General features: G+C 38.2%; 2 protein-coding genes across 2 annotated transcripts; both read left to right on the forward strand.

The window, feature by feature from the left end:
• Positions 1-5,595: 5,595 nt before the first annotated feature.
• On the forward strand, positions 5,596-13,743 carry LOC138813451 (vomeronasal type-2 receptor 116-like). The gene is made up of 5 exons (XM_070001882.1): positions 5,596-5,883; positions 6,756-7,562; positions 8,622-8,849; positions 9,898-10,021; positions 12,821-13,743. Exons 1-5 carry the CDS (start codon positions 5,680-5,682, stop codon positions 13,741-13,743), a joined length of 2,286 nt encoding a protein of 761 aa, XP_069857983.1. The 5' UTR covers positions 5,596-5,679.
• Positions 13,744-41,673: 27,930 nt separating this feature from the next.
• On the forward strand, positions 41,674-98,226 carry LOC138814242 (vomeronasal type-2 receptor 116-like). Its single transcript, XM_070003254.1, has 14 exons — positions 41,674-41,750; positions 41,868-41,984; positions 50,242-50,444; positions 51,889-52,152; positions 56,420-56,593; positions 58,614-59,038; positions 66,403-66,506; positions 71,388-71,505; positions 80,913-81,076; positions 90,117-90,405; positions 91,277-92,083; positions 93,144-93,371; positions 94,416-94,539; positions 97,304-98,226. The coding sequence occupies exons 1-14, from the start codon at positions 41,674-41,676 to the stop codon at positions 98,224-98,226; spliced, it is 4,017 nt and encodes a 1,338-aa protein (XP_069859355.1).
• Positions 98,227-115,153: the final 16,927 nt, after the last annotated feature.

Genomic DNA, 115,153 nt, shown 5'->3' on the forward strand with positions numbered 1-115,153 from the left:
ACATAGGGGAGCTCTATGTGGAGTTTTTGAGGAACTCCATACTGCTTTCCAAAGTGGTTGAACGAGTATACACTCCCACCAACAATGCAGTAGGGTTCCCTTGGGACCACATTCCCTCCAGCATCTGCTGTTATTCAATTTATTGATTATAGCCATTCTAACTGGGGTGAAGTGGAATTTCAATGTTGTTTTGATTTGCATTTTTTTTATGGCTAGAGAAGTTGAGCATTTCTTAATGTTTCTATTGGCCATAATTATTTCCTTTTCAGAGAAGTTTCTCTTTAAGTGGTTAGCCCATTTATTTATCCAGCAGCTGTTTCTTTGAGGGTTTGTGGGGTTCTAATTATATTTTAGATATGAGACTCTTGTCCATTGTTTGGCTAGTGAAGATCTTCTCCCAATCTGTGGGCTTTCTTTTGATCTTGCTAGCTATGTCTTTTGCCATGCAGAAGCTCTAAAGTTTCATGCAATCCCATTTGTCAAATATTTCTTTGATTTGTTGTGTTTCTGTCTTTATTAAGAAAATTTTGGCCAGTGCCAAGAAACCCTAGAGTTTCTCCTATTCCTTCCTGTAATGTTTTGACTGTGTCATCTTTGACTTCAAGGTCCTTGAGATATTTGAAGTTGATTCTGATGAAGGGTGATATATAAGGATCAAGCTTTAGTTTTCTACAGGTGTTTGAACAATTTTTCCAGCCCCATTTACTAAAGAGATTGTCTTTATTCCATTCTATTTTTTAGCTCCCTTATCGAAGAATAGGTGGCTATAGGTCTATGGGTTCATTTCCAGGTCTTCAGTTCTATTCCATTGTTCCTCAGGTTTGTTCTTGTGCCAGGCCAAGCTGTTTTTATTACTATGGCTTGGTAGTAGAGTTTGAAATTTAGTATTGATATTCCCAACACTGTTCTTTCTTCTAAGGATTGTTTTCTTTTATTGTTCCACATGAATTTTTGGGGTAGCTTCTGCTATTTCCTTGAAGAATGAATTTGGGATATTGATAGGTATCTTATTGATAAGCTTTGGCAGCATTGCCACTTTCACGATGTTAATCCTCCTAATCCAGGAGTTTGGGAGGTTTTCAACTTTCTAAGTCTGCTTTAGTTTCCTTTTTCAGGTTTTTTAAGTTTTCATTGTAGAGGTACTTCACTTCTTTGGTTAAGTTAATTCCTAGATATTTTAGTTTTTTGTGGGACTGTTACAAAAGGAGTTGCTTTCTTTATTTCAACCACGCTCTTCTCATTGTTGGCATACATGGATTTATCAGGGTTAATTTTATACCCTGCTACCTTGCCAAAGTTTCAAATCATCTTGAGTAATTTGGGAGTGGAGTCCATGGGATTGTTTAAATACAAGATCATGTCATCTGCAAAGAGGGAGGGTTTTATTTCATATTTCCCTATTTGGATCCCCTTTATCTTTGCATCTTTTTTTATTGGCATAGCTAGGCATTCTAATTGAAGAGTAGAGAGAGTGGACATCTTTGTCTCATTCCTGAGTTTAGAGGAAATAGATTTAGTTTTCCTACATTAAATTTAATGCTGGCTATAGGTTTGTATTACACAGCTTTTATTATACTAAGGAATGTTCCTTGGATTCCTAATTTTTCCCAAGTTTTCATTATAAAGGGGTGTTGGATCTTAAATGCTTTTTCTGCATCTATTGAGATAAACATGTAGTTCTTCTCCTTGCTCTTGTTGATGTGATGAATTATATTAATTGATTTGCATATATTGAACCAGCTATGCATCCCTGAAATGAATCCTGTTTGATTGTGGAGTACGAATTTTTTTTGTGAGTTGTTGAAGTCAATTGGCCAAAATTATGTTGAGAAATTTTGCATCAATGTTCATCAAAGTAATGGGTCTATAGTTCTCTTTTTTTTATGAGTCCCTGCCTGGTTTTGGGATGAGGGTCACGATGGCTTCAAAAAAAGAGTTTGTAGGGAATTTTCATTTTTCAATATCATTCAAGAGTTAGAGGAGTATTTGGTGTGAGTTCTTCTCTGAAGGCCTTGTAGAATTCAGCTTTAAATCCATCCATTCCTTCTTTTGCTTGGGTGGGATATCTCTTATTACTGGTTCTACACAAGGTGTGTCTCTTAAAGGCAGCAGATAGAAGGATCTTGCATTTTGATCCAACTAGACAGTTTATGTGGCTTAAGTTGAGAATTTAGTCCATTAATATTGAGAGTTAGGACTGAGATGTGTTTGGTAATTCCTGCCATGGTATCCACCTTCTTGGGTACTATGCCAACTGGGTTCTTCCTATGATTATGGGATTTTCTGTTTGGGGGCTCATTTTTAGCTTTTATTGTGGTCTTGTTGGTTTTCTATGTGTAGGACATATTTAAGTATCTTTTTCAGGGCTGGTTTGGTGGAAATATATTGTTTCAGTTTTTCTTTGCTATGGAAGGTTATTACTTGACCTTCCATTATGAAGAAGAGTATTCTTGGTTGATAGCTGTTTGTCTTTAGGGCATGGCATATGCATTCCAGGCTCTTCTTGCTTTAATTGTCTCTGCTGAGAAATCTGAAGTTATTCTAATTGGCTTCCATTTACAGTGGAAGCCTTGTTGGTCTGAATTGATCCTGTGCAGATTAAAATGTGATGGTAGGATGTCCTGTTCTGGTCTGGTCTGGTTGATGTTCTAAAAGCTTCTTGTATCTGAATAGTCCTATGTTTTTTGCATATTTGGGAAGTTCTCTGCTAGGATCTTCTTAAATAAAATTCCTAGACAATTAACTTCTGTCTCTAGGTGCTCCTCTACACCCATTAGTCACAGATTAGGCTTTCTGATGGTGTCTTCTAAATGTTGACTAGATCTATCATATTACATGGATTTGTCTTAAATACTTCTCTGAAGTTTCTCTTTAATATCTAGACTGTCTTTAATCCTAGAGGTTCGATTTTCTACATGGTCTAACCGACTGTCAAGACTTTCTACTTTGTTTTGTATTTCCTTTTCTTCTAATTGGCCAGCTTTGATTGCTTCAAATTCTTTGTTGGAGCTTTGTTTTACAACTTGTACGGACTTTTTACTTCCTTAATTTGGTTTTTCCTGTTCATTCTCTAATCCCTTAGTTCATTGGTTATGGTTTCATTGGATTCCCTTTCCTTCTGATGGGCTCCATTCAGCATTCCCTTTGTTGACTCCCTGGATTCCTTCATCTGTCTGTTTTTGGATTCCATGAAAGCCTTCCTTGATCTTTGTCTATGCTCATCCCACTCATGCAATTCTTGTATTAAAATTTGATTAGCTTCCTCACACTCACAAAGTTCCTGTAGTAATCTTTGGTTAGCCTAATCATGCTCCTGAAATTTTTGTATCATTTTTTGATTAGCCTCATAAAGCTCATGTTTTTCCCACTCTCACTGATTCATTTTCCTATCACACCCACACAGAGTCCTTTTCAGGCTTTCAGTCTTTTCATTCAGCATGTTTACCAATAGTGTTTTTAGAGCATTTGGGGAACTCTCCTCTGGATTATTCATTAACTGCTCTGTCGGCTGATTATCATGAGTGGCAGTTGAGATAGCTGGACTTGATATTTTTCTTGTGTTTTTCCAGCTTGTTCTGCCTATTTGGTATATATACTTGAAAATATAGTTGTGAAGTTGATAATACTTTTCTTCTTCTAAGAAATATGTGTATAGTTAATAGCATATATAAAATGTTAGAACATTGTCAGATTGTATTACCATTCATCAGAAAGTTTTATACATCGTTGTCTTCTTTTCTTTGTCATTAACTTTTTGCATTGAAAATTTTTCTTTCCTATTCTTTATAGAAGATATCTAATGGAGATAAATTTCCTTAACCTTGATTGACAAGAAATATCTTGATCTCTCCTTCAGTACTATGGGATATCTTTACTAAATGCAGTACACATGGTGGATACTTGGTATCATACCAACAGTGGTGTAAAGGTATCCTGCTTCTCTGTCCTGGTTTGGGCAGATTTTATTGAGAAGTCAGCTGTTAGGGAAACAGGGGCACACTTATGTACTATGATTTCCTTTTCATTTGCAGACTTGACAGGACTTGATCATAGGAGAGCTTGTCCAAGATGAGAGGGTACTGTTGATTGACCTTGATCATCCTAAACTTGGTTTGTTTTGACTTGAAATCAGGTACTGGGTGCTGTACCTGAGCTATTTGCTCAAGGCTAACACTCTACCACATGAGCCACAGCTCCACTTCCAGTGTTTTGCTAGTTACTTGGAAGCAAGGATCATATGGGGCTTTCTACTATGGCTGGCTTTGAAGTGTGATCCTGGCATCTCAGCCTCCTGAGTAGTTAGGATTACATTCAGTGCGACCACTCTACTACTTGAGCATCAGTTCCATTCTGGCATTTTCTGGTTGTTAAATGATGATATGAGTCTCTTGGCTTTACTGCCACTGGCTTGCCTCCCTACTGTGATCCTCAAATCTCAGGCTTCTGAGTAGATAGATTATATGTGTGAGCCACTAGTGTCCAGAGACACAATTGCCAATTTCTAATAACCTTTTCACACATTCTTTCTCTCTTTCACACATTCAGCTTTGCTTTTGCATTACTCTTCCACATAAGGGTTATTATTACTATGATTATTTTTTTTTAGCAATACTGGAGTTTGAACTCAGTGCCTTCAATCTTTCCCTAATCATTTTGTGCTCAGAGAGTGCTTTTATTACTTGATCCACAACTTCACTTCCAGTTTTCTTGTAAGTTAATTGGAGATAAGCATCTTACAGTCTTTCCGGCCAGGGCTGGTTTTTGGAGAGGGTAGAGATCTTTGATGTTCTTACTCCCTGTACCCTTTCCTTTTCATTATCTCAATCTACATATCTTGTGAAGGAAGTACTCATCATCAAGGCATTTCTCAGCACTAAATTTCACCCTGTTGGCCTTAAAACAGGGATTTCAGACTAAGGCTTTATTTTGTTACAACTTTCTTTCCATCCCCCAGTTTGGAGGCTCATCTCCTCGTGAGGAGTTTCTTGGAATGTAGTGGAGGAGGTGATGTGGGAAACCACTTTCTGTTGCATTTTTAAAGCATCTCAATTGCTTTGTTACACATATGAGATATATACTGTTTTCTTGAGGCTTCAACTATTTTTTCTGGTAGCTAGTACAGAAAGAGTTGTTTGATGTGTTGGTGCTGCAAGGAAAACCACAGGGCCTTCCTCATATGACCCCTTGCTCTACCTTTGAAAGTTGATCTTAAATTGATACATTATCTACATTAGCATGGCCTCCAGATAGCCATATAATTTAAAGTGAGTGGCTCAAAAATCAAAAACTTATGTTTCATACATGTGGTGGTAGTTACTTCAACAATAAAACGAAAGAATATTTGGTGTGTCATGAAAGGCCACTCCATGTTTAATGGAGGGTATGCTTTTTTGGTGGGTTACCTATGAAAGAGAAAAAATCAAGCTCTCTGGGATTATATATAGACATGATATTACTAATATCTCATAAAAAGTGCAATTTTTCAATATATTTAATTTGTAGAGAAACAAACTTTGAATCCACCAAAGTCATTGCATTGATGTGAAGATAAGTTTTGGATGGTTCTTCATCAATTTCTTATGTCTCCTGTGCAGGTTTGTTTTCAAGTACTATCAGCTTGTCCTGGCTTTGGCTTTTGTTGTTGAAGAAATCAACAAAAACTCCAATCTTTTACACAACATGACTTTGGGATTTGATATCTATAATGCTGATTTCAGAGCTTGGTCTGCCTTTGAGAACCCTTTTATTTGGCTTTCTGGGCCGAGCAAGATCCCTAACTACACTTGCATAGGAGAAAGTAATTTTGCAGCAGTACTTGCAGGAACATCAGGAATGACATCTGTGCAGATTGGAACACTGCTGGAACTGTATAGATTTCCACAGGTGAAGGAGAGAGGGAGGTGTAAGGTGTCTACTTTGATTCCATTTTCTGTTAATATAAGAAAATGCTAGGAAAAGTCATAACATAAAGAAATATGCTTTTTTATAATGTCTAAAGTTAAGTACTCCAAAATACTGTGTTATCCAGCCTCTCATCATTTACATGAGAATAGAAAATGTTAGAGAAAACCATGGCATGACCATGAGCCTAGGGCTTGTGGAATAATTATTTAGAAAGCAATCAGGAAGTGGGAAATGATTAAAACATGAAGTTATTGAGTGAATAAAGTTAAGCATAGAAAAGCAAAATGTTTTCTCTCATCTGTGGAAGTTCAATTTAAAATATAAACATGGAATGCAAAATCAGTATAAGAACCTATAAGTGACCAGAAACACATACACATGATTAAATTAGTTAAATTATGGTATATACAAAAGTGGATTTCCATGGTGTAACCACTCTGGACAGTTAACACTATGGAATTAAAGATTTAATATGTAAGGGATATGATATCAAAAGGATTATCATGCAGGTTAAAAAAAGAGGAATAATGTACAAGCATACTCATAGTATTCAAGTATATTTGGGCAAATGAAACGAGGAACAAGGGAATGAGTAATGTTGGTATAGAAGAGGCAAGAATAATAGCAAAAATGGGATAATGATCAATAGGCATTATATACATAATTGACAAGCTCAGTTGAAAAATCATTGTACAATGATTTAAAAATAAGTTTTACAATTTAATTGAAAATTTTAAAACCAAACATTTCCTTCCACCCAATTCAACCTGTTGCTGAATATAAATCAAGACTAAGGTTGTGATGTATAGGAAATTTCGTACTTGTAAGCCTCCATTTTTCTTTCCCTTTAGCTTACCTTTGGGGCTTTCGATCCTGCCCTGAGTGACCATGGCAAGTTTCCTTCTCTCTATCAGATGGCCCCAAAGGACACATTTCTAGCGATTGCCATGGTCTCCTTACTGCTTCATTTCAGCTGGAACTGGGTAGGGCTATTGATCTCACAAGATGAGAATGGTTTATCAATCCTTTCAGAACTGAGAGAAGCAATGGACAAGAACAAAATCTGTGTAGCCTTTGAGCATATGATTTCTGGCAGTACTCTGACACAAGTAATTAACCTCATACCAATTCAGAACCAGATCAATAAATCATCAGCAAATGTAATTATCATTTATGGTAAAAAGGAATACCTGCTAGACTTAATGGTATATCTTGGGCAATATTTAATAACAAGCAAAGTTTGGCTCTTGAACTCACAGTGTGATTTATCAATTGGAAGGAAGTATTTCATGTTAGGCTCATTCCATGTACCTCTCATTTTTTCATATCACCATGAAGACATAGTTGGATTTACAGATTTTATCAGGGAAGTCAACCCTTCCAAATACCCAGAAGACTTTTACCTTGCTAAGTTGTGGTTTTTCTCTTTTAATTGCTCCCATATTGCATCTGACTGTGTGATGTGGGAGAACTGTCCACATGCTGCCTCCTTGGAATGGTTGCCTGTGCAAATTTTTGACATGGCCATGTCTGAAGAGAGTTACAATATCTATAATGCTGTCTATGCTGTGGCATGGGCTCTCCATGAGATACTTCTTCTTCAAACAGAAGAGCCAGCAATGGGTAATGGGATATGGAGGGTGCCTTCCCCTGCACAGGTAATACCTCCCCTTTTCAAATCTATACATGAAAACCAAAGTAAATTTTAATACATTCAAAACTTTTGCAAAAGACCCAAGAGGAATTGTACTTTAAAAAGTATTTGTAAGGTTACTCCAGTCCTCTCTTCATGTGCTCTTAGAGAAAAAAAGCATTGGAAATTTGTGTCATTTTCCCAAATATTGCTGTTACAAGTTACCACAATAACCTCACACTGAATGCTTTTAGCAAAGGATGATCTGTTCTTTAAGTTTTTAATTATTCCAATGATTTTGTTTCTTAGAAAATAATTTAAAGGATGGAGGGTTTGGAAAAGATGAAGTAGAATGATGAATGTGCACATTGAGATAGCTTGTACTCACACACTGATTTTGGATATCACATAAAGATAAAAAAAACATGGACAATTTCCATATTTAACATGTTAAGAAATTAAATGAGCTGAGTGCCGATGAGTCACTCCAATAACCCTAGCTACTCAGGAGACAGAATTAGGATCACTGTTAGAAGCCAGTGTAGGTAGTAAAGTCTCTGAGACTATTATCTCCAATTCACAACCAGAAAACTAGAATTGGCTTTGTGGCCCAAAGTGGTAGAATGGTAGCCTTCAGTGAACAAGCTGAGGGATAATACCGAGGCTCTGAGTTCAAGACCCATGATATACAGAAATAAAAATTAAAAATTAAATAAGTATATGTACAAAAATAAATAACCTTGGTTATTCCACATTATATATCATCTATTTGCCAATAAAATTTCTGGGGTATTGATAGAATTATGAGTTCCACAAAACTTTTAGGTAGCCAACTGAGAATTGTCTTATTCATTGTTATGTAGAGGTGATTTCTCTTGAAACAAAATGCCTTGTAGTAACCAGAATTCAGAAGCATGACCTTTTTAATTCCCTCTACACATTCTTTAGTGAGACTTCATTTGATATCTGTGTTAATTTTTAATGATAAACTAAGGATTAAAGAGAATGAGAGGTTTGGTTGAATTCAGCATTTCTGTTTCAACTCTTGGATTCTTTTTACCATGACATGATGTATCTCTTGTAGCTGCACCCTTTTCTGAAGAACATCCAATTTTACAATCCTGCTGGAGACCAAGTGATTTTGAACGAGGAAAGGAAATTAGAGGCAGAGTATGATATTTTGAATATTTGGAATTTTCCAGAAGGTCTTGAACTCAAAGTGAAAATTGGGAAGTTTTCTCCATATGCTCCTCATGGTCATCAATTGTCTGTATCTAAAGATATGATAGAGTGGGCCATAGGAACTACCGAGGTGGGTTCAAGATAACACAAATGATTAGAACTCATTATAAGTAAGCAAAAAGGACTACTATATCTTATGTCCCTTGTGCTCACTAATCATCCAGTATTGTAAATTTAATGAGTTTTAACGTGAAATTATCTGATTCACTTTAGATGGGACAGAAATGTACTAATTGAACATTTCTAAGTGCTCATTTATCATGAAATCTAGATGACATCTGTTATAATCATATTTTAGGATTAAAACAAAATATCTGAAAAAGCAATAATTTCATAAGGTTGAAAGGTTTATTTTGCTCCCTCAGTCCACCCTTAGTTCACCTGTTACTTAAGTAATGGTGAGAGGATTTATCCATGGTGAGAGGATTCACCAGAGGAAAATTGTGATCTCAAACAAATGGAAAACAAATAGGAACATATGAGGGGCCTGGGGTCTACCATTGTATTAAAAGTATCAATGATTATTTTACTTCTTATTTCCATATTTCCATATTTCACAAATCAGTAGGACAAAAGTTATGCTATGAGCCATGCACCAATTGCTCATACCTGCCTGTAATCCTAGCTACTGAGGGAACTGAGATCTGAGGATCATGGTTCAAAGCCAGCTCTAGTATGAAATTCCATGAGATTCTTATCACCAATAAACCACCAGCAAACTGGAAGTGGCACTGTGGATCAAGTGGTAAAGTGCTCTCTTTAAGCTGAAGAGCTGAGGGACAATGCCCAGGCCCAGAGTTCAAGACCTATGACTGACAAAAGAAAACTGCTATGAATTCAAGGAAGTTTCTGGCAAGTGGCCAGAAATATCTTACCCTTAGGAGCCACCTCTTAAAGGTTCCACAATTCTCAATAATATCAAGGGCTGAAGTTGAAGGCTATAGCACAAAAGCCTTTGTGGATTCTGTCAGAAAATCTAAAATAACATCCAATCAATTAATAGGCTCTAAGTATATAAAATAATTATGCTTAATGGTCAAATGTTTAGGAACACCTGTTCTTTTTGAATGTCATTGAATAGACTGAATAGTTACCAACACATATCTGATTTTCCTCAGCCTCCTCACTCTGTTTGCAGTGAGAGTTGTGGTCCTGGATTCCGGAAATCCCCTCAGATGGGAAAGGCTGTCTGTTGCTTTGACTGTGCACCTTGCGTAGAGAATGAGATTTCTAATGGGACAGGTAAGTTTCTGACTTCTTAAGAAATTCTCTAACTCATCCTAGTATTCCCTAATGTATCCAAGTCCAAGGAAAAGTTTTTGTATTTGCATTACAGGACCAAAGTCTTCCATCTTTCAGTACTTAAATTGTAGCAATTGATGATATTGCTATTTGAAATAATACACCTCATGGCCTTAAATTATTTATGGAATTAATTTTGCTATACATGTTTATCTCAAGGAAACCCATTCTCCACTACTCAATAATGAATTTTTAAATATTTTATTGTGGTTCTCAAGTTGTTCTATAGAGAAACTACAGTTACTGTAATCAAGTAAAGAGTCCAACTGTAATCAAATAAAGAGTCCAATTCTTTTTCAACCATGTTTCCCCTTCCCTGGGTCTCTTCCAGTTTTCCCTTCCTGTCCCCCACTGACAAGATGTACAGTTAAATTTCCACATAGTATTTAGTAAGTACCACTGTTGTATTTATTTACCTTTGTTGTATTTGTCCCAACTTTTCTGTGCCCACCTTAACCTTGCAGATACAAACTAATAAGATAGAAAAACAAAAAACAAAAAACAACAACAGCAACTAAAAAGCATGTCTTGTTTCCTTTTCTTGGAATTCATTTTATGCAACACTGTTTTCATTTTATTTTATCGGTCATGATGCCTGAACTCTGGGCTTCAGCGCTGTCCCTCAGCTCTTCAGTTGAAGGCTAGCACTCTACTACTTCAGCCATAACTCCACTTCTGGCTTTTTCTGCTTATGTGGTGCTGAGGAATCAAACCCAGAGTCTTATGCATGCGATGCAAGCACTCTAACATTGAGCCACCTTCCAGCCCACAACATTGTTTCCTATGAACATTTACACCTAGCTATGAGCCTTTGCAACCACTCCTATGCATATACTCTTTTGGCTCAGTGAATGTCTAGAGTCCATTTAGCTTCACCATTGAGGTTAAGTATGAATACCTATTAAAGACAGACTCTCCATTATCTTCCAAATTACATTTATGCCACAAAGAACATATAAATCTTGCATATCTTTTTTACTTATGCAGAACTGGTCTTGCTATAGAGAAAGTTCTTAGAAAGCTGAATTGGGTCTTGTTTGTGATCATTTGGGTAAATGCCCAAAAGTGGGATCGCTGGGTCATAGGGGAGCTCTATGTGGAGTCTTTTGAGGAACCTCCATACTACTTTCCAAAATGGTTGAACAAGGTTACACTCCCATCAATAATGCAGTAGGATTCCCTTCTGTCCACATCCCCTCCAGCATCTGATGTTATTAGAGGTCTTGATTATACCTTTCTAACTGAAGCTACCAGCATGACTATGTTTATTGCAGCATTATTTACCAGAGCTAAGATATGGAACCAACCCAGATGCCTCTCAGGAGATGAAAGGATCAAGAAAATGTGGCATATATACACAATGGAATTCTATGCCTCCATCAGAAAGAATGACATTGCCCCATTTGTTAGGAAATGGAAAGACGGAAAAAATTATATTAAGTGAAGTAAGCCAGGTGCAAAGAAACATAGGTCCCATGGTTTCCCTTATCTGCAATAACTAAGATATGTCTGAGACAAGCAGAAACGGTCAGATAAGTTGATATTAGGCAAAATGAAGCTCAAGATAAGGACTCAAATGTTTTTTTTCTTGCTTGCTATTGTTTCTAACATAATTAAAAGATATTTCTTTGTCACTTTATATGTCCCTCCCCCATGGTATAACCCCTGTTTTCACTGTATTTGATGTTGGTATAATTTGCGGAGGGGAAGAGAAAAAACTAATTGTTTAAATAAGGATACAGGTGGACCCTTTGCAACAATGAGATGTACAACACGTTATGTCGAAAAACGAACTTTACAATTTTGGTGAGGGTGGGAGGATGAAGAAGATTGGGGGGGACGGGGGAATGGGGAGACACGGGGGGGCGGAGATGGGAAGTGATGGGAAAGGGAAGCAAAGGAGGAGGCAACAATGCTTGATAAGAAATGTACTCATTACCTTGCCCATGTAATTGTAACCCCTCTGTATGGTATTTTCACAATAAAAAAAACTATAAAAAAATTTAAAAACATGAAAAAGAGAGCTGAGTTGGGTTTAAGTATTAGACACAAGTGTTCTGTAGAGCATGAATTTAAAGCTGAGAGAGCCTTGATTCTCTGTTACCGCTATCTCACAGGTAGAAATAGACAAAAATAGAGTGTAATGAATAAAACAATGTAACACTGCCTCCTTTTAAAATTTCAAACAAGCACAAACAGCAATGTAAGCTATACTATTCACAAATTTGAATACCAGTAGCAGAATCATGCACACAGTGCTGAGAACTCATTTAATAGCATCATGAAAAGTCAGGAAATTACTTTTAGTTCATTTGAATTATGTAAAATGACCTATTTCCTATATGTGTTGAAGTCAGTCTGAGACAAAAGAGAATGTCTTCTGAATTCATTACTCTTTCTTTCAGGTATTTTGTCCCAATTTTAGAATGCTAATATAATAGATGTTTCAAAGGTTTTATGATAAGTGAAATTTTAGAAATGTACAATTACCATGTTTCTATCCTATCTAAGAGTTAGTGAGTAAGACAAGAGAATGAAGAAACAAATAATGAGGATGAGGATGATGCTATGGGATAGAAAAGGTGCAAAAGACCAGTACCAGTCATGTTTATATTATTTGCTAATGGGTTATAATAAGTAGTAACATGCTAGAGACCCTTCTAAGAGGGGACTTACCAATTTCAATTGAGAAAAAGGTAGTGCCAAAGCAAGACAAATGTAACTCCCTTTTCTTACCAGATATGGAGCAGTGTATAAAGTGTCCAGATGATGAGTATGCCAACACAGAGAGAAACCAGTGCCTCCCCAAAGCTGAAAGCTTCCTGACTCATGAAGAACCCTTGGGAATGGCCCTGGACTGTGTGGCTCTCTGTTTCTCCAAACTTACTGCTGCTATTCTTGGGGTCTTTGTTAAGTATCAGGACACCCCCATTGTGAAAGCCAACAACCTGTGTCTCAGTTACATCCTGCTCATCTCCCTCATATTCTGTTTTCTTTGTTCCTTGCTCTTTATTGGCCATCCCAACACAATCACATGCATCCTGCAGCAGACCATATTTGGGCTTGTCTTCACTGTAGCTGTTTCCACAGTGCTGGCAAAAACTGTGACTGTGGTTCTGGCCTTCAGGGCTACTTCTCCAGGGAGAAGAATAAGGTGGCTGCTGGTATCAGGGGCTCCTAACTTCATCATTCCCATCTGCACCCTCATCCAGGTGACTCTCTGTGGACTCTGGCTGGGAACCTCTCCTCCCTTTGTGGACACTGACGCACACTCTGAACATGGCCACATCATCATCCTGTGCAACAAGGGCTCCCTCACTGCCTTCTACTGTGTCCTGGGATACCTGGGCTCCCTGGCCCTGGCCAGCTTCACTGTGGCTTTTCTGGCCAGGAACCTGCCTGACACTTTCAATGAAGCCAAGTTCCTGACCTTCAGCATGCTGGTGTTCTGCAGTGTGTGGCTCACCTTTCTGCCTGTCTACCACAGTGCCAAGGGAAAGGTCATGGTGGCTGTGGAGGTCTTCTCCATCTTGGCCTCCAGTGCAGGGCTCCTGTGCTGCATCTTTGTCCCCAAGTGCTACATCATCTTGATAAGACCAGACAGAAATTCTCTGCATGGCTTCAAGGACAAAATACATACTCAGATAAAGAAGCCTTCTTAAGATATAACTCATGTGTTTGATGAAATGCATAGAAGGTTTAAACTACAGTCCATTTCCAATCTTGTATTATTTTATATTGTAAGAATTACTTCAACAAGCGTATAGATCTTACTGATTCCTCTAGAAGTAGTATAGTTACTAATTTTGGCCATAGCTGCCTAATTTTGAATTTTATTCAGCTTGTTTTTGGTTTCTGTCTGCACTTAACCCTATCATTCCTAATTTCAAGTATATTTTTACAGCTGTCAATCTTCTCCATTTGCTTTAGAAGTCACTTTTGTATATTTTAGTATACTATTCCTTGTCTTATATCAGTATTGTTTAGTCCTCTAATACATTTCAATAGATTTTCCTTTTAATTAAGCTCCGTGATGCTGCTGCTGCTGCTGCTGCTGCTGATGATGATGATGATGATGATGATGTGTGTGTGTGTGTGTGTGTGTGTGTGTGTGTGTGTGTGTGTGTGTGTGTGTGTGTGTGTGTTGGTCCTGGGGCTTGAACTTGGCCTATATACTGACCGTTTCTTTCTTTCTTTTTTTTTTTTTTTTGGTTGGTTTTGGGTCTTGAACTGGTCCTGGGTGCTGTCTTGAGCTCTTTAGTTCAAGGTGAACACTGTACCACTTGAGCCATTGTGCCACTTCTGGTTTTCTCTTAGTTAATTGGAGAAAAATATCACACAGACTTTCCTGCCTGGGCTGGCTTTGAACTGTGATCCTGAAATCTCAGACTCCTAATTATAGTCATGAACCTCTGGTGCCCAGTTAACCATTTCTTAAATTATGTGATATGCCCACTTTCAAATTACACAAAACCTTTTATCCATAAGACAAAACACAAAATATTTTTTCACACTGACACTTCTCAGCCTTTCCCCACTGGAACAAATTGTACTGTCTAGACCAACTACTTGACGGCCAAACTAAATGGTCCACATGTTTATTTCAAGTGTTGTAACAAACCTGGAAAAGTAACTGTCATTACAGAACTCTGACTTCCAAGCTTTCTGTTTAGAAGCTTCATGGAGCTAGCAAACATTCTTCAAATAAAGTTACAGGATATCTCCCAATACACTTTCAAAGTTTTTAATTTTTGCCTTAAAAATGATAGGATCATTAGAAACAAAATACTCTGAAACTGAGTTAATAAAATAAAACAAATGAAAAACAACAAAAAGGTCTCTTCCTGCAGAGTTGTGAATGTTTTTTTAGATTTTTTTAACTTTACTCTTAAGTATCTGTTCCAACCAAATGTTCCTCTTTTTCCTGTATAATGTCATTAACATTTCTTTTATTATTATTTTTATTATTATGAAAATACCATACAGAGGGGGTACAATTACATGGGTGAAATAGTGAGTACATTTCTTATCAAGCATTGTTGCCTCCTCCTTTGTTTCTCCATACCATCCCTTCCCCTCTCCACCCCCGCCTATAGGTCCCATGGTTTCCCTTATTTGCAATAACTAGTATATGTCTGAGATAAACAGAAACTGTTAGACAAGTTGATGTTAGGCGAAATGAACCCCAAGATAAGGATTCCATTTTTTTTCTTTCTTGCGATTGTTTCCAACATATTTATAAGATGATTTCTTTGTTGCTTTGTATGTACCTCCCTCAGGGTATAATCCCTGCTTTCACTGTATTGGATGCTGATATAATTTGTGGAGGGGAAGGGAAAAAACAAACTGTTTAGGGTTACAGGTGGACCCATTACAACAATGAGATGTACAAGACATTATGTCGAAAAATGAAGTTTACAACTTTGGCGGGGTGGGGGTGGGGGGTTGGGGTGTGGTACAGAGCTGTGACTGCTGACTTACCTTAATTACAAGGAAGACCATTTCCTGGACTGGAAGATAATCTCGCAACACTTTGTCATCTAATACAATTTTTAAAAATGGAAGCCTAGTTTGAGCACCAGTGGCTCCTGCCTGTTATCCTAGATAATCGAGAGAATTTTATCTGAGGATTGCAGTTTGAAGTCAGCCTAGTGAGAAAAAGTCCATGAGATTCTTTTTTTGGGTCTGGTCGTGGGGCCTGAACTCTGGGCCTGGGCGCTGTCCCTCAGCTCTTCAGCTCAAAGCTAGCGCTCCACCACTTGAGCCACAGCACCACTTCTGGTTTTTCTCTTTTTTCTTATGTGGTGCTGAGGAATTGAACCCAGGGCCTCAGGCATGCAAGGCAAGCGCTCTACCACTGAGCCAACTTCCCAGCCCCTCCATGAGATTCTTATCTCCAGTAAGTTTCTCAGAAAAAGCTGGAAGTGGCAGTATGGTTCAAGTGGTGATGTGCTAGCCGTGAGCACCCAGGCCACAGTTCTAAGCCTTAAGATAGGCAAAAAAAGGCCTGGAAAGACTGAGGAAAGTTAACAGGTCAGAGAGTACAGTTCTTCTCCTCCCCTTCCAACCCCATTCACTTACACATGTGTCACTCTATTTCCAAGACTTTGGGCAGTCATTGGGAGCATTAAGAAATGGTGTGTGCAGAGAATCTACAAGTTACACATCGGACAAGTGATTGAAAATAGTATGTAATCAAGCTCTAAAAACTCAGCTCCTAAAGAATGAACACCCAACTAATCTACTGGTAAAGGAACTTAAATGACTTTTTTTTTCAAACCAAGAATACAATGGCCAATAAATACATGAAGAATTGTTCATTTCCCTGGGCATGAAAGAAATATAAGCCAAAATGCATTGAATTTTATCTCACTCCATACAGAATTTCCATCACAAAGAACACAAATATAGCACATGTTTGTCAGGAAAAGGGAACACTTATACACTGTTTTGGGAATATAAATTCCTACAGCTGGTGTGGAGATCAGTACAGAGGTTCCTTTAAAAAGTAAAATTAGGGCTAGGAAGGTGGCTCAGTGGTAAAGTGCTTGCCTTCCATGTATGAGGTTCTGGGTTCAATTCTTCAGCACTACATAAGCAGAAAAAGCCAGAAGTGGTGCTGTGGCTCAAGTGATAGAGCACTAGCTTTGAGCTGAAGAGTGGAGGGACAGCACCGAGGCCCAGAGTTCAGGCACCACGACTGACCAAAAAAAAAAAAATCAACAACCTAAATTACACTAAAATTAGGTCTGTGATATTATCTGGAGAAAACACTGTTGATACTTCCAACGAATATAAGTCAAGATATAATAGAGATGCTTGCACACTAGTGTTTACTGTGGTACTCTTCACAATGGGCAACCTATGGAAATAGATCAGCTATCTGCTGAAAGATTAATGTTAGAAAATGTGGTTTATACACAGAACAGTGTATTCTTTACACAAGAGCACGAATCTAATATGCTTGGTTGCAAGCTAATGGTAGCACCAAAAGTCATTGTTTTAAACAAATGTCAACATGTTTTTTTCTCGTATATATGGAACTTGGAAGGATGAACATACAGAAATATTTACTGTGAATACACAACCAGACACATATTAAAAAGTGTATAATTTTAAGATTGTTTGAAGAGCTTATGGGGAAGGAAGATGGAAAAGGGAATATAAAAGGATAAATTTATCAAAGTACAATATATATTTATATGAATTTGTCTTTACTACACTTACTGAAACTTGTTTGAAAAATAAAGTAGAGGAGATGAGGAAAGAGAACAATCCTATAAGGGTGAAGTTAAATTAAACTATAACCTCCTTGGGCCCCCAAAATCATACTGAGTCATTTTTTAAACATAACTTGCATACTTAAGGTGAATGAACAAATCAAGTACAATTCAGGAGCCATCCATTTGTGGGCATTGGTTTATGGGGGAGTCTGAATTGAGATGGTAACAAAGGCTCAACTTGTAATTAATGTATGGATGAAAATATCTGATATACAGGTATTAAAGTAGAGCAATGAAAACCTGTTGCTATTGTTTTAAAAAAGTGGAAAGTGTATGAGAGTCATACAGAGGGTGTGAATCTTATCAGAGAAACATATGCATACAGAAATATCCAAATGTAAAACTCTTTTAAAATATATATTGTTTATTGTAAAGATACTGTACAGAAGGGTTACAGTTACAGGACTAAAGTAATGAGTACATTTGCTATCGATCATTATTACCCCCTCCTTTGGTTTTCCCTTACCATCCCGTCTTCCTCACCTCCACAAACCCTCCCTCCTGCCCAAGTTATAAAGTTTATTTTCAACATAGTGTCTTGTACATCTCCTTGTTACAATGGGTCAACCTGTATCCTTATATCAGCATTTTTTCCCAAATGTAACATTCTTGTACAAATAATAGGTGCTGTTAAATGCATTAAGTAAACACTAAAATCATATAAATGTAGTAAATATTAAAAATGATATCAGTGGTGATCTGAACAGAAGGTGTCTTTTCAGAGCTCTATTAGCTTTAAACAAAATTGAACAGAAGCTTGGTACTGGTTCATCACATCTGCGATCCTAGCTACTCAAGAGTCCGAAATCTAAGGATGGCAGTTCAAAGCTACTCTGGGCAGGGAAGTCCACTAGAGTTAGCTCTAATTAACCAACATAAAAACCAAATATGGAGCATGACTCAAGTAGTAGAACAGTAGCCTTGGGAGAAAAAGCAAAGGAACAGTTCCCAGGCTCTGAATTCAAACCACAGCATCAGTATACATAAATTGAGCAGAAAGCTGAGAGTGTTTGTGTGAATCCCACATTTTCTCACCTTCAGGAGATCCCCTAGTAATAACATGTTGCATTAGTGTGTCATGTAGCACAATGTATTAGCCAATGTCAAGATGTCATTATAAGTCCTTGACTTACCCTATGATTCACATTTTGTGTCTGGCATTGCTTGATTTTGGCTAATATATCATATTTACTCAGCACTACAGCATTGTTCACAGTAAGTTCACTGGAAATATCTCTAGGGTAAGGAAGATCTTTCCATGAATTTTGAGTTTCATGTATGTTGGACGATAGAAAACAATGGAGTAACTTTTCACTATTTTCTTAAGATTTGGGGGGAGGGGAAGAAGGTTGGGGAGAGAATGATTTCTTCCACAGCCACATGACCGAAATAACCATGAATAGCTAGAAAACCATAAATAGAAAATCACAAAAAGTTGCATGAATCAAGTAGCCAAAAAATAATGACATAGTTACAATCCACAGCAAAATCCATCAAGTAAAGTCATTTGATATTAGAAACACTTGGTGCCAAAAACTGTAACAGAAATCTATTGAAATAACCTGCAACATTCACCAACATAGGTTATGCATTGAGCTATACTTAACAAATCTAAACTTTTACCAATATTATAACATACACTTTCAAGATATGTTGGAATATAGCTTTGTGCAATATTGTAAAGGTAGAAAAACAAAACACTAGCACATTGTGCTTGGCTTTTAAGGGGTTGCTTTTACCACCACTACATTAAAAAGACAGTATACACAGTGTAATGTAAATGCCAGCTCTTGCAAATCTGCAATACTTAAATATGCTCAATTAACATTCTAAAATATTAAAAGTAAAAAGAAAACTACTAAACAAGCATTTATAGCAATACTATGAAATCTCCAATAATTGTTTTGACTGTTTGCCTTTTGCTCTTTAGTGCAAATTTTCTGCATTGTAATTATTGTATTGCTTTGTATTTCATGTTTTTTACACTCCTGACTTCAGAGTTAAGTACTTGTACACCAAGTATTGCAATCACCTTTCTCTTATTGTACATGCAATGTAACAACATACAGTTTTTGGTGCTTAACAATATTCCTTCTTTTCTTTAATAAAGGATATTTATTTGAAAAAAAAGATATGTTGGAATAAATCTGGCAAACAATAGGAGACAAATAGGTGGAAAACCTTCAGAACACCAGATATTTAATCATAAATTTCAAATGATACATGGTAAAGGGAATTTTTCAAAAACATGCAATCAATCTCAAAGTATATAAGGGAAAAGTCTTGTATCACTAGAGTGCTAATTTAGTACCTAAAATGCATGAGAACCCAGTCAACTGTAAATACCACAAAAATTGTTTCAAAATATGTAAACACATTTTGAGAGCAAAAAAGTGGCATTATCATCTATGGAAAAAGATTCGTGCCAGAATCCAGCAGCTCACTCCTGTAATCCTCGCTACTCAGGAGGCTGAGATCTGAGGATCCTGGTTCAATGACAGCCTGGGCAGGAAAGTCCATGAAACTCTTCTCTCCAATTAACCATCAAAAAAATGGAAGTAGCTATGTGGCTCCAGTGGTAGACCGAGAGTGCTTGGCTTGCACTGAAGAGCTCAGGGACAGCATCTAGACCCAGAGATCAAGCACATGAGCTACAAAAGAAAATATCCCAAAGAAAAACCTAAATACTTCTGGAATTAATGGATGATCATGTAACTATCACACTGTAACAATATTATACATAAAATGCATCCTTTGGTTATCTATATTATAAAGAACTTCAAATTAAAAAATTATACCTTCTACAAAGCACAAAGACTTAAGAAAGATAAAGAAATGAGAGAGAATGGAAAAAAGAGAAAAGGTGAGATACAGTTTCAAATAACTTATGAGACTACATTGGAAACAGTGCAATTCAGACATTCAGAAAATGTCAGATAAAAATGTGTACACTATAAAAAATTTCCTCCAAATTTGAAATACCCAAACTACAGATAAGGAATATTCCCTATTCATTAGAATACTTTTGATAACAAAGTCAATATCATTAGCAAAAATAGTCAATAATAATATATGCATAATAAAAGCAAAGTACAATTATATCAAGACACATAACTGCGGGCTGGGAAGGTGGCTCAGTGGTAGAGCACTTGCCTTGCATGCCTGAGGCCCTGGGTTCAATTTCTCAGCACCACATAAGCAAAAAGAAAAAAGCCGGAAGTGGTGCTGTGGCTCAAGTGGTAGAGCACTAGCCTTGAGCTGAAGAACTGAGGGACAGCGCCCAGGCCCAGAGTTCAGGCCCCATGACCCAAAAAAAGACACATAACTGCAAGAGATTATGGAAGCAGAGCCCCCAAATAAAATTCTTTTCTATGTAATTAGATGAAAGCCAATAAAATCACTCAGTTTGAATCCAAGATAGGAAAAACCATGGCAAAGACAGATAGTATTGCTGATAAATGAGGGGGAAAATATCAAGTGTCATTCAAATCTTAAAAAATTAGATCTATTCCTCTGGTAGTCCTCTGGGACTATTCCAGAGTCTGAGTCCTAACCAAGAGGAGTACAATTCTTGAATATCATCCAGGTTCCTAATGCCAGTTGTGGTGGGTGCACATTAGTTGAAGTTTTCTTCTAAAAGTTACAGTTTCTCAGAAATTACAAGTGTATGGCAGGTCTGAAGCAATTGTACGTGTGTGACAGAAATTAAAGGATGTGCAGAAAATGACACAAGAAGTAAGTGTGATTACAGAAGCTAAAGGTCAGCATAGTTCTGGTCAAGTGGGTTTTAACATCCAGGACTTTCCTCATGTGGTTGGGCTAGTTGTGATAATGACAATGTTGAGCTAGTTATAATGGAAGATTTTTCCTCATCCACAGACTTCTAGAGAATGTCTGAATAATAATTTGGCTTTATATTCTGCAGACCAAAGTCTTCAAACACTCCCAAAGCAGAATTGAAAGTGATTACCTATAGTTAATTTTTCATTTAACACTTGTGACACTGAAGTGTAATGTTTCTTGAAAATGAACCAGTTCTCCAGCACTGAGTGTCCCACAATTCAGTTCTGACCCTTCTGTGGTTCAACACAGTACAGACAAGTTCAGACCTCACTGCTAGCACACTGCCTGCACTGCAGATGCCAGTCCAGAACACATATTTATACTTCTATGTCCCTAGTCACCTTCCTGAAGTGATAGAGAGTTGGCACCATTAGTCCTTATATTAATCACAATTCAGACATTGTCTGAAAGAGTTTTATTGAAAAAGAAATATGTAGCTACAGCTCATTTCATACCAAAAGCTGTCAAATGGATCACTTCCTAAACTATTATAACACATCCACAGTCAAGTTCAAAAATCTCTGCAGTGCAGAGGTTCCTCAAGACCTTTGCTAAGCACAGCCATACCACTCCTGGGTATCTGTCCTGAATATCATGAGCCAGGACATGATAAAGACAGCTGCACATCATGTTCATTGCTGCACTATTCACAATTGTCAAGATATAGAAACAACCCAGATGCCACACAACAGTTGAGTGAATCAAAGAAATGTGGTATGTATAAACAATGGAATTTTACACAGCCATTAGAATAAATAAAACCATGTCATTGGTATGGAAATGGATGGAACTAGAAAAAATCATGTTAAATAATGTAAGCCAAGCTGAGAGACAATCAGTGCATTTTATCTCTGATATGCAGAAATTAGATCTAAAAGACACTGAGATATGATCAATTATACAGGATTCTAGACACTCACATTGAGACGAAAGGAGAAATTCTTGAGAGATAAACATAGAGGCACAATGCCTACATGGCTCTTCATTGTAAGGTGAAAATTTACATATATAAATTATATATTATACTATTATAAATTGTACATATTTAACTATAACTATGAAATACATTTGTATTTACATATTAATTATTAACTATGTGCATATAAAATATATATTATTTGATGTATAAATTATATATCATACATGCATTATATTATAGATCTATATTATATAATATATATTACATGTATACACATTATATATAATGTGTATATATATTTATATATATTTCAAAGCAAACTTCAAGATACATAAACTAGAGACCTCTCTTTTCATTCTTAATTTAGTTATTTTTCATTTTTATTTTCCATGCTTTTATCTTTTTATCATTATGTACGATATTTTCAAGTGAATATCTTCAGGAGGCTACAGAACTCAGGAGAAAAGGGTGAAAAACTACAACACTGGAACTCATTGAACACAAGTGAAAATGAACTACAGAACTTGTAGGTGGAAACAGGAGGAAAGGACCCGTGGACAGTGGGTAAACAAAATAACTGTATGAAAGAAAATGTGCTCATAAGCTCATGTAGTTACTCATGTAATTGTAATCTCTTTGTTCCTCACCTGTATAATAACAATAAAGTAAATTAACTTTATTTTTTAATTTTTTAATTGTGAAAATACCATACAGAGGGTTACAATTACATGGGCAAGCTAATGAGTACATTTCTTATCAAACAGTAAACTAACTTTAAAAAAGAACTCAATATCAAGCTAGATGACGGTGTATCATGCCTGTAATCCTCACTATTCAGGAGATTGAGATGTGAGGATTGCAGCTCTCAGCTTGCCTAGGCAGGGGAGCAAAGACTCATCTCCAACAAATCACCAAAAAGACAGTAGCAGCTCAAGTGGGACAGCCACTGAAAGAAGGAGACTGGGTCTTAGTAACATGGCCTTGTTCTCACAGCCATCCTGGTGTCCTGCTGGGTGGAGGGGACTTTCCACCCAGCTCTGAAAAGCCTAGAGGTGAGAGAGCCCATGTAGCTTAGCCTTTGGTAGGAAAGCTTTGCCACACAGAATGCTCTTATTCTGTCTTATCTCCCTAAATGAACTGTTTTCCTGTATGGAAATTGTGAAGCATGTCTCCCTATGTGGAAAAGATTAAGGTGACTGTTGAGCTACTTCCTGACATGGAAAGTTCTGCTGGTACATGATCCTTTTCCTATATGGTCTGTTTCCGTTGGATTTGGATCTCCACCTGAAACATGTGTTTTTTGTCTTCTTTTTTCTTTTCTTTTATCCTAAGCATGATATGCAGAGGGATTTAGTTACATAAGTAAGGTAATGAGTACATTGCTTGTCAAACATTGTTGAACTCTCCCTCATTTTCCCCCACTTTCCCTCCTGCCCAGTTGTAAAGTTTATTTCCAACACAATGTCTTTTGAATATCACTCTTGCATCACTTTACTCTTTCTTCTTTCTCTCACCAATTTGTTATTCCTTTCCCTCTCTCCAAATCCGATAAACATATATACAAGACACAGGGTACCAAAATAAAAACTGGCCAAAGGGGATAAACCGAAGGAAAGAAAAAATGAAGGAAAAAGAAATAACTTCACAAAATACGTCTAAAAAAGAAAAGAAAAGAAACATACGAAAACCCTCATATCCTTGGAGTTCATTTTGATTTGAATCATTCCATATGATGATGTGCATGTAACAACTGAGCTGTTGTGATCATCTTCTAGAAATATCCTAGACATATACTGATTATTACAAGTGAGAGAAACCATGGAGAGCCTATGTTTATTTGGGTCTGGCATACTTTACTTAATATGATTTTTCCAGTCTTTCCATATGAATGGGGCAATGCCAGTCTTTCTGATGAAAGAATTTAATAGGTTTGTTAAAGATCATTTCAGGGCTACATATCTCTGAGACAGGAGTCCACTAGCAGTCGCCAGCATTCCAATAAATAATGCCAATTTGACCTCTCAAAATGTGGCTTTTTGTTTATGGTTGACTTAGTTCCTTTACAACAACACAACTTTAAGAAAAGCTAAGAGTCAGTATTAAAACCTTGAATTCACGCTCTAGAACCAGCACAAACACACACATGTCCCCTACAACCCCAAAAATAAATATAAAGAAAGATCTTCAGGAATTAAAACAAACCAGAGAAGCCTTGAAAGGGTCTTCAAAGGGACAGTAAACACTGAAATAAATTAGATGAACCGCCAATTTAGAAATACAAAGGGGCTGAAAAAGGAGGGAATCTAGGCAAATGGAGAAGACTGGATGAATTCAAATGGAAAAAATTGAAACATTAAATGTCCACAAAATGTTCTTTAGGGCAAAATCATGGAACTTTCACAGCATCTGATATTTCATTGATATAAAAATTTTGATGAAGATGTTTATGGTGTTTAATTTTGTGGGTAAAATAAACTGAAAGACTTAGATGGAATAATTGCCTTTTAAATATATGTTTATACTTTTACACAACAGTGTAGAAGACATGGTAAGTAAATGATGGGTGTTCTCTTGTACTAAGGATTGTATGAATTCAGATTCCATTTGTAAATAATCAAAGGGTACCTTGCAAAAGTCTAAGAGAAAATACATACTAGTAGGGATATGTGTGTGTATATATATATACACACACACATATATATGTGTATATATGTGTATATGTATATATACATATATACATATATAAAGGGTACTTTCTACTTTTCATTAGATGGGATTTAGAATATTCTGTTGAAATGATAACCTTGCTTGTCCAGTAAATAATTCATGAGGGAGAATGTTTCCCTTATAAACCCAGTGGATTAACTCTATATAGAAATGTAGCACATTTTTCTTAAGCATTTAAGAAATATGTGGCATATATTTCATACTATGTGAGACCTATTTGGGGTCAATAATTCCCACAAGTCAAGTTCACCTTGAAACACTTGGTAACAACTCTCAGGTATCTCAGAGGGTCCATTCAAATGGCCTTAAGGATTCTAAACTATAGATAGAATGATGCTGGGAAAAGGTAATTCTCTCCATGTGATACTGAGATCATATATAAATTCCTTTCCTGTTTTTCTCATTACTTGATAGACATGTACTAGATTGCATATCAGTATATGTGAAGAATTTGTCAACTCTAGTTCTGTTAATATACTACTAAACTTCAATACATGGAATAGAAAAATGTTTGAACCTTAGAAGCGTCCCTTCATGGAATAGTGGATTTCACTACTGACTGTATGGAACTTTCTAGACCATGGGTCAGGCGTGTTCCCTCTGCATGCGAAGACACCACATATGTGTCCACAGGGCATCACATGTGCTTACCCACCTTCTCCACTCATTGACAACAAAAATTCTCTCCTTTTGACCCCAATTATGGCCATCTTCTCCTGCACACTATAGACAGCTCTCTTAGGATTCTTACATTGTGGTTTGACTTTGGTTTTCTACCTGGAGGTCTTAATTCAAACATGCAATGTTGAAACTACCACAATAAAGATGAAGGAAAAGTGGAACCTTTGGTATAGTTAGTAACTTCTTGAATAAAATGACAATAGACCTATAAATAAAAACAAGCTTTAATACAGGGTTGTATCAACCTAGAAATTTTCACATGGTAAAGTTAAAAGTCATTAACTAAAAAGTTGACCTACAGAGTACAGCTAAAATATAATGCATAAGCTAAATAAATAGGAGACTCAGGAAACTCAACTCCTAAAGAGTCAAAACTCAATTAACAATTTGGCAAATGAATTTAAAGATATTTTTCAAAACAAGAAGTCAAAAGGGCCAACAACATGAAGAAATGCTCTATATCTGTGGCTACAAAGGAAAGGCAAACCAGAATGACCCTGAATTTTATTTCATTACAGTCAGAGTAACTATCATGAAGAACACACATCACAGAAAATGCGTTAGAATGTATGGTAAGAGAATCCTTATAAACTGTTCATGGAAATGTAAATTCATGCCACAATTATAGAAATCAGTATAGAGTTTCCCCAAAGAACTAAAATTAGATCTCCTTTGGCAGCCAGTTATATCATACTAGGCTGGATATTCAAAAGAATGTAAATGAAGTTACAATAGAAACACTTGGACATCCAAGTACACTACAGAAATATTCACCACAGCCAAACTACAAGAACAGTTCAGATGCTTTCCAAAATATTATTCACAATCAGAACAGGAATATTGTATTGGTATGCTAATGCAGAGAACTGATCATTATCATAAGTGAAGTAAGCCAAGTTTAGAAAGACAAAGTTCACATGCTTTTTCTTAAATGTGGAAGCCAGATCTAAAGACGACATATATATGTACTTAAGAAACACACACAAATAAACACTTGTGTAATTATGGGAATTTATGAAAAGGTTAGTAGGAAGGAGAAGAGAAAGTAGAATGATTAAAGCTGTGTAAAAATCAAGTACATATGTGGTTGAAGATAGCATAACTACACTCACTGCAAGCTATTGCATAATAGATTGCAGGGGAGATGAGGAAAGAGAGAGTAATATATAGAGATAATTATGTTGAAATATAAAACATGCAGGTGTGAAATACACAGTAAATCTCTGCTAAGTTATTAAATGTTACAATGAAGGACAGAAGTGTAATTGACATCATATCCAATTGTAGGCACTATATAGAGGTGAGGGGTTCCGTGAATGGAGATGGAGAAGGAAGTGGACCAAAGTAATTATTATATGTAGTAGTTATTATACCTGTAGTTATTGTACCTGTATGTCAATGTAGTTATTATACCTGTATGAAACATTGAAGGAGTGGATGAAAATGTCATGGATGGTTTGAATAAGATCAGAGCAAATTGCATGAACATGTATGTTAAGTTTATAAAAAGAGGTACGAGTAAGAACAGCACCACATATGTTGTATTCAGGTAAGGGGTAGGTTTATTCAGTAGACCTGCTGGGACCAGGCCTGGTTGGTACTCCACGTGGCTGGCAAAGGGGGCATTTGGCCTTGGGTTAGGCCTTATCTAGGGTAGGGGAGGGAAAAGGTTTGTCCAGGTAAAGGGAAGTGGAATCAGGTAAGAGGAGGTGAGACCAGGTGGGAGAAAGGTGTAGCCACATCAGCTCCAGATGTGACCTCAGAGGATGCAGTTGTGACCTCTTCTAGGTGTCCCAGTTGCCTAGGTAACACAGGTACTAGGCGGGGTCTGCTTGCCATCCAGGAATGGAAATTACATTACAGCCTTTTAATAATCATGAAATGGAGCTCAGATTCTCTCTGGCTACTTCCTGCTGACAAGGGGGCATCGACATTATGGGTAAAAGACTGAGATGTGGTCCCATCTGGGAGAAGGCAGCAGGCACCAGCAGTCATTTGGTAGACATGAATCCTTACATGAAGATTGGCATTGAGGGACTGAAAAAAATACTAGAGATCAAATAAATGGTGAGAAGAAGGACTTGGGGCTGAAAATGTTGGTAGAAATGTCCCTAGCTACTTCTGACATCTAGCTACTAGATAGAGGAGATGTCAGGTGACAAAGACAAGAATATAAATTCCTGTCCAGTTAATAGATAGACAGGTATGGACATTAGAGGTGCAGGCTTCTTTCTTCTATTGACCTCCCGGCTCTAGTTAATTTTGAAAGGGCAGGCACAAAGTTGGTGATATGACATCATGTCCTCTTACTCCTCGTTCCTTTGTTCCCCAGACTGGCTGTGTCTAGGTGCTTATTACTGGAGTGGCTTGTCCCACTTGGTATTCAAGGAGGTTTGAATTCAAGGCCTGGGTACTGTCCCCGAGCACTTCTGCTCAAGGTTAGCACTCTATCACTTTGAGTTATAATAGCAGTTGCAGTGTTTGCTGATTCGAGATAAGAGTCTTGAGCCATGCTTCCAGCCTGGCTCTTTGCAGGTTAGTTGGGAGATGGAGTCTTAGGGATTTTTCTGCCCGGGCTGGCTTTGAACTGCAGTCTTTGCCACAAAAGCCCTTTATTATTTCCAATTAAAGCAACAAGGAGATCAAGTAGAATAAGTAGAGTTTACCTGGTTCTTGTCAAGAATTGACCAATAAATATTCTGCAATGACAAAACTTGTAAGATGTGATGAGAATTTTAGCACAGATATGCCCAGTATTTTAGAACCACATAATCAGTAGTAGAATACACAGCACAAAACAGAAAGGGAAAAACTCAAAACCTAAAATTTTTGACAACAATGTTTAGACACCTTTGCTAACAAAGCACATCAGATGGTTGGGCATCAGTTACCAGGGCCTGTGAAAAGAGCAACTTGTTAGCAAGGCACTTTAGAATAGATGGATGGATTAGTAAGCTCAGTGGAAGGTTAAGAGTCAGATGAGATACAATCCTTAACCCACCATGTGGCGCCAAGATGGCAAACAAGATGGTGAATTTCTGAAAAAATGAAAAGAAAACCTAAACAAATGGCAACTCTGACAATTTTCAAACCTAGAATGGCTAGCCTTTGAGAGGGAACCTAGAGGGGGATCCCTGGGACCCAGCCTGCATCACACTCTTCAAGGCACAACCCAAAATGTTGTAGAAAAGAGAAAGGGAGAGATAGGGAAAGTTAGACATGATTGGCAGAGAAGAGCAAAGAGAGCCTGAAAGTAAACACACTTCTGACCATTTACCATTGCAGTGGCAAAAACTGTTTAAAACTGAGAATGGCATAAAAATTAGGCACTCTGGCTTTCCAGGGAATGTAGGAGGCATTTCAAAGGGGTTTCATGGCTTGGGCATGATTTGCAGCACCCCATTAAATGTGTAGGAGAGTCAGTCTGGTGAGTGAAGGAGAGCTGACGAGGCAGAAGTGGCCTCCCAACTTCCCCCAGAGTCCTCTAGAGAGAAATGGCCAAGCCCCCAAAACCAAGCACCCTTCGGCTTCAGAGGTTACCAGCCTTTTGGCTAAAGGCCATAGGAGCTCTCTGGCATGGCACCACATCTCAACAGAGACAGCAACAGAGAACCTTAGAGAGTAGTTTCACTCACCAGAGTAGAGACGTGGTGTGGACATGGATGGGAAGGCCAGCAATGGTATTGGTGAAAAGTCTCATGTGGTGACTCAAGGCAGTTCGGTTCATGAAAAGGGGTGGTTAGGAAATTTTAACATTTCCAACTCAAAAATCCCATGTGAGTCACGGCACCATATGTAAGGTATATTAAATAGGTAGATTTCATTAGGTAGCCGATGAAGAGAACACCACGTGCTATTCAGGCCGGAAAAGAAGTTTATTTACCCAACTGCTGCCCCTGCCATGCATGGTGGAGAGGCATGGCTGAAAAGGAAATGGGGGGGAGAGGGGTAGAAGAGGGGTGTGACCCACCTCTTGGACAGGACTTATCTAGGCTAGGGACAGGAAGAGGAGTGGCCAGGTGGGGGAAAGGTGTGGCCACATTGGATCTGGATGTAACCTCAAGGTCTGGGACCCTCCTAGTGTCAGATGGGAAGCATGTGACCAGAGGTAGCCAGGATGTGACCTAGCAGGAAGGGAAGGTGACTGCTTCCAGGTCTGCCAGTTACCTAGGTAACAGATACTGGGCAGAAACTTAGCCAAGAGTTAGGGAGGTGTCCCTGTGCAAACCTAACATTCGAGCCTTTTGATAATTATGAAAAAGGGCAAAGATTCTCTCTGGCTACTTCCTGCTTGCAAAGGATGTTGACAATAGGGGTAAAAGGCTGATATTTGGTCCCCTCCCAGAGAAGGCAGTGAGCAGCAGCTGTCCCTTGGTGGCATGTGTCCTTAGATGATGTCTGCAAGAAGTGAATCTCTTGGATGAAGTCTGGAGAAAGTTTTCTCAGGCAGGGGGCTGGACAAAGATGAAAAGGAAAAATATTATTGAAAAGATTGGAAGTCCATGGCTTGGAGGTGACCTAAGGGATGAGGTAGTGAGGTGTGTGGAGAGGAGAGCAGTTAGCTCAGAGTTACTCACCCAGATCTTCAGGGATGCAAGATAGCCTTACCTTGGTAGGCCCAAGCAGGGAACAGTGGGAGCGGAAGTCAGTGTTGGTATAGAAGGGGTAGGAGCAGGAACCCTTTTTATTCTTTTTTTTTTTTTTTTTTTGGTCAGTCATGGGGCTTGAACTCTGGGCCTGGGCGGTGTCCCTCAGCTCTTCAGCTCAAGGCAAGCACTCTACCACTTGAGCTACAGCGCCACTTCCGGTTTTCTGGTGGTTTATTGGAGATAGGAGTCTCACGGTCTCTCCTGCCTGGGCTGGCTTTGAACCGTGATCCTCAGATCTCAGCCTCCTGAGTAGCTAGGATTACAGGCATGAGCCTCCAGCGCCCGGCCAAGACCTTTTTATTCTTGACAGGTGAATCCACCGTAGCTGTCCCTTGAGCTTGATTGCTGTGGGGGTGGTCAGCACAAATTGGTGTGGGCCTGTCCACTTAGGGTGTAAAGCAGATGGATTAAGAGTCTTGAGAAACACTTGATCACCAGGCAAAATTGGGGGAGTGGGAAAGGGGCCTTGATGAGGCTGAGGGAGACACTGGTCAGCATGTTGGCATAAAATGTGCCTAAGAAAAGTTAGGATGGGAAGGTAGTCTATTATGGAGTCTTGGTATTGTCAGTATGGAAATTACCTAGGAAAAAAAGGCCTTCCATACATTAACTCAAAAGGGCTGAGGAAAGTAGGTCTATGGGGAGAGGCACAAAAGTGGGGGGGGGGTCGGGAAGGGGAAGCACATTAGCTCTTTCAACCTTTCCAGAAGACTGAGGCCTATAAGGAATGTAGATTCCACTAGATGTTTAGAGAGGATGCCATCTGGGCTGGGAAGGTGGCTCAGTGGTAGAGCGCTTGCCTTGCATGCTTGAGGCTCTGGATTCGATTCCTCAGCACCACATAAGCAAAAAGAAAAAAGCCGGAAGTGGCACTGTGGCTCAAGTGGTAGAGCACTAGCCTTGAGCAGAAGAGCTGAGGGACAGCATCCAGGCCCAGAGTTCAGGCCCAGGACTGGACAAAAAAAAAAAAAAAGAGAGGATGCCATCTGTTGAGTCACTTTGGAAATGAAAGCAGGTCCATTATCAGATTGAAGTGACCTGGTTAAGCCAACCCTAGGAATAATTTTTTTAATTTAATTTAATTTTATTTGTGAACATACTGTACAGAGGAGTTACAATTACATGGGCAGGATAATGCGTACATTTCTTACCAAGCATTGCAGCCTCCTCCTTTGTTTACCCTTCACATCCCTTCCCAGCCTCCCCCCCCAATCCCAATCCTTCACCTTCCTCCCCCTTGCCCCCGCCCCCCCCCCCCGCACCGACGTTGTAAAGCTTGTTTCGGATATGACAACTTGTACTTGTCATTATTGCAACAGGTCCGCCTGTATCCTTAAACAACTGGTGGAATAATTTTTTTAATGACAGAGGCAACAGTGTCAGCAGTCTCTAATGTTCTGGGATAAGCTTCAATCCATCCTGAAAAGGTATTAACCATAGTTAGAAGGTATTTCAGCCCCTTGCATCTGGGCATGTGAGTGAAGTCTATCTGCCAGTCTTCTCTGAGGTATGTCCCCGTGCTTGGTGTGTGGGGAATGCATCTGGTCAGAGAACACCACCCTGTGAGGAGGTAAGAGAACATGTGGGGCAGGATTGGGTAAAAGCCTTTAGTCATGTAGTTAGGTTAGGGCAATGTATTAAAGGTTTAAGAAGATGGGAGAGGTAATCTCACAATGGCAGTGCCTGGAGAACCTGGGAAAGAAAGCTGTCTGCTTGTGTCTCAGGAAAAACAACTCGTCCTTCCAGGGACCACCATCCCTGTGCTTCCTGGGAGACTCCCTGGTGGGTAAGTTCCTCAAGCTCCTGTGGGATGTAAGAGGGTTGTATTGAAGGCAATACCAGAAGGAAAGGAGCTGGAAGTTGTCCCTGGGCTGCTAGCTTTGCCTCCGGTCTGCTTTTGAATTGCCAACTGTAATGGCATCCAATCCCATCTGGTGTCCCCTGCAGTGAATGACAGCTACCTGTTGGGGGAGGGAAACAGCTTCTTAGAAAAAGCTGAAGAATAAGTGAGGCATTAGTAATGGGAGTCCCTTTGGTGGTAAGGAAGCCATGCTCCTTCCAGATTGCTGCATGCAAATGGAGAATATGATAGGCATATTTTGAGTCTGTATAAATATTAATCTTCTGACCTTTGGCTAAAATTAAGGCCCTAGTTAACGCTGTAAGTTCTGCCTTTTGTGAGGTAGTGCTAGGGGGCAGAGGGCTGCTTTCAAGAATGGTAGAGTTATTAACGATGGCATAGCCCACAACTCGGCTTCCTGAAGAGGTAGATGTGGAACTTCCATCGATGTACCAGGTGTCTTCTGGGTCAGGAAGAGGAGTTTCCAAGATACCTGTAAAATGGGGTGTGAATTCCTCCAAGGTCTCTGCACAGGAATGGGAAAGAGGGTTAGAATTGGATGTAAGCAAGGTAGGTGGATTGAGCGGGGAGCAGCTTTCCAGTGAAAAGTCAGGGTTTTGAATAAAAGTAACATGAAACAACTGTAGGCGGGAAGGGGAAAGGGAAGACAGGGATTTATGAGACAAAAGGTCCTTTAGTCTGTGGGAAGAGCGAATGGTAGTGGGTTGGCCAAAAGTGAGTTTTGTGCTCTCCTGTGCTATGGTGGCTGCTGCTGCCAAAGCTCGAAGACAGGCTGGCCAGCCTTTTACCATTGGGTCTACCTGCTTTGAGAGGTAGGCCACAGGTCTAAAGGAGGGGCCTCACATTTGTCCAAGAACCCCAAGGCCAATTTCCCACTTCTCAGTGACATAGAGTATAAAGGGTTCCTTAAGGTTGGGTAGAGCCAGTGCTGGAGCCGAAGAAGCGCTTGCTTCAGAACTTTAAATGGGATGCCAATGGGCTTTGTGGAGTCTAGCAGCTCCAGTAGGGAACTCTTGGTTGCCTCATAAAGAGGTTTCAGCACCATTTAGGTTAGGTGTATAAAAAGAGGTAGCCGAGTAAGAACAGCACCACCTGTGTAGTATTCAGGTAAGGGGTAGGTTTATTCAGTAGACCTGCTGGGACCAGACCAGGTTGGCACTCCACGTGGCTGGCAAAGAGGGCATCAGGCTCTGGGTAACACGTTATCTAGGGTCGGGGTGGGGAAAGGTGTGTCCAGGTAAAGGGAAGTGGGATCAGGTAAGAGGAGGTGGGACCAGGTGGGAAAAAGGTGTAGCCACATCAGATCCAGATGTGACTTCAGCAGATGCAGCTGTGACCTCTTCCAGGTGTCCCAGTTGCCTGGGTAATGCAGGTACTGGGCAGGGTCTGCTCGCCATCCAGGAATGGACCTTACAATGTAGAAATGTCTAAGTGAAAACTTCTACAACAATCACTAATAAAGAGTATAAAATATGTGTTAAAATTCTATTTGTTGCAATATGAATTAAAATGATTAAGGCTATGTACAACCTCATTAGCATATTTGATAATCTCACAACAAACACAAGTTGTTCAGAGCCCCATTAGCTTTTCAAATGTATTGAATAGAAAGTATGGAAAGTTTCTGAGAATCTATCACCCAGACTTCCATTGTTTCCCCTTCTTAATAGCATGCTGTATTAGTGTGATCCATAGTACGGTATATGAGTTAGCCCATCATTAGATTGTTCTTTCCTTGATTTATTCTCAAATGCACTTTCTGTTCTGTTATGATTACAGGCAAGTGTATTACAGCATGCATTCAACAGACTAGCCTGGTACAAAAAAAAATTCACTGTAGTTTAGGGCCATTGCTATAGGACCATTGTGAAGTTTGTATAAATCCTATGACCAATATATCTGAGTAGTAGAAACTATAGAAGTAGTTTTGATAGGGGAAAAAGGGTTTGCACAGGCACAGGCACAGGTTCTCAGAAAAGTATAAATACAGACACCCAAACTAGTGAATGTATCAATGGTTCAAGGAATTATATTGACCCATGTACTCAGCAGGTCCAGTAATATTGCCAGTTATGAAGGCCAAAGTTCAGAATATCATTCTGCAACTCAGGTTCAGCAGTGGCCATGAGATAGCCATGGGCCACTGCCAAATTCAAGATGATAATTCATTCTCCAGGCAATCACAGAAGAACACTTGTGTGGAGTCTCCTGCATGGGATTCTTTTTTTTTTTTTTTTAATTTTATTTTATTTGAGAACATACTGTACAGAGGGGTTACAATTACATGGGCAGGATAATGCATACATTTCTTACCAAGCATTGCAGCCTCCTCCTTTGTTTACCCTTCACCTCCCTTCCCAGCCTCCCCCCTCCCCCCCAACCAATCATAGCCCCCTCCCCCCCACAGACCGTCATTGTAAAGCTTGCTTTGACATGACATTTTGTACTTCTCATTGTTGCAACAGGTCCACCTGAATCCTTAAACGACTTGTTTGTCCCCATCTCCTCCACATGTTATACTGACATCAAATAAAGTGAAAGCAGGGGTTACACTGTGGGGGAAGGACATACAAAGCAAAAACGAAATAATCTTATAAATGCGTTAGAAACACATGCATGAAAGAAACGAAAACATTAAAATACATATTTAAGGGTTCGTTTTCCTAACATCACATTATCTGACCTTTTCCACTTGACTCATACCTATACTAGATATTGCAAATAAGGGAAACCATGGGACCTATGTTTTTTTGGGCCTGGCTTACTTCACTTAATATAATTTTTTCCAAGTCTTTCCATTTCCTAACCAATGGGGAAATGTCATTCTTTCTGATGGAGGCATAGAATTCCATTGTGTATATATACCACATTTTCTTGATCCATTCATCTACTGAGGGGCCTCTGGGTTGGTTCCATATCTTAGCTATGGTAAATAATGCTGCAATAAACATAGTTGTGCTGGTAGCTTTAGTGTGGTCTTGTTTGTATACATTTGGGTAAATGCCCAAAAGTGGGATTGCTGGATCGTAGGGGAGATCTTTGTGAAGTCTTTTGAGGAACCTCCATACTACTTTCCAAAGTGCTTGAACAAGTTTACATTCCCACCAACAATGAAGTAAGGTTCCTTTCTGTCCACATCCCCTCCAGCATCTGTTGTTGTTAGTGTTCTTGATTTTTGCTGTTCTAACTGGAGTGAAGTGATATCTCAATGTTGTTTTGATTTGCATTTCTTTTATGGCTAGGGATGTTGAACATTTCTTCATGTGTCTATTGGCCATCCTTCTTTCTTCTTCAGAGAAGGTTCTTTTTAAGTCTTTTGCCCACTTATTTATTGGGCAGTTGTTTCTTTGAGGATTTGTTGTTGGGTGGTTTAATTTTTTGAGTTCCAAGTATATTTTAGATATGAGACACTTGTCCGTTGTATGGCTAGTAAAGATCTTCTCCCAATCTGTGGGCTTTCTATTGATCTTGCTACCTATATCATTTGCCCTGCAGAAGCTCTGCAACCTTATGCAATCCCATTTGTCCAACCTTTCTTTGATTTGTTGTGTTTCCCGGTCTCTATTCAGAAAATTTCAGCCTGAGCCAAGGAGACCTAGGGTTTCTCCTATTCCATCCTGTAATGTTTTCAGAGTGTCTGCTTTGAGTTCAAGGTCTTTGATCCATTTGGAGTTGATTCTGGTGCAGGGTGATATAGAAGGATCTAGCTTTAGTTTTCTACATGTAGTTAACCAATTTTGCCAGCACCATTTACTGAAGAGGCTGTCTTTCTTCCATTCTATTGTTTTAGCTTCCTTATCGAAGATTAGATGGCTATAGGTCTGTAGGTTCATTTCTGGGTTTTCAATTCTATTCCATTGGTCCTGAGGTCTGTTCTTATGCCAATACCAAGCTGTTTTGATTACTATGGCTTTATAGTAGAGTTTGAAATTTGGTATTGATATTCCTCCAGCAGTGTTCTTTCCGTTGAGGAGCGTTTTTTCTATTTGGGGTCTTTTATTGTTCCATATGAATTTTTGGATTGCCTCTTCTATTTCCTTGAAGAATGAGGGTGGAATTTTGATAGGTATCGCGTTGAATTTGTAGATAGCCTTGGGAAGTATTGCCATTTTCACGATGTTAATCTTGCCAATCCAGGAGCATGGGAGGTTTTGCCATTTTTTAAGTTCTGTGTTGATTTCCTTTTTCAAGATTTTAAAGTTTTCATCATAGAGGTCCTTCACTTCTTTGGTTAAGTTAATTCCTAGGTATGTTATTTTTTGTGGGGCTATTACAAATGGAGTTGTTTTCCTAATTTCAGCCACACTTTTCTCATTGTTGGCATACAGAAAAGCCATTGATTTTGGGGGGTTAATTTTATAACCTGCTACTTTGCCAAAGTTTTGAATCAGCTTGAGTAATTTGGGAGTGGAGTCTATGGGATTCCTTAAATACAAGATCATGTCATCTGCAAAGAGGGAGAGTTTTATTTCTTCTTTCCCTATTTGGATCCCCTTTATGTCTGCATCTTGTCTTATTGCTGTAGCTAGGCATTCTAATACTAGATTGAAGAGGAGTGGAGAGAGTGGGCATCCTTGTCTTGTTCCTGAGTTAAGAGGAAATGGCTTTAGTTTTTCACCATTAAGTTTAATGCTGGCTGTAGATTTGTCATATGCAGCCTTTATTGTATTGAGGAATGTTCCATGGATTCCTAATTTTTCCAAAACCTTCATCATAAAGGGGTGTTGGATCTTGTCGAATGCTTTTTCTGCGTCTATTGAGATAACCATGTGGTTCTTGTTCTTGTTCCTATTGATGTGATGAATAATATTAATTGATTTGCGTATATTGAACCAGCTTTGCATCCCTGAAATGAATCCTGTTTGATCATGGTGTATGATTTTTTGGATGAATTGTTGAAGCCGATTGGCCAAAATTTTGTTGAGAAGTTTTGCATCAATGTTCATCAAAGAAATGGGTCTATAGTTCTCTTTCTTTGATGAGTCCCTGCCCGGTTTTCGGATGAGGGTTATGATGGCTTCATAGAATGTGTTCGGTAGTGAGCTTTCTCTTTCAATTTCATTGAAGAGTTGGAGAATTGGTGTGAGCTGTGCTTTGAAGGCCTTGTAAAATTCCGCTGTAAATCCATCTGGTCCTGGACTTTTCTTAGCTGGGAGGTCTTTTATTGCTGTTTCTATTTCAATGCTTGATATGGGCCTGTTAAGATAGTTTAACTCATCTTGGTTTAGTTTTGGCATGCCAATATTTGCTAGGAAGAGGTCCATTTCTGTCAAGTTGTCAAAATTACTAGCATAAAGTTTTGAGAAGTATTCCCTTATAATGTTCTGAATCTTAGTTTTTTCTGCAGTGATGTTTCCATTCTCATCTCTGAGTTTATTAATTTGGGTGTGTTCTCTTCTTTTTCTGATAAGATTTGCTAAGGGTCTGTAAATTTTGTTAATTTTTTCGAAGAACCAACTCTTTGTTTTGTTGATTCTTTCTATAGTTTTTTTGGATTCTAATTCATTTAATTCTGATTTAATTTTGATTATTTCTTTCTGTCTACTGGATTGGGGTTTATCTTGATGCTCTTTTTCAAGGAGGTTTAGATGTGTCATTAAATTGCTAGTTTCAGATCTCTCCAATTTGTTGATGTAGGATCTCAGAGCTATAAACTTGCCTCTGAGTACTGCCTTTTCTGTGTCCCAGAGGAGCTGGTAATTTGTGTGTTCATTTTTGTTGAATAGCATTAACATTTGAATTTCCTTTCTAATCTCTTCCATGACCCACTCTTGATTCAGCAGTGTGTTGTTCAGCCTCCATGTGATACCGGGCTTTCTTTGGTGGCTTTTGGTGTTGAGTTCTAATTTTATTCCCTTGTGTTCAGAGAGAATGCAAGGTATAACTTCAATGTTTCTGAATTTAGACAAGTTTGCTTTGTGGCCTAGAATGTGGTCTATTTTAGAAAACGTTCCATGTGCTGCTGAGAAGAACGTGTATTCTGATGCTGCTGGGTGAAATGTTCGGTAAATGTCTGTTAAGTCTAGTTGATCTATACAGCTGTTTAGAGCTGCGGTTTCTCTGTTGAGCTTTTGCCGAGTTGATCTGTCTAGTGGGGAGAGTGGTGTGTTAAAATCCCCAACAATTAATGTCTTTGGATCTATATGGGATTTGAGGGAAAGTAGTGTTTCTTTGATAAATTTGGGTGCTCCATTGTTTGGCAAATAGATATATAGAATTGTAATATCTTCCTGAAGGAGAGATCCTTTAATTAGTATGTAGCCACCTTCTTTATCTCTTCTCACGAATTTTAATTTGAAGTCTATTTTATCTGATATTAGGATTGCAACTCCCGCCTGTTTATGAGGGCCGTTTGCTTGGTAGATTTTGTTCCAGCCTTTAACATTGAAAATGTGTTTGTTTTTACAGGCAAGATGTGACTCCTGCAGGCAGCAGATAGAAGGGTCTTGTTTTTTAATCTAACTAGACAGTCTATATCGCTTAATTGGAGAGTTCAGTCCGTTAATGTTAAGAGATAGGACTGAGAGGTATTTGGGAGTTCCTGCCATGTTATCTACCTTCTTGGGGGCTGTGAAAACTGGGTTCTTCCTATGGTTCTTGGATTCTCAGTTTGGGTGCAGTTTGTTGGCCTTTATTGTGGTCTTGTTGGTTTTCTATGTGTAGGACATCTTTAAGAATCTTTTGTAGGGCTGGTTTGGTGGAGATGTATTCTTTCAATTTTTCTTTGCTGTGGAAGTTTTTTATTTGGCCTTCAGTTATGAAGTAGAGTTTAGCTGGGTACAGTATTCTTGGTTGATAGTTGTTTGTTTTTAGGGCATGGTATACATCATTCCAGGCTCTTCTTGCTTTGATTGTCTCTGCTGAGAAATCTGAGGTGATTCTAATTGGTTTCCCTTTATAGGTCATTACCCTTTTCTCCCTGACAGCTTTAAGGATCTTTTCCTTGTTCTGAGTTGATCCTGTGTGGATTATAATATAACAGTGGGATGTCCTATTCTGGTCTGGTCTATTTGGGGTTCTAAAGGATTCTTGTATCTGAATAGGCCTATCTTTTTGCATGTTTGGGAAGTTCTCTGCTAGGATCCTGTTAAACAAATTTCCTAGACCATTAACTTCTGTTTCTAGGTGCTCCTCTACACCCATTATCCTTAAGTTAGGCCTTCTGATGGTGTCTTCCAGGTGTTGAATAGATCTATCATATTTCTTGGACTTGTCTTGGATGGTTGTATGTTCTTTCTCTATAATATCTAGGCTGTCTTCAATCCCTGAGATTCGATCTTCTGCATGGTCTAACCTGCTGTCAAGACTCTCTACTTTGTTTTTTTTTTTATCTCTTTTCCTTCTAATTGGTCAGCTTTGATGGCTTCAAGTTCTTTGTTGAAGCTCTGTTTTAGGTGTTGTATGAATTTCTTTACTTCCTTAATTTGGTGTTCAGTGTTTGTCCTCAAATCACTTAGCTGACTGGATATGGTTTCTTTGGACTCCCATTCCTTCTGTTGGGTTCCATTCAGCTTTCCCTTTGCGGTCTCCCTGACTTCCTTCAGCTCTTTGTTAATGGATTCTATGGATGCCTTTAGTGATCTTTGTGTGTTCTCTACCTGGTCTCTCAATTCCTGTATTACTCTTTGTTTAGCTTCCTCACGTTCGTGGGATTCCTGCAGTTCTCTTTGAGTGTTCTCAGCCTGCTCACGCCATTCCTCCCTTTCTCTTTGAGTATTCTCAAGTTGTTCACGCAAATCCTGTATCAGTTTTTGAGTAGCTTCCTCACGCTTATGATATTCCTGTATAAGCTTCTGGGATGCCTCCTCTCTCTCCCTATCACGCTCATACAGAGTCCTTTGTAAGTTGTCAAACTTCTCATTTATCATGTTTGCCACCAGTGTTTGTAGAGCTATTTGGGAACTCTCCTCTGGATTGTTCATTATCTGATCTGACCCCTGATTATCAAGATTGGGAATTGAGATACCCGAATTTGCCATTTTTCTTGTGTTTTTCCGGCTTACTCTGCCCATTTGAGATGAAGATAGCACCAGTTTTGTGCTAGAACACTATCTTAAGGCAACCATCAACCAAAGTTTGCATTTGTACAGTCAATAGTCTACAGATACAATCTAGTTCAACAGATACATCTATTCAACATCAAACAACTATATTTTAAAGGACTTCGAACCACAGAAAAGAATTTGGAAAACCAGAAATTATTAAGATTATGGAGAGATGTGGGTAAAAAATAGGAATAGATTGGTGTGGGGAGGCACAGGGAGAGTTAACTATGTCCTAATCACAATGCAGGAAATGGGTTGCATAGGATGCAAGTAGAGAGAGAGAGAAAAAGAAGAGAGGGATAGGGGAATGAAAAGAGACCAGAAAAAAAATAGAAATGTAAAAATTAATGTTATTATAGAGATTAAAGACCATCTATTTAGAGAGGAATGTGAATATGTTGAGAGAAAGGGAGGGACATAGAGGAGATATGAAAAACTTTAAGGATGGGAAAGGGAGAAGAAAAGATCAGAAGTTCAGTAGAGCTAGACAAAAAACAAAAAGATAATTAAGAAAGAAAGAAAAAGAGAAAGAAGATAAGAAAAGAAAGGAAAACGCTCATTCACATATTCCTAAAATAAAAATTATAAGAGGAGAAAAAAAAAGTTACTGGAAATCAATTATTTTTTCAGAAGAGGCAAAAATTAAAGATTAATAAAAGTTTTAGAAGAGAAAAAAATTTTATATGTATATAAGGTAACAAAACACAAAAAAAACAAAAAAAAGAAAAGAAGAAGAAAAAAAAATCCTTTGATTTTTTTTGGGGGGGCGAGGGGTGGGAAGAATCCTGTATCTCCCTTTTGTCTGTAACCAGCCTTTTTTTGGAGTCTCTGGTCAGCTTGAGGTCCTGTGGCTTGATTGGTTTCTTAAGTCGGTTTGTTGGAAGAGGCAGAAAAATGCTCTGCTTTACCCAAGATTTTGAGATCCCCCTCCCAGGTTAGTTTTCTGGGAGGGTGATCTGCTTTGAGAATCACAAAAGAGGGGGATGCAGTGGTGAGGCTAAGTTCTGGGTAGAGTTGAGGCCTTTCAACAATCAGTAGCTTTTTCCTGGGGCTGTTTTGTGCAAAAAAAAAAAAAAATCTCTCAGAGCCCAGCCTGGAGCCATTCTCAGGGATTCTGTTTTTCAATTGATTGTTGAGGCTGCTAGAGGAAGGGGCAGCCTCTGGCTCTGGTTACCCAGTGAGGGAAGCCACTCCAATGGCTGGCGCCTGAGCTGGGTGACTTTTCCCTGGATGGAGCCGAGTCTGGCAGGTCACTTCGCCGTTAAGTTCTTGTTACCTGCTAAATGACTCGTTTTATTCCAAGGCCTGGGTTTGAGCTGGCAGCTCCTCCGAGCTTTGTCGGTATCCAAGATGGAGATCACTGGTGCTGGGGGGGGAGGGGTGGCCTTCCCTCCTCTGCTCCCTGAGGAGTGAGGACGTCGGGCTTCTACTCACGCTGAGTCTTGGATCCTGGGTCGTCTCTGGTCTGCAAGCTGCAGGATGAAGATGTCCGCTCTTTGTTGGTTCTTGCTGGTGTTGAGTAGAATCCGCTCGCCCGCTGCGTCTGGCTCCTTCATCCCGGACTCTCTGTGTGAGCGCTCAGGTATGGCCCCGGCTGCCGTCTCCGCCGCTTGCGACCCTGCCGCCACCGCCGCGGCGGCTGTTGGCGAGCGCTCAGATGTGTCTTTTTGCCTTGGCTTCCCTCTCTTGTCTAACTCTCAGTCCTGTAATGGCACACTTGGTGTGATTCTCTGGCTTAGGACTGTTCACTGGAACTCTAAAACTGCTTTCTATGCCAGAGCTTGTTCAGATTACAGCTTCTTCTCCGCCATCTTCCCGGAACTCCCCTGCATGGGATTCTTATTGAAACTGGCCTGGGTCAACCAGCAATGTTCAATGGCTGTTTTGGACATTGAGTATGTCCTTGAGTATGATGCCCTAATGGGTTTGCTTGGCATTTTCCTAGCATGAGCCCTTGCCAACATCTCACCTTTTACCTAAAATGGCATCTATTGATGTTTTCCAGTTGCATCATCCTTAATAGAATTCAAACAAATCATTTTGTAATCCAGGCTTGCAATCAAATCTAACAAGAAAACTTCATCCCAGGATTCTCTGTAGTCTCTCTATGGTCTTGGATGAAAGCATAACACCTGGGGTGGAGAGACCTGGAAAATATGTTTTCCAACTAGTGTTTATTTCCCAGATGCTGGGCCTCAGATGCAGAACCACAGGACTGGGAGTTTTCCACATTCCTACTGGGAAATGCTGAAGGTTACAATGACAGAAGCTGAGTAGCCATCCCTGTCAATAGAAAGGCACATATACACATAGACACAAATACAAGCTATATATCTCTACCTGATCCCACGGGCTTCTCTTCCAACCAGAATTCTGGCTTGGCAGATGCTTCAGTGATGTTCCCTTTGATTTCCACACTCCTTCTTCTCCAGCTTCCACTCCTTGTCAGCTCCTTAGCAGGCACTGCCTGCTTTTCTAGAATGAAGCACAGGGCACATGGATGGAGATGTGATGATTGCTGGGTTCTTACCTCTTTACACTTTGGGAACTGATCACAGTATCAGTGAAGCTTCTCGTGAAGAAGCAAACACAGCATAAGTAGTTGCTCCATAATTTTAGTTCCAGTTACTCTTTTGTTCTTAGGCTAGGAAATGTTTGAAGAAACCTTGGGGACTCACAACTATGCTTTCTATATCCCCTTCACCAAACTCTCATCAGAAAATGCACAGAAAATATCTGGTTTAATTTGTGTGTAGTATAGAGTGATTTTCTGCTTCCAAGGTAGAAAAGAGGTCTGGTTTCTCTCCATGTAGCTTCTCCTTTCCACTTTCCTGAGCTCTCCACTTTACTCCAGCATCTCTATTTGATTCTTATTGCAACTGAATGTCATTGCCTATAGGAATGGTTCTCACCTCTTTTCCAGTGCTGGTGTGACAAGGGTAGACTGTGACATGGCTGGCCACATTTGGAGGCAGAGATGACAGTATCAGGAATTTTTTCACTGCCTTAGAATAGATTTGTTAATATCCTAGTCGATTGTAAATGTCCTTCATGCCATTCTTAGATGTTTGTCTTTGTTATGTTCCTCTACTTTTCCACATGATTTTCACCTGATTTCCCTTCCCCTGGTATCACAAATTATATTAGAGTGTCTTTGTTAGTGGACTTAAACAGATACATTGAACATTAAGGTTGCACCAGATGGATGTTTCTCAGCTACTTACCAATATGCAAGGGCTGCTAGTGAAAATCAGAGAATTCTGGCCTCATTACTCTATGATCAAGTTTATAAAATTTATGTGTGTTACAAGTGAAATATCATTATGTATCATTTATGAAGTCCTTGATACAGTTGAATGCAACACAGCAATTGGATGTCACTAGGAGGAAGAGATGAACTTGGTGTCACACCAATATGTGTTTTGTTGAAGAAAACTCATCTTCATATAGTGAAACCTTATCCTATGCATTCAGGTGTTGTTGGACATCCTTGGTAATTCCATGAATTGGATAGTTGGCATAAAATGACATCCATGTTTACATATGCATCTGTATAGAAATTGAGTTTTATATGTTGGAGAGATAGCTAGAAGTGATATAGCTGTGTCAAATATGAACTCTAGAGTTAATATCCCAAGGTATCTTCATTGTTTTTTTATTAATACATATCTTCACCAAAATTTGTAATTTTGTGTTTTGAAGATAGCCATTTTGGGTTACACAATAAAGTAATTCAGAATACCTTTGGTTTGCAATTTGCTGAGTGTTATAATGGTTTGATATTTTTCCTATATGGATTTCCTATTTGTACTTTTCCATTTGAAAAAAGTCTTTCACTTCATGTGCCTGTTTCATGGTAAGATTATTTTTTGTACTGATGTTTAAACTTCAGTGTTGTTTTATACTATGATATTAAACCCTAACAGATGAATAGCTAACAAATGTTTACAAACATTTATTTGCCTGAGTCTTCACTTCATTAAAAGTTTCTTTTCTTGTACTGACATTTAAAAATTTTAAAGTTTTGTATTTTGGTACCAGTACACTGGTTCAGACAAGAGGCTTCTCCCCCTTGCTTGATAAGTTTGCTCAAGGTTGGTGCATTACCAATAGAGGCATAGCTGCACTTTCACCTTATTGCTGGTTCATTGGAGGTAAGCCTCACAGTACTTTTCTGTCCAGGCTGGCTTTAAACTGTGATAATTGCAGATGTGGATCTCAATGCTTGGCCGGCTGAAAGATTTCAATTTCATGACATCACATTTTTAAACTGCTGAAGATGAGATTCTTCATCTTGTGAGTGAAACGAATGATTGTAGCACTGTTCCCAATCAAGGACATAACTTTTGCTATTATTTTATGAAGTATTTGTGTCCTATCAGGAAGTATTCCTGTGCCTGTATCTTGAAGAGTTTCCACTATGACAATCTGCAATTTTCCAATCCTCAAGTTTCCTATTAAGAATTGTGATGAATTTTGACTCTTCTCCTTTTGGACAATATGAAAGGAAAGATTAAGCCTAAGCATTTGTTATATGGATACTCAGTTTTCACAGTTCCACTACGTACTATGGCTGTCAACTTCCAGCAAATTAGTATTGGACAACAAAGCTAAGCATCAGATAAAATGTAGTTAATTGGGAGTATTTCTAGGTCTCCTGTTACATTTATATATGTTTTTTTTGAAAGTGCATTTTTTATGTTACTGTGGCTCTCTACTATAATTGAAAGCAGGTGTCACACTAGTTTGGACACCTTTGGTAAATTGGAGATTTTCTTTTTTGAGAGGAGTTGTGAGATTGTCTTTCTTTGTTTCTGTGCATTATGTGGTAGCAATTTGGAAGATAATTGTTTAGGTCATTTCAAAAATAATTTCAAGTTCTCTTTCAAAAATAACACAAGCTCCAAAAGGGATGGGTGGATTGTTGGCATGGTAGAGATGCTGCATAGCAATTGGAAGTCACTGATTTCAAACAACAGCCGTATCAAGGAAAAGTTTAAGATATATATGCACACTTACATAATATGTAAATATATTACATGTACATTATACATTATATGTTTTATAATATACATAGTATATATACATTACTCCATATATTATATACTAGATAACATACAATGTGAATATGTATACATGGTCTGCCTTATTCATTCCCTTTCCTTGCAGTCTATGTGTACTCTAAAAGGGGAAGCAATGAGTGAGTTTTTTTTATCAACCTAGAGTTTGTACTTTCATCTTCAGGAATTAGGCCACATTGTGACTTTTATTTTTGTTGATTGTGGGTCTTAACCTCAGGCCTGAATGCTTTCTCTGAGCTTTTCTTCTTATGTCTAGTGCTCTACTACTTTAAGCCACAGAGCCACTTCTGGTTTTCTGTGGTTAAGTAGAGATGAACCTGTTGGACTTTCCTCACTGGGTTGGCTTCAAACTGTGATTGTCAGATCTCAGCCTCCTGAGTAGCTAAAATCACAGGCATTGGCTCCTGGCGCCTAGCTCATTTATGTCTTTTAATAAAGAATTTCAGGTGTTTCCATTCCCAATAATTGTTGTCATTTCTCATTATACCATTATGTAATTTGGCTATCTTCACCGAAGCTGCTCCTATAGTCTTTCCCCTTCACAGCATTCACTAGTCAACAAACACATCCAATACTAGTTATTATTTCCAGTATATTACTTTTCATTTGTTCATTATAGGTTTACATTTTTGATTCATAGGGACTTAAATGTATTTAATTATAGGAAGTTATTTTGTAATGATGACAACTATACATGATAATAAGGATGAGAAGCAAACAAATGAAGAAGAGAAAATCAAAACAAAAACTTGAGGGCAGATTATGATCAAAGTCCATTAAGTGAATATAAAGAAAGGTCATAAGTAAAACTCTTCATACAAGTAAATTTACACTAAAACTCTCACTGAATTGTATTTTCATTTCAAATATTGGATATCCAGTTTTACATTGTCCTGTATTGAAGATTGGAAATATAGCTGGGAAGTTTATAATACTTTTCTACTTCTAAGAAATATGTGAATGGTCTAGTAGGATATATACAATATTAAACATTTTCAGATGGTATTATCATTCATCAGAAAGTTTTATACATACTTGTCCTCTTTTCTTTGTCATTTTTTGCAATGAAAAAAATTCTTTCCTGTTATTTATAGAAGAGATCTGAATTTCTTTTCTTTTCTTTTTTTCTTTCTTCTTCTTTTTATTTTTTATTTTTTTGTCAGTCATGGGGCCTGGATTCTGGGCCTGAGTGCTGTCCCTTAGCTCTTCAGCTCTAGGCTAGTGCTCTACCACTTGAGCCACAGCGTCACTTCCGGCTTTGTCTGCTTATTTGTTACAAAACGTTATGTTGAAAAACTAACTTTACAACTTTGGCGGTGGTGAAGGGGTGGGTGGGGATTGGAGGGCAGGGATGGTAAGGAGAAACAAAGAAGGAGGCAACAATGCTTGATTAGAAATGTACTCATTACCTTGCTCATGTAATTGTAACCCCTCTGTATGGTATTTTCACAATAAAAAACTTATTAATAAAAAAAGAAGAGATCTGATACAGATAAATTTCCTTAACCTTGCTTGACAGGAAATATCTTGATCTCTCTTTGATGACTACAGGATATCTTTGCTAAATGCAGTACACTTGGTGGATACTTTGTATCATTACTGGCAGCACTGTAAAGGTCTCCTGCCCCTCTGTCTTGGTTTGTGTAGATTTTATTGAGAAGTCAGCGGTTAGGGAAATGGGCAAACTTATGTACTATGATTTCCTTTTCATTTGCAGACTTGACAGGACTTGATCATAGGAGAGCTTGTCCAAGACGAGGTGGTGGACAGTTCAATTGACCTTGATCTTCCTAAACTTGGTTGGTTTTAGTCTCTCTTAGGACTGGAAATCAGGTACTTGGTGCTGTCCCTGAGCTACTTGCTCTCAGCTAGTATTCTACCACATGAGCCACAGCTCCACTTCCAGTGTTTTGGTAGTTACTTGGAGATATGAGTCTCATGGACTTTCCTACTATGGTTGCTCTATAAGTGGCCCTGACATCTCAGGTTCCTAAGTAGCTAGGATTACACTCAGTGCTACCACTCTACCACTTGAGTATCAGTTCCACTTTGGGTTTTTTAGTTACCTGATGATGAGTCTCTTGGCTTTACGGCCACTGGCTTGCCTCCCTACTGTGATCCTCAAATCTTAAGCTTCTGAGTATATAGAATTATATGTGTGAACCACTGGTGCCCAGAGACACAGTTGTCAATTTCTAATAACCTTTTCACACATTCTTTTTCTTTCACAATTCAGTTTTGCTTTTGTATTACTCTTCCACATAAGCCTTATTTTTTTTTAAATTGTGAAAATAGCATACAGAGGAGTTACAATTACATGGGTAAGGTAATGAGTACACTTCTTAGCAAGCATTCTTGCCTCTTCCTTTGTTTTCCCTTCCCATCCCTTTCCAGTCCCCCCCACCCGACTCCATCCCCCTTCTCCACACCCACCCTCCCTATCCCCCCTCCCCCCACCGAAGTTGTAAAGTTTGTATTTCAACATAACACATAACGTCTTGTACATCTCATTGTTGCAATGGGTCCACCTGTATCCCTATTTAAACAATTTGTTTTTCACTTCCCCTCCACAAATTATACCAACATCAAATACAGTGAAAACCATGGGGGAGGGACATACAAAGCAACAAAGAAATCATCTTATAAATATGTTAGAAACAATCGCAAGAAAGAAAAAAAACGTTTGAGTCCTTATCTTGGGGTTCATTTCCTCTAACATCAACTTAGCTGACCTTTTCTGCTTCTCTCAAACATACACTAGTTATTGCGAATAAGGGAAACCATGGGACATATGTTTCTTTGGGCCCGGCTTACTTCACTTAATATGATTTTTTCCAAGTCTTTCCATTTTCTGACAAATGGGGCAATGTCATTCTTTCTGATAGAGGCATAGAATTCCATTGTGTATATATACCACATTTTCTTGATCCATTTATATAGTGAAGGATATCTGGGTAAATAGTGCTGCAATAAACATAGTTGTGCTGGTAGCTTTAGTATGGTCTTGTTTGTGATCATTTGGGTAAATGCCCAAAAGTGGGATTGCTGGGTCATAGCGGAGCTCTGTATGGAGTCTTTTGAGGAACCTCCATACTGCTTTCCAAAGTGGTTGAACAAGTTTACATTCCCACCAACAATGCAGTAAGGTTCCTTTCTGTCCACATCCCCTCCAGCATCTGTTGTTATTAGAGTTCTTGATTATAGCCATTCTAACTGGGGTGAGGTGGTATTTCAATGTTGTTTTGATTTACATTTCTTTTATTGCTAGGTGAAAGATTAAAAATTAGAGTTACATTTTACAATTGCTAACTGCTGATTTTGCTTCTGTAAACTTGCTTGTGCTAGCACCCCCTCCCCTCCCTGAAAATAAGGAATTGAGTACAAAGTTTCAGAGTCCAGATGTCGGCCCTGGGACAAGGTCTGTGGTCATAGATAAAGACCAAATGAGTATGTTCTTCTAAGTTCCTGTTTGGAAATTCCCCAATTGGGACCCAAGATAAGGACCATCTGGTGAGTCCAGCAAACTAGGCCAAATGTCAACCAATCACAAGCCTGTAACTATGTGAACTCCCCTCCAGGGTGACTGCTCCCCCTAGACTTGCCCCGAGCCAACCATTTTACGAAGAGTGTTACAAAATTTCCCACGTAGCAAAATGATTGCTGGAGTACACAGTGACTTTTAAATGGGCCAATCCCGGGACACCTGGTGTCGTATGCTAATCTTGTGGTTTTTGCCTTTAAGAATGCCTGTAACCGTTGCTCAGGGCTCTCTCTCTCTTTCCAAGGCAGAAAGTCCATTTGCGCAAATGCTGAATAAACTCCTCTTGCTTGTTGCATCTACTGGTTTGGAGTCTTGGTTTCTGGGGTGCCCTCCCATAGACGAAAGTATCCTAGGAGTCTGGGCTCTTTCACTAGGGAGGTTGTGTATTTCTTCATGTGTCTATTGGCCATGCTTCTTTCCTCTTCACAGAAGTTTCTCTTTAAGTCTTTAGCTCACTTATTTATTGAGCAGTTGTTTCTTTGAGAATTTGTTGTTTGGAGATTTAATTATTTGAATTCCAGGTATATTTTAGATATGAGACCCTTATTATTACTATGATTAGTTTTGGCAATACTGGAGTTTGAAATCAGGGCCTTCATGTTTTCCTCAATCTCTTTTGCGCAAAATTAGTGCCCTTATCACTTGAGCTACAATTCCACTTCCTGTTTTCTTGTAGATTAATTGGAGATAAGCATCTTACAGTCTTTCTGGGCAGGGCTGGTTTTAGGAGAGGGTAGAGATCTTTGATGTTCTTACTCCCTGTATCCTTTCCTTTTCATTATCTCAGTCTACATATTTTGTGAAGGAAGTACTCATCATCAAGGTATTTCTTAGCACTGAATTTCACCCTGTTGGCCTTGAAACAGGGATTTCAACCTAAGGCTTTATTTTGTTACAACTCTCTTTCCATCCCCCATTTTGGAGGCTTATCTCCTTGTAAGGAGAAGGTAATGGAGGAGAGTAATATGGGAAACAACTTTTTGTTGCATTTATAAAGCATCTCATTTGCTTTATTACATATATGAGAATTAGGGTCTATACTGAGGCTTCAACTACTTTTTCTGGTAGCTAGTGTAGAAAGAGTTGTTTGATGTGTTGGGGCTGCAAGGAAAACCATAGGCCTTCCTCACACTACAGCTTGCTCTGCCTCTGAAAGTTGATCTTAAATTGAGACAGTATCTAAATGAGCATAGTCTCTCAGATAAACTGAGTGTCTCAAAAAACAAAGACTTAATTTTCACACATATGGTGGTAGTTACCCCAACAACAACAACAAAAAGAATATTTAGTGCCTCATGAAGACCCATTCCATGCTTAATGGAGGGTCTCTTTTCTTTGGTGTGTTACCTATGAAAGGGAAAAATCAAGCTTTGTGGGATTTCGTATGGACATCATATTACTAAAATCTCATAAAAGGTACAATGTTCAACGTATATAATTTGTAGAGAAACAAATCCACCAAAGTCATTGTATTGATTTGAAGATAAGTTTTGGATTATTTTTGATGAATTTCTTATGTCTCTTGTGCAGGTTTGTTTTCAAGTACTATCATTTTGTCCTGGCCTTGGCTTTTGTTGTTGAAGAAATCAACAACAACCCCAATCTTTTACACAACATGACTCTGGGATTTGATATCTATAATGTTGATTTCAAAGTTTGGTCTACCTTTGAGAATCCTTTTATTTGGCTTTCTGGGCAGAAGAAGATCCCTAACTACACCTGCATGGCAGAAAGTAAGTTAGTAGCAGTACTTGCAGGAACGTCAGGAATGACATCTGTGCAGATTTGAACACTGCTGGAACTCTACAGGTTTCCACAGGTGAAGGCGAGAGGGAAGTGTAAGATGTCTACTTTGGTACCATTTTCAGATGTTATAAGAGAATGTGAGGAAAAGTCATAACATAAAAGGATATGCTATTTTATAATATCAAAAGCTAAGCACTCCAAAATGACTCTCATTGTTTAAGAAAGGATGGAAAGTGTTGGAGAAAACGAAGGGATGACCATGAGCCTAGGGCTTGTTGAATAATTTGTAGCAAGCAATTGGGAAGTGGGAAATGGCTTTAAAAATGTGAAGTTATTGAGTGAGTAAAGTTAAGCATAGAAAAGCAAAATGGCTATTTTTTTTTCATCTGTGGAAGTTGAATTTAAAATATAAACATGAAATACAAAATCAGTATAACAACCTACAGGTGGCCAGAAACACATATGATTAAATTAGCTAAAGTATGGTATGCATAGATGTGGATTTCCATGGTGTAACTACTCTGCACAATTATCTTTAGGAAATTAAACACTTCACGTGTGAGGAGTATGATTTTAAAAGGAGAAGGTTTGAAAAAGAGGAATAATGGCAAGTATAGTCAAAATATTCAAGTATATGTACAAATGAATAAGGAAAAAGGGAATGAGTAGTGTTGGTATAGATGAGGCAAGGATAATTGAAAGAATGCGATACTGACCAATAGGCATTATATACATAATTGACATGCTCAATTGAAAAATCTTTGTATAATGATTTATAAATAACCTACACTTTAATTTTAAAAACTTTAAAAAATCAAACACTTCCTTCCATACAATTCAACCTATTGCTGAATATAAATCAACAGTTAGGTTGTGATGTATATTAGATTTCTTACATGTGAGCCTCCAATTTTCTTTCCCTTTAGCTTACCTTTGGGGCTTTTGATCCTGCCCTGAGTGACCATGAAAAGTTTCCTTCTCTCTATTAGATGGCCCCAAAGGACACATCTCTAGCCATTGCCATGGTCTCCTTACTGATTCATTTCAGCTGGAACTGGGTAGGGCTATTGATCTCACATGATGAGAATAGTTTATTGATCCTTTCAGAACTGAGAGAAGCAATGGACAAGAACAGAATCTGTATAGCCTTTGAGCATGTGATCTCTGGCAGTATTGGGACACAAGTAGTTAACATCATGGGAATTTAGAACCAGATCAAGAAATCATCAGCAAATGTACTTATCATTTATCGGAGTAAGGAATACCTGCTAGACTTAATGGCATATCTTGGACAATTCTTAGTAACAAGCAAAATTTGGCTCTTGAACTCACAGTGTGATTTATCCATTGGAAGGAAGTATTTCATGTTAGGCTCATGCCATGTACCTCTCATTTTTTCATATCACCATGAAGACATACCTGGATTCACAGATTTTATCAGGGAAGTCAACCCTTCCAAATACCCAGAAGACTTTTACCTTGCTAAGTTGTGTTTTCTGTCTTTTAATTGCTCCCATTTTGAGTCTGACTGTGTAATGTGGGAGAACTGTCCACATGATGCCTCTTTGGAATGGTTGTCTGGACAAATTTTTGACATGGCCATGTCTGAAGAGAGTTACAATATCTACAATGCTGTGTATGCTGTGGCACAGGCTCTCCATGAGATGCTTCTTCAAACAGAAGAGCCAGCAATGGGTAATGGGAGATGGAGGGTGCCTTCTCCTGCACAGGCAATGCCTTCTCTTTTCAATTCCATGCATGAAAACCAAAGTAAACCTTAATACATTCAAATCTTATCCCAATGGCTCAAGAGAAACTATACTTTTAAAAATATTTGTAAGGTTACCCCAGACCTCTCTACATATGTTCTTAAAGAAAAATACCAGCAGAAATTTGTGTCATGTTCCCATCAATTCCACAATGACCTCAATAAACTCACAGCTAATGCTTTTAAATCCATCTTTTTATTAGAAGATTCTTAATTGCAAAGGATGATCTCTTATTTAAGTACCTAATTATTCCAATGATTTTGTTTCTTAAAAGTAATTTAAAGGATGGAAGGATTGGAAAAGATGAAGAAAAATGAGGAAGGGTGCCAATGAGATGCCTTGAAATCACATTCTGACTTTGTATATCACATAAAGATAATAAAAACAATCATGGACAATTTCCACATATATCACATTAAAAAATTAAATGAGCTGAGTGCTAATGAGTCACTCCTCTAATCCCAGCTACTCAGGAAGCTGAGATCAGTTCACTGTTGGAAGCTAGTCTATGCAGGATAGTTTATGAGACACTTATGTCCAATTCACCAACAGAAAACCAGAGTGCTTTTGTGGCTCAATGTGGTAGAGTCGTAGCCCTGATTGAACTAGCTGACGGACATTGTCTAGGCTTTGAGTTCAAGCCCCATGACATACAAAAATAAAAGAAAAAGTTAATTAATTAATTAATTAAATGTACAAAAATAAATGACCTTGTTTATTCCACATTATGTATCATCTAATTAGCCAATAAAATTCCTGGGATATTGATGAAATTATCAGTCATGAAAAAACCCTCTGTAGGCAACTGAGAATTGTCTTATTCGTAGTTATGTTGAGGTATTTTCCCTTGAAAAAAAATGCCTTGTAGTAACCAGAATTCAGAAACATTACTTTTTTTTACTTCCCCCTACACATTCTTTAGTGAGACTTCATTTGATATCTTTGTTACTTTTGAATGATAAAGTAAAGATTAAAGAGAATGAGGGGTTTGGTTGAATTCAGCATTTCTGTTTCAACTCATGGATTCTCTTCACCATGACATGATGTACCTCTTGTAGCTGCACCCTTTTCTGAAGAACATCCAATTTTACAATCCTGCTTGAGACCAAGTGATTTTGGTCATGTTTTTTTTTTTTTTTTTTTTTTTTTTTTTTTTTTTTTTTTTTTTTGTCGGCCATGGGGCTTGAACTCTGGGCCTGGGCACTGTCCCTCAGCTCTTCAGCTCAAGGCGAGCGCTCTGCCGAGACCAAGTGATTTTGGATGAGGAAAGGAAATTAGAGGAAGAGTATGACATTTTGAATATTTGGAATTTTCTAGAAGGTCTTGAGCTCAAAGTGAAAATTGGGAAGTTTTCTCCATATGCTCCTCAGGGTCATCATCTGTCTGTTTCTAAAGATATGATAGAGTGGGCCATAGGAACTACCGAGGTGGGTTCAAGATAAAAAAAAGTGATTAGAACTTGGGGCTGGGAAGGTGGCTCAGTGGTAGAGCACTTGCCTTGCATGCATGAGGCCCTGGGTTTGATTCCTCAGCACCGCATAAGCAAAAAGAAAAATGCCACAAAGACCTCGAAGTCAAAGCAGACACTCTGAAAACATTACAGGATGGAATAGGAGAAACCCTAGGTCTCCTTGGCTCAGGCCGAAATTTCCCAGAAACACAACAAATCAAAGAAAGGTTGGACAAATGGGATTACATAAAGTTGCAGAGCTTCTGCATGGCAAAGGACATACCTAGCAAGATCAATAGAAAGCCCACAGATTGGGAGAAGATCTTTACTAGCCAGACAACGGACAAAGGTCTCATATCTAAAATATACTCGGAACTCAAAAAATTAAATCCCCCAACAACAAATCCTCAAAGAAACAACTGCCCAATAAATAAGTGGGCGAAAGACTTAAAGAGAAACTTCTCTGAAGAAGAAAGAAGGATGGCCAATAGACACATGAAGAAATACTCAACATCCCTAGCCTTAAAAGAAATGCAAATCAAAACAACATTGAGATACCACCTCACTCCAGTTAGAATGGCAAAAATCAAGAACTCTAACAACAACAGATGGTGGAGGGGATGTGGACAGAAGGGAACCTTACTTCATTGTTGGTGGGAATGTAAACTTGTTCAACCACTTTGGAAAGCAGTATGGAGGTTCCTCAAAAGACTCCACATAGAACTCCCCTATGACCCAGCAATCCCACTTTGGGGTATTTACCCAAGTGTTTACAAACATGACCACACTAAAGCTACCAGCACAACTATGTTTATTGCAGCATTATTTACCATAGCTAAGATCTGGAACCAACCCATATGCCCCTCAGTAGATGAATGGATCAAGAAAATGTGGTATATATACAAAATGGAATTCTATGCCTCCATCAGAAAGAATGACATTGCCCCATTTGTTAGGAAATGGAAGGACTTGGAAAAAATTATATTAAGCGAAGTAAGCCAGGCCCAAAGAAACATAGGCCCCATGGTTTCCCTTATTTGCAATAGCTAGTATATGTATGAGTCAAGCGGAAAAGGTCAGATAATGTGATGTTAGGAAAATGAACCCTTAGATATGTATTTTAATGTTTTTTTCTTTCATGCATATGTTTCTAACTCATTTTTAAGATTATTTCTTTGTTGCTTTGTATGTCCCTCCCCTACAGTATAACCACTGCTTTCACTATATTTGATGTCAGTATAACTTGTGGAGGAGATGGGGAAAAACAAGTCGTTTAATGATACAGGTGGACTTGTTGTAACAATGAGAAATACAAGTTGTCATGTCCCAAATGAGCTTTACAACGTCAGTAGGGGGGGAGGGGGGGAGGGGGAGAAGGATTGGGACAGGGGGGTGGGGAGAGGGAAACTGGGAAGGGATGTGAAGGGTAAACAAAGGAGGAGGCTGCAATGCTTGGTAAGAAATGTACGCATTATCCTGCCCATGTAATTGTAGCCCCCCTGTACAGTATGTTCACAAATAAAATAAAATAAATTGAAAAAAAAAAAGAAAAAAAAGCCAGAAGTGGCGCTGTGGCTCAAGTGGTAGAGCACTAGACTTGAGCTGAAGAGCTGAGGGACAGTGCCTAGGCCCAGAGTTCAGGCCTCATGACCATACCCCCCCCCGCAAAAATAGTGACTGGAACTTAATATAAGTAATCAAAAAGAACCCCTAGATATGATGTCCCTTGTCATCCAGTATTGTACATTTCATTAGTTTTAACTTGAAATTGTTTGATTCCCTGACTCTTCGATTGGAAAGAAATGTACTAATTAGAGATTTCTTAATGTTCTTTTATCCTAAAATCTAGATGACATCTGTTATAATGGTATTCTAGTATCTAAAAAATACCTGAAAAAGGGGGCTGGGAAGGTAGCTCAGTGGTAGAGCGCTTGCCTTGCATGCATGAGGCCCTGGGTTCAATTCCCCAGCACCACATAACCAAAAAAAAAAAACCTGAAAAAGCAATAATTTCATAATTTTGAAAGGCTTATTTTCTCCCCACAATGGATATCTCAATCCACCCCTAGTTGACCTATTATTTAGGCATCTATGGTGAGAGGAATCATTTAAGAAGCCTGTACCAGAGGAAAATTGTAAATTCAAAGCAGCTGGAAAACAAATAGGAACATACAAGAGGCCTGCTGTCTAGCATGGTGCTAAAAGTTTCAATGAGTATTTTACTTCTTGTGTCCATATTTTCGGATTTCACAAATAGTAGGATAAAAGTTATGTTATGAGCCAGTTGCTGATTGCTCATGCCTGTAATCCTAGCTACTAAGGAGACTGAGATCTGAGGATCATGGTTCAAAGCCAGCTCAGGCAGGAAAGTCCATGAGACTCTTACTCATTGGAGCAAACCAAAAGTCTCTCTGTGGCTCAAGTGGTAGAGTGCTCTCTTTGAGTTGAAGAGCTGAGGGACAGTGTCCAGGACCAAAGTTCAAGCCCCATGACTGACAAAAAATGCTATTAATTTAAGGCAGTTCCTGGCTGTTGGCCAGAAATATCTTACCCTTTGGAACCATCTCTTAAAGGTTCCACAGTTCTTAGTAGTAGCATCGGTTGAAATTGAAGGCTATAGCACAAAAGCCTTTGTGGATTATGACAGGAAATTTAAAATAGCATTTAATTGATGATTGGCTTTATGTATATAAAATCATTATGCTTAATGGTTGAATGTTTAGGAACACCTGTTCTACTTCAGTGTCAGGTAATAGTCTGAAGAGGTACCAACACATATCAGATTTTCCTCAGAATCCTCACTCTGTTTGCAGTGAGAGTTGTGGTCCTGGATTCCGGAAATCCCCTCAGGTGGGAAGGGCTATCTGTTGCTTTGATTGTGCACCTTGCATAGAGAATGAGCTTTCTAATGGAACAGGTAAGTCTCTGACTACAGAAGAAATTCTCTATCTCATCCTAGTATTCCCCAATGTGTCCAAGGCAATGGAAAAGATTTGTATTTGGATTGCAGACCCAAAGTCTTCCATCTTCCAGTACTTAAATTGTAACAACTAATGGTATTACTCCTTGAAATAATAAACCTCACGGCCTTAAATTATGTATAGGATTGATTTTGCCATGATATTTTATACATATTTATCTCAAGGAAACCCTTTCTCCACTATTCAATAATTAATTTTTAAATTTTTATATTTTTAAATTTTTACTTTGGTTGTCAAGTTATGCTACAGAGGCTTTTCAGTTACATGAATCAGGTAAAGAGTACAATTGTTTTTGAACCATGTCTTCCATTCCCTGGCTCTGTGACAATTTTTCCTGTCCAATCCCACAACGACAAAATGTACAGTTCATTTTTCACATAGTGTGTAGTAAGTACCACTGGTGTATTTATTTACCTTTGTTGTATTTGTTCCACCTTTTCTGAGCCCACCTTACCTTTCCAAATACAAACTAGGTAACAAGACTAAAGGAAAAGGAACCAAGAAACAGCAACAACAGCAACTAAAAAGCATGTCTCGTTTCCTTTTCTTGGAATTCATTGCATACAACATTGTTGTATTTTTTTATTTTTTGTCCAGTCATGGTGCCTGAACTCTGGGTTTGGGCGCTGCCCCTCAGCTCTTCAGCTGAAGGCTAGCAATCTACCACTTAAGCCATAGCTACACTTCTGCTTATGTGGTGCTGAGAAACCAAACCCAGTGTCTCATTAATGCAAGGCAAGAACTCTACTACTGAGCCACCTTCCCAGACCATAACATTGTTTTCTGTGATCATTTACACCTAGCTATGAGCCTTTTTCAACCATTCCCATACATAATCTCTTTTGGCCTCAGTGAATGTCTAGGGTCCATTTAGTTTTACCATTGAGGTTAAGTATAATACCTATTAAAGACAGACTCTCCATTATCTTCCAAAATACATTTATGCTGAAAAGAACAAATAAGTTTTGCATATCTTTATTTGCCTATGCAGAATTGTTCTCACTATAGAGAAAATTCTTAGAAAGCTGAGTTTGGTTTAAGTATTAGACACAAGTGTTCTGCAGACCATGATGTGATGAATTCAAGAATATAACACAGGCCTCCTTTTGAAATTTCAAACAAACACATACAGCAATGTAAGCTATATTATTCACAATTTTCAATGGCAGTAGCAGAATCATGCACACAGTGCTGAGAGCTCATATACTAGCAGCATAAAGAATTCAGGAAATTATTTTTAATTCTTTAGAATTATGTAAAACAGACTAGTTCCAAAATGTGTTTAGTCAGTCAAAGAAAACAATGTTGTATGAAATGAATTCCAAGAAAAGGAAACAAGACATGCTTTTTAATTGCTGGTGTTGCTGTTTTTTGGTTTCTTTTCCTTTTGTCTTGTTACCTAGTTTGTATTTGGAAAGGTAAGGTGGGCTCAGAAAAGGTGGAACAAATACAACAAAGGTAAATAAATACACCAGTGGTACTTACTACACACTATGTGAAAAATGAACTGTACATTTTGTCGTTGTGAGATTGGACGGGAAAAACTGTAACAGAGCCAGGGAATGGAAGACATGGTTCAAAAACAATTGTACTCTTTACCTGATTCATGTAACTAAAAAGCCTCTGTAGAACAACTTGACTATGATGCATAGATTTTATGATATAAATGAACTTTTAGAAATGTACAAGTAGCATGTTTCTTTCCTACCTAAGAGCCACTGAGTAAGAAAATCACTATGAACAAACAAACAACGTGAGAATAAGGATGAAGTTATGGTATAGAAAAGGTGAAAACAGTTTCAGGTATTTTTATATTACTTGGTAATATAAAGGAGGGGAATTAGCAATATATGTTGAGAAACAGGAAGTACTAAAGCAAGACAAATGGTAACTCCCCTTTCTTACCAGATATGGAGCATTGTTTGAAGTGTCCATAAGATGAGTATGCCAACACAGATAGAAACCAGTGCCTTCTCAAAGCTGCAAGTTTCCTGGCTCATGAAGAACCCTTGGGAATGGCCCTGGACTGTGTGGCTCTATGTTTGTCAAAACCCACTGCTGCTATTTTTGGGATCTTTGTGAAGTATCAAGACACTCCCATTGTCAGAGCCAACAACCTGTGTCTCGGTTACATCCTGCTCATCTCCCTCATGTTCTGTTTCCTGTGTTCTTTGCTATTTATTGGCCATCCCAACACAGTCACCTGCATCCTGCAGCAAACCATATTTGGGCTTGCCTTCACTGTAGCTGTTTCCACAGTGTTGGCCAAAACTGTAACCATGGTTCTGGCTTTCAAGGCCACTTCTCCAGGGAGAAGAATAAGGTGGCTCCTGGTATCAGGGGCTCCTAACTTCATCATCCCCATCTGTACCCTCATCCAGGTGACTCTGTGGACTCTGGCTGGGAACCTCTCCTCCCTTTGTGGACACAGATGCACACTCTGAACATGGCCACATCATCATCCTGTGCAACAAGGGCTCCCTCACCGCCTTCTACTGTGTCCTGTGATACCTGGGTTCCTTGGCCCTGGCCAGCTTCACTGTGGCTTTTCTGGCCAGGAACCTGCCTGACACCTTCAATGAAGCCAAATTTCTCACCTTCAGCATGCTGGTGTTCTGCAGTGTGTGGCTCACCTTCCTTCCTGTCTACCACAGTACAAAGAGGAAGGTCATGGTGGCAGTGGAGGTCTTCTCCATCTTGGCCTCCAGTGCAGGACTTCTGTGCTGCATCTTTGTCCCCAAGTGTTACATCATTTTGATAAGACCAGATAGAGGTTCTCTGCATGGCTTCAAAGACAAAATACATACTCAGAGAAAGAAGCCTTCTTAAGATAAAACTCATGTGTTTGATGAAATGCATAGAATGTCCAAATTAAATCCACACTCCTTTTCCTATCTTATTTTATATTGTAAAAATTATTTCAACAAATATATAGATCTTACTGATTTCTCTAGTAGTAGTATAGTTACAAATTTTCGCCACTGCAGCCTAATTTTGAATTTTATTCAGCTGGTTTTGGTTTCTCTCTGCACTTAATCTTATCATTCCCAATTTCAAGTATTTTTTAAAGTTCCAGGATGTTTGTGTGTGTGTGTGTGTGTGTGTGTGTGTGTGTGTGTGTGTGTGTGTGTGTGTGTGTTTGTGTGTGTGTGTGTGTGTGTATGTATTGTTCCTGGGGTTGAACTTGGCCTGCTTACTGACCATTTCTTTCTGTCTTTTTTTTTGTTGGTTTTGGGTTTTGCACTTGGCCTGGGTACTGTCCTGAGCTCTTCACTTCAAGGTGAGCACTGTATCACTTGAGCCCATGTGCCACTTCTGGTTTTCTGGTGGTGATTTCAAGATAAGTGTCTCATGGCCTTTCCTGCCTGGACTAACTTTGAACTGTGATCCTTAAATATCAGCCTCCTGAGCAGTTAGGATTATAGGCTTGAACCACTGGCACCTGGCTGACCATTTCTTAGAAGTCATGTGACATACCCACCTTCAAATTACACAAAACCTTTTGTCCATAAGGCAGAAACATGAAATGTTTTCTCAGACTGACATTTTCCCCATTGGAACAAATTGTAATGTCTGGACCAACTACTTGAGGGCCAAACTAAATGGTTCATGTGCTTATTTCAAGTGTTGTAACACACCAGGAAATGTAACTGTGAATACAGAGCTCTGACTTCCAAACTTTCTGTTTAGAAGCTTTTTGGAGCTAGTAAACATCCTTCCAATAAAGTTACAAGATACCTCCCCATAGACTTTCCAAGTTTTTAATTTTTGCCTAAAAATGATAGGATCATCAGAAATAAAATACTTTGAAACTGAGTTAGTAAAATAAAACAAATGAAAAACAAGGAAAGGGTCTCTTCCTGAAGCCATGCAAATGTTGACTTAATTACAGGACAGACCATTTCCTGGACTGGGAGCTGATTTGCCACACTTTGTCATCTAATACAATAGAAAATAAGTAAAGAAACCTAATCTGGGTTCCAGTGTCTCCTGCCTGTTATTCTAGCTAATCAGGAGTGTGTGATGTGAGGATTGAGGTTTGAAGCCAGCACAGTGGAGAAAAGTCCATCTCCAATAAGTTTCCCAGAAAAAAGCTGAAACTGGTTATGTGACTAAAGTGGTAGTTTGCTAGCCTTGAACACCCAGGCACTCAGTTTGAAGCCTTAAGACAGGCAAAAGAAAAAAGTCTGGGAAGACTAAGGCCAGTTAACAGGTCAAAGAGGACAGTGCTTCTCCTCTCACTCTAACCCCATTCACCTACACATGTGTTGCTCTATTTCCAAATACTTGTGCAGTCATTGGCAGCATTAAGAAATTGCCTGGGCAGACAATCTACAAATTACAAACTTGACAATGATTGATAATAAGATGTAATACAGCCCTGAAAACTCAACTCCTAAAGAATGAACACCCAATTAACACATTATAATTTTTTTTTCTAAAACTTTTTTAATTTTTAATTTTTAACTTTAAAAAAATTTTGTTTTCTATTAATTTTTTTTCTTCCTCTTATAATTTTTATTTTAGGGGAATATGTGTGTACTTTTTTCTTTTTTTCTTTTTTTAAAATTTTTTTTGTTTATCTCTACTGACCATTTGATCCTTTTTTTCTTTCCTTCTCATGCTTTTCACTTTTTCTTCTCTTTCATTCTTCTTTGCGTGACTTAATTGCTGTTCCGCTCATCTCAGATATACCCGTAGTCGATTATTAGACCTTAGCCCCCATTGTGTACACACTTAATGCAGAAATTTACTACTCAATTTAAAACCTTAGACTTAAATTCCTTAATAGCAGTACTACCTCTTTATACCTATATAATATTTTAAACATTTTTATTTTTAAGTTTTTCACATTTCCTTTCTATCCCTCCCTTTCTCTTATTCTATTCACGTTCTTCTCTGAATATTACATTTTCAAATTTGCATAATTTTTAAATGTTGGACTTTTTAATTTTTAATTTTTGTTTTTCTATTTTTTCTTGTCTCTTTTTTCTTTCTCTTTCTTCTTTTTTTCTTTCTCTCTTCTATCATTCTATCTCACCTATATCTCACTTTGAGATTAGGAATTAGTTAAGTTAACTCTCCCACTGCCTTTCTACATCCCTCTATGCTTACTTTTACCCATGTCTCTCCCTAAACCTAATAATTCCTGTTTGCCAAAGGCTTCTTTGGGGTTCTTAGCCCATTAATACATAGTTATTTGATGTTGAATAGATATATGTGTGGAACTAGATTGCATCTGCAGACTTTTGACTGTGCAACTACAGACTTTGGTTGATGCTTGCCTTAATGTCTTTCTAACACATTTGTAAGATTATTTATTTGTTGCTTTGCATGTCCCTCCCCCACAGTATAACCCCTGCTTTCACTGTATTTGATGTCAGTATAATTTGTGGAGGGGAAGGGAAAAAACAAATCGTTTAACTAGGGATACGGGTGGACCCATTGCAACAATGAGACATACAAGTCGTTAGGTCGAAAACGAACTTTACAACTTTGGTGGGGAGGGGAGGAGGGTTGGGTGGGGAAGCGGGGGAGGATAGGATGGGAAGGGGAAACAAAGGAGGAGGCTACAATGCTTGATAAAATGAACTCATTATCTTGCCCATGTAAATTTAATCCCTCTGTACAGTATTTTCACAATAAAAAAAAGAAAAAAATATTAGTGCCAGAATCCAGCAGCTCACACATGTAATCCTTGCTATTCAGGAGCTGAGATGTGAGGATCATGGTTCAGTTCTGGCATGGTCAGGAAAGTCCATGAAACTCTTCTCTCCAATTAACCATCAAAAACCCAGAAGTAACAATGTGGCTCAAGTGGTACAGTGACAGTGCTTGCCTTCTGATGAAGGGCTCAGGGACAGTGTCTAGACCCAGAGATCAAGCCCCATGAGATACAAAAGAAAATGTCCCAAAGAAAAACATAGATATATCTGGAATTAATGGATGATGGTATAACTATCACACTGTAACAAAATGAACATGAATCATTTGGCTATAAATACTATAAAGAAATGGACTTCAAATTAAATAAATATACCTTCTACAAAGCACAAAGACTTAGGAAAGGTAAAGAAAGAGAGAGAATGGAAAAAGAGAAAAGGGGAGAGAAAGAAGAGATACAGTTTCAAATAACTTGAGAGACCACCTAGGAAATAGCACAATACAGACATTCAGGAATGAAAGATAAAAATGCCTGTACTATAAAAATTTCCTCCTAATTTGAATCATCCAAACTACAGATAAGCAATGTTCCCTATTGATGAGAATATTTTTATAACAAATTCAATACCAGTAGCAACAATAATTGATAATAATATATACATAATATAAGTGAAGTACAAATATATAAAGACATATAAGTGCAAGAGATTATTGCAGAAGAACCTCTAAATGAGTAAAATTATTTTCTATATGATTAGATGAAGACAAAAATCACTCAGTTTTAATACTAGATAGGGAAAGCCATGGTAAAGGCAGACAGTATTGCAGACAAATGAAGGGGAAAACAAGTGCCACTCAAAGTGTTAAAGAATTAAGCCTATTTCTCTGGTGGACCCAGAAGACTTCCTATTCCAAAGTCTGAGTCCTAACCAACAGTAGTAAAATTCTAGAATAACATAGGTTCCTAATGCCAGTTTTGGTGGGTGCACATTATTTGAACTTTTCTCCTAAAAGTTACCGTTTCTCAGAAATTGTAGGTGTGTAACAAGTTCTCCAAAATTACAGAACGTGCAGAAAATGACAAAGGAAACAAGTGTGATGACAGAAGCTAAATATCAGGGTACTTCTGGTCAAGGAGGTTTTAACATCCAGGCCTTTCCTTATCAGGTTGGGCTAGTTGTGATAATGACATTGTTGGGCCAGTTCTTTTTTTATTGTGAAAATACCATAGAGAGGGGTTAAAATTACATTGGCAAGCTAGTAAGTACATTTCTTATCAAGCATTTTTGCCTCCTCCTATATTTCCCCTTCCCATCCCTTCTGATCTCCACTTCCCACCCCTTCACACAACCCCTACCACACTCCAACTCCCACCCACCCACCCACCCTCTCCCGACCAAAGGTGTAAAGATTGTATTTCAACATAACGTCTTGTATGTCTCATTGTTGCAATGGATCCACCTGTATCCCTATTTAAATAATTTGTTTATTCCCTTCCCATCCACAAATTATACCAACATAAAATATAGTGAAAACAGGGGTTATACCATGGGGGAGGGATATACAAAGCAAGAAAGAAATCATCTTATAAAAAATGTTGGAAACAATCCCAAGAAAGGAAAAAAAAACAGTTGAATCCTTATCTTGGGGTTCATTTCATCTAACATCAACTTGTCTGACAATTTCTGTTTGTCTCAGACATATACTAGTTATTGCAAATAAGGGAAACCATGGGACATATGTTTCTTTGGGCCTGGCTTACTTCGCTTAATATAATTTTTTCCAAGTCTTTCCATTTTCTGACAAATGGGGCAATGTCATTCTTTCTGATGGAGGCATAGAATTCCATTGTGTATATATACCACATTTTCTTGATCCATTCATCTACTGAGGGGCATCTGGGTTGGTTCCAGATCTTAGCTATGGTAAATAATGCTGCAATAATCATGGTTGTGCTGTTAGCTTTAGTATGGTCTTGTTTGTGATCATTTGGGTAAATGCCCCAAAGTGGGATTGCTGGGTCATAGGGGAGCTCTATGTGGAGTCTTTTGAGGAACCTCCATATAATTTCCAATGGGGTTGAACAAGTTTACACTCTGACCAACAATGCAGAAAGGTTCTTTTCTCTACACATCCCCTCCAGCATCTGTTGTTATTAGACTTCTTAATTATAGCCATTCTAACTGGGGGATGTTGTTATGATTTGCATTTGTTTTATGGCAAGGAAGGTTGAGCATTTCTGCCTCTGTCTATTGGCCATCCTTCTTTCTTCTTCAGAGAAGTTTCTCTTTAAGTCTTTACCCATTTATTTATTGAGCAGTTGTTTCTTTGAGGATTTGTTGTTGGGGGATTTAATTTTTTGAGTTCCAATTATATTTTAGATATGAGACCCTTGTCCGTTGTATGGCTAGTGAAGATCTTCTCGCAATCCATGGGCTTTCTATTGATCTTGCTAGCTATGTCCTTTGCCATGCAGAAACTCTGCAATTTCATCCAATCCCAATTGCCCAACCTTTCTTTGATTTGTTGCGTTTCTGGGTCTCTATTAAGAAAATTTTGGCCTCTGCCAAAGAGACCTAGGGTTTCTCCTATTCCATCCTGTAATGTTTTCAGAGTGTCTGCTTTGACTCCGAGGTCTTTGATCCATTTGGAGTTGATTCTGGTGCAGGGTGATATAGAAGGATCTAGATTTAGTTTTCTACAAGTAGTTAACCAATTTTGCCAGCACCATTTACTGAAGAGGCTGTATTTCTTCCATTCTATTTTTTTAGCTCCCTTATTGAAGATTAGATGGCTATAGGCCTGTGGGTTCATTTCTGGGTTTTCATATCTATTCCATTGGTTCTGAGGTCTGTTCTTGTGCCAGTACCAAGCTGTTTTAACTACTATGGTTTTGTAGTAGAGTTTGAAATGTGGTATTAATATTCCTCAAGCCCTGTTCTTTCTGTTAAGGATCGTTTTTGCTATTCAGTCTTTTAATGTTCCATATGAATTTTTGGATTGCCTCTTCTATTTCCTTGAAGAATGAGGTTGGGATATTGATAGGTATCACATTGAATTTGTAGATAGCCTTGGGAAGTATTGCCATTTTCACGATGTTGATCCTTCCAATCTAGTAGCATGGGAGATTTTCCCTCTTTCTAATTTCTGTTTTGATTTCCTTTTTCAAGTTTTTAAAGTTTTCATCATAGAGGTCCTTCACTTCTTTGGCTAAGTTAATCCTTAGGTATTTTATTTGGTGGGTTACAAAAGGAGTTGCTTTGTGATTTCAACCACACTTTTCTCATTGTTGACATACAGAAAAGCCATTGATTTTTCAGGGTTAATTTTATACCCTGCTATTTTGCCAAAGTTTTGAATCAGCTTGAGTAATTTGGGAGTGGAGTCCGTGGGATTCTTTAGATAGAAAATCATATCATCTGGAAAGAGGGAGAGTTTTACTTCTTCTTTCCTATTTGGATCCCTTTTATGTTTTCATCTTGTCTTATTGCTGTAGCCAGGCATTCTAATAGTAGATTGAAGAGAAGTGGAGAGAGTGGACATCCTTGTCTCATTTTGAGTTAAGAGGAAATGGCTTTAGTTTTTCACCATTAAGTTTAATGCTGGCTGTAGATTTGTCATATGCAGCCTTTATTGTATTGAGGAATGTTCCCTGGATTCCTAGTTTTTTCCAGAGCCTTCATCATAAAGGGGTGTTGGATCTTGTCAAATGCTTTTTCTGCATCTATTGAGATAACCATGTGGTTCTTAATGCTTGTTCTGGTTGATGTGATGAATTATATTAATTGATTTCCTTATAGTGAACCAGTTTTGCATCCCTGAAATGAATCCTGTTTGATCATGGTGTATGATTTTTTGGATGAATTTTTGAAGTCTATTGGCCAAAATTTTGTTGAGAAGTTTTGCATCAATGTTCATCAAAAAATGGGCCTATAGTTCTCTTTCTTTGATGTGTCCCTGCCTGGTTTTGGTATGAGGGTTATGATGGCTTCATAGGATGAGTTTGGTAGTGAATTTTCTGTTAATTTCATTGAAGAGTTGGAGGAGTATTGGTGTGAGTTTTGCTTTGAATGCCTTGTAGAATTCTGCTGTAAATCCATCCAAATCTGGACTTTACTTAGTTGGAAGGTGTAGGGAGCCGGGGCGAACGCCATTAGATGGCGCCCACTCCCTTGCAGCTTTGAGGTAACCACTCCATTTCAGGCGGTGCTTGGCGGGACGGTGGGTCCTGGGCTTTGCTCGTGCGCGAGCCACGTAGAGTCCCCAGCCAATCCCGTGGCACCTGGTGACGGTGAAAGGCAGATGACCAATGATAGACCGACCCGTGTCCCTATTCCCTATATAAGCGGCCATGTTTTGGGTGCACGCTCTCTCGCGCTCAAGCTCTCCCAACAATTAAAAGGCTCTCCAATAAAGCGTGATCTGAGAAGACTCCTGGTGTGGTGGTCGTTCTTCCTCGCTGGTCGAGAAGGCGTTCGCCGCAGGAAGGTCTCTTATTGCTGTTTCTCTTCCCATGCTTGATATTGTTCTATAAAGTTGGCTTAACTGATATTTGTTTACTAGGAAATATTTGCTAGGAAATAGATCATTTCTTCCAGATTCTCAAACTTATTAGAAAAAGGTTTGAGAAGTATTCCCTTATACTGTTCTGAATATTGGTTGTTTCCGTGGTGATGTTTCTATGCTTATCTCTGAGTTTATTTATTTGTGTGTGTTCTCTTCTTTTTCTGATAAGATTTGTCAGTTTTGTTAATTTTTTCGAAGAACCAACTCTTTGTTTTGGTGATTCTTTCTATGGCCTTTTGGATTCTAATTCATTTAATTCTGATTTAATTTTAATTATTTCTTTCCATGGACTGGATTGGGGTTTATCCTGCTGCTCTTTTTCAAGGAGCTTCAGATGTCTCATCAAATTGTTGGTTTCAGATTTCTCCAATTTGTTGATGTAGGAACTCAGAGCTATAAACTTGCCTCTGAGTACTGCCTTTGCTGTTTTCCAGAGGAGCTGGTAGTTTGTGTGTTCATTTTTGTTGAATATCATGAACATTTGAATTTCCTTTCTAATCTCTACCATGAACCACTGGTGATTCAACAGTGTGTTGTTCAGCCTCCATGTGTTACTGGACTTTCTTTGGTGGCTTTTGGTGTTGAGTTCTAATTTTATTCACTTGTGGTCTAAGAGAATGCAAGATATAACCTCAATGTTTCTGACTTTGGACAAGTTTGCTTTGTGACCTAAACTATGGTCTAGTTTGGAAAATGTTCTGTGTGCTGCTGAGAAAAACGTGTATTCTGATGCTACTGGGTGAAATATTTGGTAGATGTCTGTTAAATCTTGTTGATCTATACAATTCTTTAGATCTGCGGGTTTCTCTGTTGAATTTTTGCCGACTTGATTTATCTAGTGGGGATAGTGGTGTGTTAAAGTCCCCAACTATTAATCATTGGATGTATGTGAGATTTGAGGGAAAGTAGTGTTTCTTGGATAAATTTTGGTGCTCCCTTGTTTGACAAACAGATATTTAGAATTTTAATATCCTCCTGAAGGAGAGATCCCGCCAATTAGTATGTAGTGACCTTCTCTATCTCTTCTCACTAACCTTAATTTGAAGACTATTTTATCTGATATTAGGATTGCATCCCCCATCTGTTTTTGGGGTACATATGCTTGGTAGATTTTGTTCCAGCCTTTCACTTTCAAAATGTGTTTGTTTTTATGGGCAAGGTGTGACTCCTGAAGGCAGCAGATAGAAGGATCTTGCATTTTGATCCAACTAGACAGTCTTTGTCGCTTAATGGGAGATTTAAGTCTGTTAATATTGAGAGGTAGGACTGAGAGGTGTTTGGTAGTTCCTGCCATGTTATCCATCTTCTTGGGGGCTTTGGCAACTGGGTTCTTCCTGTGGGTCTTGGATTCTCAATTTGTGTGTGGTATCTTAGCCTTTATTGTGGTCTTGTTAGTTTTCTATGTGTAGGACATCTTTAAGTATATTTTGCAGGGCTGGTTTGGTGGATTTATATTGTTTCAGTTTTTCTTTGCTATGGAAGGTTTTTTCGTTGACCTTCACTTATGAAAGATAGTTTAGTTGGGTACAGTGTTCTTAGTTGATAGTTGTTTGTCTTTAGGGCACGGCATACAGCATTCCATGCTCTTCTTGCTTTAATTATCTCTGCTGAGAAATCTGAGGTGATTCTAATTTATTTTCCTTTATAGGTGATTGATCCTTTCTCCTTGACAGCTTTAAGGATCTTTTCCTTGGTCTGAATGGATCCTCTGAGGATTATAATGTGATGATGGGATGTCCTATTCTGGTCTGGTCTATCTGGAGTTTTAAAAGCTTCTTGTATCTGAATAGGCCTATCTCTTTGCATGTTTTGGAAGTTCTCTGCTAGGATCCTGTTAAACAAATTTCCTAGACCATTAACTTCTGTCTCTAGGTGCTTTTCTATACCTATTATCCTCCGATTAGGCCTTCTGATGGTGTCTTCCAAATGTTGAATAGGTCTGTCATATTTTTTGGATTTGTCTTCGATAATTGTATGTTCTTTCTCTATAATATCTAGGCTCTCTTCAATCCCTGAGATTCGATCTTCTGCAATGTCTAACCTACTGTCAAGACTTTCTACTTTGTTTTTTGTATTTCTTTGCCTTCTAATTGATGGGCTTTGATGGCTTCAAATTCTTTGTTGGAGCTTTATTTTAGATCTTGTATGAACTTCTAGACTTCCTTAATTTGGTGTTCAGTGTTTAGTCTCAAATCACTTAATTGATTGGTTATGGTTTCCTTGGACTCCCCTCCCTTCTGTCAGGTTCCATTCAGCATTCCCTTTGTGTCTCCCTGAATTCTTTCAACTGTCTGGTTATGGATTCCATGAATGTCTCTATTGATCTTTGTCTATTCTCTTCCTGCTCGGGCAATTCCTCTATTACTCTTTGATCAGTTTCCTCACGTTCACGCAATTCCTGTAGTTCTCTTTGACTGTTCTCAGCCTGCACATGCTATTTCTGTGTCTCTCTTTGTTCTCAGCTGCTGATACCATTCCTGTATGAATCGTTGAGTAGCTTCCTCACGCTCACGAGATTCCTGTATTGATCTTTCGTTTGCCTCCTCTCTCTCTGTATCATGCTCATACTGAGTCCTTTGCAGGTTTTCAATCTTTTCATTCACCATATTTGCCAGTAGTGTTTGTAGAGCTTTTGGGAACTCTCCTCTGGATTATTCATTAAGTGTTCTGTCATCTGATTATCATAAGTGGGAGTTGAGATACCTGGACTTGCCATTTTTCTGGCTTGTTCTGCCCATTTGGTATGAAAGTAACACCAATTTTGTGCTAGAACACTATTTTAAGGCAAGCATCAACCAAAGTTCTGTAGTTGCACAGTCAAAATGCTGCAGATACAATATAGTTCAGCAGATACAATCCATTCAACCTCAAATAACTATTGAATAATGGGTTAAGAACAGTAAGGAAGAATTTGGCAAACCAGAAATTATTAGCTTTAGGGGAAATGTGGGGTAAAATAGGATAAGAGGGTTGTGGAAAGGTAAAAGGAGAGTAAAATTAAGCAAGTCCTAATCTCAAAGAGGGAAATGGATTGGTCAGAATGATAGGAAAGGGAGAAAAAAAGAGACAAGAAAATATGGAAAAACAAAATTTAAATTTAAAAAGTGAAACTTAAAAAATATTTATGTTTAAAGATGATATTGAGGGAAGGAGAGGATAGGATTAGAAGAGAGGAGGGATAGGACAGACAAGAAAAAATAAAAAATAAAAATTCTTTAAAAATTATATAGGTATAAAGAGAAAATACTGCTATTAAAGAATTTAAGCCTAAGAGGTTGTGAATTGAGTAATAAATTTCTGAATTAAATGTGTACACAATGGGGAATAAGGTCTAATAATTGAAGACAGGTATACATCTGAGGATGAGCAGAACAGCAATTAAGTCACGCAAAAAAGAAAGAGAAAAAAATGAAAAAAATATGAAGAAAAACAAAGGACCAAAAGGTCAATAGAGATAAAACACACACACACACACACACACACACACACACACACACACACACACACACACACACACACACACACATCTAAAATAAAAATTATAAGAAAAAAAGATTAAACAATTAAAAACTTAAAAATTAAAAAAGGTACAAAAAAGAGTTATTTAATTTTTCTGAGGAGCAGGGGGATGGGAAGATCCTGTATCTCCCTTGTGTCCATAACCAGTCTCTTGGTGGAGTCTCTGGTCTGCTTGTGGTGTTTGGTTTTCCTGTGGCTTGATTGGTTTCTTAAGTCTGTTTGTTTGAGCAGACAGAAACATGCTCTGCTTTACCCAGGATTTTGTGATCCTCCTCCCAGGCTAGTTCAGTGGGAGGGAGATCTGCTTTGAGTGTAACAAAAGAGGGAGATGGCTGTTTCCTCTAATTTGTAGATGCTGTGATGAGGCTACGTTCTGGGTAGAGTTGAGGCTTTTCAGCAAACAGTAGCTTTTCCCTGAGGGGCTAGCTCCAGAGACACTCACAGAGTCCAGCCAGGAACCATTCTCAGGGTTTATGTTTACTGAGTTTAATTGATTGTCTAGGCTGCTGTAGGGATGAGCAGCCTCTGGCTCTGTTTACCCAGTGAAGAAAGTCACTCCTCTGGGTGTGGAGCTTCCTCTGCCAGGGCTGGGTGACTTTCCCCTGAGTGGAGCTGAGCCTGGCAGGTCAGATCAGGTTCCTGTGACCTGCTCAATGACTGTCTTCTTCCAAGGCCTGAGTTTGAGCTAGCTGCTCAGTCAGGCCTTTGTCAGTATCAAAGATGGAGATGTCTGGTGCGCGGGGGGGGGGGGGGGGGGAGGAGGGGGGAGGGGAGTGGTTGCCTTCCCTCCCTCCTCTGCTCCCTGAGAAAGGGTGAGGATGTCAGGGTTCTACTCACGCCAGAGTCTTGGTTCCTGGGTCGTCTCTGGTCTGCTATCTGCAGGATGAAGATATCTGCTCCTTGTCAGTTCTTGTTGGTGCTGAGTATAATCCGCTCACCCGCTGCATCTGGCACCTTTGTACTGGACTCTCTGTGTTGTAGGTATGGTGGCTATGGCTGCCACTGCAGCTGCCAAGGCTGCCGCAGCCCCTGCTACCAGCAAGTGCTCAGATCTGTCTCCTTGCCTGGATTTCACCTCTCTGTCCAAACTCTCTGTACTGTAACAGCACACTTAGTGTGATTCTCTGGCCTAGGACTCCTCACCGAAAAACTAAAACTGCTTTCTATGAGAGGCTTGTTTAGCCTCCAGCTTCTCCTCCACCATCTTCCTATTGGGCTAGTTCTAATGGAAGTTTTTTGTTCCTCATCCACAGAACTCTAGAGAATGTCTGAATAATACTTTGGCTTTCTATTCTACAGACAAAAGTGTTCAATCACTCCTGTAGAGGAATTGAAAGTGATGACCTATAATGAAATTTTCATCTAAACCTTCTGACACTGAAGTGTAATGTTTCTTGAAAATGAGCCAGTTCTCCAACACTGTGTCCCACAATTCCGTTCTGACCCTTCTATGGTTCAGCACAGTGCAGATAAGTTCAGCCCCCACTGTTAGCACGCTGCTTGCACTGCAGATGCCAGTCCAGAACACATGCTTGTACTTCTAGGTCCCTAGTCACCTTTCTGAAGTGATAGAGGGTTGGTGCCATTAGTTACTACATTAACCACAATTCAGGCATTGTCTGAAACAGTTTTATGGGAAAAATATGCAGCTATACCTCATTTCATACTAGAAGCTGTCACATAGACCACTTCTTAAAACCCATATTACAAAGCCAGGCTCTGGTGGCTCATGCTTCTAATCCTAGCTACTCAAGAGGCTGAGATCTGAGGATCATGGCTCAAAGCCAACCCTAGCCAGGAAAGTCCATGAGAATCTTATCTCCAATAAACCACTCAGAAAACTGGAAGTGGTGCTGTGGCTCACCTTGAGCTAAAGAGCTGAGGGACAGCACCCAGGCCCAGAGTTTAAGCCCCATGACCTACCAAAAACAAAAAAACCCTCATATTACATACCTACACTCAAATTCAAAACCTCTGCAGTGCAGTGATTCCTCAGGACACTAAACCTTCACTATGATGCAGCCATACCACTCCTGGGTATCTGCACTGAACACCATGAGCAAAAACATGATAAAGGCAGCTTCACCCATGTTCATTGCTGCACTATTCACAATTGCCAAGATATGAAAACAGCCCAGATGCCACATAATAGTTGAGCATATCAAAAAATGTGGCAGGGGTTATACCGTGGGGAACTATGTTTCTTTGGGTCTGGCTTACGTCACTTAATATAATTTTTCCAAGTCTTTCCATTTCCTAACAAATGGGGCAATGTCATTCTTTCTGATGGAGGCATAGAATTCCATTGTGTATATATACCACATTTTCTTGGTCCATTCATCTAGTGAGGGGCATCTGGGTTGCTTCCATATCTTAGCTATGGAAATAATGCTGCAATAATCATGGTTGTGCTGTTAGCTTTAGTATGGTCTTGTTTGTGATCATTTGGGTAAATGCCCCAAAGTGGGATTGCTGGGTCATAGGGGAGCTCTATGTGGAGTCTTTTGAGTAACCTCCATGCTACTTTCCAAAGTTGTTGACCAAGTTTGCACTCTGACCAACAATGCAGTAAGGTTCCCTTATGCCCACATCCCCTCCAGAATCTGTTGTTATCAGAGTTCTTGATTATACCCATTCTAACTGGGGTGCAGTGGTATCTCAATGCTATTTTGATTTGCCTTTCTTTTATGGCTAGAGAGATTGAGCATTTCTTCATGTGTCTATTGTGGGGCAGGGGGAGATGGGGAGGGTTGGGAAGAGGAAACAAAGGAGGAGGCAACAATGCTTGATAAGAAATGTACTCATTACCTTGCCCATGTAATTGTAATCCCTCTGCATGGCATTTTCACAATAAAATAAATAAATAAAATTTTAAAAATGTGACATGTATAAACAATGGAATTTTACACAGACAATAGAATGAATAAATTAATGTCATTGGAAGGGAAATGGATGGAACTAGAAAAAATCATGTTAAATGAGGTAAGCCAAGCTCAGAGAAACAGTCAGTGCGTGTTATATCTGATAGGCAGAAATTAGATCTAAAAGATACTGAGATATGATAAAATATACTGGATTCTAGATACTCAGATATATTGAGACCTAAAGGAGACAGTCGTGAGAAATAAACACAGAGGTGCGATGCCTACTTGGCTCTTCATAGTAAGATAAAAATTTATATATATATATGTACATTTCATGCATAAATTAAATGTATTTGTATGTATTTATAACTATGAAATATATTTATTTTATATATTAAATTATTGAATAAATACTTATATTCATACATATAAATTACATATTATATTATGTATCAATTATATATCATATATACATTATATATTGTAGATCTATATTCTATATAATATTTACACTACATATATGCACATTATATATAAAGTTGTTTTTGGGAGGGGTCCAGTTGTGGGCCTGAACTCTGGGCTTGGGCGCTGTCCCTCAGCTCTTCAGCTCAAGGCTAGGACTCTACCATTTGAGCCACAGCACCACTTCCGGCTACTTTTTCTCTGCTTATGTGGTGCTGAGGAATCGAACCCAGGGCCTCATGAATGCAAGGCAAGCGCTCTACCACTGAGCCACCTTCCCAGCCCCGACATTATATATAAAGTTATATATGTATATATCAAGCAAACTTCAAGATATGAAAACTAGAGAACACTTCATTCTAAATTTGTTTTTTATTTTTTATATTTATTTTTTCATGCTTTTGTCTCCTTATTCTTTTTTTTTCTTTTTTTTTTTTTGCCAGTCATGGGGCCTGAACTCTGGGCCTGGACGCTGTCCCTCAGCTCTTCAGCTCAAGGTTAGCACTCTACCACAGGAGCCACAGTGCCACTTCCAGCTTTTTCTGTTTATGTGGTGCTGAGGAATCGGACCCAGGGCCTCATGCTTGGAAGGCATGCACTCTACCGCTGAGCTACCTTCCCAGCCCCTGTCTCCTTATTCTTATGTATGGTATTTTCACGTGAATATCTTTAGGAGGATACAGAACTCAGGAGAAAAGGGTGAAACAGTATAGCACTGGAACTCATTGAACACTGGTGCAAAAGAACTATAGATCTTGTCAGGGAGTTGGGAGCAAAGGACTAGTGGATAGTGGGTAAACAAAAGTAACTGTATGGAAGAAAATGTGCTCATTACCTCACATAATTGCTCATGTAATTGTAATCTCTGTGTGCCTCACCTGTATAAGAACAGTAAAGTAAATTAATTTTAAAAAAAAGAACTCAATATCAAGGTAGGTTACAGTGTATCATGCCTGTAGTCCTTGCTGAGATCTGAGGATTGCAGTTCCTAGCTAACCTAAGCAGGGAAGGGAGGACTCATCTCCTATAAATCACCAAAAAGACAGTAGGAGCTCAGGTGAGACAGCCACTGAAGGAGACTGGGTCTAAGTTACATGGCCTTGTTCTCACAGCCATCCTGGTGCCTTGCTGGGTGGAGGGGGCTTTCTACCCAGCTCTGAAAAGCCTAGGGGTGAGAGAGCCCATGTAGCTTAACCTTTGGTAGGAAAGCTTTGCTACACAGAATGCTCTGATTCTGCCTTGATTATCTCACTGTTTCCCTATATGGAAATTGTGAAGGATGTCTCCCTATGTGAAAAGAATTAACCTGACCATTGAGCTACTTTCCGAGATGGAAAATTCTGCTGGTACATGATCCTTTTGCTATATGGTCTGTTTCAGTTGGATTTGGATCTTTGAGACAGGAGTCCACCAGCAGACTCCGGCACTCTAATAAATACTCCCAATTTGACCTCTCAAAATGTGGCTTCTTTGTTTATTGCCAACTCAGTTCTGGCTGCAACTTTAGCAAAAAACTTATTTTGGGGTTCATTTCGCCTAACATCAACTTATCTGACCATTTCTGCTTGTCTCAGACATATACTAGTTATTGCAAATAAGGGAAACCATGGGACCTATGTTTCTTTGCACCTGGCTTACTTCACTTAATATAATTTTTTCCAAGTCTTTCCATTTCCTAACAAATGGGGCAATGCCATTCTTTCTGATGGAGGCATAGAATTCCATTGTGCATATATACCACATTTTTTTGATCCATTCATCTACTGAGGGACATCTGGGTTGGTTCCTCCTCCCCCACGGTATAACCCCTGCTTTCACTGTATTTTATGTTCATATAATTTTTGGAGGGGAAGGGAAAAAAACAAATTGTTTAAATAGGTATACAGGTGGACCCATTGCAACAATGAGATGTACAAGATGTTACATTGAAAAAAGAACTTTACAACTTTGGTGGGGAGGGGGCATGTTTAGGGGGGAATGTGAAGGGATGGTAAGGGAAAACAAAGGAGGAAGCAACAATGCTTGATATGGAATGTACTTATTACCTTGCTCATGCAATTGCAAACCCTCTGTATGGTATTTTCACAATTAAAAAAAAAGGTAAGGGGCAGTGCTCCAACCTTAAGTAAAAGCTCTACAACGAGTATAAAAACACACATGATCCCAACATATCCAAAAATAAATACAGAGGAGGTTCTTCAGAAATTAAAATAAACCAGAGAAGCCTTGAGATAGTCTTCAAAGGAACAGTAAATTAAAATAAATGAGATGAACCAGCAAGTTAGAAATACAAAGGGTCTGAAAAAGAGAATCTAGGCAAATGGATGAAAACAGATGAAAAATATCAAAACATCACAAATCCACAATATGTTTTTAGGGCAAAATTATGCAAGTTCCACAGCATCTGATATTACATTGATATAAAAAATTTTGATGAAGATGTTTATGCTGTTTAATTTTATAGGTAAAATAAACTGAAAGATTCAGATGGAATAATTAACTTTTAAATATGTGTTAATATTTTTACACAAAAAGTAGAAGACATGGTAAGTAAATGATGGGAATTCTTTAGTACTGAGGTCTACATGAATTCAGATGCCTCTTGTAAATAACCAAGGGGTACCTTGCAAAAGTCTAAGAGAAAATACATTAGTAGGGATATATGTACATATATATATACATGTAGATGAAGGTTACTTTTCTACTTTTCATTAGATAGGATTTTTCAATATTCTGATGAGATGCTAACCTTTCTTGCCTAATAAATAAATCATCAGGAGGGAGAATGTTTCACTTATGAACCTGGAAGGTTAACAGTAATATAGAAATATAGTACATTTTTCTTAAACATTTTTAAGAAATCTGTGGCATATATTTTATTCTAGTTAAAACGTATTTGGGTCTCACTAATTCCCACAAGTTAAGTTCACCTTGAAACACCTGGCAACCACTCTCAGGTATCCTAGAACCACTCAAACGGCCTTGAAGATTCTAAAGTACAGATGGAATGATGCTGGGAAAAGGTAACTCTCTCCATGTGTTAGTGAGATCATATTTAAATTTCTCTCCTGTTTTTACTCATTACTTGACAGGCATGTACTAGATTGCATATCAGCATATGTGAAGAATTTTTCAACTCTAGATCTGCTAATAGACTACTAAACTTAAATACATGATATGAAAAAAGGTTTGTACCTTAGAAGCTTCCCTTCTTGGAATAGTGGTTTTCACTGCTGGCTGCATGGAGCCTTCTAGACTGTGGGTCAGGCATGTTCTCTCAGTCTGCAAAGATCCCACTTGTGTGTCCACAGGGCCTCACATGTGCTGACCCATCTTCTTCACTCATTGGCATAAAAACTTCTCTCCTTATGACCAAAATTATGGCCGTATTCTCCTGCACACTATAGACAGCTCGGTTAGGATTCTTACATTGTGACTTTTCCTTGCTTTTCCATCTTGAAGTCTTAAATCAAGCATGAAATGTTGAAACTATGATAGTAAAGATGAAGGAATAATGGAAACTTGTGGCCAAAAGGGAACCCTGCTGCATTTTTGGTGGTAGTGTAAACTTGTTAAACCGTTCTCGAAAGCAATATGGAGTTCCTCAAAAGACTCCACATAGAGCTCCCTATGACCCAGTAATCCCACTTTTGTGATCAGAAATAAGGTCCTACCAAAGCTACCAGCACAACCATGTTTATCCTAGGATTATTTACCATAGCTAAGATATGGAACCAACCCTGATGACCCTCAGTAGATGAATGGATCAAGAAAATGTGGTATATTTGTACAATGGAATTCTATGCCTCCGTCAGAAAGAATGACATTCCCTCATTTGTTAGGAAATGGAAAGACTTGGAAAAGATTATATTAAGTGCAGTAAGAAAGGCCCAAAGAAACATAGATCCCATGGTTTCCCTTGTTTGCAATGACTAGTACACGTCTAGGATAAGCAGAGGTCAAAGGCTATGTACATATAACCACATGAGATAATATTAAGCAAAATGTACCCCAAGACAGGGACACAAGTGGTTTTTTTCTTGCTTGTTATTGTTTTTCATGTACTTAAAATGCACTATGTGATTCTTTAGTTTCTTTTGTATGTTCTTCCTGCACAGTATAACCCCTATTTTCACTGGATTTGATGCCAGTGTTCTGCATCTTGTATATACATTTTTGTAATTTGTGGAGGGGAAGGGATATTGCAGAATGCTTAAATGGGGATGCAGGCTGACCTATTGTGAAGATGAGATGTACAGGACACTATGTTGAAAACCAACTTTACAATTCAGGGTGGGGAGTGTGGGAGGAGTTGGGGAGGTAGGGAAGGAATTGATGGTAGGGGGGAAACAAAGGAGGAGATAACAATGCTCACTACAAAATGTACTCATTACCCTACTCATGTAACTCTAACCCCAACATTTTTACTATATACATATGTATCATATATATATATATATATATATATATATATATATATATGGAAACTTTGGTTATGACTTCTTGGTTAAAATGTCAATAGTTCAATAAATAGGACTGCTAGGATTCCATCAACCTAGAAATCTTCACTTGGTAAAGCTAAAAGTCATTAACTAAAAAGTTGACCTACAGAGTACAGATAAAATGCAGTGAATAAGCTGAATAAATAGGAAGCACAGACAACTAAACTCCTAAAGAATCAAAAACCCAATTAACAATTTGATAAACAAGTTTAAAGATTCATTTCAAAACAAGAAGTCAAAAGGACCAACATATACATGAGGAAATGATCTACATCTGTGGCCATGAAGAAAAGGTAAACCAAAATAACCTGAATTTTATCTCACTCCAGTCAGAATGACTATCATGAAGAACACACAGAAAAGGCTAGTTAGAATGTGTAGGAAGCCAACATTTATGTACTGTTCATGGAAAGGTCAATTCATGCCACCATTATAGAAATCAGTATGGAGTTTCTCCAAAGAACTAAAAATAGATCTCCTATGCCAGCCAGTTATGTCATACTAGGCTGGATATTCAAAAGAATGTAATTGAAGGTACAATAATCACACTTGGACACCCAAGTGTACTGCATAAATATTCATACTAGTCAAACTATGGAAATAGTTCAGATGCTTTCTAAAATATTATTCACAATCAGAACAGGAATATTTTATTGGTATGGTAATGCAGATAACTGATGATTATCATGTGAAATAAGCCAGGTTTAGAAAGACAAAGGTCACATGCTTTTTCTCAAATATGGGAGCCAGACCTAAAGACAACATATATACATATTTAAGAAACACACACACACACACACACACACATTTTTGTAATCATGGTATTCTTTGAAAAGGTTAGGAGAAGAGAGAGGAGAAAATCGAAATAAAATACATGTAACAACAAAGTACATGTGTGGCTGAAGATGGCATAACTACACTCAATGCAAGCTATTGGTTAATATTTGGAGGAGAGATGAGGAAAAAGGAAGTAATATGTAGGGATATTTAGGTTAAAATATTACATATGCAGCTGTGAAATACACAGTGAATCTATTCTAACAGTTATACATTAAAATGAAGGACAGAAGTGTAATTGAGATCATATCCTGTTGTAAGTATTATAAAGATGAGATGGGGCAGTAATTGGAGATAGAGAAGGGAAGGAAGCAGACCAAAGTCAATGTACTTCTTGCACATATATGAAAATGGAAAAATAAAACCAGCAGACATTCTTTTAATAAGGGAAGTAGTGAATGAATTTGTCATGAAGGGTTCGAATCTGATCAGAGCAAATTGCATGTATATATATAGAAATGATGAGAAGAAAACTTCTATAACAGATAGTACTAAAGAGTATAAAAATGTGTTAAAATTCTATTGACTGCAATAAGTATCAGAATGATTAAGACCAAGTGTAACCTCATTAGAAAATTTTGTATTATCAACACAAAGACAGGTTATTCAGAGCTCCATTATGTTTACAAAAGCATTAAATAGAAAATATGGAAAGTTTCTGTGAATTCCATAACCCACACTTCCATTGTTAGCCCTACTAATAGCATGCTGTGTTAGTGTGGTCCATGGTACAATATATGATTAACACATCATTAGATTGTTCTGTCCTTGACTTATGCTCACATGCAATTTCTTTTCTGTCCCACATATTATGACTCCAGGAAAGTGTATCACAGCATGCATTCCACAAAATAGCCTGGAATAAAATAAAATCACTGCACTTTAGAGACAATCTATAGGACCATTGAGAAGTTTGTATAGATCCAATGTCCAATATATTTGAGTGGTAGAAATTACAGAGATGGTTTTGATAGGGGAGAAAGGGTTGTTTGGGCAGGCACAGGTACTCAGGAAAGCATAAATACAGACACCCAAGGTAGTGAATGTATTGATGCTTCATGGCAGTATATTGACCCATGAACTCCGGTTGTCCAGTGATATTGCCAGTTGTGGAGGTCAAGTTCAGAATACAATTCTGCAGCTCAGCTTCTGCACTGACTATCAGCCATTGCTGAATTCAACATGATCGATCACTCATTCTCCAGGCAAGCATAAATGGACATATTTGTGGAGTCTTCTGCATGGGATTCTACTGAAATTGGCTTGGGTCAACCAGCAATTTTCTGTTGCTATTTTAGACATTGGGTGTGTGACATGTCCTCTGAGTGCTAAAGACTTGGGTTGACATCTCCCTGGCATGAACCTTTGCGAACCATTTGCGAACCATCTCACCTTTCACGTGACATGGAATCTATTGATGTTTTCCAGTTGAATCAGCCCTAATAGACTTCATACAAATCATTTGCTAATCCAGACTTCCAACAGAATCTAACAAGAGAACTTCATCCCCAAGGTCTTACTCTCTGTGGTCATGGATGAAAGCATAACACCTGGGGTGGAGAGGACAACTGGTAAACATGTTTTCAAACTTTTATTTCCTGGTTGTTGGGCCTCAGATGCAGAACCGCAGGGCTGGGAGTTTTCCACATTCCTACCAGGAAATGCTGATGGTTGCAATGAAAGAAGCTGTCCCTGTCAACAAAAAGCTACATATACACATAGACATAAATAAAATCTATATATCTGCACCGGATCCCACAGGCTTCACTTCCAGCCAGAATTCCTGCTTGGCAGATGCTTCAGTGATGTTCCCTTTGATTTTCATCCTTCTTCTTCTCCAGCCTCCACTCCTTGTCAGCTCCTTAGAAGGCACCACCTGCTTTTCTAGAATGAAGCACAGGGCACACATAGATGGAGATGTGATGATTGCTGGGTTCTTCCCTCTCTACACTTTGGGAACAGATCGCAGAAACAGCGATGCTTCCCATGATGAAGCAAACAAAATGTAAGTAATAGCTCCATAGTTTTGTTTCCAGTTATGCTTTTGTTTTCAGGATGGGGAATGCCTGAAGAACCTCTGGGGCCTCACAACTCTTCCCCAAACTTTCATCAAGTGACTAGATATACTATTGGTTTTATTTGGGGCTTTATTTATTTATTTATTCATTTATTTATATGATTCCAAGGTGGAAGAGAGGTCTCTGGTTTCTCTCCATGTAGCTTCTCCTTTCCATGGCCATGGGCAATTTGCTTTATCCCAGAATCGCTATTTGATTCCTATTGCAACAGAAGGTCATTGTCTATAGCAAATGGTTCCCACTTCTTTTCCAGTGCTGGTGTGACAAGGATAGACTGTGAGGTGTCTGGCCACATTTGAAGGCAGAGATGACAGGATCAGGAATTCTTTCACTGCTTTGGAATAGATTTGTATATATCCTAACCCTCCATGCCATTCCTAGATACTTGTCTTTCTTATGCGCCTCTAGTTTTTTACATTCACCTTATTTTCTTTCTTTTTTTTTGGCTTTTTTTTTTAATTTAATTTTATTTTATTTGAGAACATACTGTACAGAGGTGCTACAATTACAGGGGCAGGATAATGCATACATTTCTTACCAAGCATTGCAGCCTCCTCCTTTGTTTACCCTTCACCTCAACATTCACCTTATTTTCTTCCCCTTGATACTGTAAATTATATTTGAGTGTCTTTGTTAGTGCACTTACACAGACACATTGAATGTTAAGGTTGCAGCTGAAGGATGTTTCTCAGCTACTTACCGGTATGCAAGGGCTGCTAGTAAATCAGAGAAGTCTGGCCTCATTATCCTATGATCCAGTTTCTAAAATTTATTTGTGTTACAAGTTAAAGATCATTATGTATCATTTATGAAGTCCTCTATACAGATAAATGCAGCATGGCAATTGGATGTCACTGGAAGGGATGAACTCAATGCCACACCAATAGGTGTTATTTAAACGTTTTCTATTGTGACTACAATGTAGGTCTTGGGGTAACTATTTGTTTTCTTACTATGTTTCTTTATTTCATGCCATGCACTTTGTAGTCACCCCCACTATTTGTGACCATTTATTATGTCTCATCACAATGCTGTTTCTCCTCCCATATCTATAATTTTCTGTTTCTCTTTTTATGCATTTTTCTTGCAAAAGAAAATATATGATTTATTCTTCTTTTTTTCCAAAGAAAACTCATGTTCATATACAGAAGGCATATCCTATTTATTCATGTGTTTTGGACATTCTGAGTATTCTATAAATTGGATAGTTGGTATAAAATGACATCCATGTTTACACATTCATCTGTATAGAAACCTCAGCTTGATACATTGGAGAGATAGCTAGAATTGATATATATGTGTCAAATATGAGCTCTTTTGTTAATATCCTGAGGTATCTTCATTGTTCTTATTGGTATATATATTCACCAAATTTGTTACTTTGTGTTTTGAAGATAGCCATTCTGGGTTACATGATAAGGTATTTCAGAATACCTATGGTTTGCATTATGCTGATTGTTATAATGGTTCGATATGTTTCCTGTATGGATTTCCTATTTGTACTTTTTCATTTGAAAAAAGTCTTTCACTTTATGTGTCTGTTTCATGGTAGGATTAGTTTTTGTATTGGTGTTTAAATTTCAGTGTTGTATTATACGATGATATTAAGCCCTAACAGATGAATAGCTAACAAAAGTTGATAACCATTTATTTGCCTGTGTCTTTGTTAAATGTTTCTTTTGTTGTACTGAAAATTTAAAACATAAATTTTTTATTTTGGTGCTAGTAATCTGCTTTAGACAAGATGTTTCTCCCTCTTGCTTGATATGTTTGCTCAAGGATGGTACTTTACCCATAGAGGCATAGCTGCAGTTTTACCTTATTGCTGGTTCATTTAAGATAAGTCTCAGAGTACTTTTGTGTCCAGGCTGGCTTTAAACTGTGATAACTTCAGACATGAGCCTCAATGCTTGACTGGATGAAAGATTTCAATTTCATAAAATCACATTTGTAAACTGTGCTGAGGATTGGATTCTTCCTCTTGTGAGTGAATTAAATGATTACACCACTGTGTCCAATGCAGAACACAATTTTGCTATTTTATGAAGTATTTGTATACTACCAAGAAGTATTCCTGTGCCTATATCTTGAATAGTTTCTACTATGACTATATCTGCAATTTTCCAATTCTCAAGTTTCCTATTCAGAATTGTGATGAATTTTGACTTTTATCCTTTTGGAGAATATGAAAGGAAAGATCAGGCCTAAGCATTTGTCATATGCATACTCCGTTTTCACAGTTCCATATTTAATATGGGTGTCAACATCCAGTAATGTAGGATTGGACAACGACTGTAAAAATAAGATGAATATAGTTAATTGATATTATTTCTACGTCTTCTATTACATTGATATATGTTTTTATGAAAGTGGAGTTTTTATGTTACTATGGCTCTCTACTATAATTGAAAGCAGGACTCACACTAGTTTGCCTCTGGAGAGCTTTGGCAAATTGGGGATTTTTTTTGGTAGAAGTTATGGGATTGTCTTTCTTGTTTCTGTACAGAAACATTAATACATTTTTATTGTAAAAAATGCTGTACAGAAGGGTTACATTTACATGAGCAAGGTAATGAGTACATTTCCTATCAAGCATTGTAATCTCCTCCTTTGTTTTTCCCCTACCATCCTTTCCCTCCCACCTCCAAACTACACTTCCCTCCTCCCTTTCTCCACCACTCCCCGCTTAAATTGTAAAGTTCATTTTCAATATAATATCTTGTAAATCTCATTGCTACAATGAGTCAACCTTTATCCTTATTTAAGCATTTTGCTTTTTCCCTTCCCCTCTCCAAGCTAGAAAAGTGTATATACAAGATGCATGGCACCGACGTCAAATACAGTGAAAACAGGGGTTCTACTATGGGGGAGGAACATACAATGAAACAAAAAAATCACATTGTACATCATAAATACTTAAGGAACAATACCAAAGAAGAAAATAACCACTTGTATCCCTATCTTGGGGTTCATTTCGCTTACCATCATTTTATCTGGTCATATGTACATAGCTTTTGAACTTTTCTACTTGTCCCAGACATATACTAGTTACTGAAAATAAGGGAAACCATAGGACCTATGTTTCTTTGGTCCTGTCATACTTCACTTAATACAATTTTTTCCAAGTCTTTCTATTTCCTAACAAATGGACAATGTCATTCTTTCTGATGGAGGCATAGAATTCCATTGTGTATATATACCACATTTTCTTAATCCATTCATCTACTGAGGGGCATCTGGGTTGCTTCCATATCTTAGCTATGGAAATAATACTGCAATAAACATAGTTGTGCTGGTAGCTTTACTATGGTCTTGTTTGTGATCATGTGAGTAAATGCCCAAAAGTGGGATTACTGGGACATAGGGGAGCTCTACGTGGAGTTTTTGAGGAACTCCATACTGCTTTCCAAAGTGGTTGAACGAGTTTACACTCCCACCAACAATGCAGTAGGTTCCCTTGGGACCACATCCCCTTCAGCATCTGCTGTTATTCAATTTATTGATTATAGCCATTCTAACTGGGGTGAGGTGGAATCTCAATGTTGTTTTGATTTGCATTTCTTTTATGGCTAGAGAAGTTGAGCATTTCTTAATGTTTCTATTGGCCATAATTATTTCCTTTTCAGAGAAGTTTCTCTTTAAGTGGTTAGCCCATTTATTTATCCAGCAGCTGTTTCTTTGAGGGTTTGTGGGGTTCTAATTATATTTTAGATATGAGACTCTTGTCCATTGTTTGGCTAGTGAAGATCTTCTCCCAATCTGTGGGCTTTCTTTTGATCTTGCTAGCTATGTCTTTTGCCATGCAGAAGCTCTAAAGTTTCATGCAATCCCATTTGTCAAATATTTCTTTGATTTGTTGTGTTTCTTTGTCTTTATTAAGAAAATTTTGGCCAGTGCCAAGAAACCCTAGAGTTTCTCCTATTCCTTCCTGTAATGTTTTGACTGTGTCTGCTTTGACTCCAAGGTCCTTGAGACATTTGAAGTTGATTCTGATGAAGGGTGATATATAAGGATCAAGCTTTACTTTTCTACAGGCGTTTGACCAATTTTTCCAGCCCCATTTACTAAAGAGATTGTTTTTATTCCATTCTGTTTTTTTAGCTCCCTTATCGAAGAATAGGTGGCTATAGGTCTATGGGTTCATTTCCGGGTCCTCAGTTCTATTCCATTGTTCCTCAGGTTTGTTCTTGTGCCAGGCCAAGCTGTTTTTATTACTATGGCTTTGTAGTAGAGTTTGAGATTTGGTATTGATATTACCAACACTGCTCTTTCTGCTAAGGATTGTTTTCTTTTATTGTTCCATGTGAATTTTGGGGTAGCTTCTGCTATTTCCTTGAAGAATGAATTTGGGATATTGATAGGTATGTTATTGATAAGCTTTGACAGCATTGCCACTTTCATGATGTTAATCCTCCTAATCCAGGAGTTTGGGAGGTTTTCAACTTTCTAAGTTCTGCTTTAGTTTCCTTTTTCAAGTTTTTAAAGTTTTCATCGTAGAGGTACTTCACTTCTTTTGTTAAGGTCATTCCTAGGTATTTTAGTTTTTTGTGGGACTGTTACAAAAGGAGTTGCTTTCTTTATTTCAGCCACACTCTTCTCATTGTTGGCATACAGAAAAGCCATTGATTTTTCAGGGTTAATTTTATACCCTGCTACCTTGCCAAAGTTTCAAATCAGCTTGAGTAATTTGGGAGTGGAGTCCATGGGATTCTTTAAATACAAGATCATGTCATCTGCAAAGAGGGAGGGTTTTACTTCATATTTCCCTATTTGGATCCCCTTTATTTTTACATCTTTTCTTATTGCCATAGCTAGGCATTCTAATACTAAATTGAAGAGTAGAAAGAGTGGACATCTTTTTCTCATTCCTGAGTTTAGAGGAAATAGATTTAGTTTTCCTCCATTAAGTTTAATACTGGCTATAGGTTTGTATTACACAGCTTTTCTTATACTAAGGAATGTTCCTTGGATTCCTAATTTTTCCCAAGTTTTCATTATAAAGGGGTGTTGGATCTTAAATGCTTTTTCTGCATCTATTGAGATAAACATGTTTTTTCTTATCCTTGCTTTTGTTGATGTGATGAATTATATTAATTGATTTGCATATATTGAACCAGCTATGCATCCCTGAAATGAATCCTGTTTGATTGGGGAGTACGAATTTTTTCGGTGAGTTATTGAAGTCAATTGGCCAAAATTATGTTGAGAAATTTTGCATCAATGTTCATCAAAGTAATGAGTCTATAGTTCTCTTCTTTTGATGAGTCCCTGCCTGGTTTTGGGATGAGGGTCACGATGGCTTCAAAAAAAGAGTTTGTAGGGAATTTTCATTTTTCAATATCATTCAAGAGTTAGAGGAGTATTTGGTGTGAGTTCTGCTTTGAAGGCCTTGTAGAATTCAGCTGTAAGTCCATCCATTCCTTCGTTTGCTTGGGTGGGATATCTCTTATTACTGGTTCTACACAAGATGTGTCTCTTTAAGGCAGCAGATAGAAGGATCTTGCATTTTGATCCAACTAGACAGTCTATGTGGCTTAAGTTGAGAATTAAGTCCATTATTATTGAGAGTTAGGACTGAGATGTGTTTGATAATTCCTGCCATGTTATCCACCTTCTTGGAGACTATGCCAACAGTGTTCCTCCTATGATTACGGGATTCTCTGTTTGGGGACTCTTTTTTAGCTTTTATTGTGGTCTTGTTGGTTTTCTATGTGTAGGACATATTTAAGTATCTTTTGTAGGGCTGGTTTGGTGGAAATATATTGTTTCAGTTTTTCTTTGCTATGGAAGGTTATTACTTGACCTTCCATTATGAAGAAGAGTATTCTTGGTTGATAGCTGTTTGTCTTTAGGGCATGGCATATGCATTCCAGGCTCTTCTTGCTTTAATTGTCTCTGCTGAGAAATCTGAAGTTATTCTAATTGGCTTCCATTTATAGTGGAAGCCTTGTTGGTCTGAATTGATCCTGTGCAGATTAAAATGTGATGGTACAATGTCCTGTTCTGGTCTGGCCTGGTTGATATTCTAAAATCTTCTTGTATCTGACTAGTCCTATCTTTTTTGCATATTTGGGAAGTTCTCTGCTAGGATCTTCTTAAATAAAATTCCTAGACAATTAACTTCTGTCTCTAGGTGCTCCTCTACACCCATTAGTCTCAGATTAGGCTTTCTGATAGTAGCTTCTAAATGTTGACTAGATCTATCATATTTCATGGATTTGCCTTAAATACTTCTCTGAAGTTTCTCTTTAATATCTAGACTGTATTTAATCCTAGAGATTCAATTTTCTACATGGTCTAATCTACTGTCAAGATTTTCTACTTTGTTTTGTATTTCCTTTTCTTCTAATTGGCCAGCTTTGATTGCTTCAAATTCTTTGTTGGAGCTTTGTTTTACAACTTGTACGGACTTTTTACTTCCTTAATTTGGTTTTTCGTGTTCATTCTCTAATCCCTTAGTTCATTGGTTATGGTTTCATTGGATTCCCTTTGCTTCTGATGGGCTCCATTCAGCATTCCCTTTGTTGACTCCCTGGATTCCTTCATCTGTCTGTTTTTGGATTCCATGAAAGCTTTCATTAATCTTTGTCTATGCTCATCCCACTCATGCAATTCTTGTGTTAAAATTTGATTAGCTTCCTCACACTCACAAAGTTCCTGTAGCAATCTTTGGTTAGCCTAATCATGCTCCTGAAATTCCTGTATCATTTTTTGATTAGCCTCATAAAGCTCATGTTTTTCCCACTCTCACTGATTCATTTACCTATCACACCCACACAGAGTCCTTTTCAGGCTTTCAATCTTTTCATTCAGCATGTTTACCAATAGTGTTTGTAGAGCATTTGGGGAACTCGCCTCTGGATTATTCATTAACTGCTCTGTCGGCTGATTATCATGAGTGGCAGTTGAGATAGCTGGACTTGATATTTTTCTTGTGTTTTTCCAGCTTGTTCTGCCTATTTGGTATATATACTTGAAAATATAGTTATGAAGTTGATAATACTTTTCTTCTTCTAAGAAATATGTGTATAGTTAATAGCATATATAAAATGTTAGAACATTGTCAGATTGTATTATCATTCATCAGAAAGTTTTATACATCGTTGTCTTCTTTTCTTTGTCATTAACTTTTTGCATTGAAAATTTTTCTTTCCTATTCTTTATAGAAGATATCTAATGGAGATAAATTTCCTTAACCTTGATTGACAAGAAATATCTTGATCTCTCCTTCAGTACTATGGGATATCTTTACTAAATGCAGTACACATGGTGGATACTTGGTATCATACCAACAGTGGTGTAAAGGTATCCTGCCCCTCTGTCCTGGTTTGGGCAGATTTTATTGAGAAGTCAGCTGTTAGGGAAACAGGGGCACACTTATGTACTATGATTTCCTTTTCATTTGCAGACTTGACAGGACTTGATCATAGGAGAGCTTGTCCAAGATGAGAGGGTGGACTGTTTGATTGATCTTGATCATCCTAAACTTGGTTTGTTTTGACTTGAAATCAGGTACTGGGTGCTGTACCTGAGCTATTTGCTCAAGGCTAACACTCTACCACATGAGTCACAGCACCACTTCCAGTGTTTTGCTAGTTACTTGCAGATAAGGATCACAAGGGGTTTTCTACTATGGCTGGCTTTGAAGTGTGATCCTGGCATCTCAGCCTCCTGAGTAGTTAGGACTACACTCATTGCTACCACTCTACCACTTGGGCATCAGTTCCATTCTGGCATTTTGCTTGTTAAATGATGATATGAGTCTCTTGGCTTAACTGCCACTGGCTTGCCTCCCTACTGTGATCCTCAAATCTCTGGCTTCTGAGTAGATAGAATTATATGTGTGAGCCACTGGTGTCCAGAGACACAATTGCCAATTTCTAATAACCTTTTCACACATTCTTTCTCTCTTTCACACATTCAGCTTTGCTTTTGCATTACTCTTCCACATAAGGGTTATTATTACTATGATTATTTTTAGCAATACTGGAGTTTGCACTCAGTGCCTTCATTCTGTCCCTAATCTTTTTGTGCTCAAAGATAGTACTTTTATTAATTGATCCACAATTTCACTTCCAGTTTTCTTGTAAGTTAATTGGAGATAAGCATCTTACAGTCTTTCCGGCCAGGGCTGGTTTTGGAGTAGAGATCTTTGATGTTCTTACTTCCTGTACCCTTTCCTTCTCATTATCTCAATATACATATCTTGTTAAGGAAGTACTCATCATCAAGGCATTTCTCAGCACTAAATTTCACCCTGTTGGCCTTGCAACAGGGATTTCAGACTAAGACTTTATTTTGTTACAACTCTCTTTCCATCCCCCAGTTTGGAGGCTCATCTCCTCTTGAGGAGTTTCTTGGAATGTAGTGGAGGAGAGTGATATGGGAAACAACTTTCTGTTGCATTTTTAAAGCATCTCATTTGCTTTGTTACACATATGAGATATATACTGTTTTGTTGAGGCTTCAACTATTTTTTCTGGTAGCTAGTACAGAAAGAGTTGTTTGATATGTTGGTGCTGCAAAGAAAACCACAGGGCCTTCCTCATATGACCCCTTGCTCTACCTTTGAAAGTTGATCTTAAATTGATACATTATCTAAATTAGCATGGCCTCCAGATAGCCATATAATTTAAAGTGAGTGGCTCAAAAATCAAAGACTTATTTTTCATACATGTGGTGGTAGTTACCTCGACAATAAAACAAAAGAATATTTGGTGTGTCATGAAAGGCCACTCCATGTTTAATGGAAGGTATGCTTTTTTGGTGGGTTACATATGAAAGAGAAAAAATCAAGCTCTCTGGGATTATATATAGACATGATATTACTAATATCTCATAAAAGGTACAATTTTTCAATATATTTAATTTGTAGAGAAACAAACATTGAATCCACCAAAGTCAATGCATTGATGTGAAGATAAGTTTTGGATTATTCTTGATCAATTTCTTATGTCTCCTGTGCAGGTTTGTTTTCAAGTCCTATCAGCTTGTCCTGGCTTTGGCTTTTGTTGTTGAAGAAATCAACAAAAACTCCAATCTTTTATACAACATGACTTTGGGATTTGATATCTATAATGCTGATTTCAGAGCTTGGTCTGCCTTTGAGAACCCTTTTATTTGGCTTTCTGGGCCGAGCAAGATCCCTAACTACACTTGCATAGGAAAAAATAATTTTGCAGCAGTACTTGCAGGAACATCAGGAATGACATCTGTGCAGATTGGAACACTGCTGGAACTCTACAGATTTCCACAGGTGAAGGAGAGAGGGAGGTGTAAGGTGTCTACTTTGATTCCATTTTGTGTTAATATAAGAAAATGCTAGGAAAAGTCATAACATAAAGACATATGCTTTTTTATAATGTCTAAAGTTAAGTACTCCAAAATACTGTGTTATCCAGCCTCTCATCATTTACATGAGAATAGAAAATGTTAGAGAAAACCATGGCATGACCATGAGCCTAGGGCTTGTGGAATAATTTTTTAGAAAGCAATCAGGAAGTGGGAAATGATTAAAACATGAAGTTATTGAGTAAATAAATTAAGCATAGAATAGCAAAATATTTTCTCTCATCTGTGGAAGTTGAATTTAAATATAAACATGGGATGCAAAATCAGTATAAGAACCTATAAGTGACCAGAAACACATATACATGATTAAATTAGCTAAATTATGGTATATACAAAAGTGGATTTCCATGGTGTAACCACTCTGGACAGTTAACACTATGGAATTAAAGATTTAATATGTAAGGGGTATGATATTAAAAGGATTATGATGCAGGTTAAAAAAAAGAGGAATAATGTACCAGTATACTCATAGTATTCAAGTATATTTGGGCAAATGAAACGAGGAACAAAGGAATGAGTAATGATAGTATAGAAGAGTCAAGAATAATAGCAACAATGGGATAATTATCAATAGGCATTATATACATAATTGACAAGCTCAGTTGAAAAATCATTGTACAATGATTTAAAAATAATTTTTACAATTTAATTAAAAATTTTAAAACCAAACTTTTCCTTCCACCCAATTCAACCTGTTGCTGAATATAAATCAAGACTAAGGTTGTGATGTATAGGAAATTTCGTACTTGTAAGCCTCCATTTTTCTTTCCCTTTAGCTTACCTTTGGGGATTTTGATCCTGCCCTAAGTGACCATGGCAAGTTTCCTTCTCTCTATCAGATGGCCCCAAAGGACACATTTCTAGCGATTGCCATGGTCTCCTTACTGCTTCATTTCAGCTGGAACTGGGTAGGGCTATTGATCTCACAAGATGAGAATGGTTTATCAATCCTTTCAGAACTGAGAGAAGCAATGGACAAGAACAAAATCTGTGTAGCCTTTGAGCATATGATTTCTGGCAGTACCCTGACACAAGTAATTAACCTCACACCAATTCAGAACCAGATCAATAAATCATCAGCAAATGTACTTATCATTTATGGTAAAAAGGAATACCTGCTAGACTTAATGGTGTTTCTTGGGCAATATTTAATAACAAGCAAAGTTTGGCTCTTGAACTCACATTGTGATTTATCCATTGGAAGGAAGTATTTCATGTTAGGCTCATTCCATGTACCTCTCATTTTTTCATATCACCATGAAGGCATACCTGGATTCACAGATTTTATCAGGGAAGTCAACCCTTCCAAATACCCAGAAGACTTTTACCTTGCTAAGTTGTGGTTTTTCTCTTTTAATTGTTCCCATATTGCGTCTGACTGTGTGATGTGGGAGAACTGTCCACATGCTGCCTCCTTGGAATGGTTGCCTGTGCAAATTTTTGACATGGCCATGTCTGAAGAGAGTTACAATATCTATAATGCTGTCTATGCTGTGGCATGGGCTCTCCATGAGATACTTCTTCTTCAAACAGAAGAGCCAGCAATGGGTAATGGGAGATGGAGGGTGCCTTCCCCTGCACAGGTAATACCTCCCCTTTTCAAATCTATACATGAAAACCAAAGTAAATTTTAATACATTCAAAACATTTGCAAAAGACCCAAGAGGAATTGTTCTTTAAAAAGTATTTATAAGGTTACTCCAGTCCTCTCTTCATGTGCTCTTAGAGAAAAATAGCATTGGAAATTTGTGTCATTTTCCCAAATATTGCTGTTACAAGTTACCACAATAACCTCACACTGAATGCTTTTAGCAAAGGATGATCTGTTCTTTAAGTTCTTAATTATTCCAATGATTTTGTTTCTTAGAAAATAATTTAAAGGATGGAGGGTTTGGAAAAGATGAAGTAGAATGATGAATGAGCACATTGAGATAGCTTGTACTCACACACTGATTTTGGATATCACATAAAGATAAAAAAAGCATGGACAATTTCCATATTTAACATGTTAAGAAATTAAATGAGCTGAGTGCCTATGAGTCACTCCAATAACCCTAGCTACTCAGGAGACAGCTATTAGGATCACTGTTAGAAGCCAGTGTAGGTAGTAAAGTCTCTGAGACTATTATCTCCAATTCACAACCAGAAAACTAGAATTGGCTTTGTGGCCCAAAGTGGTAGAATGGTAGCCTTCAGTGAACAAGCTGAGGGATAATACCTAGGCTCTGAGTTCAAGACCCATGATATACAGAAATAAAAATTAAAAATTAAATAAGTATATGTACAAAAATAAATAACCTTGGTTATTCCACATTATATATCATCTATTTGCCAATAAAATTTCTGGGGTATTGATAGAATTATGAGTTCCACAAAACTTTTAGGTAGCCAACTGAGAATTGTCTTATTCATTGTTATGTAGAGGTGATTTCTCTTGAAACAAAATGCCTTGTAGTAACCAGAATTCAGAAGCATGACCTTTTTAATTCCCTCTACAAATTCTTTAGTGAGATTTCATTTGATATCTGTGTTAATTTTTAATGATAAACTAAGGATTAAAGAGAATGAGAGGTTTGGTTGAATTCAGCATTTCTGTTTCAACTCTTGGATTCTCTTTACCATGACATGATGTATCTCTTGTAGCTGCACCCTTTTCTGAAGAACATCCAATTTTACAATCCTGCTGGAGACCAAGTGATTTTGAACGAGGAAAGGAAATTAGAGGCAGAGTATGATATTTTGAATATTGGGAATTTTCCAGAAGGTCTTGAACTCAAAGTGAAAATTGGGAAGTTTTCTCCATATGCTCCTCATGGTCATCAATTGTCTGTATCTAAAGATATGATAGAGTGGGCCATAGGAACTACCGAGGTGGGTTCAAGATAACACAAATGATTAGAACTCATTATAAGTAAGCAAAAAGGACTTCTATATCTTATGTCCCTTGTGCTCACTAATCATCCAGTATTGTACATTTAATGAGTTTTAACTTGAATTTGTCTGATTCACTTTAGATGGGACAGAAATGTACTAATTGAACATTTCTAAGTGCTCATTTATCATGAAATCTAGATGACATCTGTTATAATCATATTTTAGGATTAAAACAAAATATCTGAAAAAGCAATAATTTCATAAGGTTGAAAGGTTTATTTTGCTCCCTCAGCGGATATTTCCATCCACCCTTAGTTGACCTGTTATTTAGGCATCCATGGTGAGAGGATTCACCAGAGGAAAATTGTGATCTCAAACAAATGGAAAACAAATAGGAACATATGAGGGGCCTGGGGTCTAACATGGTATTAAAAGTATTAATGAGTATTTTACTTCTTATTTCCATATTTCCATATTTCACAAATCAGTAGGACAAAAGTTATGCTATGAGCCATGCACCAATTGCTCATACCTGCCTGTAATCCTAGCTACTGAGGGAACTGAGATCTGAGGATCATGGTTCAAAGCCAGCTCTAGTATGAAATTCCATGAGATTCTTATCACCAATAAACCACCAGCAAACTGGAAGTGGCACTGTGGATCTAGTGGTAAAGTGCTCTCTTTATGCTGAAGAGCTGAGGGACAATGCCCAGGCCCAGAGTTCAAGACCTATGACTGACAAAAGAAAACTGCTATGAATTCAAGGAAGTTTCTGGCAAGTGGCCAGAAATATCTTACCCTTAGGAGCCACCTCTTAAAGGTTCCACAATTCTCAATAATATCAAGGGCTGAAGTTGAAGGCTATAGCACAAAAGCCTTTGTGGATTCTGTCAGAAAATCTAAAATAACATCCAATCAATTAATAGGCTCTAAGTATATAAAATAATTATGCTTAATGGTCAAATGTTTAGGAACACCTGTTCTTTTTGAATGTCATTGAATAGACTGAATAGTTACCAACACATATCTGATTTTCCTCAGCCTCCTCACTCTGTTTGCAGTGAGAGTTGTGGTCCTGGATTCCGGAAATCCCCTCAGGTGGGAAAGGCTGTCTGTTGCTTTGACTGTGCACCTTGCGTAGAGAATGAGATTTCTAATGGGACAGGTAAGTCTCTGACTTCTTAAGAAATTCTCTAACTCATCCTAGTATTCCCTAATGTATCCAAGTCCAAGGAAAAGTTTTTGTATTTGCATTACAGGACCAAAGTCTTCCATCTTTCAGTACTTAAATTGTAGCAATTGATGATATTGCTATTTGAAATAATACACCTCATGGCCTTAAATTATTTATGGAATTAATTTTGCTATACATGTTTATCTCAAGGAAACCCATTCTCCACTACTCAATAATGAATTTTTAAATATTTTATTGTGGTTCTCAAGTTGTTCTATAGAGAAACTACAGTTACTGTAATCAAGTAAAGAGTCCAACTGTAATCAAATAAAGAGTCCAATTCTTTTTCAACCATGTTTCCCCTTCCCTGGGTCTCTTCCAGTTTTCCCTTCTTGTCCCCCACTGACAAGATGTACAGTTAAATTTCCATATAGTATTTAGTAAGTACCACTGTTTTATTTATTTACCTTTGTTGTATTTGTCCCAACTTTTCTGTGCCCACCTTAACCTTGCAGATACAAACTAATAAGATAGAAAAACAAAAAACAAAAAAACAACAACAGCAACTAAAAAGCATGTCTTGTTTCCTTTTCTTGGAATTCATTTTATGCAACACTGTTTCCATTTTTATTTTGTTGGTCATGATGCCTGAACTCTGGGCTTCAGCGCTGTCCCTCAGCTCTTCAGCTGAAGGCTAGCACTTCAGCCAAAACTCCACTTCTGGCTTTTTCTGCTTATGTGGTACTGAGGAATCAAACCCAGAGTCTTATGCCACCTTCTAGCCCACAACATTGTTTCCTATGAACATTTACACCTAGCTATGAGCCTTTTCAACCACTCCTATGCATATACTCTTTTGGCCTCAGTGAATGTCTAGAGTCCATTTAGCTTCACCATTGAGGTTAAGTATGAATACCTATTAAAGACAGACTCTCCATTATCTTCCAAATTACATTTATGCCACAAAGAACACATAAATCTTGCATATCATTTTTACTTATGCAGAACTGGTCTTGCTATAGAGAAAGTTCTTAGAAAGCTGAATTGGGTCTTGTTTGTGATCATTTGGGTAAATGCACAAAAGTGGGATCGCTGGGTCATAGGGGAGCTCTATGTGGAGTCTTTTGAGAAACCTCCATACTACTTTCCAAAATGGTTGAACAAGGTTACACTCCCATCAATAATGCAGTAGGGTTCCCTTCTGTTCACATCCCCTCCAGCATCTGATGTTATTAGAGGTCTTGATTATAGCCTTTCTAACTGAAGCTACCAGCATGACTATGTTTATTGCAGCATTATTTACCATAGCTAAGGTATGGAACCAACCCAGATGCCTCTCAGGAGATGAAAGGATCAAGAAAATGTGGCATATATACACAATGGAATTCTATGCCTCCATCAGAAAGAATGACATTGCCCCATTTGTTAGGAAATGGAAAGACGGAAAAAATTATATTAAGTGAAGAAAGCCAGGTGCAAAGAAACATAGGTCCCACGGTTTCCCTTATCTGCCATAACTAAGATATGTCTGAGACAAGCAGAAACGGTCAGATAAGTTGATATTAGGCAAAATGAACCTCAAGATAAGGACTCAAATATTTTTTCTTGCTTGCTATTGTTTCTAACATAATTAAAAGATATTTCTTTGTCACTTTATATGTCCCTCCCCCATGGTATAACCCCTGTTTTCACTGTATTTGATGTTGGTATAATTTGCGGAGGGGAAGAGAAAAAAATAATTGTTTAAATAGGGATACAGGTGGACCCTTTGCAACAATGAGATGTACAACACGTTATGTCGAAAAACGAACTTTACAATTTTGGTGAGGGTGGGAGGATGAAGGAGATTGGGGGGATGGGGGAATAGGGAGACACGGGGGGGCGGAGATGGGAAGTGATGGGAAAGGGAAGCAAAGGAGGAGGCAACAATGCTTGATAAGAAATGTACTCATTACCTTGCCCATGTAATTGTAACCCCTCTGTATGGTATTTTCACAATAAAAAAAACTATAAAAAAATTTAAAAACATGAAAAAGAGAGCTGAGTTGGGTTTAAGTATTAGACACAAGTGTTCTGTAGAGCATGAATTTAAAGCTGAGAGAGCCTTGATTCTCTGTTACCGCTATCTCACAGGTAGAAATAGACACAAATAGAGTGTAATGAATAAAACAATGTAACACTGCCTCCTTTTAAAATTTCAAACAAGCACAAACAGCAATGTAAGCTATACTATTCACAAATTTGAATACCAGTAGCAGAATCATGCACACAGTGCTGAGAACTCATTTAATAGCATCATGAAAAGTCAGGAAATTACTTTTAGTTCATTTGAATTATGTAAAATGACCTATTTCCTATATGTGTTGAAGTCAGTCTGAGACAAAAGAGAATGTCTTCTGAATTCATTACTCTTTCTTTCAGGTATTTTGTCCCAATTTTAGAATGCTAATATAATAGATGTTTCAAAGGTTTTATGATAAGTGAAATTTTAGAAATGTACAATTACCATGTTTCTATCCTATCTAAGAGTTAGTGAGTAAGACAAGAGAATGAAGAAACAAATAATGAGGATGAGGATGATGCTATGGGATAGAAAAGGTGCAAAAGAACAGTACCAGTCATGTTTATATTACTTGCTAATGGGTTATAATAAGTAGTAACATGCTAGAGACCCTTCTAAGAGGGGACTTACCAATTTCAATTGAGAAAAAGGTAGTACCAAAGCAAGACCAATGTAACTCCCTTTTCTTACCAGATATGGAGCAGTGTATAAAGTGTCCAGATGATGAGTATGCCAACACAGAGAGAAACCAGTGCCTCCCCAAAGCTGAAAGCTTCCTGACTCATGAAGAACCCTTGGGAATGGCCCTGGACTGTGTGGCTCTCTGTTTCTCCAAACTTACTGCTGCTATTCTTGGGGTCTTTGTTAAGTATCAGGACACCCCCATTGTGAAAGCCAACAACCTGTGTCTCAGTTACATCCTGCTCATCTCCCTCATATTCTGTTTTCTTTGTTCCTTGCTCTTTATTGGCCATCCCAACACAATCACATGCATCCTGCAGCAGACCATATTTGGGCTTGTCTTCACTGTAGCTGTTTCCACAGTGCTGGCAAAAACTGTGACTGTGGTTCTGGCCTTCAGGGCTACTTCTCCAGGGAGAAGAATAAGGTGGCTGCTGGTATCAGGGGCTCCTAACTTCATCATTCCCATCTGCACCCTCATCCAGGTGACTCTCTGTGGACTCTGGCTGGGAACCTCTCCTCCCTTTGTGGACACTGACGCACACTCTGAACATGGCCACATCATCATCCTGTGCAACAAGGGCTCCCTCACTGCCTTCTACTGTGTCCTGGGATACCTGGGCTCCCTGGCCCTGGCCAGCTTCACTGTGGCTTTTCTGGCCAGGAACCTGCCTGACACTTTCAATGAAGCCAAGTTCCTGACCTTCAGCATGCTGGTGTTCTGCAGTGTGTGGCTCACCTTCCTGCCTGTCTACCACAGTGCCAAGGGAAAGGTCATGGTGGCTGTGGAGGTCTTCTCCATCTTGGCCTCCAGTGCAGGGCTCCTGTGCTGTATCTTTATCCCCAAGTGCTACATCATCTTGATAAGACCAGACAGAAATTCTCTGCATGGCTTCAAGGACAAAATACATACTCAGAGAAAGAAGCCTTCTTAAGATATAACTCATGTGTTTGATGAAATGCATAGAAGGTTTAAACTACAGTCCATTTCCCATCTTGTATTATTTTATAATGTAAGAATTACTTCAACAAGCGTATAGATCTTACTGATTCCTCTAGCAGTAGTATAGTTACTAATTTTGGCCATAGCTGCCTAATTTTGAATTTTATTCAGCTTGTTTTTGGTTTCTGTCTGCACTTAACCCTATCATTCCTAATTTCAAGTATATTTTTACAGCTGTCAATCTTCTCCATTTGCTTTAGAAGTCACTTTTGTATATTTTAGTATACTATTCCTTGTCTTATATCAGTATTGTTTAGTCCTCTAATACATTTCAATAGATTTTCCTTTTAATTAAGCTCCGTAATGATGATGATGATGATGATGATGATGATGATGATGATGATGTGTGTGTGTGTGTGTGTGTGTGTGTGTGTGTGTGTGTGTGTGTGTGTGTGTGTGTGTGTGTTGGTCCTGGGGCTTGAACTTGGCCTACATACTGACCGTTTCTTTCTTTCTTTCTTTCTTTTTTTGGTTGGTTTTGGGTCTTGAACTGGTCCTGGGTGCTGTCCTTGAGCTCTTCAGTTCAAGGTGAACACTGTACCACTTGAGCCATTGTGCCACTTCTGGTTTTCTCTTAGTTAATTGGAGAAAATATCACACAGACTTTCCTGCCTGGGCTGGCTTTGAACTGTGATCCTCAAATCTCAGCCTCCTGAGTACAATCATGAACCACTGGTGCCCAGTTGACCATTTCTTAAATTATGTGATATGCCCACTTTCAAATTACACAAAACCTTTTATCCATAAGACAAAACACAAAATATTTTTTCACACTGACACTTCTCAGCCTTTCCCCAATGGAACAAATTGTACTGTCTAGACCAACTAATTGAGGACCAAACTAAATGGTCCACATGTTTATTTCAAGTGTTGTAACAAACCTGGAAAAGTAACTGTCATTACAGAACTCTGACTTCCAAGCTTTCTGTTTAGAAGCTTCATGGAGCTAGCAAACATTCTTCAAATAAAGTTACAGGATATCTCCCAATACACTTTCAAAGTTTTTAATTTTTGCCTTAAAAATGATAGGATCATTAGAAACAAAATACTCTGAAACTGAGTTAATAAAATAAAACAAATGAAAAACAACAAAAAGGTCTCTTCCTGCAGAGCTGTGAATGCTTTTTTAGATTTTTTTAACTTTACTCTTAAGTATCTGTTCCAACCAAATGTTCCTCTTTTTCCTGTATAATGTCATTAACATTTCTTTTATTATTATTATTATTATTATGAAAATACCATACAGAGGGGGTACAATTACATGGGTGAAATAGTGAGTACATTTCTTATCAAGCATTGTTGCCTCCTCCTTTGTTTCTCCATACCATCCCTTCCCCTCTCCACCCCCGCCTATAGGTCCCATGGTTTCCCTTATTTGTAATAACTAGTATATATCTGAGATAAACAGAAACTGTCAGACAAGTTGATGTTAGGCGAAATGAACCCCAAGATAAGGATTCCATTTTTTTTCTTTCTTGCGATTGTTTCCAACATATTTATAAGATGATTTCTTTGTTGCTTTGTATGTACCTCCCTCACGGTATAATCCCTGCTTTCACTGTATTGGATGCTGATATAATTTGTGGAGGGGAAGGGAAAAAACAAACTGTTTAGGGTTACAGGTGGACCCATTACAACAATGAGATGTACAAGACATTATGTCGAAAAATGAAGTTTACAATATTGGCGGGGTGGGGGTGGGGGGTTGGGGGGTGGTACAGAGCTGTGACTGCTGACTTACCTTAATTACAAGGAAGACCATTTCCTGGACTGGAAGATAATCTCGCAACACTTTGTCATCTAATACAATTTTTAAAAATGGAAGCCTAGTTTGAGCACCAGTGGCTCCTGCCTGTTATCCTAGATAATCGAGAGAATTTTATCCGAGGATTGCAGTTTGAAGTCAGCCTAGTGAGAAAAAGTCCATGAGATTCTTTTTTTGGGTCTGGTCGTGGGGCCTGAACTCTGGGCCTGGGCGCTGTCCCTCAGCTCTTCAGCTCAAAGCTAGCGCTCCACCACCTGAGCCACAGCACCACTTCCGGTTTTTCTCTTTTTTCTTATGTGGTGCTGAGGAATCGAACCCAGGGCCTTAGGCATGCAAGGCATGCGCTCTACCACTGAGCCAACTTCCCAGCCCCTCCATGAGATTCTTATCTCCAGTAAGTTTCTCAGAAAAAGCTGGAAGTGGCAGTATGGTTCAAGTGGTGATGTGCTAGCCGTGAGCACCCAGGCCACAGTTCTAAGCCTTAAGATAGGCAAAAAAAGGCCTGGAAAGACTGAGGAAAGTTAACAGGTCAGAGAGTACAGTTCTTCTCCTCCCCTTCCAACCCCATTCACTTACACATGTGTCACTCTATTTCCAAGACTTTGGGCAGTCATTGGGAGCATTAAGAAATGGTGTGTGCAGAGAATCTACAAGTTACACATCTGACAAGTGATTGAAAATAGGATGTAATCAAGCTCTAAAAACTCAGCTCCTAAAGAATGAACACCCAATTAATCTACTGGTAAAGGAACTTAAATGACTTTTTTTTCAAAACAAGAATACAATGGCCAATAAATACATGAAGAATTGGTCATTTCCCTGGACATGAAAGGAATATAAGCCAAAATCATTGAATTTTATCTCACTCCATACAGAATTTCCATCACAAAGAACACAAATATAGCACATGTTTGTCAGGAAAAGGGAACACTTCTACACTGTTTTGGGAATATAAATTCCTACAGCTGGTGTGGAGATCAGTACAGAGGTTCCTTTAAAAAGTAAAATTAGGGCTAGGAAGGTGGCTCAGTGGTACAGTGCTTGCCTTCCGTGTATGAGGCTCTGGGTTCAATTCTTCACCACTACATAAGCAGAAAAAGCCAGAAGTGGTGCTGTGGCTCAAGTGATAGAGCCCTAGCCTTGAGCTGAAGAGTGGAGGGACAGCACCGAGGCCCAGAGTTCAGGCACCACGACTGACCAAAAAAAAAAAAAATCAACAACCTAAATTACACTAAAATTAGGTCTGTGATATTATCTGGAGAAAACACTGTTGATACTTCCAACGAATATAAGTCAAGATATAATAGAGATGCTTGCACACTAGTGTTTACTGTGGTACTCTTCACAATGGGCAACCTATGGAAATAGATCAGCTATCTGCTGAAAGATTAATGTTAGAAAATGTGGTTTATACACAGAACAGTGTATTCTTTACACAAGAGCACGAATCTAATATGCTTGGTTGCAAGCTAATTGTAGCACCAAAAGTCATTGTTTTAAACAAATGTCAACATGTTTTTTTCTCGTATATATGGAACTTGGAAGGATGAACATACAGAAATATTTACTGTGAATACACAACCAGACACATATTAAAAAGTGTATAATTTTAAGATTGTTTGAAGAGCTTATGGGGAAGGAAGATGGAAAAGGGAATATAAAAGGATAAATTTATCAAAGTACAATATATATTTATATGAATTTGTCTTTACTACACTTACTGAAACTTGTTTGAAAAATAAAGTAGAGGAGATGAGGAAAGAGAACAATCCTATAAGGGTGAAGTTAAATTAAACTATAACCTCCTTGGGCCCCCAAAATCATACTGAATCATTTTTTAAACATAACTTGCATACTTAAGGTGAATGAACAAATCAAGTACAATTCAGGAGCCATCCATTTGTGGGCATTGGTTTATGGGGGAGTCTGAATTGAGATGGTAACAAAGGCTCAACTTATAATTAATGTATGGATGAAAATATCTGATATACAGGTATTAAAGTAGAGCAATGAAAACCTGTTGCTATTGTTTTAAAAAAGTGGAAAGTGTATGAGAGTCATACAGAGGGTGTGAATCTTATCAGAGAAACATATGCATACAGAAATATCCAAATGTAAAACTCTTTTAAAATATATATTGTTTATTGTAAAGATACTGTACAGAAGGGTTACAGTTACAGGACTAAAGTAATGAGTACATTTGCTATCGATCATTATTACCCCCTCCTTTGGTTTTCCCTTACCATCCCGTCTTCCTCACCTCCACAAACCCTCCCTCCTGCCCAAGTTATAAAGTTTATTTTCAACATAGTGTCTTGTACATCTCCTTGTTACAATGGGTCAACCTGTATCCTTATATCAGCATTTTTTCCCAAATGTAACATTCTTGTACAAATAATAGGTGCTGTTAAATGCATTAAGTAAACACTAAAATCATATAAATGTAGTAAATATTAAAAATGATATCAGTGGTGATCTGAACAGAAGGTGTCTTTTCAGAGCTCTATTAGCTTTAAACAAAATTGAATAGAAGCTTGGTACTGGTTCATCACATCTGCGATCCTAGCTACTCAAGAGTCCGAAATCTAAGGATGGCAGTTCAAAGCTACTCTGGGCAGGGAAGTCCACTAGAGTTAGCTCTAATTAACCAACATAAAAACCAAATATGGAGCATGACTCAAGTAGTAGAACAGTAGCCTTGGGAGAAAAAGCAAAGGAACAGTTCCCAGGCTCTGAATTCAAACCACAGCATCAGTATACATAAATTGAGCAGAAAGCTGAGAGTGTTTGTGTGAATCCCACATTTTCTCACCTTCAGGAGATCCCCTAGTAATAACATGTTGCATTAGTGTGTCATGTAGCACAATGTATTAGCCAATGTCAAGATGTCATTATAAGTCCTTGACTTACCCTATGATTCACATTTTGTGTCTGGCATTGCTTGATTTTGGCTAATATATCATATTTACTCAGCACTACAGCATTGTTCACAGTAAGTTCACTGGAAATATCTCTAGGGTAAGGAAGATCTTTCCATGAATTTTGAGTTTCATGTATGTTGGACGATAGAAAACAATGGAGTAACTTTTCACTATTTTCTTAAGATTTGGGGGGAGGGGAAGAAGGTTGGGGAGAGAATGATTTCTTCCACAGCCACATGACCGAAATAACCATGAATAGCTAGAAAACCATAAATAGAAAATCACAAAAAGTTGCATGAATCAAGTAGCCAAAAAATAATGACATAGTTACAATCCACAGCAAAATCCATCAAGTAAAGTCATTTGATATTAGAAACACTTGGTGCCAAAAACTGTAACAGAAATCTATTGAAATAACCTGCAACATTCACCAACATAGGTTATGCATTGAGCTATACTTAACAAATCTAAACTTTTACCAATATTATAACATACACTTTCAAGATATGTTGGAATATAGCTTTGTGCAATATTGTAAAGGTAGAAAAACAAAACACTAGCACATTGTGCTTGGCTTTTAAGGGGTTGCTTTTACCACCACTACATTAAAAAGACAGTATACACAGTGTAATGTAAATGCCAGCTCTTGCAAATCTGCAATACTTAAATATGCTCAATTAACATTCTAAAATATTAAAAGTAAAAAGAAAACTACTAAACAAGCATTTATAGCAATACTATGAAATCTCCAATAATTGTTTTGACTGTTTGCCTTTTGCTCTTTAGTGCAAATTTTCTGCATTGTAATTATTGTATTGCTTTGTATTTCATGTTTTTTACACTCCTGACTTCAGAGTTAAGTACTTGTACACCAAGTATTGCAATCACCTTTCTCTTATTGTACATGCAATGTAACAACATACAGTTTTTGGTGCTTAACAATATTCCTTCTTTTCTTTAATAAAGGATATTTATTTGAAAAAAAAGATATGTTGGAATAAATCTGGCAAACAATAGGAGACAAATAGGTGGAAAACCTTCAGAACACCAGATATTTAATCATAAATTTCAAATGATACATGGTAAAGGGAATTTTTCAAAAACATGCAATCAATCTCAAAGTATATAAGGGAAAAGTCTTGTATCACTAGAGTGCTAATTTAGTACCTAAAATGCATGAGAACCCAGTCAACTGTAAATACCACAAAAATTGTTTCAAAATATGTAAACACATTTTGAGAGCAAAAAAGTGGCATTATCATCTATGGAAAAAGATTCGTGCCAGAATCCAGCAGCTCACTCCTGTAATCCTCGCTACTCAGGAGGCTGAGATCTGAGGATCCTGGTTCAATGACAGCCTGGGCAGGAAAGTCCATGAAACTCTTCTCTCCAATTAACCATCAAAAAAATGGAAGTAGCTATGTGGCTCCAGTGGTAGACCGAGAGTGCTTGGCTTGCACTGAAGAGCTCAGGGACAGCATCTAGACCCAGAGATCAAGCACATGAGCTACAAAAGAAAATATCCCAAAGAAAAACCTAAATATTTCTGGAATTAATGGATGATCATGTAACTATCACACTGTAACAATATTATACATAAAATGCATCCTTTGGTTATCTATATTATAAAGAACTGAACTTCAAATTAAAAAATTATACCTTCTACAAAGCACAAAGACTTAAGAAAGATAAAGAAATGAGAGAGAATGGAAAAAAGAGAAAAGGTGAGATACAGTTTCAAATAACTTATGAGACTACATTGGAAACAGTGCAATTCAGACATTCAGAAAATGTCAGATAAAAATGTGTATACTATAAAAAATTTCCTCCTAATTTGAAATACCCAAACTACAGATAAGGAATTTTCCCTATTCATTAGAATACTTTTGATAACAAAGTCAATATCATTAGCAAAAATAGTCAATAATAATATATGCATAATAAAAGCAAAGTACAATTATATCAAGACACATAACTGTGGGCTGGGAAGGTGGCTCAGTGGTAGAGCACTTGCCTTGCATGCCTGAGGCCCTGGGTTCAATTTCTCAGCACCACATAAGCAAAAAGAAAAAAGCCGGAAGTGGTGCTGTGGCTCAAGTGGTAGAGCACTAGCCTTGAGCTGAAGAGCTGAGGGACAGCGCCCAGGCCCAGAGTTCAGGCCCCATGACCCAAAAAAAGACACATAACTGCAAGAGATTATGGAAGCAGAGCCCCCAAATAAAATTCTTTTCTATGTAATTAGATGAAAGCCAATAAAATCACTCAGTTTGAATCCAAGATAGGAAAAACCATGGCAAAGACAAATAGTATTGCTGATAAATATCAAGTGTCATTCAAATCTTAAAAAATTAGATCTATTCCTCTGGTAGTCCTCTGGGACTATTCCAGAGTCTGAGTCCTAACCAAGAGGAGTACAATTCTTGAATATCATCCAGGTTCCTAATGCCAGTTGTGGTGGGTGCACATTAGTTGAAGTTTTCTTCTAAAAGTTACAGTTTCTCAGAAATTACAAGTGTATGGCAGGTCTGAAGCAATTGTACGTGTGTGACAGAAATTAAAGGATGTGCAGAAAATGACACAAGAAGTAAGTGTGATTACAGAAGCTAAAGGTCAGCATAGTTCTGGTCAAGTGGGTTTTAACATCCAGGACTTTCCTCATGTGGTTGGGCTAGTTGTGATAATGACAATGTTGAGCTAGTTATAATGGAAGATTTTTCCTCATCCACAGACTTCTAGAGAATGTCTGAATAATAATTTGGCTTTATATTCTGCAGACCAAAGTCTTCAAACACTCCCAAAGCAGAATTGAAAGTGATTACCTATAGTTAATTTTTCATTTAACACTTGTGACACTGAAGTGTAATGTTTCTTGAAAATGAACCAGTTCTCCAGCACTGAGTGTCCCACAATTCAGTTCTGACCCTTCTGTGGTTCAACACAGTACAGACAAGTTCAGACCTCACTGCTAGCACACTGCCTGCACTGCAGATGCCAGTCCAGAACACATATTTATACTTCTATGTCCCTAGTCACCTTCCTGAAGTGATAGAGAGTTGGCACCATTAGTCCTTATATTAATCACAATTCAGACATTGTCTGAAAGAGTTTTATTGAAAAAGAAATATGTAGCTACAGCTCATTTCATACCAAAAGCTGTCAAATGGATCACTTCCTAAACTATTATAACACATCCACAGTCAAGTTCAAAAATCTCTGCAGTGCAGAGGTTCCTCAAGACCTTTGCTAAGCACAGCCATACCACTCCTGGGTATCTGTCCTGAATATCATGAGCCAGGACATGATAAAGACAGCTGCACATCATGTTCATTGCTGCACTATTCACAATTGTCAAGATATAGAAACAACCCAGATGCCACACAACAGTTGAGTGAATCAAAGAAATGTGGTATGTATAAACAATGGAATTTTACACAGCCATTAGAATAAATAAAACCATGTCATTGGTATGGAAATGGATGGAACTAGAAAAAATCATGTTAAATAATGTAAGCCAAGCTGAGAGACAATCAGTGCATTTTATCTCTGATATGCAGAAATTAGATCTAAAAGACACTGAGATATGATCAATTATACAGGATTCTAGACACTCACATTGAGACGAAAGGAGAAATTCTTGAGAGATAAACATAGAGGCACAATGCCTACATGGCTCTTCATTGTAAGGTGAAAATTTACATATATAAATTATATATTATACTATTATAAATTGTACATATTTAACTATAACTATGAAATACATTTGTATTTACATATTAATTATTAACTATGTGCATATAAAATATATATTATTTGATGTATAAATTATATATCATACATGCATTATATTATAGATCTATATTATATAATATATATTACATGTATACACATTATATATAATGTGTATATATATTTATATATATTTCAAAGCAAACTTCAAGATACATAAACTAGAGACCTCTCTTTTCATTCTTAATTTAGTTATTTTTCATTTTTATTTTCCATGCTTTTATCTTTTTATCATTATGTACGATATTTTCAAGTGAATATTTTCAGGAGGCTACAGAACTCAGGAGAAAAGGGTGAAAAACTACAACACTGGAACTCATTGAACACAAGTGAAAATGAACTACAGAACTTGTAGGTGGAAACAGGAGGAAAGGACCGGTGGACAGTGGGTAAACAAAATAACTGTATGAAAGAAAATGTGCTCATAAGCTCATGTAGTTACTCATGTAATTGTAATCTCTTTGTTCCCCACCTGTATAATAACAATAAAGTAAATTAACTTTATTTTTTAATTTTTATTGTGAAAATAACATACAGAGGGTTTACAATTACATGGGCAAGTTAATGAGTACATTTCTTATCAAACAGTAAACTAACTTTAAAAAAGAACTCAATATCAAGCTAGGTGACGGTGTATCATGCCTGTAATCCTCACTATTCAGGAGATTGAGATGTGAGGATTGCAGCTCTCAGCTTGCCTAGGCAGGGGAGCAAAGACTCATCTCCAACAAATCACCAAAAAGACAGTAGCAGCTCAAGTGGGACAGCCACTGAAAGAAGGAGACCGGGTTTAGTAACATGGCCTTGTTCTCACAGCCATCCTGGTGTCCTGCTGGGTGGAGGGGACTTTCCACCCAGCTCTGAAAAACCTAGAGGTGAGAGAGCCCATGTAGCTTAGCCTTTGGTAGGAAAGCTTTGTCATACAGAATGCTCTGATTTTGTCTTATCTCCCTAAATGAACTGTTTTCCTGTATGGAAATTGTGAAGCATGTCTCCCTATGTGGAAAAGATTAAGGTGACTGTTGAGCTACTTCCTGACATGGAAAGTTCTGCTGGTACATGATCCTTTTCCTATATGGTCTGTTTCCGTTGGATTTGGATCTCCACCTGAAACATGTGTTTTTTGTCTTCTTTTTTCTTTTCTTTTATCCTAAGCATGATATGCAGAGGGATTTAGTTACATAAGTAAGGTAATGAGTACATTGCTTGTCAAACATTGTTGAACTCTCCCTCATTTTCCCCCACTTTCCCTCCTGCCCAGTTGTAAAGTTTATTTCCAACACAATGTCTTTTGAATATCACTCTTGCATCACTTCACTCTTTCTTCTTTCTTTCACCAATTTGTTATTCCTTTCCCTCTCTCCAAATCAGATAAACATATATACAAGACACAGGGTACCAAAATAAAAACTGGCCATTGGGATAAACCGAAGGAAAGAAAAAAATGAAGGAAAAAGAAATAACTTCACAAAATACATCTAAAAAAGAAAAGAAAAGAAGCATACGAAAACCCTCATTTGCTTATCTTGGAGTTCATTTTGATTTGAATCATTCCATATGGTGATGTGCATATAACAATTGAGCTGTTGTGATCCTCTTCTAGAAATATCCTAGACATATACTAATTATTACAAATGAAAGAAACCATGGAGAGCCTATGTTTATTTGGGTCTGGCATACTTTACTTAATATGATTTTTCCAGTCTTTCCATATGAATGGGGCAATGCCAGTCTTTCTGATGAAAGAATTTAATAGGTTTGTTAAAGATCATTTCAGGGCTACATGTCTCTGAGACAGGAGTCCACTAGCAGTCGCCAGCATTCCAATAAATAATGCCAATTTGACCTCTCAAAATGTGGCTTTTTGTTTATGGTTGACTTAGTTCCTTTACAACAACACAACTTTAAGAAAAGCTAAGAGTCAGTATTAAAACCTTGAATTCACGCTCTAGAACCAGCACAAACATACACATGTCCCCAACAACCCCAAAAATAAATATAAAGAAAGATCTTCAGGAATTAAAACAAACCAGAGAAGCCTTGAAATGGTCTTCAAAGGGACAGTAAACACTGAAATAAATTAGATGAACCGCCAATTTAAAAATACAAAGGGGCTGAAAAAGTAGGGAATCTAGGCAAATGGAGAAGACTGGATGTATGCAAATGGAAAAAATTGAAACATTAAATGTCCACAAAATGTTCTTTAGGGCAAAATCATGGAAGTTTCACAGCATCTAATATTTCATTGATATAAAAATTTTGATGAAGATGTTTGTGGTGATTAATTTTGTGGGTAAAATAAACTGAAAGACTTAGATGGAATAATTGCCTTTTAAATATATGTTTATACTTTTACACAACAGTGTAGAAGACATGGTAAGTAAATGATGGGTGTTCTCTTGTACTAAGGATTGTATGAATTCAGATTCCACTTGTAAATAATCAAAGGGTACCTTGCAAAAGTCTAAGAGAAAATTCATACTAGTAGGGATATGTGTGTGTATATATATATACACACACACATATATATGTGTATATATGTGTATATGTATATATACCTATATACATATATAAAGGGTACTTTTCTACTTTTCATTAGATGGGATTTAGAATATTCTGTTGAAATGATAACCTTGCTTGTCCAGTAAATAAATCATGAGGGAGAATGTTTCCCTTATGAACCCAGTGGATTAACTCTATATAGAAATGTAGCACATTTTTCTTAAGCATTTAAGAAATATGTGGCATATATTTCATACTATGTGAGACCTATTTGGGGTCAATAATTCCCACAAGTCAAGTTCACCTTGAAACACTTGGTAACAACTCTCAGGTATCACAGAGGGTCCATTCAAATGGCATTAAGGATTCTAAACTATAGATAGAATGATGCTGGGAAAAGATAATTCTCTCCATGTGATACTGAGATCATATATAAATTCCTTTCCTGTTTTTCTCATTACTTGATAGACATGTACTAGATTGCATATCAGTATATGTGAAGAATTTGTCAACTCTAGTTCTGTTAATATACTACTAATCTTCAATACATGAAATAGAAAAATGTTTGAACCTTAGAAGCATCCCTTCATGGAATAGTGGATTTCACTGCTGACTGTATGGAACTTTCTAGACCATGGGTCAGGCATGTTCCCTCTGCATGCGAAGACACCATATATGTGTCCACAAGGCATCACATGTGCTTACCCACCTTCTCCACTCATTGGCAACAAAAATTCTCTCCTTATGACCCCAATTATGGCCATCTTCTCCTGCATACTATAGACAGCTCTCTTAGGATTCTTACATTGTGGCTTGACTTTGGTTTTCTACCTGGAGGTCTTAACTCAAACATGCAATGTTGAAACTACCACAATAAAGATGAAGGAAAAGTGGAACCTTTGGTATAGTTAGTAACTTCTTGAATAAAATGACAATAGACCTATAAATAAAAACAAGCTTTAATACAGGGTTGTATCAACCTAGAAATTTTCACATGGTAAAGTTAAAAGTCATTAACTAAAAAGTTGACCTACAGAGTACAGCTAAAACGTAATGCATAAGCTAAATAAATAGGAGACTCAGGAAACTCAACTCCTAAAGAGTCAAAACCCAATTAACAATTTGGCAAATGAATTTAAAGATATTTTTCAAAACAAGAAGTCAAAAGGGCCAACAACATGAAGAAATGCTCTATATCTGTGGCTACAAAGGAAAGGCAAACCAGAATGACCCTGAATTTTATTTCATTACAGTCAGAGTAACTATCATGAAGAACACACATCACAGAAAATGCGTTAGAATGTATGGTAAGAGAATCCTTATAAACTGTTCATGGAAATGTAAATTCATGCCACAATTATAGAAATCAGTATAGAGTTTCCCCAAAGAACTAAAATTAGATCTCCTTTGGCAGCCAGTTATATCATACTAGGCTGGATATTCAAAAGAATGTAAGTGAAGTTACAATAGAAACACTTGGACATCCAAGTACACTACAGAAATATTCACCACAGCCAAACTACGAGAACAGTTCAGATGCTTTCTAAAATATTATTCACAATCAGAACAGGAATATTGTATTGGTATGCTAATGCAGAGAACAGATCATTATCATAAGTGAAGTAAGCCAAGTTTAGAAAGACAAAGTTCACATGCTTTTTCTTAAATGTGGAAGCCAGATCTAAAGACGACATATATATGTACTTAAGAAACACACACAAATAAACACTTGTGTAATTATGGGAATTTATGAAAAGGTTAGTAGGAAGGAGAAGAGAAAGTAGAATGATTAAAGCTGTGTAAAAATCAAGTACATATGTGGTTGAAGATAGCATAACTACACTCACTGCAAGCTATTGCATAATAGATTGCAGGGGAGACGAGGAAAGAGAGAGTAATATATAGAGATAATTATGTTGAAATATAAAACCTGCGGGTGTGAAATACACAGTAAATCTCTTCTAAGTTATTAAATGTTACAATGAAGGACAGAAATGTAATTGACATCATATCCAATTGTAGGCACTATATAGAGGTGAGGGGTTCAGTGAATGGAGATGGAGAAGGAAGTGGACCAAAGTAGTTATTATATGTAGTAGTTATTATACCTGTAGTTATTGTACCTGTATGTCAATGTAGTTATTATACCTGTATGAAACATTGAAGGAGTGGATGAAAATGTCATGGATGGTTTGAATAAGATCAGAGCAAATTGCATGAACATGTATGTTAAGTTTATAAAAAGAGGTACGAGTAAGAACAGCACCACATATGTTGTATTCAGGTAAGGGGTAGGTTTATTCAGTAGACCTGCTGGGACCAGGCCAGGTTGGCACTCCACTTGGCTGGCAAAGGGGGCATTTGGCCTTGGGTTAGGCCTTATCTAGGGTAGGGGAGGGAAAAGGTGTGTCCAGGTAAAGGGAAGTGGAATCAGGTAAGAGGAGGTGACACCAGGTGGGAGAAAGGTGTAGCCACATCAGATCCAGATGTGACCTCAGAGGATGCAGATGTGACCTCTTCTAGGTGTCCCAGTTGCCTAGGTAACACAGGTACTAGGCGGGGTCTGCTCGCCATCCAGGAATGGAAATTACATTACAGCCTTTTAATAATCATGAAATGGAGCTCAGCTTCTCTCTGGCTACTTCCTGCTGACAAGGGGGCGTCGACATTAGGGGTAAAAGACTGAGATGTGGTCCCATCTAGGAGAAGGCAGCAGGCACCAGCAGTCATTTGGTAGACATGAATCCTTATATGAAGTCTGGAGAAGTCTCATGAGGCATTGAGGGACTGAAAAAAAAATACTAGAGATCAAATAAATGGCGAGAGGAAGGACTTGGGGCTGAAAATATTGGTAGAAATGTCCCTAGCTACTTCTGACATCTAGCTACTAGATAGAGGAGATGTCAGGTGACAAAGACAAGAATATAAATTCCTGTCCAGTTAATAGATAGACAGGTATGGGCATTAGAGGTGCAGGCTTCTTTCTTCTATTGACCTCCCGGCTCTAGTTAATTTTGAAAGGGCAGGCACAAAGTTGGTGATATGACATCATGTCCTCTTACTCCTTGTTCCTTTGTTCCCCAGACTGGCTGAGTCTAGGTGCTCATTACTGGAATGTGTTGTCCCACTTGGTATTCACGGAGGTTTGAATTCAAGGCCTGGGTACTGTCCCCGAGCACTTCTGCTCAAGGTTAGCACGCTATCACTTTGAGTTATAATACCATTTGCAGTGTTTGCTGGTTCGAGATAAGAGTCTTGAGCCATGCTTCCAGCCTGGCTCTTTGCAGGTTAGTTGGGAGATGGAGTCTTAGGGATTTTTCTGCCCTGGCTGGCTTTAAACTGCAATCTTTGCCACAAAAGCCCTTTATTATTTCCAATTAAAGCAGCAAGGAGATCAAGTAGAATAAGTAGAGTTTACCTGGTTCTTGTCAAGAATTGACCAACAAATATTCTGCAATGACAAAACTTGTAAGATGTGATGAGAATTTTAGCACAGATATGCCCAGTATTTTAGAACCACATAGTCAGTAGTAGAATACACAACACAAAACAGAAAGGGAAAAACTCAAAACCTAAAATTTTTGACAACAATGTTTAGACACCTTTGCTAACAAAGCACATCAGATGGTTGGGCATCAGTTACCAGGGCCTGTGAAAAGAGCAACTTGTTAGCAAGGCACTTTAGAATAGATGGATGGATTAGTAAGCTTAGTGGAAGGTTAAGAGTCAGATGAGATACAATCCTTAACCCACCATGTGGTGCCAAGATGGCAAACAAGATGGTGAATTTCTGAAAAAATGAAAAGAAAACCTAAACAAATGGCAACTCTGACAATTTTCAAACCTAGAATGGCTAGCCTTTGAGAGGGAACCTAGAGGGGGATCCCTGGGACCCAGCCTGTGTCACACTCTTCAAGGCACAACCCAAAATGTTGTAGAAAAGAGAAAGGGAGAGATAGGGAAAGTTAGATATGATTGGCAGAAAAGAGCAAAGAGAGCCTGAAAGTAAACAGACTTCTGACCATTTACCATTGCAGTGGCAAAAACTGTTTAAAACTGAGAATGGCATAAAAATTAGGCACTCTGGCTTTCCAGGGAATGTAGGAGGCATTTCCAAGGGGTTTCATGGCTTGGGCGTGATTTGCAGCACCCCATTAAATGTGTAGGAGAGTCAGTCTGGTGAATGAAGGAGAGCTGACGAGGCAGAAGTGGCCTCCCAACTTCCCCCAGAGTCCTCTAGAGAGAAATGGCCAAGCCCCCAAAACCAAGCACCCTTCGGCTTCAGAGGTGACCAGCCTTTTGGCTAAAGGCCATAGGCATCCAATCCCATCTGGTGTCCCCTGCCGTGAATGACAGCTACCTGTTGAGGGAGAGAAACAGCTTCTTAGAAAAAGCTTAAGAATAAGTGAGGCAAAATGAACCCTTAGATGTGTATTTTAATGTTTTTTTCTTTCATGCATGTGTTTCTAACGCATTTATAAGATTATCTCTTTGTTGCTTTGTATGTCGCTCCTCCACAGTATAACCCCTGCTTTCACTATATTTGATGTCAGTATAACCTGTGGAGGAGATGGGGAAAGACCAGTTGTTTAAGGATACAGGTGGACCTGTTGCAACAATGAGAAGTACAAGTTGTCATGTCCAAAACGAGCTTTACAACGTCGGTGCGGGGGGGGGGGGGGGAAGTAGGGGAAGGAGAAGGATTGGGATTGGGGGGGAGGGGGGAGGCTGGGAAGGGATGTGAAGGGTAAACAAAGGAGGAGGCTGCAATGCTTGGTAAGAAATGTACCCATTATCCTGCCCATGTAATTGTAACTCCTCTGTACAATATGTTCACAAATAAAATTAAATTAAATCAAAAAAAAAGAATAAGTGAGGCATTAGTAATGGGAGTCCCTTTGGTGGTCAGGAAGCCAAGCTCCTTCCAGATTGCTGCATGCAAATGGAGAATATGATAGGCATATTTTGAGTCTGTATAAATATTAATCTTCTGACCTTTGGCTAAAATTAAGGCCCTAGTTAATGCTATAAGTTCTGCCTTTTGTGAGGTAGTGCTAGGGGGCAGAGGGCTGCTTTCAAGAATGGTAGAGTTATTAACAATGGCATAGCCCACAACTCGGCTTCCTGAAGAGGTAGATGTGGAACTTCCATCGATGTACCAGGTGTCTTCTGGGTCAGGAAGAGGAGTTTCCAAGATACCTGTAAAATGGGGTGTGAATTCCTCCAAGGTCTCTGCACAGGAATGGGAAAGAGGGTTAGAATTGGATGTAAGCAAGGTAGGTGGATTGAGCGGGGAGCAGCTTTCCAGTGAAAAGTCAGGGTTTTGAATAAAAGTAACATGAAACAGCTGTAGGTGGGAAGGGGTAAGGGAAGACAGGGATTTATGAGACAAAAGGTCCTTTAGTCTGTTGGAAGAGCGAATGGTAGTGGGTTGGCCAAAAGTGAGTTTTGTGCTCTCCTGTGCTATGGTGGCTGCTGCTGCCAAAGCTCAAAGACAGGCTGGCCAGCCTTTTACCATTGGGTCTACTTGCTTTGAGAGGTAGGCCACAGGTCTAAAGGAAGGGCCTCACATTTGTCTAAGAACCCCAAGGCCAATTTCCCACTTCTCAGTGACATAGAGTATAAAGGGTTCCTTAAGGTTGGGTAGAGCCAGTGCTGGAGCCCGAAGAAGCGCTTGCTTCAGAACTTTAAACGGGATGTCAATGGGCTTTGTGGAGTCTAGCTGCTCCGGTAGGGAACCCTTGGTTTCCTCATAAAGAGGTTTCAGCACCATTTAGGTTAGGTGTATAAAAAGAGGTAGTTGAGTAAGAACAGCACCACGTGTGTAGTATTCAGGTAAGGGGTAGGTTTATTCAGTAGACCTGCTGGGACCAGACCAGGTTGGC

Source organism: Dipodomys merriami, unplaced genomic scaffold (assembly GCF_024711535.1).
Source record: "Dipodomys merriami isolate MVZ:Mamm:240054 unplaced genomic scaffold, mDipMer1.0.p SCAF_6, whole genome shotgun sequence".
Taxonomy (NCBI): domain Eukaryota; kingdom Metazoa; phylum Chordata; class Mammalia; order Rodentia; family Heteromyidae; genus Dipodomys; species Dipodomys merriami.

What these genes read in the sequence shown, in the direction of transcription:
- LOC138814242 (XM_070003254.1), top strand. Translation starts at nt 41,674, where the DNA reads ATGGCCCCGGCTGCCGTCTCCGCCGCTTGCGACCCTGCCGCCACCGCC. An exon ending in CTACACCTGCATGGCAGAAA is followed by an intron (nt 50,445 to 51,888) that starts GTAAGTTAGTAG and finishes CTGGATTCACAG; the next exon opens with ATTTTATCAGGGAAGTCAAC. An exon ending in TGAGCTTTCTAATGGAACAG is followed by an intron (nt 56,594 to 58,613) that starts GTAAGTCTCTGA and finishes ATGCCAACACAG; the next exon opens with ATAGAAACCAGTGCCTTCTC.
- LOC138813451 (XM_070001882.1), top strand. Translation starts at nt 5,680, where the DNA reads ATGACTTTGGGATTTGATATCTATAATGCTGATTTCAGAGCTTGGTCT. An exon ending in AACTGTATAGATTTCCACAG is followed by an intron (nt 5,884 to 6,755) that starts GTGAAGGAGAGA and finishes CTTTCCCTTTAG; the next exon opens with CTTACCTTTGGGGCTTTCGA. An exon ending in GGGCCATAGGAACTACCGAG is followed by an intron (nt 8,850 to 9,897) that starts GTGGGTTCAAGA and finishes GATTTTCCTCAG; the next exon opens with CCTCCTCACTCTGTTTGCAG.